The sequence below is a fragment of the Rhea pennata genome, chromosome 12 (genome assembly GCF_028389875.1).
Source record: "Rhea pennata isolate bPtePen1 chromosome 12, bPtePen1.pri, whole genome shotgun sequence".
Taxonomy (NCBI): domain Eukaryota; kingdom Metazoa; phylum Chordata; class Aves; order Rheiformes; family Rheidae; genus Rhea; species Rhea pennata.
This window is the reverse complement of record NC_084674.1, coordinates 11158340-11271563: the sequence shown is the minus strand read 5'-3', so window position 1 is coordinate 11271563 and position 113224 is coordinate 11158340. Positions and strand designations below refer to the sequence as shown.

Genomic DNA, 113224 nt, shown 5'->3' with positions numbered 1-113224 from the left:
AGGATATGATAAACATCCGGGATCAAATGTACAAGGAAAAATTGAAGTTACTGTGAGACAAGTCTGTACAGGCAGATGATGCTTTTAAAATACATGTGGTAGCTTTCTCCAAAGACTGATTATCATGTCCAAAATGTGTCCAAAAGCATTTCTAGAGTTTTAGCCATTGATAGCTCTATGTCCTTAAGGCTTACAGGCATGGAAGGAGGGGGAAGAGATGTGCAAGATGATGTTCCTTCTGCAGATGCAGGTTGATTCTGTGCTTTCCCTACAGCCTCATTGACCCATCACTCACTAGCTAGTTTGAGCTTTCGGTAATCCTCTAGGGAGCAGTCATTTTCTGATCTCTTCCAGTATTTCTTGGAACATTCTCCAGTTCTTACTCATTTTTCGGTTACTGTCCTGTCTGGAAACTGAAACATTTCTTCACAGCAGGTGCTCTTAAGCTGGTGTATTAGTGCCACTAGTGTTATGCAAACTACTCCAAAATAATATTTAGAAAAAAATAAAGATTCAGCTGCCTGCTTTTTTCTGGAGGGGATGAATGGTTGATTAAAGAAAAACACTGTCTGATCAGCTAAGCATCAGTAGCTGTGCATAGCCCAAAACAAAGTTATTTGTATTGCAGTGATAAGATACATTTTGCTGTTATGATGGTAGCAGACAAACAATCCAGATTTGGAACTCCTGCTCTATTGAGTACTTGTGTGAAACCTTTGCAGAGGAAGGACAGGCAACCTTGCTTGCCCTTGTGTGTGTAGGCATTTCCGAGGTTTTTTTTGTTTGTTTGTTTGTTTGTTTTTTACTGTCAGCCATTTCTACTTTCTTATACTTTCTTCTGTCCAGTAAACAGATTAAAAGAGATTGAGGTTTTGATTGTTAGCTCTTAACATTGTAAGATCTTTGGGACAGGGATATTTGCTCTGTGAGGCATCAATCTTATTTGGAATCATTATAGCATGACTGGATAAACAATATTAAGAAAGATCTGTGATGATTCACTACTTCTAAGTGAGATGAAGTTTGGTAGATGTTGGTAGGTGTTTTAGGGGAGACTGCTGCTGATTTATATATTTATTATTTGGAGTTTAAAGTGCATAACAAGCATTTGTCAGGGAAGCCATATGACTGATGGCAGACATTGAGATCTGAGATAAAAATATTTAACTGCATCAAGAGGTACATGCACAAATACAAATTCTCAGGTCTGTAATGTTTCATTTTCTCACTTCACAGACGTTTCTACAGTTTATCCTCCTAGTAGGAGCTTGGTGAAAATTAGAGACAAGTACATAATAGAAGGGATGGAGATAGTACAAAGGATCCTATTTATAACTGACCAACAGTAATCACTGAGAATTCTGAAAATATTTTTCCAATTTGACCATATGATGTTAGCCTCTCTTATTAGGTAAGTGGCTGAATTTCGGATATTCAGCATCACTGAAAAGCATGTACTATATATTTGACTATAGTTTTAAAATGCTAAATGTTAGACAGCTAAACCTGAACATCTAGGGAACATTTTGCTCACTGAGTTTTACTTTGATTTGTGCCATCAAGAGTCAACAGAGGTGTAAGGTTGAACTTGGATACAATAAATACAAGAGTACAAAAACTAGGGTAGTTCATTGATCTGCTTTATCCCCATTTAAAAGATGTAAGACTGTAGCTTTAACATTATCTAGTGTTGCAGGGAGAAGTCAGTCAATGAGAACAGTAGCAAATAAATTTAATAAGCTAGAGTATACTGGACTAAATCTGAGGTGAATGAGAGCTTGAGGTACACAGCTTGAACTCTGAGAAAAGCTGGATAGTGTGATACATATCAGCATGAGAATAACTGGTCTTACCTTTTGCAAGATATTTGGAAGATTCAGGAATAGGTTCTCTATGTGCAGTATTTTACAACTGGCAGAAATCAGTTACAACTGATTACTACTGTTCTGTTATTTCTGCTCTTTGCTAAATTTCTACATGTGAAGTGACAGCATAATCATTTCAATTAGAAAGCATCATTTTAGGAACCACGTCTTTGAAGCAGCCATGAGGGCAGATTCGTATGTTCCTTCAGTCCTGGATTAATCATCACTCCATTGCAGCAATGATTTAAACACAGTTTGGTACTTTACCATGTGTGTACCCCAAAGTCAGAAGACAGGGTTGCATCAGTAGTAGCTGTACCTTGAGCTAGCTGAAGGCAATACAGGCAGACACTGTAATACAGACTTTACACATAATTTGTAAATACTTTGGGCTAAATTTCTGTCACTGTAATACAGGCAGCAAGTAGGCAAGTTTGGACAAAACCAGCACAGATGTACAGTGAGGTGTTTACGTGAGTGCTCACATTAGTGTATTTGCAGTACTGGCAGTGAATTACCCAATGTACAGAGTGACATCTCAGTACATATTTCCTGATGATTCAGCCATTGGCCAAATTAATATTTTGTTGCTTGGATTCTTCTGGATTGTTTAAGTAAAAAAGGCAGTGTTCTACTCTAGACTGATGACCTACAGACTTATGAGTACAGGCTATTTTAGTAAAAGAACAGTGCTCTAGTGTATACCTATTGGTTATTAACAAAATTTACGATGAATAGTTTACTTTTGCTTCTGAAATGAGGTCTCAGCTCTGTGCGTGAGCAAAGCCCTCTCTGGGCAGGAAGGCTCAGCCAGCCTTGCTCCTCAGCTGAGAGAAATGGTGGTTCACAGGTGCTAGTGAGGCCAGGGACTGACCTATTATGCATTGTGCTGTTGTACAGGGAAAGCCAGTGGTATTTCAGATCATTTTCATTGCTAACCAAGAACAAGAAACAGAAGATAAGTAAAAAGGGAACCCAGTAACAGCAACAGAAAGCTCTTTGATAAACAATAACCGTAAAAAAAATGCAGTGGTCTAGGCTTGGCCCCTGCCAAACTTTGTTGAGTTCTTAATGTTCCATGAGAAACCACTGTTAACTCAAAAGCAAACAGCCTAGTGGCTATGGAAAAAACTTTTAATAAGGCCAGTACAGACTTCTAACAATAGATGCATTTTGAAGAGAAAACCTGCCGTTCCTTCTACTCATGAATGCAGTATCAAATATTGCTTATGAATACAGAATAAAGAATATTCGATGTCATACTCAGTATATATATATTTATTAATCCTTGAGTTTTGAACATTCTGAGATTCTGATGGCAAAGTGCAGGTGCTCCCATTGACGTAATTGTAACCATCTGTTTGGCAAAGACAAGGAGAACTTTCTTTAAGCGAATACCTTCTAAAAACAAATTTACTTCCCTCATGATGGATCTGAGAAGGGATAGAAATACCCTGTTTAGGAACAGCATTGAGATCAGCAGTCAGAATAAGATTCATGAGCTAGTAAAAGAGAGACAAAGCTGGTTTGTCCACAGTTTATTTAGAACTATATTTCATTGCCAGACTTTAGCTAGCAAGTCATATTTGTGCCCTGCCTCACAAAAAGAGAGAGAAGTGCAATTTGTGGTGGTTAGCAATTGCTAATTAGTGTAAGAACTTAAACTACGGCAAAAAACATAAGGGCTAAGCATTAGATAGGACACAATTTTTATTTTGAAGGAGAATTAAGCATTCAGGTAATTATTTTTGTGGGAAGGCTTTGGAGTTTCCATCATGGGAAGTCTTTAAGAATAGTTTAGGTAAACATCACTAGGACTGATACAGTTATAAACAGCTTCTGGCCTGAAGCAAGATGGATTCAGTCAAGAATTTTCAACCTTTTCTGTTCTAAGGACCACTAATTTTTTTCTTAATAGAGGGGAGGGAGTGAGAGAGAAAGTCTGTGGACTGTTTGATATCTGCAGGGTCATCCTAATGGAGGTTATCCTGTAGTGCAGGCTATAACAGAATGAGAAAACATTATGTTAAGAAAATAATATCTCTGTTTACTATGGGCTGTATGGTGTTGGCACCAGGACACCAGGAGAGATGTAGAGTTGTATGAGTGTATATGCTGCTGCAAGAAAATATCACCTAATAGTTATTTTTCAGAATTCAATTTGTAAGGTGGCTTCTCAATCATTTTTGAAGTACTATACAAGGAGCTTTTTAAAGCTGTTTTTTCGTAAAGCCATGCTGATTTGCTCACTCCTGCTGTAAGCCTTTGATTTTACATGGCTGTGGCCTATACTGGCCTTTCTGTGAATCTGCCTGAAGCTAACTGGCCCATCAGTGGTCATCCTATTTAAATACTGGTACATCATGAGCTCTTGGGAACTTCCCTGTGCTTCAAGACTTATTAAAAAAAAAAATCTGTGTTGATTTGGGGTGCCCATCAACCAGCCATCCCTAAGAGTTTGGTGCACATAGTCTATTTCAGAAAATAAATCTTAATGCTTGATTTTCATGGAGATGATTGTGGCAACCTGTATGACTGAAGCCCTCATCTGTGATGTTGGAAAACTTGTTCATGGTAACACTGGATATGTGATGGGTAAATGCTTTAGCCACGCAACTCCTGGATAAAGGGATTGCCACAAACATCCCAATCCTGTGCTGTGTTCCGCAGGGAAAGACCTGAGCAAATAGGTGTGTGGTAAGAGAGCCTCTTCCTTTGCTCCTGCAGAGTAAAGCCACGTGTTTGCATTCAGGTAGGCTGAGCTGTGAGCAGGCTTTTGGGTGCTGGGCACTGTGCAGGCTGCACGGCCTGCGAGGCGTGTTCAGAAGCAGACCTTCAAGCATCAACAGAATGTTACTAGCAAAACTTCTGGTGCCCAAACAAGGGTAATGACAGTCTTGATGCTGTTTCTGAATGTCCTGATGAATTGAAAACTAGAAAGGAGCCAAATTTAAAGTAGAGTAGATGTAGTCAACCTTCTGATGGTCTCTGAGTTATTGCTCTAAATGCACTCTGTTCCCAGAAGCTATAGACAGTATTCAGATATTCCTTGTGATTTTCTTAATCCATCTCATCCCCCGCTTGAAGGGGAGGAAGAGTAAGAGGGAAATCAAAAGGAGTGTAAGCAGCTGCTAGCCTTGTGATTATCATAATAGTTACGTAAGAAACCTAGCTAACCTGCTTAGAAGCAGATACAAAGAAGGGTTTTTACAGAGGAGGATCCTTTCTGGATTTAAATATACAAAAAAGCTTCTGAACAAATGGAAATCAAAACCTGTTTGAGTTAAGTTTGTCCCTCGTATAATGTTTGTTCTTTGTGTCACAGTTTTCAGCTGTGTAATATTTGAGAACTAGCTTTTCCTCTAGTTTATTTTTAAGAACTGGAGAAGAGTTTCATGAAAGCAATCAAAACTCCTCCCTGAAGAAGGAATGTATAATTCTACTGTGGTTTTACAATATGCTTGTCACTATGAAGTGCTGCAAGCATGTGAAGGGGGCCTAAGGCATTGTAACGTCCTTCCAGTGCGCAGAAACTCTGTCCTTGCCCTACTTCTGAGGCAGGCCCTGCTTCTGAGGCAGCCCCTGCAGCCAGCTCCCTGTGCCAGCCCCACTATGGCACAGGAAGCAACGTGGCTCTTTTCCAGCACTCTCCTGTTTTCTGCTTTTTAAGTGAAGCTTGAAGATGTTTTGTAACAGAGTGAAGGGGCTGCAGGTTGGGACTGGCTCTGGAGAAGAGGTACAAAGGGGATTAGTGCTGTGAGTCAGGAATGGGTCAGGGCAAAGGAAAATATTTCTTGCATGTAGTTAGCAAATTTGAATTTTGGTGGAAGCCATTGGGGTGCAGTTAAAATGTGTCTGATTAGTGAAAAGATAATATGCTGCACAGTGAGCTCTAACCTGAACAGCAATTCACTGGGAGGGTGTGGTAATAGGATGTTTTTGTCTGTGTGTGGAGGGAAGGAGAGGAGCAAGTAAGGCATCATCTCCTCATCAGAGTGCCGATGGGCTCTGCACACAGTGAGCCCCAAAGACTCCTCAGCATAACAAAGCTCCAAGGAGCAAAGGCCCAAGAAGCAGCTGGTGTTTCCCTCCCAAACAACCCTTTGGGGATGATAATCATGGTACAGGATGCTGAGAACTGCTTACCATCCCCAAACTTTCAGAGCTAATTTTTCTTTTAAAAAATGGTGGCTCTTTGGGGTGGGGGGTGGGAGGGGCAGAAGCAAGTGGAGTGTAACAAAGGGAGTATATGTTTAAAGGCACTTCGGGACCTGGCACTCGTTCTATGAGGAACGACATTTCCTCTGAAATGTCAGAAATGCACGTGGGAGGGAAGCCTAATTCAGACTTCCAGAGCAGCCTCGTGTCTTGAGCTGAGCCCTGTAGCTTTATCTGTCCAAGAAGGAAAAATGATGGGCATCTTTGTCACACAGCTAAATCTGTGCTTTGCAGAACCTAGGCCAGTGCCTCTTTCTTCCTCCTTGGAGCTTGCTCTAACCTACAGCTACTATACCACTTCTGCGGGTGCTCAGATACATCCTCTTTTCCACACAGAAATTGTGGCTGGGTGGTAAAATCAGAATTTGGCCATTTGTGTGAGACTCCCGAATGTCAGACAGTCAGTACAACAGGCGAATGGCCAGCAGGCTGTGGTGGTTGGTATTCAGTACCATCCCAGTCAGTCACCACATGTATAGCAAGTCAGATGTGTCAGTCAACTGCACATTTGCTGATCAGCAACACAACAGAGTCCAGCACATCTGGGGCACACAATAGCTGCAGTATAAGCAAGAAAAATAGGAGCATTAATTCTGTCCCTCTCTATAGCTGTTACCGACAGAACTTAGCCCTAATTCAGAGGAAGGTTTTTATGCAGTCGGTTCCCAGGCAGGGAATGCCTCTCTGTATATAGAGTGCCAGTGTCTGTGCTGTTCTCGTGACTGAAGCTTTCAGCTTCAAAGGAATAAAAATTACAAGACCATCAGGCAGTTTATATTACATATACCCACTTGGGGCAGTTCTGCTCGATGATGCTGTTGTCTCCTCCGAGGTTCGGCTGGAATGGTATGTTCTTCACTGTTTTGTAACTAGAAATAACTACGCTTTGGTTACATTCTTGAATGTTGCTAATGCCGTACTTCCCGCATACTCTGCGGGTGGGAGCTGTGCTGTGTCTCGGCCACCTGATGCAGCTGTATTTGTACAGGAAGATGGTTTCTAAGCAAGCAGAAAGTTCCTGGCGCCAGATTTTGCTCCCTGTGCCCCAGGCGTGCTGCGGAGTCCCGCTCGCTCGCTCGCGTGGCTCGGCTGAAGGCAGCCGCGCTGAAAGGCTCGTCAAACCAAACCCCAGAGTTACCTCGCCACTAAACGCAGCGCGAAATGCTTTGATCCCCGCCGGATCGCACGGGCTGAGGCTGTCTTCGGGCGCGGGCAGAGGTCGCTGCCTAACACCGGACCTCCGGCAGGGCCGCCTGCCCTTCGAGCTGGCCGGCCGCGAGCGTCTGCCGCAGCCGCAGCCCGGCGGCCGGGTGAAGCCGGCGCCTCCCTTCCTCCCGCCCGCGAGGCGCTCGAGCGGGCGCCGCTTCGAGCCGGGGCAGCCGGCAGAAGGCGCGGAGGCCGCCTCGGCCGCGCCGCGCAGCGCGCTCCCCGGCTCGCGGCTGCCGCTCGCCGCCGCAGCCGAGCAGCTCGTCCCGCCGCTGGCAGGGCCCGGGGCTCGGCGGGAAGCGCGGCGCCGGCGGCGCCCGGGGCCGGGCCGGGCCGGGCCGCCCGGGGGAGCCCGAGGCGCTGAGGCGGCGGCCGCGGCCCCTCCCGCCGCCCCGCCGGCCGCGGCAGCCAATGGGGTCCCGCCGCCAGGCGCGAGCGCGGGTGGGCGGGCGGCGGTCTCCGGGACCGCGCGGCGCCAAGGGGGCGTGGCCGCGGAGGGCGGCGAGTTGCTATTGGGGCAGGGCGGCGGCCGGGGGCGGGGCGGCGGCGCGTGCCCCGGCGGGGCGGGGCGGGGCGGGGCGGGGCGGGGCCGGCACTCCGCGGCTCGGTGCGGGGAGCGCTCCGCGGCGGCGCGCGGCGGCAGGTGAGGGGCGGCGGCGAGGGGCGGCGGCGAGGGGCGGCGGCGAGGGTGGCGGGGGGAGCCGCCGTGCCCGGCCCGGCCCGGCCCGGCCCGGCCCGGCCCGGGGGCGCGGGCGGGGGGCGGCAGGTGTCGGCGGGGCCGCGCTTTGTCTGCGCGTGGGGGAGGGGCGCGGCTGGGCCGGGGCGGCGCGGGGAGGCGGCGCCGCTGCCTCGGCGGGCGCGGGGCGGCCGAGCCCGGCGGCGGCGGCGGCGGCGCGGGGGGCTGCGGGGCGGCGGCCGCACCTGCGCCGCGGGTGCCGTCGCGGCCGGTGCCGCGCTGCGCCGTCCGCGGGCGGGAAGAGCCGCAGGTTACCGCGGGGCGGTGGCGGCGAGGCGAGGCCGGTGTCCGCGGGCGGCTCCGTGCCGGGGCCCGGCAGCAGACAATGGCCGGGGCCGGCGGCGTCCGGAGAGGCGGCGCGGCCGGTGGCACCGTCGCGCTCCTGAAACTTCGCCCGCCGCGGCGAGCGGAGCCGCGCGGCCGCCGCGGCCGTTCGGCCACGTTACAAGCGCGGTTGCACCGTTAGCTTGGGGGCTGCTACATGAGCCGTCTTGATCGATCCATTCCATTCGGGTTCTTTTTTTTCCCCAGCAACAGTAAAAAAAAAAAATACATTAACAGGTAGTTTTCTGGTACCCGCAGCGCTCCGAGCGCCTGGAAGGCCGTGTGTTCCCGTTTTTCTGCTCAGCGCTTATTTTGCTGTCCGTCCTGAAACGGAGCGATTGTATCCTGTTGTTCTGGACATCTCGTTTTTTTTTCACCCTGAACGTATTTCGTTTGAACGGCGCGTAGCGAGTGCGTGGGCCCCCTGAGCAGGTGTGCTTTTTTGTTACCTCGGTGCAATTTGAGATCTTTCCCAAATCTTGAACTCTAAGCTTCCTGTCACTGCTGCTTTAGCTCAGCGTAGTGGTCTGGAACAAGAGTAGCCCTGAGAGCGTATCTGGGCCGCTGCCGCAGCGTGAAGAAAGGGGCTACAGTGCACGGGGCTACACAGCAGGGTCAGTCTTTTTATAAGCAAGTGCCTTATTCTGTATAAGGTGAGGTGGGGATGTAGCCTGCTCATTTCTGGTTTGACTCCATGAATGGAGGTCACAGAAGTCCTGTGTTGTCTTGCGTATTAAATACAGAAATCAATGACCATTACATTAATGATGTTTCTGTGCGTGTGACACTGGCAGCTAAGCCAGTGACGGAAGTGCTTGTCCTGCACGGGGAGGAAGCTGGTACATTGAGCTGTTGTACTAGGTTATTTTGCATTCTGATGGGGAAATTGAGGTTTCCACTTGGTTGAGGGGTTTGTTGCAAAGTGAGCATGGAATTAGATGAGTTTTATAGGGTTCCTTTGACAGTCTTGCAGGGTCCCAGGAGAAGGAAGCAAGCAGGTTTTGGACAGAAGCGAATAATCTGGCAGGGAACCTGACCAGTAGGTAATCTGGTATTGGGCAGGCTGCTTCCATACTCACCACACCTATGTGTAGCAGAACGGGAATTCACAAGCAAGAGTCTTTGAATTGAGATTTGGCTAGAAAGCATATAACCTAGGGTGATCGTATATGGAATTTTCCCTTTAAATTTCTTCCAACATGTGAAAAGTGTTAAGTTAGTAATACGATTAACAATATTTAATAAGATTAAAATGACCAGCATAACTCTCTCCAGAAAGGTGAATGCAGACTGTCAGCAGCTGACCCTCTAATCTCTACTCTCTCCCACGTAAGTGACTGTACGGAGTTTGGACTCAGATTCTACTTGCCTTTCAGAAAAGGAATATTCTGACCTCATATGCTGACTGTTCAGGTATTGCCCTACCTTCCATGTCCAGCAAGAGCATCATATTCCCAGTGGGGCCTGGGATGTTCCCTTATAAGGGCAGAGGGAATAGCTGACAGAGGGTTGTAATTCCCTTTGCTTCATTGCCAGTCTTTGTGTAAAGCAGGATTGTTTCTGCAAATGCTGCTGCTGCTGCTGGCACACTTGGGCTTTCCTGGCAGCGTCAGTAGAGACTGCAAGGACTGATTGGGTCTGGAAAGTATCTGTTGCTGCTGAAGGTGGCCTTGTGTGCCTAGAGAGAGCCTGCTGGCTAAATAAGAATGCCTCTCCCATGCTGGGTGTGCTCCAAACAAAGAAACACCCCACCTAGGTTGTCTGTTGGGGGGTGTTATCCAGCACTGTCTGACTGGAAAACAAAAGTATTTCCATTTCCTGTCTTCTATTATTGCTATTTTCTTTCTGGAGTTATTCATCTAGCAGCAGGATTGAGTATAGGGAAGCACATATCTTTCGGTAGAAGGAATGCTTTATATTTCAGTGACCCCTTGGTTGAAAGGGAGGAGAGGGAACACGTGAGGGGAAGTTCAGAAGAAGGTGAAGTAGCCAATACCCACAAATCCTTGGTATTTTCAGTGATAAAAGCCCTAGCTCTGGCTCAGTGAGATTCATTTTATTTCTCTACAGTCATCTTCCTCTGCATCTTAGTCCTTTCTGCCTCTCAAAGGAAACTCATAAGTGCTTCAATCTCTCTTCCCAGACAGCCTCTGTCTTTTTCTTTTTTTTCCCAAAAACTTTAATTTGCTGTTGTAACCAAGTTCCGAACTGAACTCTCCTTATCTTGTAGTAGAGCATCCTGGAGGAAGGTAAGACTTTGATTTCATCCTGATTTGCAGGATGGTAGCAGTCAAAGGAGGCATGAGCCTGCTTGCTTTCTGGTAAGATTAAGCTCTCTAGATATGAGCTAATTTCAGGAAATAGGGGTTGGATTGGTGCCCTTTTTGCTCACCTGGATCTTCAGTGAAAAGGTTTTGTGCTTTGAGTGTTGGAAAGCCGGTGTGTTCTGCTGACTCTTCTTGGCATTCCTGATAATCTGTTAAAAGTCTTGGACTTGATTCTCATTTATTTGCAGTTCTCTTGAGCATCTGATTGCAGGATTACTGTTTTTGAAAGGATTCATCTTCTGCTGTTCATCAAAGCCACAGGATGTCTGCTGTTGCCTTTATGTGAATAGCCCAGCTGGTCTTTCATTGTGGTAGTATCATTTTCTTTGTCCTGTTATCTAAGTCATCTTGGACCTAATGGTGGTGGTGATGTTGGAGAAAAGAGGAGTCATATTGATATTTGTTCCAATGTTGTCTGGTTTTGTCTCAGTGCTGGCAGAGAATATTCAGAAAATTCTTGCATGCTTGTTTCAAGAATAAGAATCGGGGATGTTAGGAGCATGCTATCATCTTGTAACATGATGCGTTTGCTCCAGGAGGCAGGTTAGGTGCTTGGTTCAACTGGGAAACAGTAATCTCAAATTTTGCACAGGCTGCAGGCTGGCACTGAGGTGAGAGGAAAGAGCTGAAAAGCCTTCCTGCTCAGCGTGTTGAGTCCAGGGAGCGCTCCAAAAAAACACTTGAATACCCCAGTATTTCTGCTAACTGTGTAGCTCCTTCTAGAACAGTATGGGATCAGCCTTGGTGCTGTGATTTGTGCTCAGGTGTGCTGTAGTGATACCTGAGATGTGCCTTGGTTAATAAAGTGGGCTAGGTTCTAGTTGCTGGAACTGCAGACTTGCTACACTGTGAAGATGCAAAAATGTGAAGCAGGATGTTTTGACTTGTACTGACATGTACCTTTGACTAATGGAAGAACTGCAGTGCTTTGGTGTGATCTCTTTAAGGCGCTGCTTCTTTTCCCCAGCCGCTTAAATAATAAATGTGGAGGACTTGTTTTCATCACTAATAATTTATTTCGGCCAAATAGTAACTAAGACTTCTCAGCTATTTTGAGGCTGCAGGAAGCAATTTACATCTCCCTTTTATTAACCAGAAGAAGTTAGCATCACTGCCCAAGGCTTACAAAAAGCCATCTCAGAAGAAGTAATGATTTCAGTCTGGGTGGATTTGGTTTTGATTTGGCAGTGATTAAATTCATTGTGATTCTGAATCAATTTTTATAAAATAGTTTCTAATGTCCTGAACTTAAGGATAAGATTTCACCTTCAAACCCCTGCTCACTCCCCCCCCCACACACACACACACAGACACACAAAAGGGTGGGGAGCAAGGGAGGGGAGAAGCAGAGAAGAGCTTTGTGTTAGCATGATGTGATAGGAAGATTTTAGAAGCCAGTCAAAATCTGAGGAACATCTTAAAATGGTATGTATCCTAAGGAAATTCCCAAATGCTAAGTTTTAATTGCATGTAAACTTCAGTTTTTTGCTTACAGTATAAATGCTGTAAGTACTGTACAAAGCGCTTCTATATCTGGCAAATATGAGATTTCACATTGCTTTGGTCTTTGAAGTTTGTCTTCTGAGCAGTGTAGAATTGTTGCATTAGGTTTCTACAACCTTTCCTCTATGACAGTGCTTCCACTTTCAAAATTCTTGCATCTTCGTAGCTATTCTCTTGTAGGAAGTTACAGTTCCCTTCCACTCCTGAAGGATCTGAATGTTATCATTTGTTCTTCCTACTTATATTAGTTTCTGTTCTGTCTTTATGCCAGAAATTGTCTTTTGCCTTTGTGCTGCTGGGGCATTTTTAAGGCTGAGGCTGTAAGTGTAGTGATTTTTGGTACTGGTGGTGGTTTGGCCAGCTGGCTTCTATACTGGGGACTAGAGTTTAGTGATTGTTTGACCACTTGCTCCAAATAACCATCTGGAATCAGTGGTGAGCCAGCAGGACGCACAAGTGTAAGCTGTTAACTAAATGGATTGCTGTTGCTAGCAAGTATTGTATCTGCAGGTGCAGAGAATTTCAAGCCATCACTGTTTTCATTCTCTTTTGCATTTTGTCTTAATTCTAAATTTGAAGACAATGCTGCTTTTGGAGCTTCTGGGTTTTGGTGAGAAAACATGCATGTAGGCTTGTCTGAGCATAATGCAGTGTTGCCTGTCAATGGAGTTGCAGTGACAAGATTCAAACTTCTGTGGAAGAGTTGCACAAGGAGAATACTTTCTTCCTTGAGTCCTGCCCTTCCCTGCAGCTCTGTTATGGCATTAGGATGGGAGAGTAGCTGCCTCTGGGGCTGTGCAGGTGAGGGAAGTTGACTGTATTCAAGCACTTGTTTATGCTGATGAAACTAATTTTCTGACTAAATTGCATGTAATTCTATAAATAGAGTGGATATTTCAGCATCTCATCCCACTGTAATTCTGGAAATTACTACCGTAGGAGTAGTGTTTTCAGCTTAAGGCTTCTGCACATGTATGCCTATTTCAAAATGAGTTTTTGTTTCCAGCTAGTTCCCATAGCTCTCCCTTACTGCACTGCTTCTTGTTTAGGGTAGGTGACCTCCCTGTTCTTTGTGTTGGCCTATGTTGCAGATAAAGTTAATGGATAATTTAAGTTAATGTGTATAATTTAAATTACTTTAAATGCTGGAGTGCAGCCAGTTCTCTTCCCCCCTCCTGCCCCTTGGCTCTGACTCCTGGAGAGAGCACGCCCCTGAAATCCTTAGTTATTTACAGTAGTAATGCCCCCATCCTTCTGTATAATATTGTGAGGAGTTACTGGATGCTCTCATCTTCATAAGGAAATGCCAACCTGTGTGAACAGCTGGCCGGGAAAATGCACGAGAACATGTGCTCCACGAGTGCTTTGTGTTCAGCTGGAAGTGCTTTAGGCAGCAAGAATCTGAAGCCCGGGAACCAGGGCTTCAGCGATGCTCCTGTACCTGCTGGACTGGAGTTTGTCAAGAATAAGGTTATCGTTGAATTTGGTGTGGGGATTTGGACAGCCTGAGTTTAGGGACATGAAGCACCTCTCTCTTTAACACTTTAACTTTTGGCACCAAGATTTTTATATCAAATATAACATCCGAAAGTGCTGGAGAGTGCAGTTGTGTTAGTAAATTAAGCATGTGTGTGAGAGAGAGGATTCCAGTAACTCATCTGGTGTTGTCTGTCTGCTGCCATCCGCACACCAGAATCATGAGCTGTTCTCACCTGTCTTGTGCGCTCTCCTACCCTTAGTATAGTCAAAATAGATGTGCTAGAGACCCGAAGTGCCAAAGCAATTCCTGGCCTTTCGAATCCCATCAATGTTTTGCTCTTCGTTCACATGTGGCTTGACTTCTTCCTGTGTACAGATTGCAGTCTGGCAGTGATTGATTCTGCCCAAGAGAATGGTAAAACAGGCATGCAGCTGAATCAGTTGCATGGGAGCTATGCTTGCTCTTGTGGGAAGCTGAAGTAGTGGTAGTCAGGAGCCTTATTTATTTGCCAGCTTCTTTTTAGCTGCTTTTGCATTTTTGAGAGAAATTGCTGAAGTGAGACTGCAGAACTGTTGAAGGATCTAGACAGACTAAGGCATTTGTGGATTAATATTCTGATCCTTAGCATAGCCGAGATTTGGGGTTGTATTTCATGTCTACCTGCAAATATGAGAGAGCGTGCAACAGAGGTAAGGCAAAGATAGAACGTGCTTTTCCTTTGGCCTGCACATCAGTGCAGCTTTCTCATGGCCACCATTAGAGGTGTGGTTCCCTTGCATGGCTATGCTTTCTGCGGGGATGGAGTCACTGTAACCAGTAGCACTGTGGTTTGTTTTTTTTTCTTTCTTTCTTTTCTTTTTTTTTCCTTTTTTTTTTTTTTTTTTTTTGAATTCATTACTGGAAAATATTCTCCAGATCTGTGACAGCCTACAGAAGTGTACATGCAATTACTAAGTGGCCCTTGGTGCCTACTACCTGTTTGTCGTCTTGGCAGCATAGGCAAAATTTAAACTGGAAAGAGAACAAAGCAGGTCCTTGAGATGCTGCCATCCCCGAGTGACTCAGTGTGCCGAGCTCCTTGGCCACAGTAACAGGCGGTTGGAGCCCCAGTGCTTGAGCATCTGGTCCTGCCCCATGCCCAGCACTGTTGAGAGATTGTAAAGCTGGAGGAAAAAAAAAAAAAAAAAAAAGCTAGAGGAAAAAAAAGAGTAGAGAGGTAGAGCAGCTACACTGCGAATTCTGTTGTTGTTCTCTACCTACAAGGTCCCTCTGCGCAGCGGAGGAGATGGGCAGTAGTGGCTGCATGTGCCAGCAGTGTGGCCACATGAGCAGCTGCACTGCAACATGTGAAAGAGCCATTTAGCCTGTTATACTTTCTCGTGCCTTGGGACAGTCAAGTCTCTGTCCCTGTAGTGTCCGAGTCACCATGGCCCCTTCCTTCTCCATGCTTAACTAATCTGTGAGGGAAGTGGAAGAGCACGTATTGGTAGCCTCAGTAACCAGCTCAGCAGAGAGCTGCTAGTGTAATGGCCTCTAAAGTAGTTCTATCAATTGCATTTTCTTGCTTATTTTTTTTAAGCTGTTCCTGTGTGTCATAATGAAAGTACTGTGTTCTGAATATTCAAACCTTGTAAATGCATTATATATCGACCAAATGTAGAAGGCCTCCTTGCCTTCAATGGTCTTGCAAATAATTGTCGTATCTCACTGTAGCAGTGAGGACTATATGTTAAGGATGGTGGCATCGTGCAGCTTTCCCTAATGACCTGTGTTGATACTGGCCAGTTTACCACAACGCGTAACTAGCCTTTGCAACACCATGAAGAGCCGTCTTTGAAGTCTGTGAATAAAAGTTGCAAAAGAGTAAGCAAGCTGATGGCCATATTGCAGACCCCTGTTATTTTGAAGCCAACCATTCAAATCAGCCACAAAGTCCTATTACTGCAGACCTCCTATGGTAACAGCTGTAATGGTGGACTTACGAATGTCAAACTCATTAGCTGCAGACAAGTATCAGCTAAATAGTGTTTACCTTCCAGATGATGACAATGATGGGTTTCCTGCTGGGGAAAGTATGTACGCTGGCATTCTGCTCACGAAGCCCCAAGAAACACAGAACACAAACGTTTATGGTTAACAGTTTGGTCAGCAACCAAGGTCAAACTGCAGAAGGTCTGTGCCGCCGTCTGGTGTGGGTAGTTGGCAGCAGTGTGCAGGTCCCATGGTGGTACTGCGCTGAGCAAAGCTGTTGTAGGGGAGTGACCTGTGCTTGCAACGCTGACGTTTCACTCTCTACCTCGGCCTGTACGGCCGCCTGAATTTTTGAAAGCCGCTGGGCTGTGCATCTGTTTGCCCTCCTCCCGCTGCTGCCGGTGCAGCGTGGTTCTGACGGGTGCCGCCGTGACGACTGCGGTGCTCGGTGCCTCTGCGGGCTGCCGGAGCGAGCAGGATCATCCAGGCACAAGTGACACCTGGCAGCTCGGCTCGGCGAGTTTGATAGGCATCCCCAAGTACGCTCTGCGGGCACAAGTCCTGGTCGTGGAACTTTGCCCAAAATGCAGGGTGCTTATTTTAAACAGGTACAGGCTGTACGTGTGCAGTGATTCAGGATGGGAATTCTTTCAACCAATACAAACATACAGAGCATCCTTGTTGTTCCAAGAATACTATGAAAAGTACATCTTGATTTTTATTTTTTTCTGAGAAAAAGAAGAGAAGAGAGAAGGCCTTAAACTTTTTATGCGTATGAAACTCTTACCTCTGCACTGGGAACCAGCATTTGTGATACTGCTTCACTTGCTGGTAACTGTTATAAACTGTTAACATACAAATTAGGACTACTTTCTTTACTACTCAGTGATCTATAGGCGTATCTGTCTCTTGTGTTTAGGCTGCTCTTTTGTATATGCTCTGAGAAGTGTTGTCGCTTTTGCCTGTTTTGGACAGAAAGATGAGAAGTTTGGGGAGGAAGGAGAATTAATCTCTTGAAAGATACGGGGTGGGGGGGAAAGGGGTATTACAGAACTTCACCTTCCAAGTGAGCAAAACACTTCCCTTTAAAATGAAGACTTTCTTTGTGTGAGTTAATTCACTTTGCTTTTGTGGGATGTAAAAGTCACTTTGCCTCTGCCTAAACTAGGAAGAAATCAATAATCTAATCAGTTTCCGAAGCAGATTCGGTCAAAGTGACTATTGTGGTGTGGTTCAGGCCTTAACGTGTCAGTGTCCTCGAAAGCTGCACAGTATGTGAGAAGCCAATGCACAGTACCACTGCAGATAAGTACTTAGAATTTGTAGGGGAATTTTGTCTGTCCTGATCATTATGTCCATGGGATTTTCTCCCTCCTGGTCCCAGCGTGGCTTCCTCCTGGTGTTTCTACTGAAAGAATAGATTGCTGTGAGCAGATGAACAAAAGCAGTCATGCAGTTCACTTGGGCAGTCATGCATAAATATGGGCAGACTTTCTTCTATTAAAACAGATGGGTAGCCCTCTCTGCCACTAATTTTTTCATAGGCTGCATGCCCCTGCTACTTGGAGCTATGCTGAGAATCTCGCCCAAGAGGATCGCATCCCTGGCAGATGGCCAGGTATTCCTGTTCTCAGGTAGCTGGGAAGGGGATTTCACAATGACAACTAAATGTCTTGCTTTGAAAATACATAATTAAGGATTAATAAAGCCACAAGCATCTCATTCTACACGATTGCCTTGGAATTGCTTTTTATTCTGAGTGATATAGTGGGCAGAGACTTTCCTGCCTTTCCTCCTGCTGCCCTACTGACTGCACCCAAATCTCTGCCCTTGGTGCTGCCTGCATCAAGAGCATAAGCTCTCTGCCTTGTGCTCTTTAGAAGCTCAGATGTGCACCCACAGTATAACACAAAATGAAGACTGTCACTAAATTAAAGTGCAGGTTGGAGGTGGAAGTTCAATGAGCTTCTGTTCATTTAATATCTGGAGATGAGAAAAATAGAAGCATGTATCAAACAATTCTGTTTTCTACTAGAATGGAAGCAGTAGGAGGTACTTGCCCTCGTGATACAGAATGCCTGGCTGACGAGTGAGGGGGGCGTTAGATAACATCTGCGAGGGATTGATGGTTTTTAAGCAATGGACCTGAAAAACTGATTCCTGAAGAGACTTCTGACAGGTAGTTATTGCTTTTTGATGTATATCGAGGGTTCTTCTGAAGGCACGCATTTGTCTGGTGTACTCATTCAGAAAGGGCAGCTGGAAAGAACCAGGTAAGTGCAGGACAGCAGGTAGCTATATGTGTGTAACGTTGTTCTTGGTGTTTGACTTGGAGCTGTACAATGATATAAATAATTGACCTGTGCCAAAACCAACAGCATAACTCAATCATTAAAAATGACTGATGCATCTGAAATTACTAGTTACTGGGGAGATGTCAGAAAGGGATATCTCTAGGACCTGTCTTCAGTGAGCATCAGCACTAAATCCTGTGCTGTTCAGTAGTTTGTTAATGTTCTGGAAATTAAAGTCCCTGCTAATGCTGACTCAGCAGGGAGTAGACAATGCAGAGGGCACATCCAAAGCTGTGGCTGGAAATGATGGGTTTGTTTAGATTTCCTTGTTTGAAGAACCTGAACAGTACATAAGTCTCTGAGTGGGAGAGAGGGGTCAGGTAGCAACATTTTCCTTAGAGCTATTAGAGAAATATTAGTGCTTACGAAAAGGTGCAGGGGTCTTCCTTGAGCTCCTTATACTCAGCAGAGTCAGGCAATTGATGCTTGTTGAACTGTTGTAATCTTTGCAGTCTAGGATTTCTGTAGCTGTTACATTGTAAAATGACATCTGATGCAGGCAAATACAGACTTCTACATGCTGGAGGTGCTAGTAGCTTACCAACTGTAATCGTTACCAAAGCAGTGACTTGGAAGAGAATGAGTGTAGAAGGGATGGGGAACCACGATCTAATCTGCAAAAGAGCCATAAGTTATTCAAGAGCTGAAGAAAGTGCCTTGTAACGAGAGCCGGGACAGGAGCAATCCGTTGATTGTCAAAAGGCTGTGGAGAGGTAACTTGGTTAAAGCATGTGTGTGACTGACTGAGGAGCTACTCTTTAATCCAGCAGAGAAGGAATTAATGGCTCGAGACAGAAGGCAAACAGAAATAAGAAATTAGACTGACCTCGTTACCAGAAAAAATGATAGCCATTGGAAGAAACTAGTAGGAGAGTAATAAACTTCTGTTTTGGCCTCCAAAGACTTCTAGTCTGGATACCGTCAACCACTAGATTTCACAGAGCTGCTTAATGGGCTTTGTGGTGGTGTGAGTGGATAGAATGGGATGGTGTGTGTGTATGCAGGAAGTCACAGTGGTGTTGTCTTAAATTATGTGAATCTGATTTGTCCTGTTGCAATTGATTTCTGTTGTCCTGTCCTTTAGAAATAACCCTGGGACTAATGCAGTTGTTCCTCACCTCTGTTTTTTTTTCCTCCCAAACTTTGTTCATGTCTAAATGCTATGTGCAATGTGAGTGGTGCCTCCTTGATAGGAGGAGTCTGTTCATGACAGGAGCATTAACTTGGGGGCTGTATTTGAGTTGTTTCCTGAGAGTGGAAGCCTTTTGCTTCTCACAGTGTTTTTCATTGTGATGCTGTTCCCTCTATCTGACCTATCTTGTGGTACTCATTGATTGTAACCTTTCTAGGAAAGTAAAATTTTATTAAGCAATTTCTATATTTAACCACTATGTATATCAAGGAGCAGTGTTAAATTTCAGTTTCATTTGATCGTTTCAGTTACTTTCTTTCACTGATCCTCTCTTGGATTCAATACAAAAACTGTAGAAGAAGCAAATCTGATGAATTTTGTAGTTTAGTCCATGATTATTTCAGAATAACTTCTGACTGGTTGTTTACAGACTGAAAACTCATTATAGTTTTGTAAAGTCAGATAAATCATTAGGAGCGTGCAGTCTGGTCTCTTGTGTAATGCACAGTGGACTTCCATGAATTTAAGCTAAACATCTAAGAAAGACTGAGCATTAATAAAGAGCTGTGAGTGATAGAGAGCTTGCCATATTTAATGCATTTTAAGTCATCTTGAGAATCTTTAGGAAACAAACCTTGGCCTGCTCATTCCAAATATCTACAATTTGCAAATCATTAACATTGTTCTGAATTGGTTAACCAACATGGTACTCATTTTCTTTGGCTTCTAATTGACTACATAATATCCGGCGTTGGGGATCTCGGGCACATGCTGGCTTGCAAAGTCTGCTAATTAACACATTGCAAATTGTTACTGCCAGTGCTTGCACTAAAGAACTTTGCTTTTTTGGGCCGTAGGGATGGGTGGGAATATCAAGATCAAATTGTGACTCTAGTCATTCATTTGTGATGCTTTGTGTTCTGCTTTTCCCAAGAGGTCTAATCAGACGTGGGGTTGAACAGTGCTCCTTCTGAGAATTTTTAACTGAAAGGTCAAAATAAGCACAGAGAAGGCCCTTAGCAGGGGCACAGTCTCCGTGTCTCTCCTTCTGTGTGTGTTTGTGTGTGCACACATGCGTGTACATTTGTCTATGAACAGCTGTATGTACTTCTGCCAGTGTGGGTCTTCCCAAGCAGCACGCAGCTCTTTGCAGGCTGAATCCATAACTGACTGTGATTGATTAACTAACCAATATGTAATTTCATGTAACAATCTCAGAGTTTGTTTATTTGTGGGAGGAGATCTGTTGTCCGAGAGCTCCTGGCACTGACGTACTGCTTGGGCTGTTGGCTTTCCACCATTTCTGCGCACCATGAACTGCCTAGCATGTTTCTCTATTAACCATGGCATTACCTAGAAGAGGATAGACTTATTTCCCTTAGAGGAAACAGTTTCTTGTAGACTAGGATCTTGCTTCTCTTTAAGGGAGTGGGGGAAAAAGCATGCTTTAAAGTGGCCTCAAAGTGATGGCTCCTAGGTGATGCTGTAGAGACCGAATACTTGGGTTTGTTGTACAAATTGGATCTGATATATAGGGGGTTTGCTCATGCTTGCCACCCTATGCTACCTCCCATTGGCATGCTGGAGGCTCTCCCTAGAAACTATGGGGGAGCATAGGTATTGGTAGTGACGGATGTTCAGGTTGGGATATTTGTTCCAACTCTCAGTGTGTGTATGGGTAAGATGCCTTCGTTTTAGTAAATGAGGCAATTTATGTTTAAGATCTCAATGGGCCTGTGCCTGATGCAAGAGTGTTCCAGACAATTGACTCTTCTGCTATTCTATTGCTTTCCCTGTTTCATCCTTGCCTTAGCTACTTCCTTACTTTACTCCCCAAATGCAACTGAAAATACGGTATTTAAAGGCCCTAAACAGCCCACCTAGTCGTTCTCGTGAAATTTTGCAACTCCTAGTGCTGGGAGTTAGTCCTGCTGTTGGTCTAGTAACATCAGCCTCCGTTGTTCCTTGGGCTGCTTTTGAAATACTTTGTCTTGCTTTTCTCTGTGTGAGAGATGGCCTGCACATAAACGTATGCCACCCCACCTCGTTATTCTCTTTGAAAATCCTGCATCAGATCTTTCCTGTCATGTAGTTAAAAAAAAAAAAAAAAAAAAAAAAAAAAACACCTCCCCCCGACTTCCTGCACCCTTGGAAACAGCAGTCCCCTTGTTCTGCTGAGCTGACTGCCGGTCGTACTGATCAGTACTGTTTCCTTTGTCTTCACTTATTTAGAGTTAAGCTATAAGCTGTTTAAGACTGGGCTATTTCTGTTCTGTGTTTTTGTGGGATCTTTTACATGAGTCTACTAAATGCTAAAATAAATGCTCTCCTTAAAGGCAAAAACTACCATCCAAGTCAGGGAGAAAGTGGTCATTGCTCTAAAAGTGAAGTCCTGTGTTTTTGCTCTGCTAAACTGAAGCACATTTTTATGCAGAGGAATCCCTAAGCGAGGGCCAGAACCATGACCATATTTAATAAGTTGGATTGGCTTTTGTCAGCTAGATTCCTTATGATCTCCACCTTTTCTCTCGGTTACTTTTTTTTTTTTTTTTTTTAAACAGTAGCTGTGGGTGCTCAGCAGGGACTCAGCAGCCGTGTTTGCTTTAGCTGGGGAGATGTTTGCCTTTACTGCAGAATTCCAGCTTCCAGGGAAACCTGGAGCAGCTCTGTTGATTTATTAGGGCACAGTGTGCCTCAGGAATGCCTCTCCAAAGGGGCTACAAGTGATGGAATGGATTCGACCCGACGCGTGGTGTGGAGCGTTCTCGTTTCTCTTCACGCAGGCACTAAGCAGGAATTTCCCAAAGCGAGGTAAGAAAAATGGTTCACTCGGCTGATTGCTTTAGACAGTGTCAAAGTCAGATTTCAGTTAGGTTTCCCTGATGTAGAATCAAGGAGGTGGACAATAGCTGGAATTTTAAGAGTGTGATTTTAAGCAAGAGTTGGTGGGAGACGATACTGTTGAATTGCCCGACCAGCGGATTTGTATGCTTTTGGTTTGTGTTAAGAGCTGGCATTCCTGTGCTACTGACTGGGGCTTTTTTTCTGGGACTTGGCTTTGTGCCATCTGAATGTTTTGCACTTAAAGAAGCAAGTTTTAAACTTTTTTAACTTTCAGACTTTTCAACAATTTCCACCATAGATATGGCGATCAGTTTGCTTTTAAAATTGTCTTTGCAGATGACAAAGGTCTATGGACTGCAAGTTTAAAAACAAAATAAAACAAAAAAAAAAAAACACTGATGTGACTGTGTTTTCTCTGTAGTGAATTCACTAGAATACCTTTACCTCTCCATAATTTGTCCCAGCCATCTGAAGTACACCCTTTCCTTTCCTGTCTGGCATATGCATGAAATGTGTGTGATGAATTTTTTGTTTCTCCTGAGATTTTTGAAGGCAATTGCCCAAGCTGATCTGAAACCAACAACTAAGAAACTGTTGGGTGTTTCTACAGGGTAGGGTGGGCAGCTGGTCACTTTGTTTTGATCCAGTGTTTGGTAGTTGCAAAGTAGGTTGTGTTCATGGGGCATCAGTGCTGAGAAGGCATTTCCTTTCCTGGCTGAGGTAGAAAGGCTGTCCATGTGCAGCTTGCTTCCTTTGCTTTAACATTCCTTGAGGTTTCCTATTTTACAAATGCAGCTTTTGAAAACTGCCAGGAAAATGCCTTTCTCAAAGGGAAATGAAAATTTCTGAGCTCACGGGGGTGAAAATCTTTGGGTCTGTGTTCACTGACTGAAAAGGGGATTACCAACCAGCCACTCTTCAGTGCGCAAAGCAGCAGAGGAATGTCTGCAGAGACTCTCCCAAAGTTACTGGCTTTCCTGAAGAGACTGCTTGCGAATAAAGTCAAATGAGATCAGTCCCATCCTCTTTAGCTTCCCTGCATCAAGTATAGAGAGGACAATGCAACTTTGAACTCAGTTGGTGTTTTACGTACAGGAGCACTGGCTCTGGACTTGTTTGTAAGAGAACTGATGGTTTTGTGGCTGCATTTGGGCCTGACAGAAAGCAGGGTAAGGGAGACAATGCTGATTTCCCATCACTATTTGAAGGGTTCAGAAATGAGGATGGTCTACTGGAGAGATGCAGATGGCTCATTTTCATTAGGGACTGTAAAACCTGCCATAGTGCAAACTGCATCTTAATAGAAAGATGTGAGCCAAAGCCTCTACATCTCTTCCTCCTAATTACCACAACCCAGCTGCTGCTGTCTCTTATGCTTACACATCTGAAAGGTGACAGTGACAATGTCTTGCATTGCAAAGTAATAGTAGGGCGTTTCCATTTGTTTTCCTTTTCAGTGTATTCTAAAACAAGTCAGTCATTCAACAAATAGACAAGAATATCCTTGTGGAAATTAAACCTTTCTCCTGGACCACAGTCATGAGACCAGTGAGATTTTTGTAGTTCTTGGTGATTTGACTCCTGAGTGACCACAGATAAAGCAGCAGCTAGCTTCCTCCTGTCCCCACTGACAGCCCTGGGAATGTCTATCAGAGCAATAGGAATGCTGCTTTTGCTGTGTTAATGCAGCTCTGCGTGGGATTATCTTTGCACTCACTACCTTTTCAGGAAGCTGGAAGGTTCTTCCATAGTGTTACGGCAAAACTTCCTCATAGCGTTTTCACAGCACTTCCTTTGGGAGCCAAAGTCAGGACCAGATTTTCTGATTCTCATCGCTGCCCAGTCAGGGCACCCAAAAAGGAAGAAAGCTTGTTGGTTTTAACCATCGCTTCCTCCTAGAAGAACGAGGACTTTGCAGGGGATGATGATACTGTAGTTGTGATTGTTTTGATGGTGCAGAAAAAGGGTTGGAGGCAGCAGCTCCCAGTTAACCTGCAAATGACAGTTTCAGCGTCACTGTTGTTCTTCTGGGTTGTGGTATCTCATTGCGGTCTTTCTGGTTAGCTATTAACTTGTTCAGTCTCCCTTCACCAATGACCATACCCTGTTTCATTGTACTCCTGTAAATCTGATTTAAAAAACAGCTGTGTAAAAAATTTCTCTTCCTGCCTCCCCTCGTCTTGTTGATCTCGAGAGAAAGTGCCAGTGCTGAAGCCTTTGCAAAGCTCGTTGTAGTGTCCGTTTCGGTTCAGTCCCGTTCTGACCCTTATCCTTCAGTCCTCAGGGTGCCACCTTCCACGGGCAGCAGAAAGGATGGGCTCTGATCAGGCACTGTGCAGCAAGCTGGCAGGATTCCTGTCACCTGGGAGACGAAGCACCAGAGGAAAAGCAAAACAGAGCTGAAAAATGTGTTCCCCCCCTTTTTTCTCTTTCCCTTCTCTAGCCAAGGGTAAAGTGCCTGTACATAGCCTCTTCCTGCTCATGGTGGTATAGTGTTTTCTCACACTGCCTCAATGTTAGCGCAAATCTGAAACTGCGACCTGTATTAAGAGATTATTCTGCAGTGGTGTTTGCCCTTCTGCAGAAGGCTCCTCCTCTTAAGTACTCAGCTACTTACATCTGTCTCCTCTTGCAAGATGTTTCTTTGAGTACACTTGCTGCAACTCTGGACCCTAGAGCTCTTCCATTCCCCCTTGTAATGGCCAGCCCCCGTCAGAAATAGAGGAGGGGGAAAATGTTGAAGGGAGGGGATGCCCGTTCATCTGTACGAGCCTTGGGAATGGTGGGTTTCTCTCCTGAGGCATTTGCTGTGGGCACCTTGCCAGAAGGCATCTAAACTCTATTTGCTTCAAACACATGCAGTTCCAAAGCCAGAAAAGTGCAGAAAGCTCATGAACTGTGATCAGCTGAAGGCCAGACTGGTGCCTCGTAAAAGCCAAAGAATTGAAGAGCTGTGACTTCTGGATGCTTGGGAGGTGTGAGCAGCCTGTGACACCAGCTGTGCAGTGTGCATCGCAAGAGGATCCCAGGGTGGTAGCTCAAAGATGGATCTAATCTGTATTTTCTGCAGGAAAATATCCTGAACTCTGATCCAAAAGAATTAGGATTTGTGGAAATTAAGTGTTCAGGCAAACACAAGCAAGCAATTACCTTCGTCACAAAACCTACATAGGGGTTTCCTTTCTTCAGAGCATGAGAAATTTAATGCAAATTTCAGTTTGGAGCTGAAGAGCGTATTGCTAGCAAAGGCAGTGCGGGCCTTTGGTATTCCCAAATACCGAAGAAATACAAATTGCAGAAAAGGATATAGCTCAGCCTCTTTTGCCAGTGTTCTTCACAGGCAGTCCCGTACCAGATCGAGTTCAGTCCTCTACAAGTGACCTCTGTCACTGGAGCAGGAGCATAAAGAGCCTCAGTGAGCTTTGGCTGAACTGGGCCTTTGCCCGTCTGCTCTGGAGAGAGTAACCTTAGTGTTCCCCTTTCTCCCTCCCTCCCCCCAGTGTGTCTGTGAAAATACTAACTCGATTTAGCTGCCAAAAAAAGACATTTGAAAAGTATACATTGCTCTCCTGTGTCCTAACTCCTGTAAAATATGGATTACGGTTGGTTCCTTCGTATGGTGCTCAGTAATTTTACAGAAGAGAAAACAGCATCATCATCACAACTATCATACAACACTTTTGTACTAGGGCTTCTGAGTGCTACTCTGAGCATTATTAACTGGATTATATTACATATAGATGCATATAGAGGTCAGACGGCTCAGAACAGCGCTCGGGATGTTAACTGTTTCTGTTAAGCTCTGCATTTACAGGTTTTTTTGGCAGAGGAGGGTTACGCTGAATAAGGTAGCATTCCTTCAACAAAATAAAGTGTGTGTGTGCACGCAGTTAGGCAGTGCTTTGTACTAGATTTGCACGTGGGGTAAGCTGCTTTCCAGAACTTGCTAAGTTATGGTTGCTCAACATATTCATCTTGTCAGAATACTAGTTTGTGCAGCTGCAGGTGTTGTGAGAAGGCACTAGCTAATGTACTTGTATAGAAGTGCATTAGAAACTTTGCAAGGTGCTTTCACTGTATCATACGGGATAAAACCATATTAGTTCTTATGTTTTATATATAAAACCATGTTTTATATATAGCCCCATGTTATTTGAAAAAGTATGAAATAACAGCTTTCACTGTGATTACTTAATTCTTGATAAACTGTGGAAGAGCCTTGTTAAGGCTTGGTTTCGTTTCTAAAAGTGACTTTAGGGATATAGAAGGTTCTTTCCAGTTTATCGAGGATATCGAGTGCCAAGTGGGAACTGCAATTCTTCATCCATCACCCCAGAAATACAGGAAGAGATAAGGAAAAACCAGTGTAATTCTGTTGTGACCCTGATTGAATGTGAAGTATGCGCTACCTGCAGGCAGGTACACTAAACTTGGAGTCCGAATGGCTGCTGGCAGAGGGAAAGGGATACAAGCAGTGTTGTGCTGCTACTGTGAACGTGGGGGCTGGGATAGGGAGCGTTACCGGCTTGCTGGTGGGGATGGGGGAATAGCAGTGCTGGAAGCAGCAGCAAGTGCTTGTGGGGAAGGCTATCTCCTATTTCTCCTCGGAGGCAGCGAGGCTTTACCTTCTATGGGCTTGGGGTGAAACTCTTCTCCCAGCAAAGTGCAATTCACAGCTCCTTTCTCCGTACTAGGGGAGGGATGCGACTGTCCAGGCAGGGACACGGCCTGTGGTGCAGTGAACGCCTTTCTCCGTGGGAGACAGAAATGAGTGCATGGAAATATCCCATTTGCTACATTGGGCCCATGTGCCACTAGTTAGATCATGCTAAAGTTGGTGGTGAGGGACTGAACTCTTGTGTGGGTCTTTTTTTATGTTTGTTTGTTTGTTTTTTCTCTTTATGAATATCCATTTCTCAGAAAGGCAGCAGCTTTACCTTGCAAAGGCTTTGCTCTCCAAACTCAGGGCTGTGGAGGACATGCGATGACCTTGGTGTTTCTGTTCCTTCTCAGTTGCTTTCTGCCTTGGACTCTGTTGACCCTGAAATTTGAATGCATTTCCCTCTGCTGCTTCATGGTTAAAAAATAAAGAATGAATACTAACATGGGGAAGTAGTTAGTATTATGGAACCCACTAAAATAAATGTGAAAGGGTGTTGATGTTGGAAAGGCTCTGGTGAGCAGCGATAGCTGGGCTGGATGTTGTGGTGAGAGGGACAAGGGAGGCTAAGAAAAGATTGCAGTGGGAACCAGTATCTGAAATAAATATTGCATGAGTGGGGCATGAAGGGATGAGTAGTCTCCTTCAGATTCTGCTCCTGAGCCTTTCTCCGTAATTCCCGGCAATTTAGACAAATGGCTAACATCAGATTTCTTTTTAAGTGGTGTTTGTGCTGAGCACTTGCAAGGGCGAGTTCCCATCCAGCTGCTAAGCAGAAATCCTTGTACTTCGGTCTTGCTGGGAGCTGCTTTGAGCCTTTCTGCGGCCAGGAGCTTTTGCAATTTGAGCCCCCTCCCCCCCGCACTCGAAAAGGATGGCTTCTGTGAAAGAAAGCGGCAGAGCCAAGCAGACATTATCCCCTTGCCGGAAGGAGGGATCCAAGCTCCCTGGGGAGGAGGGGACTGGGGGGAGCGAGTGATTCATTGCAGCTGGCTGTAGTTTGGCCTCCTTCTCTCTCTTTGCCCTGGGTGCCAGGGAGTGACAGCTTGTGGGCAGCAGGCCAAGCTGTGAAAAGAGGAGTGTGTGAGGCCTTCAGCTTTCTCATGCTTTATCAAGCTGCAAAGAATAGCTTGAGATTCAGTCAGCGTTGGTGCAGGTCAGGAGAATGGAAATGGTAATTTAACTCCTGACGTGCCGGGTGATTTTTGAGACACTGACTTGGCCACACGCTTTGCGAGCAGCCAGGGCCAGTTTCCTGAGGATTTTGAGCAGCAGTGTGGGAGCAAAAGGAAGAAAAAATGCGTTTTGGTGCCACGTTCAAGATATCTTTCCGTTAGGTGGGTAATCCCTGGGAGAGGCTGACGGGGGGCGCGGAAGGACGGCAGGAGCGCTCTCCCCTCCTGGCTCGCTGTGTGCGTGCTGGCCGAGGATGCGGACCCTGAAAGGTAGGGCAGCAGGAGCAACAGGCGCCGCGGGGCGCGCGAGCCCCTGCGGCCGGCGAGCGGCAGGTCTGCGCTCGGCGGAGCCTGCCGTGCGGCGCGGCCGGCCCCGGCGCGGGACGGGCCCCGCGTGCGGTGGCCCTCGAGGAGGGAGAAGCGGCAGCGTGGGGCGCGGGATGGGGCCCGTCCTGGAGCTGTGACCGCCCTTGCCGGAGGGCCCGGCGGCGGCCAGGCTCTGCTGCCCGCTGGTGCAGAGAGAGTTAAGCGCTTGTCGGCTGCTGGGGGTGAGCCTACCTCAGGGGTGTTGAGCTCCATTCCCACGGCTTTTCCTTTCTGACTCCGGCTGGGGGAGGGATAATTCCTGGAACAAAGTAAAATGCCCTGAGGCCAGAAAGCAGCACCCCAGCCCCTCTGGCCTTGCCTGTCGTGTCGGTCTGGGAGAGATCTGAGCTCACGCGACCTGCGCAGTGACGGCCGGCCGAGGCCGGGGTCTGTCGCCACTCGGTCAGCTGCTGTCCGCTGGGTAAGATTGCGGATTTGTTTCCCTGCTTTAGGCAGACCGGGATGACTCACAGGCGGTCAAGTTCATGCCTAGAGGACCGAAAGAAACTTTCTCAGCTGGAAGTGTGTAAGGTAGAAATTGAAATTTCCCAGCACTTCTGTGAGCAGATCATAGCCCAGGTTAATGTGTGGGTTTTCTGGCTGAGAGTAGTGTTTGAAGAGGGATCGTTCCTTAGAGGACGTGCAAGTTTCTCAACGCACAGAATAGCAGGGCTGCTCTTTCCTGACGCTGACTCCACCTTCTCTGTCACACTATTTTGAGCTGCTGAGTTGAGTGGTTTGAAGCCATGAGAAGCAGGAGAGAGGAGGGAAAACCGGTTGGAAGTTTGGTGAGCTGGAGCGTTAATGTTCACTTGGAGTGTGACCTGCGGCTCCCTTGGAGCCCAAAGCCGTTGTGGCTCAGTCAGCAGTGCCAGGAGGGCTGCGAGGGCGAGAAGCTCTGCCCTGGAGCAGGGCCCATCTCTCTTCTGCATGTGATGATAATTCTTACCAATAACAATTTACAAGCGCAGGGAGGAGAAAGCACCGGTTCAGGCCCCAGAAATACCCTCTGAAGTCCTCTCTGAGGACGAAGGTGTTCAGTCAGTATTCTCTACAGTTCTGAATGCCAGGCACTGGTTGGAGCACATGGGATTCGGTGGTAGCGTAAAGGAAGGATGAATCCCGGGCTTGGAGTGCAATTCCATGCTTTAATTCCAGGGGGGCTGTGCTTGCAGTGTGCAGACCCTGTTATGACAAGAAGTATGGCAAATATGTGGTCGGAGACTAGACTTTTGTTTGTTCAGAGTTGCTGCCCCCACCCCAGATCCTCTGTGGGAAGGCTGAAGCACTGCGATGCTCACACTTGCTGTGCTGGCCCCAGTGACACGAGGACCTGGAGGGGAGAGGTTGTGGGAAGCAGCGTTGCCTGTACAGGGCAAAGACTTTACTTGCAAGGTCGAGGGAGTAGCATGGGCCAGCAGCTAGATGCGAACACGGGTGGTGAAACGGTGTCTTCACGAATGTTTTGCAAAACACTAAAGTTCACAGAGATTCTTCCTGGCAGATGGATCTTGCTGGCTGTTAGATGGCAAAATCCTAACTAACAACTGGGGGACAGCAGCACGTGTTCGACTGTCCCCACCCAAGCCTTGAACGGTCACTACGCTCCGCTTCCGAGTGTCCTGCGGCTCCTTGCTCGGCCCCGTTGTCCGTCCGGCACCGGGAGCCGTGGCTGCCGTGGGAGCCTGCGTCCCGCCGGGCTGATCCGAGCCCTGCGCGGAAGAGCAGCTCCGGCTTGCGGCGGCGGCAGCCCGTGCTCAGGTGCAGCGAGCGCTGCACATGGGCTGCTGCGTTTGCTGCAGCGCTCCTGAGGGGGCAGAGGGGTGTGTTCCCGTTGTGCCTGTTCTGCTTCGCTCCTGTCAAGCCTCTTCTCTCATTACTCTTGCCTTGAGCTGTCTCAGGCCCGGAGGCGAAGGGCTCTGTAGACTTGCCCTTGAGAGATGTGGAGTCCTTGGAGAGTGGCTGTGCAAGGGAAGCACTGCCGTGGGCTGAATTAAGGCTGTTTCAGGCTGCACAGCTCTGAGCTAATCTCCCAGAGGCAGAGACATTACTCACCAATCAGGAATGTGTCTGTATTTTTCCTAATGAGAACAAAACATTTTATCCCTGTTCATTAGCAGAGAGTTAGGGTGTAGTGTTGCTATGCCAACAGACCCCTCTCCTCTGCAGACGCACTGGGGGTGTCCTCCATGCCATGGTTAGAAGGGTGAATGGGAAGGCTCACTCAGGAAAGAAAAAGATCCCATTGTTTTCCCAGGGCTGCCTGGACTTTGTGCAGCTGGCCAGACCTTGCCTCCTCAAGGGGAAGGGAACCACAGCAGGAGTCAAGTGCAGCACAGATTTAATTTATTGGAAAAATAGTCTTTGCATTTCATGTTATGTTGTTTTTTCCAGCTTGAGGCACACTCTTCAGTAAGAGAAATGAAGGTGTCTCAACGTTCCCAAGAGTCCAAATGGTAAGCAAAATGCGCCGGGAGTCAGCACTGGGACACCCGTTGACTGCCGCCCACTGGGCGCCTCGGTGTTCCTGATCATCTCGCTTTGTGCAGACAGTGTAATGTTGGGCAGCCTCTTGGTGCTACTGTGTAGAACCCACCAGAAGTGTACCAACTGTGATCAGTTGGACAAGGGGGTTCCCACATACACGTGATCCATGGGAAAGGATGGGTGGCAATATGTGAGGGTATGAAGTCATTCCCTTTATGCTGACCCCTGTAAAGGAGGGAGGCCGTCCCTTCAGCTGGAGTACTAATCTGCAGAGTTCTTCTCTAAGTAGATGCATTTGATTCAGTGGTTGTCTGTATCTTTTCTCCTCCATGTTTGTCCTCCTCAGTAGCTGCCCCTCTTCCTGAGGGACCAGCTGGGATCCGTGGACTGCAGAGGTGCCCAAGCTGTCTCACCGTACACCTCTTGCCAGAGTCCTCTCTGCACCTCTGGTGATACACTTTTCTCTCTGTTGCAATATGACAAAGAGCTTTTAAATTTTGAATTTGCTAGAGAAGGGAATGGGTTTAACCTACAGACAGTATTTTTCAGAGACCTCAAGATTAGCAAAGTTTCAAAAATGAAAGAAAGGTACTCTCTGACCACGAGGTATTGCCAAAATTGGGCCAGCAAGTGTGGTCAAATCTGCAGACAGCTTCTTGGAGTCGGGGGTGATATTCGTATCTGGCTGCCAGTAGGCATGCAATGTGATGAGCTGCTTTGTGCTGCCAGAGCTTAGTGTTGACAGCTATAGACCCTTGAAGAAATGTCTGCCTGAAGCTGAGTTTTCATTTCAGGCTGCTTCCTGTTAAACAGGATAGCTGCAACTCCTGTTTCAGTTAGCCTGGCAAAACACACTGAGTGAATGTGTGGAATCTGAATACTGGAATTTGAATATCAAATGTAGGGTGGTACAGCAGAAATCTTGGACAGAATGAGCTGCTAGAGATCTGCAGATCTGCGTGAACTTCTGGTTGGGGAATGAAACCCTGGCACCTGGACATTGGGTGCTGATTTAGGTGAGTCATCAAGTATTGCAGTAGAGATGAATATCATGTCAGAGCCCTGGGAGTTCAGGAGTCCTTCTATCAGAAGGATGGAGGAAATCTGCTTGCTGGACATGTTGCTGTAGCAGTAGGAGGGTTCAGCAGAAATAAAAGCAATGAAGAAAGCCAGGGAGAAACCCTACTCCAGGCTGCATGTATGCTGCCTGTTTGGTTTCAGTTTGGCAGTAAAGCTGGATTAAAGTCTTAGATGTTAAAGAGCAGGCTTTGGGAAAAATCTATTTTGAACTAGAGCCTCCAAGAATAAATCCTGAGTACACATAACACATGTACGAAGGTTGGGGAGTCTGGTTTCCTCAGCTTTGCATTGGCGCTGGGTGGTTCAAGTAAAACCACTAAATCAAAGCTGTTTGAAATAGGGAATGAGTAAGTACTTGAGATTATTTGAATTCAGGCCAATTTCTTTTGGATCCATGCTTTCAGGGTACATAAAAATAAAGGACTGCAGAAAGGACAGAGGTCTGTGTACTTGCCTGTATGCTGTATTTGAGAGATCTAGCTGATTCTGTCCAGATCCCATTGAAAGAGTGCTCCAGCAGAAGTGCCCTAGAGAAAATGTTTTTTAGTACCTGTAAGTGCAAAAGATCATGGCTGAACAAAGTTCTGAAACGTGAGTTATGATTATTATCCAAGTCACTATCTACTTCATTCTTGTGCAGCAGCAGTTCTCCTGGGAGAGTGTCTGTTACTTTGCCCTCCCATTTGGTCCCTATGCTGTTTAAAGAGGAGAGAAGATGTTTTGTGCGCTGCTTACTTTCTGTGGAGCACCTCTTCTCCTTCTGAATAACAATAAATGTGTCACTGTTGCACTGCTCTGAGTGTGAGTCAGGAATCCTTCAGGAGAAACCCCTCACTTTGCCGGGGGTGTGGAGGAGGAATTTTCCAAATATGGGGAATGTAATGGTGCATTTTGGCTGCAGATCTTTCTCATTGCTTCCTGTGCCTGGCAAGCTGCTCTCTGTATGGTGTGCTCTCTGCAAAGTGGTCAGAATAGTGGAGGGTTTGTATGTCTGGATCTGGGACCACAGCTTCCTTCATCCGTGACATGATGCCTCTGCATAGCTACCTTAAACTGCTGCTTCAGTTCAAAATGTGACGTTCCTGTGAAAGACAAGTCCAAATTGCAAATTGCTGTCTGGTCTTGCATCTTGTTTTGAAATCCTGTTCTCCAGATGTCTTCCACTGCCAGCTGAGCTTTTCTATTAGACATATAAGCTCCATTTGTTTAATTGCTTAACCTTATAACAGCTAGATTTTTGTTTTAGTAGCATCTGAGCTTCTTTTAGTGGAAAAGTAGTACAGCTGTGCATATATCCACAATGGGATGAAGAATAAAATTCCAAATCTATTAATACTGTTTGCTTTTGAAATCACTGCAGGTGTAATACCAGTGACCAGGTGGGTACCTATGTGAAAATAACCTCTCTTTTTTTTTTTTTTTTTTTTTTGTCATTCTAGGTGCAGTGTTTGTGTAACTTCCAGAGCTGGTATAGCTTGATGTCATCAAAGATGTGGACAGCTCTACTGAGCTGAGTTCTTGCAACTCGCCTGCTAGGAAAAGCCAGTGTTTTGCCCATCTGATGCAGTGGAAGAGGTGGGAATAGCTGGGTTGAACTGTACTAGAGGAACCTTGGGTCCTATATAGCGCTCAGTCACTGTGAGAAGGGGGTTCCCCTTTGCTCAGAACCAGTAATAGGCTGTGGGGTGAGGTTTTCCTTCTGCCTGTCAATGGACAATGATTCAAAGCCTCAAATCATGAGACAAGCTTTTATTTATTAAATTAAAAAAAAAAGGAAGAAGAAGGAGGGGGAAACTAGTTAACATTAAGTAATCTAACTCTAGGTAATGTCTGTTCTCTTTTGAATTCTGTTTTTGGTTTCAGTGGCCACATTTGTTTATTCTAGTTACGTTTCTGCATCTTAAATACTTGTTCAACTCTCAATATGGAAACTGGCAATGGTTATTGAAAAGCCAGATGTTTCAGCCTGACAGAAAAGATTAGATTACTTAGTGAATTGGGCATGTGTAAGTAGTGGGTTTAAGTCAAGTCCTACATCAGATGATCAAGAATGTAGGTCATAATTAGGAAGGAATACTACATTTATGGACCAAAAAAATGACTTGGGGATTTTGGGGGAGTTGAGGTAAAATAATGTGTTTAAACCCAAATATAATTCTTATATGACTCTGCAGAAGAACAATGCCTAGTAAAGGTAGAGATGTTGCTGTTTTATGTGGTATCTGGAAATCAGTGAATACTATGTCTATATTTGACGGGGGGAGGTTGATAGATTCAATTGTTCACAAAGAGCATATATAACAGAATAATACTCTAGCAAGCAAACTTTGTAGTAAGGGTCATATACTCAGTTTAGCTTGCCCTGATGAACGATTACAAATATATTATTTGTATTTTCAAAGTATGAATATGGAGAGAGTTTTTGAAAAATGCACCTTATTCTAGAAGAAGAAGGTGTAGCTGGATGCTGTGGCTTAAAAGTAAATCTAAAACGTTAGGGTGCATATTTTAACAGACTTTAGCAATTCTTTATAGCAAGTGAAGAATCTGCATTTGAAATTAATAAAACTAGCTTCTCCAACTTATTTAGATTTTTTTTTTCCAATTTAAGGAAAGTTGTTGTATCTCAAGCAGGGTATCTTCAGTTACTCAGAATGGAACAGCAGCAACAATGATCAAAGGTGAGGAGTATCTTCCATACAAAGAGCAACTGAATAAACTAGGACTCCTCAGCCTGAGCAGAGATAAGTAGTAGATACCTTCAAAATCTTGAATGACATGGAAAGGTTAGAGGGGAAACAACTCTTCCATTACAGGTATGAATAGGTATTGAATGAAACCTATCTATAGTAAGCTTAAAAACAAATAAAACTTAGTCTTTGATGTGTGCAGTTAACCTGCCAAGCTTCTTGCCACAGGATGTTGTGAATGCCAAACATCTGTGTGTATTTCAGGGCGCAGGGCAGTTCTATAGACGAAGCAACTGTTCAAAGTTGCTAAATGCATAGAAACCACCTCTGTCTCAAGAAATCCCTGTGCTGCCCATTGCTGAAGTTTGGGGAAGTATTCAAGGAAGTGAAGTGCTATTATGTGCTTACTTTGTTCTTAAGATTCCAGGCTATTGCCAGAGCCAGAACAACTGTGATCTGTGGTTTGTTAGTAAAAGGTGGGTGGGTAGAAACTTCTGAAAAGTGAAGGTGGCACAGCTGTGGTGCAAGTTGCTTCTGTGCTGCTTGTGGTGTGCTGCACATGCCTATTACTTGCTCAAAGCATTGCTTGTGGGCTATTGAAAACTTCAGACTTGACTTGAGTTTGAAGAGAGGTGGACAGTGTATTTCAGGATACTGTGCAGCTAGGTAGGAAGGGCAGTGTGAAGACTAATATTCTGAGCACAGAAGCTGAGTTTCACTCTTCTGTTGCAGAATATATTGTGATTTTAAATATAGTTGTGCCTTTTAGTATAGAGACTGTCTTCCTGCTGATATCCTAAATCTTCTCTGTGTGGATTGCCCCCCTTTAAAAAGATGTTTCTTGCATTGTTAAATTGTAGTAGACTACAATTTAATTTGACCTAAAATAGGTGATACACGGTTGTGTAAACAATGCAATCCCTGTTCCAAAGAGTGTTCAGTCTAAAAATGCCAAGGTGAGGTCATAGGTGAGGCCAGGCTCTTCAGAAGCACTCAAAACAGTGGTCTTGTTTAGACAGGACCTAAAATATTTTAAAATAATTAGAAAATAGGACCTACCTCTGGATGCTTCACCCTTGAAAGTCAGGACTTGCACTTGGTTTTAGGTGCTTATCCAAATCTACAGAGAACAGAATAGAGAATGGCCCTGTTCCTTTGAACTCTTGTTTCTCTTTGGGGACCAGAACAATGCTGAGTTACCTGTCTTTCCATCTGTAGGGAGCGTGGCCTCTGCTGTTGGATGTTGTTCCTCTTTTCCCATTTGTTGACTAGCTTTGCTGCTTTAGGGAATGGCTATGCAAAACTGCCTGGTAGCAGAGGTAAGACTAGAGGTTTATTCTTGGAGGTATGCCCCTATGACTGAAAACAGTCGTGCTGATGTACTTTGAGAAATTACAGCTCCTCTGTGAAGACAGAGAAATCAGCATGTCTGCATCCCCTATTCTGCAGCGGACTGGCTGAGAAGTCATGTACTCAGATTATAGATAGGAGGGATAAGGTTGCACTTTGAGAAGGGGAGATTGAGACAAGAAGCCGGGTGGAGTACAGACAGGATTAGGACTAGGATTATATTGGAGAAGACTGGGAGTAAGTGGAATGGGTTTAAGTATGTAATAAAGGACAGTATCTGCCATCACAAGTGCTTTGTCTGGTTCCCCTAAGCAATCCAAACCTAGTGGTAACCTGTTACTTCTAGCCCAGACTGCTATAGCTTCAGTGACTAAGGTCTGCACTGAATCCAAAGACTTCAGTCCTGTGACAAACTTAGATGTCACTGTTCATGGTAAACAGTGGAATCTGGTTTTTAGTCTGTCCTAAAAATTGTAAAAAAAAAAAACCCAAAAAACAAAAAAAGTATTAATCATATATTGTTATATATGTATAGCAGTGCTCTTTGAATTGTGTTCCTTCATCAGTTTTTTCATAGTGATCTTGCCTCACTTGTGCAATACAGGCCCATGCTAATACCAAATCAGGGTTGTACACTGAAGGCACAGGATGCTTACTTCATCTCCTGCAGTTTAAGACTACTGTCAAGGCAGTCAAATGCTACCAGAGGGTTGAATTCTGTTCCTCCTCTGCGGAGTTCCTGATGGATGCTGGCAAAGTTGCATAAACCAACCCTTTCACAGATGACTGATTGCGTGCTCTTCAGATGTATCTTGAGACCATGGCAAATGGACTACAGCTGTGAGTCCTCAGCACTTTGCAAATCCTATCCAGTGGGATTTGTGCTATATAAAGTCTTGTATCATAAAACATTGAAGAAAGAGGTAATTGTCACCTTAAAATAAGCACTCTCCTCTCTGTGCCTCAACTCTTCATTTGTAAAATAGGCATAAACCTAATTCCTTCTTCCCATCAGCGGTCACTGAATGACATTCATTGAGCAGTCAAGTGCTATCATGCTTAGGGCCATAAGGAAGCATGTGGCAGTTAATGCTTCTGAGTAGTGTGGGTTGACTGGTGCATTGTGAAGAAGGCTTGAAGTTGTGCTGCCTCAAGTGTAAAGTACAATATTGAGCTGGAACTAGTTCAGTGATGGATATTTCTGTGCCAAAGGAGATAAACTCCCTTAGAGGAATACGGCAGGGTGATGCGGTTTTCAAGAATGCAACTTCATTATAGATATTTTTAATTCTTCAGTGTTTGATTTTCTTCTTTAACATAATCTTGTTTGCATTTGTTTGCAAGTGTGTATTTGACTTGCTTGATGTGTCCTTGGCTAAACTAAATGACTATGCTAACTTTTGTTTCCTTCCTGTTGATTGCTGTGTTATCAGCTTAACACATTGCATCCATTTAGTCAGCTCTTTGATGCAAAAAGCTATGTCTCTGTATCAAAACAGAAGTTTTATCAGTGCTAAGTAGCAATGGCAAAATTCCTTCCCCAGTGGGTCCTGCTGAGGACTCAATGCCACACCATTTAGAGAGCATCTTTCCTGTTGCATTCTGTTTTTCAGTTGTTGCTTTCATTAGTAGTTACGTGTTCCAGCAATGACTCCCTCTCAGTCTGTTCCTGTCAGTGGGTGCTGGACATATCTGCCATTTTCCAGGTAGTCTGTCAAGATCATAAACAGTCTTTAGCCTGTGCAGTCTCTTCCGTTGCTAGCTATTCTGTGATTTCAACTAGTGTTTCCCACTAAGCCCTGAGAAGGTTTAATTTAAAATATTTTACATTGCTGGACTTGTACCAGCCTCATTCTGAGGTTTGCATTAGGTAGCTGATTGCCATTCAATTTAGTCATTTTATGTCCCTCTTGAGTGCTGTCTGAGCAGCGTGTTTTTGTAGTTCTTGATTAGTTACCAATGTTGTGGCCATACTTAGCATTTTCCTTTCCTAGAGGAAGACAGCCTTTGCTATAAGGAGTATAGAGCTTAAAATGACAGAGCAAGGGTGTGCAGACTTGGGACAGTCTGCAAACTGTGGACACCAGAGGCTCTGGTGTATCCATCCAATCTGAATGTGCATACATCTTTGTTCCCCTTGCCAGCTTCTCTGCTCCAGCCAGCCGGTCCCTCCCAGAAAAGAGCAGCCACTTGAAAGCAAAACAAATAACAGGCCAGAGGCTGATAGAGCTGGCTGGTGAGAGGGATGTTCACAAGGCGGGGGGGCATGTCCAGAGAAGAGCAGCTCTGGTGCCGGTAGTGTGGACATTACTCATCTGCCCTAGTAGTGTCTGCAGGTTGCAAAGAGTCCAGCTTGCTGTTGCTCATCAGCGCAACTTGCTTTTGTTTTCTCAGGCCTAATCTCTGTGCATCTATATCTTGGTTCTTGTGGTTTTTGGTTACCTTCTTTCCATTTTTGAGTTTTTGGACCTAGGGACTTCTGAGGTATTGTGGAAGGTGAATCATAGCTTTCTCGAAAGGACGTCAATGGTCTTTGCAAGGAGTCCAGTCCATGAAGTATTGAGACATAGAGCTTTGGGAGATTTTTTGCTATAAGGCCACCTCGGGTGGAACAGATGAACGGGGGGGCCTGACTGCCTAACTTGCTGCAGGCACTTGAGCTGTTCACATTGATATATGGATTGCTCTTTCCAATAGAAATAAATTGGTGGCTTGTTACTCAAGCTTCAGTGTGGCTTTTATTTTAACCACTCTTGTTTGTTCTTGTTTGTTGTCTGCAGCTCGGCTGAGTTCTGTTGCTGACAGCTCTGACAGGCAGAGCTGTCAGGTCTGCGCTGAGTGAGGAACCTCACAGAGGGGCAGCTATATGCTACCCTAACAAACAGTGGCACAATAACTACTGGGAAAGTTAAAGCTTAATTTGATCAACATGTAGGGTGGGAGACCACAGTAGTTTGATAAAACCCATGATCTGAAGCCAAGGGGAATAAGTGGAGAATAAGGGCTTCTCTGCAGTCCATGTTTGTTTTTGGATTATCTTGAATGTGATAAATAGACTGTTAGAATAAAACCATCTTGTACCCATGTAACTTCCTTACTTTTCTGCTCCCTTATCCCTAAACAGTTGATGTCTCAGGGCCCATCAGCTGCCCTAATTAGGAACTGTTCTGTGGCAGGATATGGATCTGTCACTGTTTTGATTGAACACTGTTCTGTTCCTGGTAGTCATCTTCCTGTTGTTCCTAACAAACTGCTGTAGATCTGGTTTTCCTGTCTTCTGGAAGTTTTTGCTCAGGGTTCACCTGATAAGATAGCACTCCCTCGAAATGCCACCAGTCAGCCAGTTACACCAGCTGCAATTCCTACTTGTAGCAGTTTGCATTCCCAGACTAGCATCACAGTTTATGCAGCAGGCCTGTTAGTACATCTCTGTGGCCCTAGAATGAAGGTCTGGGCTTCCCTGAGAGGCAAGGGGAAGAGCCAGTCAGTCCTGTCCAGCCAGTGACTGGCAGACTGCAGAGGTGCGAGAGGAGCAAGCCAAATGGAGAACAGCCTCAGTCAAAACTCTTTTCAGATTCAGAGCTGCCAGGAAGAGGTAACTGGTTCTTAACCGTGGGGTATTCAGGACAGCACCAAAAAGCCTTCTCAGCCCTAAACAGGACCAGGAGTTAACAAGATGACTGGAGAACTCTAGCCCCAGATGATCTATTTTCCAAGTACAAATCTTCCAGTTTTCTAGTTTCTGCTTCCTTTGTTGCTTGATTTTTGTTTTTGTCCCTTTTCACTCCAGATTATAGAGGGAGAAGAGTATATATTAAAAGCATTGCATGATAGCTCGTGTACTATAGCAGTCTTTCCACCTCTGTCTGTGTAAAACTTGGTGCTATGGACTTTATCCTTTCTATGATATATTGTTTAAAAATTAGTCTAGAAACACTTGAGAATGTGTTAAAGCTTGTATGCCTTCATGACGATGTTTGAATCAAGTCTTCCATGCTGAATTTTTATACAGATTTACAGTGCACATTCAGCTGATCTGTAGGTCTTTTAAAAGAATCTGATACAGTGCTTTGGCACGGTGGCCGTAGGGAAAGTGATATTTCTGTGCTACCTGTTCTTGGAGATTGATATATCTAACTTGCAGATTAGCGTATTCTTTGGGAGCAGGCACCATCTCCTGAAAAACCTGGGGGTTTTGAATCAGGATACTGTCTCCAACAGCTTATGGAAACATACTGTCCTGTCTACATACCCCCTTTGCCCAAGTACTTCTCCCAACCTCTGCATTTTCATCAAACAAAACATCAAGATGGCAGCAGCGCAGGGCTTCTATCTGAGAGAAAGGCAAAGCGTGAAATAGCCTGTGATCTTCAATATTGAACAGAGGAATGCCCTATGGAAAATACTAAGTAGACAAAAATTCATTGTTCCTCTCTTGCAGGTCAGATGGGATGATCATGTCTGGTGCTGACTTTTCTGCCACCTTATGCTTGCTGCTTTATCAGTCTCATTTAGTAATGAACATTTCTAATTGACTGTAAATCATGAATATTTTTCAAAATGTGAGTTAGAACAAGAGCTTCCAAGCATGTGCGATGTCTGGGATGTGACATTGTAGGGCAGAAGGGAATGCTGCGTTGCTGCCTCTAGCCTGTGGCTCCTCAACTACGTGTGTCTTCAGTACTCCAGGGATGGCTCTTGCACAGCTCTATTTAGTGCTGCATTTGAGAGTCCTGGGTAGCTGGGCAGATCCTGAGCTGGTTGGGGAGGTCGGTGGTCGGGGCTGTTGAGGGTGCTGTGAAGCTGCTCCTGGCTCTCTCGTCTGCACTCGGCTTGTTCCCTTTTCTGCAGTAGTGCTGTGGGAGCCCGGGAGCTTGTGTGCTTTCTACACATTATACCCGATTCATGGAGGTCCCCAGACTTTCTGAATGACATGCTGTTTTGCTCTCTATTCTTGGCTTTATGAAAGCTTTGGTATCGGCTTGTGAAGGTGGTAGGAGAAAATGTCTGGCCACCCCAAACTGGATTGTTATCTAGCAGACCTGTGTAACCTAATTACCAGAATATTTAGCCTGTTAGTTTATAGCCGGCTACTGTAACTCTTCCAGGCTTAGGTTCTAATTAATGAAAGGTTATTTGATCCCAGCTTTGTTTCTGATAATGCTTTAAAATGAGCTGAGTAATACAAGATAAAATGTACCCAAACTTGATTTGAAGGCAACCCCCAAGCAGATTGTGGTAGTGACATGCAGTTTTGTTCATTTTGCTATCTCTTCTGGGTGAGAGGCAGTAAGTGCTGTACGTGTGGTCCACCTGTACTGGATGGGGATATCCGAAGCTTGAACCTGCCCCCCATATGAAGTAGAGGAAGGGAAAAATCATCTCAACTATTTGCTCATGGTTTCTCCAGAGCTCTAGGACTGGAATGGGTAGGGAGCTACTGCTGCTTGCCTGAGAAGCATGGAGGACGTGCCAGGCAGCTTCTGCATCTGATCAATGGATACAGCTGGAGCTGGTGACTGGTTGGTTCAACTTGAGTGTGTTGCGAATCCCGTAGTATAAGCATGTTTTAAAGATGTTTGAAATTCCTTTCCTCTTCTGCTAGGTTGCGCCAAGGCCTGGCCATGTGTTCGTCCATGTACGAGTATGGCCTTTGCCTCTGGGGTGCGAGTGCGGGGTTCGGGGTTGTGGTGCTACGCCTCATGTAATGTATGCTGGTTGCAGGAGACCTTTTCCCTCCCTTTAGGAGGGCACGGAGCCAAGTGAAAGAGGCACTTTCCTTGCTGTTTCTAGAGGAAGCTGTTGAGCATTTCTGCTCCACATTTACTACCCTAGCTGTTATATGCTGATTTCTCCAAAGCAGGGCTCTGACTTCCCTAGCAGTCCTGTGGAGCCAAAGCTGAGAGCAGGAGGGATCCTGGCCGCATCTGGGGAGAGGTGCCTCTAATGACAGGGAGGGCAGTGTGGTTGGGAAGGCGTGCCTTGTTTGAGGTGTAGGCCGGTAAAATATGAATCATGTCTGTTTGAAGTAGTGATGAAATCCTCGATGAAGGATTTCTCTAATACCTGGCCAAATGGTCTGGTGTGCTTTAACTTTCCTTTCTCTCTAGTCGGAACGTACGGTCCTGACCTACTTTTACCAATAGCAGTTCTGTTAAACGCTGCCCAGGACTTAGCTGGATATACAGCAGGCACATTTTATCTATCTGTTTTGTTCAGTCAGCTTCTGAGTGAGAAGTTTCCATCAAACATTTAGCAAACAGGGAAGAGCTCTTCCTGGAAGAGAAGCTGTTCATGTTTTAAACCCAATTCTACCACTTCTGTGCCCAGTGGCTTAGCCTTTTGCTTCAGTTCCTGAGCCTGCTGAAGGTGATATTTGCTTGTTTCATTGGCGTGTTGTGCTTTAATGTTTGTGCTGTGCTGTCAAGATTCGGTTAGATGTTATCTGAATGTTAATATGATAGATAGCACCTTTAGAAACAGTCAATGAGGCTAGGTTTCTGTCTTTCTAAATACGAAATTAGGAAGGCCTAAAGTTATGTTCCTAATATCTAAAAGTAAGTAAAAGTTATAAATGTACTATAAAATGAAAGTTCAATTATAGATGTCATCCCAGACCAAACTGCAAAGCTCTGTCTAGCTCAGTGTCTTTGACAACAGCCAGAAAGAGATGCTTAATCAGTAGTGTAAGAAACAGGGCATGTGTGGTGATATTCCCTCTCCTCTTCCTTTGATGCTCCCAGCTTATGACCATCAGCAGTTTAAGGCCCTCCTTGGCCAGGAGTCCTATCTGGTCTCTACTACATCTATTCTCCATTAATTTATATAATCTCTCTTTTAACCTGTTTGTTTCTAGTCTCCATGATGTGCTACAGCGATGATCTCTACAATTTATCTATGCAATTTAGATGTAACATATTTTACATTTAGCAAAAATGTCCTCAAACTGGCTTAGAAATGCTGTTTATAACTTTGTGGATGTTCTCTTGTTTCTGCATTGAGAGGAGATGGTGGTTAATTATTCCCTGTTTTTCATCTTTACACTATTTGTCGTGTTACAGATCCGTTGCGTTTTCCCGATCTCCCTCCGGGTTGTTTCTTTGTCCAGCTGAAGACCTAGCCTGTTCAGGCTCTCCTTACATGGAAGCTGTTCCATGCTTTTGATCATCTTTGTCCTTTTTGTCATCCCGCATCCTTTTTCAGATGTGGGAATCAGAACTGCCTGTTGCGTTTGACAACATAATGGTGATTTGTTTTTCCTTTACTAATTGCTCCTAAGGTTGTATTTGCCTTTTGCCTGGTACTAGATACTGAACTAAACTACAACATTTCCAAAGCTTTCCCAAGTGATAACAACTAATTTAGATCCTGTTGTGTTTGTGTAGTTAGAATATTTTGTGTTGTGTTTTTTTGTATTTATTAACATTTAGTCATTGGGTAGTTGCTTGGGACCCTGTGATCTAGGTTGTTTTTTGTGATCTGTTCTGAATGCGATTGTGCCGGGTAAATTTATTCTTGATAAACTTTGGCATTTCTGGGCATCTTTGTAGATCATGTTATGAATACGTTGAGCAGCACAGGTTGCAGAGCAGATTTGTGGCAGAGCTCACCCATTACCTTCCTCTGGGTAGGAAACTGCTGCTTTCTACCTTTGCTTTCATGTCTTTTAACTGCTTATTCAATGTGACATGACAGTAACTCTTAATTCCATGAATTCAATTTTTTTTTAAAGAGCTTTAGCTGACAGTTCTTTTTAAGTCAGTTTAGTTCTTATTAAACAGATTAAAAACTGGCTTTTGGTTCTCAACTGGAAATGGGAAGTCTGCTCTTGGAATTCCCTGGATACTACAAGGATTTCTCTGCTCCAATATTAGTCTTTGTCTTGATCAACAGTTGGGTTCCTGAACTTTTGCAGACAAAGCTGTTGTTAGGGTGGTGATAGATTTATGTAAACTTGCGTGGAAAGTAGAGATTTGTTCAGCAGAGTGAATGGGATGGGTAACTTTAAGTGAGCTCAGCTTTCCCAGAGGGATTCTAATATAGCTAAATTAAACTTATCTAGGATCTCTGAACATACTACACACTGAGGGATAGAGAACTGCATTCTTTTTTTTTAATTAGCTGCCTGGAAGAATATCTGTGAGTCATGGATGATAACCAACTGCATACAAACTTGGCGTGCAATGGGGCAGCTAGGAGAGTGTGAGGTTCTTGGGTGTAACTAGAGGAATGGCAGTAAAAGTGGGCAAGATAAAAATTGCTTTGGGTGCAGCATTAGAGAGCCAAGGGATAGCATGTGCAGGCAAGATGCTTTAGAAGGAGGATGCTGACAAACTGGAACAGGCTCAAAGAGGAGCTACAAGAAAAAAAAAAATTTTTTTTTTCCTGACCAAAGAAGTTCAGACCACCTAATGTGCCCAACAAGAGGATTACACACAGATCCAATCTGCCTCAGGAGGGCCCAAAGCTGGAAGGATGTGCAACGTGAAGATTGCCTTGTGCCTATCTACTCTTGTGCTTCTCCCTAGATATCTGTGTCTATTGCTGGAGACCAGGTTTCTGAGTAGGTGGACCTCTGTCTGACTTGGAATAGCTGTTGTTGTTATCCTCCTGCCCAAGGAGGATTAAAAAGAAGGATCAGTTTCAAACTGTTTATGCAAAAAGTGACAGCTAACTAAGTTAAGATGGTGACTTCTCTAATTAATGAAACTGGAGAAAACTCTGCTTTTGCTGAAATAGCAAATAGCAAATTCAGTCAGGAGCCCATGGGCTATAGGAGAAGGAATTACTTAGTGATGTTCTTTGCCTTGGTCTATGCAGAAAGTTGGGGCAGATCATAAAGGACTCTTTAAACTCTAGATGCATAACGTGGGCAGAAAGTTATCCTTTTGCTGTATTAAGATACTAGGAAATTAACAGCTAATTGGTTTTCCTCATTTAAATCTGTAGATGCAATATAGCACTTGCTTTCACTTTTTGTGCTCAGTGCTTGGGAGGATGGTAAAGTGAAAAGAAGTCCCTCAATCTACAATTACAGAATATCTATAAAGAAAATTCCCTGTAACTGCAGAGTTTATGGTTGGTTTGTATTCCTTGTAAATGCTTATTCTGTTTGTCTTAATTCATAAAAAGCTCACAGTTTAACACTGTATTAATCATTAACTCTTCATTAGCCATTTGTACTGGAAGCTTAAACTACTGTGTTTATAACTTGCTTTAGCAGGAGCAAAATACAGGATGTAAGATATGCTAGAGCTGTTTAGGGAAAATACCTGAAGGATGTTTTGGACTTAGGATCCTCATCGGTGTCAACTTTATTTAGAAAACAGAGGTTTGTGTTTGTCTCTCCTGGTGACTGTTCTGAGCAGCAGAGCATGAAACAGGCCTAGTAGTAGTAAAAAATAAGTAAGTTGCTTTGGGGATCTTAACCGTAATGGGAATGTCGTCTTCCATAGTAGAAAACAGCAAGTCTTGTTGAGCGTTGTGATGTTTAGAAGGGAAACGAGGCTTTTGTGCACAAAACACTACTGTTGTTTTCTTCCCAATGCCGGATGATTTGAATGTGCTGGAGCCTGAGAGTCATTGCATGGCTCAAGGAATTATGCTTTTATTTTTAAACTCATCCAGAGCGCTCTCTGAGGGCTGGTTTAGTGCATGAGGACTCTGCATGATACGGTGGAAGTTACAGACGCAAATGCCAGGGACCTGCTTTTCCCCAGGACAATTCTGCTGCAACTGGTAGCAAGTATGAAATGTAGCCTAGAAGCTGTAATGTTATCTGACCCCTCCATGTTCAGAGGATAGGATGTGGCATTAAGGAAATCTAGGAGGATTGAAATAATCTTTACATGTTGATATGCTGTTAAAATGTGTCAGAGTGAGCTCTGGGTTTATTTCTTTAATAAATGAGTGAAGTCGTTCAAGGAGGATACTTGAGGTCAGAGAGGTAAAAATAGTGCTATGGAAAACACTGTCTTGTTTCAATTTCCAAGTAACAAAATAGTACCATTGCTTCTGCATTATTGGTTGTTATTTAGTTGATGTGATATAAATATTCTGTGGCAGAACTGACTAATCCTCCAGCCCTTCTGTTGTGATCCAGATTAAATAAATGAAATTCAGAAGGATCATTTTCATATTAATATTTTACAGTGTGCTAGGCAATGTTCAGAATTGTCTGGAGTGGTTTCTTTTTAAACGGAATTCATCAAAAAAATGAATATTTAAAAAAATCTTTAAGCTCTGGCAATTGCTTTCAGAATTAATTAAAAGCTACACACTTACAGTGCAATCTGTCTGTAACAGCTGTGTTGTACTCTAGCAATGAGCACAGGAACCAGAATAGTGTGGTAAATCCATAAAGGGCTCAGTAGCATAGCTTGTCGTGAAACTATCAGATTTAAATGTAGGTTATTCTTCATGTCCTCCCAGAGAGGTTATGATGGGCTTAACTGAAGAGTAAGAAAGAGGCACAGATGCCCATGCATGAGAAATAATTTGGGAAATTGAATCAAAAAAATGGGTTTTTTCCTCTCCCTTTTCAGATAAAAGGACATAATGCTTCTAAGTTGGTACTAGTAGTCACACAGACTTATGTTCATTTCTAATGTATATGTTTGTTTATATAGCAGTAACTAGAAGTTCATCTGCTAATGGCTCTTCAGTGAAAAAAGAACAAGGAACCTATTCAGTGTTTATCCATCACTCAGAGTAACTGGAACCAGCTTGTAGAACATGTACTGTACTATTTTCAGCCTTTTCAGCTGCCCTCTGTTCTTCCAGAGCATCTTTGTGACTGGATAGTTTAGAGCTATTCCTCATGAAGATCTTCCAGGTAAGAATCTACTAAGTTACTTTTATGGGAATATTTGTAAGTGAAAGAAGAGAAATAGTTTTAGGTCAGAGCTTTGACCAGAGCAGGTCAAAGTTTTGGTTATGGTCCCCTGTAATGAAGGGCTATTTGCTCTTCCATCTCTTTTCCAGTACAAATGCTCCAAAAGATAAAATGTTTTTTCATTAGGTTCAGCTGCAGATCAAGGGTCTCAGATCTGTGTTGGTAGACCAGTGTGATGCAGAGGGTCTTGAATTCAACCAATGGTTGCACATGAGTGTTAGTTCTGCCCTGGCACTTGTTTGCAATGGTATGTGTTGGACAGAGCGAAGCCCTCATCTTGTAGGTGTGACCACTAGTCAGAAAGCCAGTATTTCAGAATTAATGAATTCCCAAGGCATGTGCCAATTTTACTGTAAATGCTGACTAGGAAGGTTGCATTATGTAGAAGGAAGATAAGAGGTTTTTGTAAGTGGTACAGTGTAATGATGACTTGTGATCCTCAGTAATTCCCAGACCAAAGACTACTTTCTCCATGTCAGTTTGGCTTTGTCACAGTATAGTCAGGCTCCTTCTGTTGGATGGTCAGCAGCAGCCTGTTTTGTTTCCAGACATTTTATGCTTTGAAACCAAGCTCCAGACACAGCTGCATAGCAAGCTATCATGGCATCTGCATGATGGCTGTGCAGAGGTACCAAGACAGTTCTTTGGTTAAGGAGTTCTCTGAATACAGTATTTTCTAATAAATGCAGTGAGAATACATGAAAGTATATAGACCTGCAGGTCCATCTAGAAAATTGATCTGTTGCATTTGGAGCAAGATATGTTCTACTTACTGATATAAACCAGAGGTGATTTGGTTAACTTAAAGAGCTCCAGCCTGACAGTCTATGTGCAGCTACTTACGGGCTTTATAAATATCCTTCATCATGCTTCAGAGATAACATCCCTGTGATGAGGACTTCTGTCCAACCCTACCACACACTCCCTCACCACCTTGGCTGGAGATGATCCAAGGCCAGTTGAGGGCTGTTTGTGAATTTGGGTGACGTGGAGTGCACCAGTAGCACTGAGAGCAGAAAACACTAAATGTCTATTATCAGTGCAAACAAAAGCCTTACTGTGTGCAAGTAACCTAAACATAGCTAGGGCTGATATGATGTGAATCAGTGCCTGTATGCTTGGAGGGAAAGCTGCCAATGCAGTGCTGAAATTCCTGCATATGGGTGTATCCTGACAGTGCTACCTACTTACCTACAATAAATGTGTTAAGTGGAGCTTTTTCAGAGCTTCACAAAGCCTATATTTAGTAGCTTGTCATACCTTCTATTTGCTGGATTTCAGAGGTAAAATAATCCTCTCAACTGCCCTTTTGGTAGGGCAAAGATACCTATGTTTTCCTGACAAAGGAGCTGGAAAAGAGGCTGTTGTGGCACTTTTCTACAATAGCAATGATATAAGAGATGGATCTGGAGTCTTGCAGTTACTGTTTTCACCATTACTACTATGTCTTCTGTACACTGTGTGCTGGGTGTTGTACAGAACAAGTGGAAGATGCAGTTTGTGTGGTAAGGAGTTTGTGATCTGAAGTCCTGCAGTGAAAGCCATGGTAGTCTTCTCTTGAAATGCGGCAGACCTGTTTCCCATCTCTGTGCTCTTAAGTGCTTATGAGCTAGTAGCACTTTGAGCTTTCTGAGAAGATCCATGAGGGCTGAGGCTGCAGGATGAAGCTAACAGTAGCTTCAGCTACAAAATAAGCACCACCCCTGAGGAGCTGAGTAGTTGTGCTCCTGCACAACTGGGTAACAGGGCGGTTCTGGAGGATGCTGGGACAATCCTCCTGCTGGGGAATGGGGAATCACAGATCTGTCGAGCCCTTGGCCCAGCTTGACAGCTGTGGAGCTTTACCATGTCTGCTTCATGATGGGGATGAAGGTAAGGGACTAGTTTCAGAGGCGCATTGCACTCACTTCTCCATTCAGGTAAGGTCCTTCCAATAGTAGATTATGAGTACTTGCAGCTGATACACTTTTTCTGTAAGGAATTAATAATCAAAATGTCACACACACTACCACATTTCCAGCTTTCTGTGGGGTACTCTAGGCTGTTCTCAGCTGTGCCATGGCTTGAGTGGATCACAGCTGCATCTGAGAGGGATTGGTCCAAGGCTCCTCCAGAGAGGAGCAGACCAGGTCTGGCACTTCCCCAGGTTTGTCTAATGCCCACCCTGTCTTTGCCTGCATTTGAGTCAGGGGATAGGAAAGGAGTGGAGCATTTCCCTGCTGAGCAGATGTGTTTATATTGCCTTTTATAGTACAAAGAGAGGTGCTGGGGAGAGATGGGTGACAGCAAGGAGCCTTTTCCCCCCAGGGACCAGCTTGGCGGTGTGCACAGGTGATGGGAGGTGGCTGGTGGCCTGGTGGCTTCAGCGGGTTGGCTGGAGGCAACGCTGCCCAGTTCTCTGGAGGCCTCATTCTGGCATCAAGGCAGAGCAGTCCTGCTTCAGGTGGGCCTTGTTCGGGGGCAATGATGGCATGGAAAGATCTCATTTGAAACACTAATGCCAGAGCCTTAGACCCAAAGAAGGACACTGATAGACAAACGCAGGACAAGAAAGAAGAGAGAACAGTATTGATTAAGCGTGGTAGTTTCTTGAAATACTAATTTCACTCTAAGTCAAATGCAGACCAGAGGGGATACTTGTTTTCTCAAAGTGGGAGCCTGCCTATGATTTATTTAAATAATGGTCCTGCAGGGTGTGTTTGTCTTGGACAATAGTTTGTTTGTTTTACTATGGTGTTACTCATTAACAATGTATACGATGTACTGGGTGCTGTGGGATGTGGTCCTCTTCTGGAGTGCTTACAATACAGCATCACATGAAAGAGTTGTAGAGAAGTCTGGTTAAATGTAACTCACTTCTGAAGGCGTAAGAATAGCAATGAACTTGAGCTGCAGTGTTTGAAGCAACCCTTTGTCACAGTAGAGATAGGACCTTCCTCTTTAAGTTGCATCCCTGGATTGATGCATTTGTCTGCTTTGGAACTGTTTCATCAACAAATTTAGTACAGGTCTTAGACTTAAAAGGTGAAGACCAGCTCTCACCAGTACCTCTCAGCAACCTCTGAGACACACCCCCAGAAACATTACTTGTATTCCAGCTCCTCCTGAAGATGCTGTGGCTGTCATCTTGATGCCAAGGTGATTGAGCAAAGCCTCTGATACTCCTATAGGCTTCTTTCTATTGGTGTTTCTAAGAATGTCCTGTGTTGGCTCTTTGAGTTTAGTTCTCTGCTTTCTATAGTTAGCTATGTCCTCTTTACCCATCTCTCATAAGAGTACTATTGAAGGAGTTTAATCTTCAGTCCTGGTTTCAGAGGAGTTGTAACAACTTTTTTTTCTCTTGCAGAGTGTTTACCATGCCTCTGGGAACATTCCTCCTTCCTATGCTCTGTTTCTTGGGAGCAGCGATTCCAAGGGGACTGCAATATGTCACGTTTTCACGCAATACTACAAAATTCCTCCATTTGTCTATGGACTTGGAGTCTGGGACCATTTATTTGGGGGCTACCAACTTTCTTTTTCAGTTGACATCTGACTTGCTGATGAAAAATGTGGTTCAGACTGGGCCAGTTCTGGACAGTAAAGATTGCCTCCCTCCGGTTTCAAAGCTGGAGTGTCCTCAAGCACACTACACTGACAATCACAACAAGCTGCTGCTGGTGAACGCAGCACAGGAGGAGCTCATTGTGTGTGGCAGTGTGCACCAGGGGATCTGTGAGAAAAGGAGCCTCGTGTCCATTGACCATGTTCTCTTCCGACCAGAGAGCCCTGGTGATACCCAGTATGTTGCTGCCAACGATCCCAATATCACCACCGTCGGACTTGTAGCCTACTCAAAGGATGAGGTCCCTTTGCTGTTTGTGGGACGAGGGTACACTAGTCGAGGAGTTGGAGGAGGGATCCCGCCCATCACTACCAGAAATCTCAGGGCTCACGGAGGAGATGTTCAAGCAACTGACTCTCACTCCATCTTCTCCTATGAAGAAACAGCAAAGCTGGCTGTGGGCCGGCTCTCTGAGTACAACCATCACTTCATTAAATCCTTCACTTACCGCTCGAGTGTCTATTTCCTGTTCTACCGTCGGGACCTCAAGTCTCAGTCACGGGAGTACAAGACCTACATCTCACGAATCTGCCTGGATGACTCTCATTATTACTCATATGTGGAGCTACCTCTGCTCTGCCAGAGCAAAGCCAACACATATAGCCTTCTGCAGGCAGCCTATGTCACCCGGCCGGGAAAAGGCCTGGCCCGGGAGCAGTTTGGCACCGAGGGAGAAGTGCTGTTTGCAGCCTTCTCTGCCTGGCAGGCTTCTTCTGGCAAACTGAGTGAGGAGTCTGCGCTCTGCGTCTACGCAATGGAGGAGGTAGATCGCCTGACAAACTGGACTAGGGACGTTTGCTACATGAGAGATGGGAAGTCAGAAGAAGGGAGAGAAGTGGCTTATATTGAATACGATGTCAGTTCCAACTGTGTCCAGCTGCCAGCGGTAAGTGGTTTTACACCTTTGCCAGGGTAAAGAGGAATCTGTGGCATGTTCTTGTGCTGCTTTGTGTTCCTGGAGTGAGCTCGTTTCCTGCAGATGTATGATGAATCTTCTGGGGTTGTAGAGCCTCTGGGCTCAGGCTGTGTTTCTCAGTTACTGCAGCAAAGTGATGCAAGAACCAATGCTTCCCGTTTTGAAGTGTGATCTGTCTCATTGCTGCTGCAGCAGCTCTCCATCCTGCCTGGGCAGACTTGCTAGCAGAGGATGATGCACTGCATGTGGCCATGCAGAAGGGCGTCTGGCATGACCTGGCCCTAGGGTCTGCCTTGTGGAAATACCAGGCAAGAACGTTGAAGTTGTCATTTAAGTTGTTCTTAATCAGTATCTTCATGTCCTGGTGTGTGCTGTAGTGGAGCAGAGGCAGGTACTTGTGTATTGGGGAGGGGAATTGAGGTTGTGTGAATTAAAGGTTTGCCCAGTCCCTGTCACTTACAGGTGAGTCACACCTCATAGCAGCTTCCTACAGGGACACTCAGAACTGAAAGTAGCGCACAAGCAAAAGCAAGTGTGTCAACAAAATCCCTTTCTGTCAGACTGTATTTGTGCCCAAAGGTGACTTGTTCCTGACCTGGCTCCTCTTTGTCTCCAGAGCTATAAGCAGTGATAATCCTCTTTATAGGCATAACTTTAATTTCTATGGCAAAGGCATGATGGGATGTTGCAGAATAAAAAGGTGAACTAAAGTGACTGCAATCCTGAATCCCTATGGCTTGTTAGCTGTGTTGGCTGGTGCCGTGATATCAGACATGGTGACAGTAACATAGAGCAGCAGTGTTGTCTGAGGCAATGCTGGAGGCAGTGTCCCAGCAGGAGGCTGTTACTCTGAGTAGCTTGTTTTCACCTAAGGCCTTGCTAGCCCTTAGCAGAACAGCATGTTATCATGTGCCTGCTTTTTACAGAACGGGCTGTCCAGATAACTTGGCCTTCCCAGCCTTGTGCCACAAATAGTGAAGTGGTACTGCAGAACTTAGGAAATCTCTGGAACTGGATGTGTGGTCCAAAAGCAGGTTTAAAATTGCAGTTTTTTCTTTCAGTAACTAGAACTGACTGTAGGCTACTTGTGGGACAACCCAAGGGTAAAGGAGCAGACTTGGAGCAGGAAGAATGTAAGGTCCAAAGTATATAAGATCTGGGAAACAAGAGACCTTGCAGGTTTATGTCCCACTTTCACTGTGGTTCCTCATCATGTGCCACATGTCTTCTGTGGGACAACATGGAAGGAATTGTCACAGGTGACTTTAGAACAGCTTGGAGGAGTTAAATGCCAAGTGGACAGCTTAGAAAATCCTGCATTCAAAATGGAGAGTCCCGCTGGGATTTGATCCGGTGGAGAAGTGGGTGCAGCGGGTGGAAGAAAAAGGCTGGTCTTTGCTATCTAAGTCCTGGCGTGCTCTTCCAGGGCCCCAGCTGCACAGTTTCATAGAATCATAGACTCAGTAAGGTTGGAAGGGACCTCTGGAGATCATCCAGTCCAACCTCCCTGCTCAGCAGGGTCACCTAGAGCATATTAGAGAGGGTTGCACCAGGCAGGTTTTGAATATCTCTAGAGAAGGAGACTCCACAGCCTCTCTGGGCAACCTGTTCCAGTGCTCTGTCGCTCTCACAGTGAAGAAGTTCCCCCTCACGGTCAGGCGGAACTGCCTGTGCTTCAATTTCTGCCCATTGCCTCTTGTCCTGTCACACGGGACAACTGAAAAGAGTTTGTCCCCATCCCCTTGACACCCTCCCTTCAGGTACTTATCCACATTGATCAGATCCCCCCTCAGGCTTCTCTTCCCCAGGCTGAAGAGGCCCAGCTCTCACAGCCGTTCCTCAGAGGGCAGGTGCTCCAGCTCTGATCATCTTCACAGCCCTACGCTGGACTCTCTGCAGTAGCTCCATGTCTCTCTTGTACTGGGGAGCCCAGAACTGGACACAGTACTGGAGATGAGGCCTCCCCAGGGCTGAGTAGAGGGGCAGGATCACCTCCCTCAACCTGCTGGCAACACTCTTTCTAATGCACCCCAGGATACTGTTGGCCTTCTTGGCCACAAGGGCACATTGCTGGCTCAGGGTCAGCTTGTCATCCACCAGCACTGCCAGATCCTTCTCTGCAGAGCTGCTCTCCAGCAGGTCAGCCCCCAGCTTGTACTGGTGCATGGAGTTATTTTTCCCTAGGTGCAGGACTTTGCACTTGCCCTTGTTGAACCTCATGAGGTTCTTCTCCACCCAACTCTCCAGCCTGCCCAGGTCTCTCTGAATGGCAGCACAGCCCTAAGATGTGTCAGCCACTCTCCCAGCTCAGTTTCATCAGCAAATTTGCTGAGGAGGCACCCTGTCCCCTCATCCAGGTCATTGATTAAGAAGTTGAACAGGATGGGACCCAGTACTGAGCCCTGGGGGACACCACTAGCCACAGGCCTCCAACTGGACTCCACGCCACTGATAACTCTCTGAGCTCTGCCTTTCATCCTCTCTAGGAGGATGTTATGGGGGACAGTGTCAAAAGCCTTGCTGAAGTCAAGGTACACGACGTCCACTGCTCTCCCCTCATCTACTCAGTCGGTCACTCCATCATAGAAGGCCATTAGATTAGTTAAACAGGATTTTCCCTTGATGAAGCCATGCTGGCTACTCCTAATCACCTTTTCCTCCATATGTCTGGAGATGACATCCAGAATGAGCTGTTCCATCACCTTATCAGGGATGGAGGTGAGGCTGACCAGCCTATAGTTGCCTGGGTCCTGCTTCTTGCCCTTTTTGAAGACAGGAGTGACACTGGCTTTCTTCCAGTCCTCAGGCACCTCTCCGGTTCTCCAGGACTTTTCAAAGATGATGGAGAGCCTGGCAGCAACATCCACCAGCTCCCTCAGTACCCATGGGTGCATCCCATCCAGGCCCATGGATTTGTGGATGTCTAGCCTGCCCAGAAGGTCTCTAATCCTATCCTCCTCAACCAAAGGAAGGTCTTCCCTTCTCCAGACTTTCTCCCTCATGTCCAGGTTCTGGGATTCCTGGGGGCTGCCCTTAGCAGTGAAGACTGAAGCAAAGAAGGCATTCAGGAATCTGCCTTCTCTGTATCCCTTGTCACCAGGGCCCCCGCCCCATTCAGTAGCAGACCCACATTTTCCCCAGTCCTCCTCTTGCTGCTGATGTATTTGAAGAAGCCGTTTGGCACTAGGGGACTGATTAAACCACCTTATTAACAAGCGTGTCCAATGATATGTAAATGTCCCAGCAAAACTTTATCCTTGGGCTTTCAGTACACGGTAGCGGTTGTCGCTAAGATTGTCTCTAACAACACGTAAGGGCCGGTGCCAGCTCGGGCCTGCTCCATTCAGCACTGGGTGGAAGCGGCTGTCAATGAACGTTTTATGCAGGAGCAGTTTTAACTCTCGGTTTCAATGGTGGCAGCTTGTGCTTTATGCAGGAATAATGCAGATGAATTTCACGTTTTTCTGCTTCCAAACCAGCCTGTGCACAAGGTATGCCCTTTTTCCCTAGTTAGCCCTTGCTTCTATTTTTAGCCCATCAGGTTTTACGCATCACTACAGTTTCAGCTAGGAAAAATACTTGTTTTTATGTGAATTTCAGGATAGGTTCATTTGTTCCAGAGTGTTGGAAGTCTGAAAGCATGCAGAATTTTCCACTGATCTTTGGATGCAGGAGACTGTATAGATGCTGTTAGTGTCTTGATAATTAAAAGTATGAAAAAGGATTTTTGCAAGGCTTGAGAAGGCCATTTATCTTCTCAGGATATAGTTTTCCAAATATGTGGCTTGCACTTTTGCGCCAAGCTCCTAGCTGTCATCTTGTATAGATATAGATTTATCTCTTTGGATCCTGTCCCCATCGTTTCATCTGTGAACTGTAAGAAGAGCACATCGGGATTTGCGCCAGGAGCTAGAGCCTCCAAGCCTGCTGCATTGCAGGAGGGGACTGGATGATCCCTGAAGTGTTTTTTCCACCTCATTGCCAAGATGCTATTCACTTAAAACGATTCAGACAGTTTATATGTGGATTTATATAAACACTTTATACAATCACTCTGGGTTTAATCCTGGAACAGAACAAATTTCACCCTTGATTGTGGTTAACTGCCACGCATGCAGTCCCTGCGGGGCCGGGGACCGCTGCTGGGAAAACTTATGCAGGTCACTTTGTCATGCACTAGCTGGAAGTTAGGTGTGAAGTGACTTGGCCTTGGCATCACACATACATAGGCAACAACAGTTCTGAGCATATTTAGGATACAACTATTCCCACCTCATATCCATTTTTTTAAGCAAACATTGGAAAATTGGCATCAGTAGTGAGGTCATTAGGCCCCGGTGTTTGTCTGAATTGATACAAAAGTTGCAAAAGACTGTTACAATTTCATTCAAGGTAAAGGCTTGGGTTTTTTGAATATGGAAATTCAACAGCGACCCACTTGCCATTAAAATTTACAGGAACTGGACAGCTGGAGAAATAGGAATTTTTAACTGGGAAAGCCCAAAGGAGCTTGGAAGAACCTTAAGAATGAAAAGATAGAGCTGATAAGAAAAATATAAAATCTGTCATTCAGAATGAATCATAGACTCATAGAATGGTAAGGTTGGAAGGGACCTCTGGAGATCATCTAGTCCGACCCTCAGCATAGCCCATACGGGGATTGAACCGGCAGCCTTGGCGTTAGCAGCACCACACTCTAACCAACTGAGCTAAACCTGCCCCCTTAATGAATGCCAGGTTAGAGGACGGTAGAAACTCTTAAGAGCTGCTAGAAGTGTAACCTGCTCTGAGACATGAATTTAGAGCCTTGCACCTAGTGCGGAGTAAATTAGCTGAATTAGTATTTGAAAGGAAAGCAAAACACCAGAAAGAAAGTAGTAATAGTCTGGCATGGTTTCTTCAATGGAAATATCGTGTTGCCCCCTCCTTACCTGTTACAATAGCAGTAAATCTGAGAAGAGAGGTGAGTAGGTTAAATATATTTTACCATGGAATTTCCATAGACTTTGTCAAAAGCTCCTGGTAATTAATAGTTTCTCCAGTGGGCTGCTATGTGTGTGTGTGGGGGGGGGAAACAGAGAAATGGGAGGAAAGCAGTGAAAAGGCTCAGGTTTTGCACTGGGGGGAGCAGGCGGATGCCTCGAGAATTCCACGTCGTGGGTGTTATCGCCGGCCGCCGACAAGGGAGGATGGCCCACCTGGTGCTGACGGTACCGCGGTGCCGGCAACGGGAGTCGGGACGTCGGGGACAGCAGACGGAAAGACTGTCTCGCCTTGCTCCGGGAATCTCCATTTAACCACCTCGCCCGAGGGCGAAAGGGGAACTGTAGCCCACGTGAACTGCTCGGTTAATGACCTGCTCCATGCGCAGCTTCGTAAAAGTGATCAGTAACGGGCTGGAGAGGAGGTTGCAAATGCTAGCCGTGGTGGAAATCAATAGTTTGTACAAACAACGCTGTCTGAAGACGAGCCATTAATTAATAGAAATGTTGTTTGTAGTTGTTGAATGAACAATACCTCATTGAGCCTTCAAAGGGGTACTGTAAAATTAGATTGGATACAGAACAAAGTGTTAAGACTATAAAGCAATGGAGAAACTATCCTAGACAAAATTGGATATGTTGTTTGGGGGGGGGGGAACAGTACAGTGAAATAGCTTCTCTCCAGACATGCAAATAGTAAATCAGTTAGCGGCTTTTATTCTCTTTTCTTTAAAATTCAATAAGTAAATGTTTGGTGGGATTGGAAGGTATCTAACTGGAACGGAAAGATAAGTGTTTTCACACAGTCCTTTATATACTCTGTAATTAATTTTCAGATATCTAACAAAGCTCTGAAGAACTGTGGTGATGTGCAGAAAAGACTTTTATGTGTGTGTGTGACCTCACTCTGGGCCTATGCACTTTGTTTTTTAAGGTGTAATTTGTAAGCTGTGTTCCAATCTGTGCTTTTGGGGTTCTGCTTCAGAACTCACGTTTGCAAGTGGTATGATAGCACAGTGTAAACATGGGTAATAGTTGGAGGTGATGTTTGTGGCTGGGTAGTTGGTTCCATTTTGCACTGGAAACAGAAATTCTCATCTCCTTTTTGGCTGGTTTGTTCTGAAAAATGGAGTGAATTTTCTCTAAACCCATTACTTGAGGGTCTGGTAGTGTAATAGAGTTTAGATGCATTTCATTACTGGTATGTCTGTTACACTGAAAGGACTTGGCTGAAATGTCTGCAGGGTCCTTTAAGGCTACAAACAGCCAATGTAACTAAACTAATAATTAAAAGCTGTTTTTTCTGTTCATATTCCAAAACCCCAGAGGTGTTCAAAGCTGAATTCTCTGTTTAGGCACCTCTTTGAGGAATTTGACTGGAAGAAGACAATGATAAAGGTTGAAGATGCTAATGTTACTTGTATCTTCTTTTGTACTGGTCTCCCTGTTTTTCTCCTCAATAAAGGACACCTTGTATGCATACCCCTGTGGCTCTGACCACACTCCCAGCCCTATGGCCAGCCGGATACCCCTGGTTGCAGCTCCTCTCCTGGAGAAGAGAGAAGCCCGTCTGACAGCTGTGGCAGTGAATGTGGAAGATGGCCACACTATTGCTTTTCTGGGAGACAGCAGAGGGAGACTGCACAAGGTATGAGCTGGATGCCACAAGAACCAGCAGGTAAAACTAGCTAGGGATGCTCAGGTGAAGGGAAAAGGCAATTTCTCTTGCCCCTCGATCCCTTAAGCAATCAGTTCCCTACTAAAGATCATTGCTATCAGATGGCTGCTTCTCAGGCTGTCTGTACATGAATGCTCAAAGCATCATGCTGCCCTTGGTTACATCTGCGCCGAGCCACGGGTCAGGACTACTGTATCATACTTCTGCTCCTGCTCTGATACTCTGCCTGTATACCAGTATGACTCTGTCTCTTGCAGGCATACTTAGGAGCAATGGGAGATACCAGTATATACGCTTCTTTAGCTATACAGTTAAACAGCATGGTGAGTGGAGACCTGCTATTTGACCAGTTGCAGAAGCACCTCTTCGTCATGACCCAGTCAATGGTAAGAGCAATAAAATCTCTTCTACAGCAAAATAAAAGCATTTGTGGCCCAGTCGACTTGCTGAAGGTGGTGGAAGAGGCAGAGAAACAGTGCCTATAGCTAGACTTGTGCTGGTTGGCACCTGCCTGCCATTCTGGCATACTGATAGGGGACTGGTCTTCTGCAAAAGCTGTATGAAGTGTGGGAGAAGTCTTGTTACCTTAAACCATGGCCTATTTGCACATGGCTGTCAGTGTTGTATCAGTGATGGTGGAGGAATATGAACTGCAGGTTACAAAAGGCTGCTCCACTGAGGTGGAAGGAAGTGAGCACAAATCCCTGGGTTCTCTGTGTTGAGCAGGGACTGTTTAGGTGGCAGTGCGTCTCCACCTGAGCAGAGGAATATGAGCCTCCTAAGTTCACAAGTGATATGACTAGTCTTGGGTTTGCAGCAGACTGTAAAGAGAAAAGGGAGGTTTTGTGTAATTAAAACTGTGGCATATCTCCTGTCCTTAATCAGTTAGAAGATTAAGCTGTTCTTCTGTAGGCACATAACCTATGGAAAGCAGAAATGTGTGGGAAGTATCTTGAGTTAGCAGAGGTGTGCTTTTACCAGGTAGATAATAACAGTCTTGAAGATGAAATCAAGATATATAAGGAACCATGTTAGGCATCTTTCCATTATCTTCTCCTGCCTTGTGTAGTTCTCTGTCTGGTGGCAGGAGGATTGCTGAAACTTTTGGGATACTGATATCTGCAGAGTAGAAAATCCAGCTATAGATACCCTATTTAAGAGGATTTATATAATGCTCAAATCAGCTACTTGAGCTAGAAAGAAGAGTTCTCCTAGCAAAGGAAAAGTAGGCCCTGAGTTACTCCATGTGTGAAGGAAAGAGCAAACTACAAATGAGAGCATACCAGAGAAGGACTGCTTCCTTTCATCCCCCTGTGTGCATTTTGTGGGATTCAGAAATTCTGTAACACTTCAAAGGAGGAGTTAAAATCTGTGAGTGGAAGAAGATTAGGGAAATCTGAAATATATCCGTAAGAGTAATTGTTCTGTCAATAAAGAATGCAAATAACAAGATGTATTTAGCAAAAGTATTGGGTTAGAGATTAGAAGATGAGGATTTAAAGTAACTGGCAGTGTTGCACCTGATTAAAGAAGGGGCAAGAGACTGAAATCTGCAAAGCAGGAGCTGGGGGGGTGTCGACGGAGCACAGCAGAAGTGTTCTGCAAGTCAGACTTACCCCTGGAAAGCAGGAGGTTATTCTTCCGCATCAATCAAAGCCCGTTGGTCTAATTTCTGTCAAATGATAGTCCTGCAGAATAAGAATTGGGCAACAGAGAAGATGTACTCAGAGGCCTAAGCCAGAGCTACCGTATCCAGCTTCAGTCACCTGCTTGTCAACAGAGATGATCTGCCGTGACAGAGTCCAGACAAGCAAAAGTGTGAACAGCGGAGGCCTGAAAAACAGGGAAGACTGAAAGAACTAGTATCCCTAAGTCTAAGGGAGAAGGAAGGAAAAAGGGGGAGGCAAGTGATAACAGAGAAAAGGAAGGAAGTAACCCTTCTCCAGCATGCTAGTGAGTAAGACACGGAGTTGGGGTTCAGACTGCAAGTAGGGAGATCTAGACGAGGAAATAAGGAAGAACTCCAAATGATTAGGATAGTGACACGTGAATTGCCTGGGTAGCTTATGACTTTTTCCATTCTAGGAAAATTTCTGGAATAGATACACTAATATGAATAACATACCTAGCAGTTTTTTGCCTTGAGGAATGAAATAGATTAAATGGAGAGATCCTTTTCAGATTTATTTTTTGTAATATTGCAAGCCCTTGAAGTAAAGGGTAAAGGGTATAATCCTGTAGCAATGTATGAAGGAAAAATGGAGAGGCATGATACAAAGGTTTCTTTTGTGAGCTTTTTGCTAGATCTGAAATCAATTCTGGAGTCCTTCTTTAAAATGGATGTTACAATTCTAGCTCTTTCAGGGAAAGAATGCTTTAAAACAATTAATGGTTTGGAAAAAAACACATCGTAATGAGAAATTTGAGAAGCTCAACCTTGTAACCTTGTTTGCCCAAGAGAGGGTTCAGAGGTGTGGTGTGTATGCAATCAGAGAGACAGAGACTGCTGTTCTTTAAAGTGTAGTTTTTAATCACTAAATAAGTTTTTTTTCACAAAAGTCAAGGGTAACCTATGTTATAGCAATGCCTTTGTTTTAGATTTGCCTCCATGCCTCTGTAGAAACTGATGTTTAAGTGCTTTTCATCAACAGTGAAACAGCCATTCAGATAGGCTCTGGAAATTTGTTCATTTTTTCTTCTAGTTCTAAGCAGTATTGGGAATTAAGACAGTTGTAGTGAGCATCAGGTTAATGAACTTAGCTGGCCAGAAGTCACAGAACTGGAACTTGCTTTTTGTGTGCTGTTCTCACTGATTTCTTTTTCTGTTAGGTGGTAAAGGTTCCCATATTGGAGTGTTCTCTGTACTCGGATTGTGAATCCTGTCTGACACTGAAAGATCCTTACTGTGGCTGGTGCGTCCTTCAGGGACGGTAAGACAGACTGGTTACTTGCAAGGTTTTTGGAGGGATGGTGCTTAGGGAATGTCTACTCTCTTTCATTTCTGTATGTATATCTCTATATATGTCTGTGTGTCTGGAGATAGTCTATTTGTAGCTGCTTTATGTGATATGCTTGGTCTATGGATTCACTTTCTCTAACTTACCATTCTTCTACCTGCCTCCCTAAAGCATCACCACCACCAACCACAGCTGCACTTCTTTTTGCAGCACAGAGGGTATCTTTCTGTTGCTTTTTGGGTCTTTGGTCACCGCTCACCGTGTTTCTCCGCAGTGGATTTCTGCCTGTTTTCAGTCTGGCTGCAGCTTGAACTGCCTCATTTCAAATACAGCGAAACTATCTTGGCTGTTCTGCCGATGTCGCTTTCTTATTTAGCATGCTGCTTCACTTCTTACTCACCGATCTTGCTTAATAAGACATGGTTTATTCCAGTGCGTGTGTCTGCTCGCTGACTGTGTCTCCTAGAGGGATGCCATAGGAACTAGTTGATAGCCCTTGAGGCCCAGTGAGTGCCTATTCATCTGTAGGTACTGGTAACAGTTTATCCTGTTAGGGATGGTGATGGGAGGCTGGGACTTCTGTGGCTTGTGCAGTAGGCTCCCTGACCCTCCAGCAAGGTTTATGAAAGCCAGTGTCCACTTGAAAGCCAGAGAACGTGTGTCCTGTTTAGGCTGCACAGACCTCTCATAGGACTTCCTGCTATTTCTCTGTAGGTGCAGCCGTCGCTCTGAGTGCTTGCGATCCAGAGTGAGCGAGCAGTGGCTGTGGAGCTTTAACTCTACACAGCAGTGCCTGTCCATTCAGTCACTAACTCCAGCCAATATCAGCAGAGAGGAAAAGAGAAATGTGAGTAATGATGATTCTCCTGTGATGATGCTCAGGCATGTAGAAGGCCCTTTGCAAGCTCTGAGGGGTCACAAGTCCTCCTGTTGCTTTCAGTGGTGTATTGAACCACTAAGCCTTCAAGCACATGTTCTATCTTGCATAAGGAGCTTACATGACTTGACTCTCCCAGGAGATAATTTCATTGTTGTTCATCTGAAGCTATGAGTCCTTGTCTGCAAATAGGAAGTTATTAAGTATTTTGCACTATTTGGATGCTTGGGTGGGATCTGTCCTTGGTTTGTACTGAGCACCCTTCTGTGTGGATTCAGAGTATTTCTGACACTCGTTGTCAGAAAGATCTGAAAGAAGCTCCCTAAAGTTACAGCTTCAGTATCGGAGAGCTGGTAGAAAAGCCAACAAGAGGCTGCAGTATTTTGAAGTCTGTAAGTTTGTCAGGATGTAGTGAGAACCTGCCTTTGGTTGGAGACTTGAGCAAAGGGGGAAATCTTGCTGATTAATGAGCAAGTCTGGTTTGGGAATGGCAAGGCATGATGAAAGGAGCAGCCAGGCCTAGGAGGCATAATAGAAAAATGCATAGGTATATGGGTGATTTCTTTCTGGGGCTCTTACTATGAAAAAGTAGAAGCAAAGAATTATATGAAATGAAGAATATACTGGGGGACAAATAATTTATTGAATGTTATTGCATTGGTAGATATTCCTGGCTATCTCAGACTTACCATCTCTACATGAGGAAGAATTTTACTCGTGCTACTTTGAAGATTATGAAAGCCCAGCAGTTCTGACAGAGTCGGGAATCATGTGTCCCTCGCCAGATCCCAGCCAAACACCAGCTTTGACAAACGGAGCAGGTCAGTGAAATGCTTTAAATGCAGTGTGATAGCTCTGATAACGTTGTCGGGAGAAAGTACATTTCAGATCCATCAGATTGCCAGGGTTAACAGTCATGAATGTACATGGTCTATCAGCAGGTGTTCATTTCATTCTATCATAATATGTTTGCTTTTACATGTGTCACACACATCCTGTGCTATTCTGGGCTGTTGCCAGATTCCAGTGTTGAATTCTGGTAATTGGAAAGGAGGTTCTGCTTGAAGAGTTATACGTAAATCTGAATGTGATCTGAAATGCAGTTTAGAGTGGTAGCTGGCTTGGCAGTCATGTTGCAAATCTGGATATAGGACTCTTGTGCATGTGTGTGCTTTTTCTTTCATGCACGCTCACTTTCTTACATGCACTGTCTCTCTTTATTTCTATTTTCTTATTTTAAAAATGAGGTGGTGTTTCAAAATCAAACAAAACAAATGTTTTTAAACCCCATGTATTAGCAGGACAAGAAAGTACTTGAAAGGCTAGAAAAGATTCACAGTTCTAGAAGAGATCAGAAATAAATCTGCAATGCAGCATAACCTCAGAGAATGACTGGATATCCCTAACTGGCCACTCTAAGACTAAACACACCTGGAAAGTTCTCACTCAGTTTATCTTTGCAATCTTTGTGTTGGATTTTGCAGTACTTAACCAGTCAATATGAGTGCTGATGAGCTGATCTCTTCAGAGAACTTTTTCATCTGAAATAAAAGGCTGGTACAGGTTGAAAAGCATTCCACAAGACTCATCTAAATGGCTAAACAGATTTGCTGTGCCACTATGCAGCTGGCTAATAGATCTGAAAGATCCTCCATGGACATAGTGTGACAGCTGAAGTTAGCCAGCACAGTCATTCAGTCTTAAACTCCTTGATTTTTTTCATTGATACTTACCTGTTGGTTTTTCACACTATTCTAGTCTGGAAAGAACCAACTAAGCTTCCGTTCATAGTGGACAGGCATAGAGGAAAAACACTTCATGCACTGTCATTGTAGCAGAGTGGATGGGATTGGTTTTAGCCATTTGATTGTGCAAAAGTGAGCCTGATATTGAGCACAGCTGTAGAAAAACAGAGTAGATAAAGCCACAGGCTGGTTTCCACTTCTCCAAGTTTCAAATATTCTTACTGGTGCATTTGTAAGCCAGCCTTGCTCTTCCTCTGGGTCTTCATGGATGCTTTTTACCTGTGCTATTTCCATGTTGCTTCTCTGAGGCTTAGCAAGCTGCTTCTCCTTTCTGCCTAACTTTCTCGTGGATGGTATGCGTCCATTTGATCTCATCTGTGTTACTGTTTTTCTTCAGCAGCTCTTCTATCATCCAAGGACTTATGGCTAGGCATTCTTAGCGTGGAGTTTTGCTATTTTAATTGTACCAACACTTTATTCGTGTTCTTCTGTTATGTACGTTTCCTCTTTCCTTCACTGTATTTGTAGCCCTTCTTGGCACTACTTCTATGCTCTGCTAAGATGAATTGAAGCTAGTAACCAGAATCATACATTATTTTCTAAATGAGGTCTCATCAGGGCCTCAGACAAAGGCACTGGAACTTTCCCATTCTTATTTGAAATATCTTTCCCAGATCATTGAATTTTCCTTTTCCAGCTTTGCTTTAAGGCTTGTTTTTACCGGGTCATCTGTCACTTCAAGCTGATAAGCTCCAAGTCAGTAGCAGAAACTCTTGCTCTTAATTTGCAAGCACTCATCCTTGTCTTCTGCACTGCTGAATAGCAATATTGGCAGTCATGGGAAATAATGGCTTTCTTGGGGAAAAGACCATTTATAAATGTGGTGTCATAGCCCTGAAATTCTGGGAGGTGTTGGCCTTTCCACCACTGCCAAATACAATCACCTCTGATACAGTAATGGAAGTTGGCCTGTACTGTAGTATCTTTTTGCTCCAGCCACAGATGATGCACTCCCTTTCTCCTAGTCATGACTTTTCGTACACACGTTATGATCAGCTGTTTACTAGCATACCACTTTATTTGCCATTCTATCACGAACCCAACTTAGGCCTGATTGATTCTCCACCAGATAAGCTAGCTGTTTTGTTGTGGTCCAAACATTTGCAAATGAATGGATCTGACCTGCAAGAGAAGGCCTGAACTCTGAGAGGAAAGATGAGCAAGCTTCTTTTAGAGCAAACGGTTTTGGAGAAATGGCAAAATGGTTTGGAGCCTGGCAAAGCATGTAATGTATTCCTATTATTTAGAGAACTAACATCTGACTCTAGGATCGGGAGGCACCTGTCTGAATCAAGATTAATTTTTGTTTGTTTTAAAAGTATTGTCATATGCAAAATCTCTGTCAGGCTCATGCTATCAGCTCTGTCTTTAACTTATGACTATCTCAGCAGTTATCCAGTCTATCAGAAAACAGTGATAGTCTTTCCCCAAAGAGGAGGAGGCTATCCTGAGGATGGAGCTAACGTGAGACCTCAGTTTGAAGCAGATGAAAGCCTTTAGTCACTGAAGTTGAGTTTGCAAGTTTTGTGAACTCCTTCACTTATTCACTTAGTCTGGGCATATAACAAAGACCCTCAAGGTGATGTCAGCAGATGAAGTGCATGTCAGTTTGAAGGGTTTGGTTTTAATTTGGCTGGCAAAGGAAAGCAATCAGATTTGAGCCTGGAATGTTACTTCTTCCTGTAATACCGAGATGACAGTGGAATTACAGCAGATAAAGGGGAATGGATCTTCAGAGCCATTTCTTTTTCCCTAAGCTGGCAAGAGTCCTCATAAACTATTCCTGACAGGCTTGTCCAACTTGTTTTTAGTGTCCATAGGATAATCCAGGAATAGAGATGCTACAAGGATGCAAGAGAATCAATCTTTATTTTTGATGGTGTCTTCCCTAAAGCATGCTGTCTCTCCTAACAGTATTACAGACTTATAGTGGCTCATTTTTAAGAAATTTTTATTTTTGCTTTCAGATCATGTCACCATAAAGCTTGTAGTGCGTTTCCATGACATCTTCATTGCCTCTGTGGACTTCTCTTTCTATGACTGTGCTGCTGTTGCCCTGCTATGGAAATCAGCACCGTGAGCACCTGGGTTTTTATCTCTAGTTATGGGGAGGGTGAATGTCCTCTCCTGGGTCATCTTAAAAGCTGCTTTTGTATCACTGTTCCAGGTGCCAGAAGTGTGTGAGCAGTCTCTGGGGGTGTAACTGGTGCATCCAGCAGCACCTCTGCACCCACAAAGCGGCCTGTGAGGAAGGAATCATTATCTACAACGAAAGGGTACATTTCCTAGTCAGTCCTATGTGCTAACAGCTTTCTTGTGTCCCAGTGAGTTACTCTTCTCAGGTAAAATAGCTCTCAATTGGTTCATGCATGGAGCTGAGCTGTTGGAGCAGATCTTCCCCTTGATATGACATGAGGCTCCATGCGCCCACACTGTTACAAGACCTTGCTAGGTTTTAGGGCAGGTGTCATCAGATGAAGCAGGTCAGTCTTCTCTCTGGGTCATCCAGCCTAGGTTCTCGAGGTGAGGGACAAGAGCAAGCCTGCAGGGAGCTCTGAGTGGAGACACAAAGCAGCTGCATTTGTGGCAGCCAGAGGTCACTGCCAGACTGTGAGGGGTGAAGGCATGCGGACCTCTGTCTGAGCAGAGCAGAGGGACTGTTGCTGAATCTTTTGCATTGTGAGCCCTGCCTGGTACTGTCCCAAGAAAGTTGCTATGAGACGTAATCCTCACTGAAATCCAGTGGGTGAAGCAGCCTCTCATGAATGTTGCTACAGGAAGCAATAATCTGTCTTCTGTTTGGGTTTTACTGTTTTTTCTCTTCTCACTCCACTGTGTTGTTTTTTCTTTTCTAGGCCCAGCTTCCAACCTCAAGTCTGCTTCCTTCTTCAGCAGCTCCCCCCAGCAAATCCTCCACCGTAGCCCCAACAACGGCCACAAAACCTGTCACTCCCCCCGTGCGTGTGGTGCTGAGCACTGTGCCCCCCACAGAGCCTGTCCCCATCACAACCTCTGCAGTCTCAGATACAACAACCGAGCCTATCGGGACCCTCAGCTACACGTACTTGACTCTCTCATCTGAAGCTGCCTCTCTCCAAGCCTCCACAGAATCCCCTCTGCCACCGCCAGCAGACAAACCTGCTGTCATGGTGCCAGATACAACTTCCCCTGCTGCATCTGTTGTCACCAGCCCATCGAAGCCTGTGGATCTCACAACCCTGCCCACCTCTGAGGCGAGAGCCACCACACAGGAGCCGTGGCCCACCAACTCACCCACCACTGTAGTGGGTAGTCCTCTGCACTCGTCTGTGGCAGCAGTAACGCCTTCTCCTCACGTCACCAGTTTCACGTGGCCTCCTAGTTCTGTTCCTGCTACAGAGGCATTGACATCTGCTATCCCGTCTCCCCAAACCTACAGCTATAAGCCAGGGGTCCATGTTGCCTCTGACTCTCCCAGAGAGCTGGGAACTAAACTACCTGCTTCAGACCTCCCGCCATCAGCTTCCCCAGACTGGCTGCTAGGGGAAGGCACAGAGCTCCAGGACGCAGAGGACTGGATGGATTTGCTGCAGGCTGAGAATGACACATCTCCCTTCTCTGCTTCTACTCTTCTCTCGGGTGACGGTGATTCTTCAGAAAGGGATGCTCCTGACTTTCCCAGGATCGTCCATCCTGACCTCGACTATCAGTATGATGCCCCTGGGTTTTGGGAGGAGGTAGGTTACTGGACTTTGGAGTCCACAACCTAAGGCTGTAACACTTTAAAATTTCAGTACAGTTTACTGATCTAATACATTTCAGCACACAGGAGAGGTTGAGCTCCTCTAGAGGAGAAAAGCTGAAAGCTGTAATATGCAGGGTGAGAAGTGGCACCTTGAGAAAGCAAAAATATGTGGGAAGATGTTCCAAGGTTTTGTAAAAGTTCTGGCCTGGAGGTCCTGTGATGCCTAGCATGTTCACAACTTTCTGCTGTTCACCACTTTGGGCTCTTGCTCGGCTTTCTGTAACTCTGTGATAAAGAAGCACAGCTTCCTATTCCTGTTTCTCTGTTGGTCTATTAGGTTCTGATTCCCTCTGAGCTGTCTGAGCTGCAGAAGTCCCTTTCTCTAAAGGTGTGTGTTTGTTTTCAGAATGAAGAGCTTATCTGGGGTCCTGATGCATGTCCTTGTGTGCAAGGAATCCAGGGATCTTCGCTGTTTCCAGTCAATGTGGCAAGGAAGATAACTCTGCTGGGAAAGAACTTCCACCTCTATCAGGTAGTAGCCGCTATCTCCTGTTAGCATTGAGAAACTGTCGTAGAATAGAGCACTTTTGGGGCAACCTGTCCCCAGGGCTGCTAAAAATACTTGTAAGAGGTGATAGGGCTCTGCCTAGATTTTTTTTTCCTGCTAGAGAAATAGCAGATCTATAGATAAGGAATTACATAGTTAGACTTATTGGTGGGTGGGAGGGTACCCAGGGAGGAGAGTACAGGTGTGGACCCACCTGTCAGAAATGATCTGCATGTGTTAGCATTAAATTGCACCTATGCTGTGCAGCAGGTGATAGTTTTTGGAGTAACTTTCTGCTGAATCTCTGTGTGTGTTCCTATCTCCATAAACTGAAGATAAGTCATCTGCTCCTTTTCCTTTCTGGCCTACTAATATTGATGTGGCTATTCCTGTCGTACCTGAAACTTCTGCAGTGGGGAAAACCAGCCTTGAAAGCTACATTCCTTGGGTGTGCCTCTGATAAAAATTCTGCTTGCTTCTCAAGACAGAAGACTGATTTAGTAACTGCTTACAAATGACCACCTTGGATCGTGCAGCCCACAGACTAATTATTACTTTGTGTTAAACCTGATATATTACATTGCACAGAGGAACAGAGCTGATTACAGATGCGTATCTGTCTTTTTTTACAGGAATTGTCTAAGCAATTTGGTAGCAAGTTTATAGGAGAGAAAATAAAAATATTCTTAGTGTTTTTGAGGTGCACTGCCCCAATCTGTACACTTTACTTTTCATTTCTAGGCTTGTCTCTCTCAGAGCTTTACAGATATAACCTCACAGTCCCACTGGTTTTTCTTTAATTCTTCCTCCTGTGCTGAGTTCTCCCCACACTGACATTCACGTGGTCCCTTCTAGGTGTTTTGTTTTGTGTCAGTTTGATTCCTTTCACATGTGGGGGCAGTGAGAGCATAGAGAGCCCTTCAATATAGCGCAGAAATGGTCTAATGAAGGGAATGAGAGGAATGCACTGCCTGTTCAGTAAGTGGCATGGTACAGGGTACTGAACTGGCGTGTACCAGGAAGCTCCATGTGGTAGAGAAATGGTGCTGTGTGTCTCTTGCCATCTACAGGACCAGCAGTGGGACTATGAGTGTGTCCTGAACTTAGAGGAGAGGACAGTGGTGATGGATGCTTATGTGGAACAGGAAGAAACAAACCAGTCCCTCTGTTATATCACATGTCAGCTGCACCAGGTGAGTACTTGGGATGTGTGATTTTTATTTCAGAGTTCACACTGATCTGTTTTTACTTGGCGTACTTATCTGGCAGGCTGGGAAGCAAGCTCTTCAGGAGTGCATCCTCATCTGTGATGCTGCTGCCTGGTGATAATGGTGTATTCAGCCTGCAGAAGGATTGTGCTGCCTGAGCCACAAGATCTGTTGCTGCATTTACCACAGCAAAGAACAATGCTGTTTCTGAATCACTGCTCCATGCTACCTGCCAGGACAATGCTGTTTTTGTTTTAGCTTGAGTGATTGCTGGTCATGTTTTCCTGGATTGTGATTTCCTCTGGAATGGTGGTTCTTTTGCAAAAAGAAAAAGAGGATATCGATACAAATTTTGGTTTTGGCAGTGTAAGCTAGCCTATGGATTATAAGAATATCAGGCACAATAAAATAGTGATGTGTTTTTCAGGATGTGTGGATATTGCATGAGGCAGGATTTTCAAACAGAGGTGATATTTTTAGTTTGCAAACTAACATAGTTGAAGGAGAGGAACAACATAAGCTTTTGTGGACACAAGCCCTTTAGACCAACTACAATCCTACATCTTGGTCCCAAATGAAATGAATTGTGCTGAAAGGCTATCTTGAGCAATTCTGAGCAGGTGGCTTGTAGGTAGAAAGTTAGATTTTTAGGAATACAGCTATGAAGTTAGGCAAGTAGCTGTGTGAGTATGTGAGTATGTTCACAGTGCTCACCTGGTGAACCAGTGTTTGCTGTTCTTCCTAGTGCAGGTATTGTGGCTGTGTGAACTAGTGAGGGCAGGCTTATGTTGCTGTTGCCTTGGTTAATGCTACCTTGACCACTTTTGCCATCGGAAGTGGTCTGGCCACATTCGCAGGAAGTTCCATATAGGTTGTCCCAGTGCTCTGTGCAGGTTAGACAGACCCTGATTTCGTTTGTTCAACTGGCTCATTTGTGCCTCCATTAAGTCCTTGACTTTGTTTTCTGTCTCTGCAGTACAGTTATACAGCACCTCAACTTGAATTCAATGCTGTGGTGTTTGTGCAGAGGCAGCAGCACCTTCGAGTGGACAGCGCTGCAGATCTTCACGGTAGGAATGCAACACCCCCACAGCAAGAATACAGTGACTGGGATGGAGGGAGGTTGAGAAATCGCCAACTTGACTTTTGGCGTCTCTAATAGTCCTATCACAGGGAAATGGGGGAAGCTGTACAGCCCTTGTTCCTGTGAGTTGTTATGGGGAGGACAAGAGAGGGTGCCCAAACGTGTGCCCTAAGCAATGTTTGCAGATGCCTCTGAATATTTCTCCTTTGCAGTGACTTTCTACAACTGCTCTGTGGGGCACACAGATTGTAGCCGCTGCCAAACAGCTGACTCGAAGTACAACTGTGTGTGGTGTGGAGGTGAAAACCCTAACTGTATCTTCAGGGGTTCCTGCAAGGAAGAGATAGAGGACCTGTGTCCAGCACCTCTCATTCACTCTGTGAGTAGCTTGCTTGTTAGGGTACTGTACTGGGACAAGGAGGGCTCCATCCTCCAGCTGAGACCAGAGGTCTGAACTCAGATTGCAAATAGTGCAGCTCAACAATGCATTGGCCACCTGAAGAACACATTAGTCCTATTCTACTGTGGTTCCTCAATGTTGGGGGAGGGGGTCACACTAGACTTTTGTGCTGGGCTGTCAAGGGACTGATAGAGATCAATGGGGAAAGATGCATTTGTACCTCATGAAAGCTGAAACTGGCATGCTGGAAGGAGCAGAATCATCCTGCAGATGAAATCCTCCAACAGTTGCTGAAGCAGATTGGCCCAGCTGGGGAGAAGGAGGACAAAACCAAAATGGTAATGGGCCAGCAGGGATGGGAAGGGCATGACAGGTTACTGGGATTAATGATTTTGATCTGTTTATTTTGAATGTTTCTCGCTAACTGCCACATGACAAATGTCTGTAGCTGTGTGTCCCTTTTGCTGTCAGCTTGTCCTCCCTCCAGTGGCACACAACATCCATGTGCTGCATCTTGTCTTAGCTTATCTTGGATGCTGTTCAGGGCCAGAGCTCTGAGGTTTGTGCGGCATGGAATTCACTGATGTACTGATGCTGAGGAGGATGGTGCTTGCTGCTTCCATACCAGTAACACATGAGCTCTGCATTCCCACTTCTTCAGCAGAAATGCCCTTTGGAGTAGTCAGCATGTTGATGAAAAGTCAAAGCAGGGCAGCCCTTGCTTAGAAATCTGTAGTCTCTAGGAGTACTGCTTGCAACAGTGAGATATGGAAAAGAAGGCTCTGTTTGTGGTGTTCTCATTTATGGCCTTTCTTGTGGTGATGGTGTAAACTGACGCTAGTCCCAGACAATAAAAGGAGTCTATTGCAATGCCCAGACAAGGCAGAATTGGTAATGGGGCAGTTCTGAAGGACCCTGTGCTGCAGATCAGTTGCCAGACTGAAGGGATATGAGATACTGTGACATTTACACGTGTGCGGATGTCTTTGCAGGTGTACCCCCTGTCTGGACCAGTGGAAGGTGGCACTAGAATCACCATCACTGGCTCAAACCTCGGGCAGAAACATCAAGACATTGCAGAAACTGTCACTGTTGCAGGAATTCCCTGTGCCGTAGATGCTCAAGAGTATGAGATCTCTAGCAGGTAGAGTATCTGTGAACCTCCTCCCAGAGGCAGGCGCTGGCTTTTCCCTTGGCTGCTGATACTAGGCTGAAATTTCATTGCCTTTGCTGTAGCAGGTATTGAGCCTTGCCTGTTCCCCAGGGAGTGCCGCTGAGTAAAGTCATCGTCTGATTAGTTAGGCAGTGACCTTGGAGATAAGATTGTGTGAAAGGAAACAACCCGACAGTGCTGCTGTATGCTGAACATGCTGTCAGTGCAGGACCTGCAAACTAGCTGGCTCAGAGGAGTCACAGGCTAAGCGCCATGTGGTTTCCTGGGCGTACGTCATCACCCTGTTACGAGGTGACTTCAAGAAAGCAAAGATGTGGCTTTTGCAAGTGGCATTGCTAGGAAAATGTACTGATCTTGTTAACACAGGGTGAGGATGGGAATGTGTGGTTGGAGGTACTATAGTTTCTTGCCTCTGTTTGAGCCCTCAGACTGTCAGTCTTCTCTAGCTGACCAGTCTCCCAGGAATGCATCCAGTGAAAGGACATTTCTAGCCAGTGACTGACAAGGAAGTCCTGCTAGCCCTATGCCACTCCTCAGTGACTGGCAGGTCACATAGTGCTTATAGAAGCAGGGGCTAGGAAGATTAGAAGGGGGAAAAAGCTGTCCTGTGAGATGCAACTATGCTAGTGATAAAGGGCAGTGGGTATCTGGTGTGTCTGGTCAGGAAAGGACTTGTATTGTGAAGAACTGTAATCAGGTGTTGAGAGGTATGTCTGGGGCAGCTGGGAAGCAAGGAGAAGGAAATGTGCAGAGTTGGTCTGTGGTTGGGCAGGTAGATGGGAGGCTTGGACAAGGGAGGGAAAGGAGCCAAGCAACCAGCAGGAGATGTGGAGAGAAGAGCAGAGCAATTGTGAGTAACCTCTCATCAGAGCTATTATAAACCCATTTGTCCATTCCATGTTAGCAGTAGTTGTAGCACCCTTCCCTCTGGGAGCCAGGTAAGATCCTGTTGGGAAGTGGCCCACTGTGAGCAGTGTTGTCCTGTCTGTGCTCTTTGTTTGTCCTATTCCATCTGCTTTCTGTTTTCATCCTAGAACTAGAATATATTGTTCTGGGGTAGCACAGTCTTTGTTCTGTATTGGCATGTCACTAGGGTCCTGGACTGGGACTGGCTCCCCACACTGCCCAAGTCAAAATTCCTGGGCCATTTTGGTTGAGGGATATAGCTGTGAACCTGGAATGCGCTCCTGAGCAAAGCCAAACAAAATTAATTTCCTATCACGTAGGAAGGCTGAGGAAACCCTTCTGGCAGAGTAAAGGTTTTCTGTTAACTGACTGTAACATGGGGTTCCCTGTTTTAAATACAGCTTGACTTGTCACCTTGTCACTGTCTTCCATACCAAATTATGACTGGAAAAGGGGCTGGGAAGAATGGGTAGCGCAGATCAGGGGAATAGGCTGGTCTCATAAGTCACTGGCTGAAGACTAGTGCCATCTAGACGTAAAGCCTCAAGAGTTTTCTTCTGCATCAGACAGTGTTAATCTGTGGATTGGCCTCTGATAGTTTGAGGCCACTCCAGATGTGATAATGGCACCCTTCTTGGCCTGTTCGTGCATCTGTGTTACGAAAGTCTTCATCCTGTCTGCGAAATAATTTTGGATAGGATTTGGTTGTGGAATTGCCCCCTGCTTTTATCAGTTGCTTCTAAATCAACTGTTAAAGCTCCTTCCCAATGTTCGATCGTATATTCTGAGCACGTGGTAGGGCTGCAAGAGGGACCTGGGAGTACTAGATGCCTCTTAGAGCCTGATACGGTGGATTCAGCTGATCTTCTCTTCCATGAGTGTGACACTATGCTTGGATTGCCCTGCAGTATCGTGTGTGTCACTGGTGGGAGCTGGACAGAGCAATTTGGGCACATTGTGGTGGAAGTGCCTGGAGGAGGACGTGGAGTTTCTGGGCATATTTTCACCTATCAGGTAATGCTGTTGCTGCTTAAATACCTTTCCATATTCTTCCAGTGCTTTTGTTGCAGGACTGTTTATTGCATGAACTTATTGGGCTTTGCCAGATACTTGTAGCTGGGATTTTTATATGATTTTGGTGTTGAGGGTTGTTTTCCATTCCTAAGACCACAAGAACAGCTGCACTGGGTCATAGCAATAGCATAGCTATTAAGCCTAGTGTTTTCTTTTGATATTCCATTAAATGCTTAAGGAAAGAAGCTAATATAGACTACAACTTCATGGCAATCTGCAGCTTGGACTTCCTGAATTTGAGATTTTATTGGTAACTTAGCATTTTAATAGGACTTACGACTTTTTTATGTTAACTTTTTAATTGCTGCTTGAACATGTTTTTGACTTCTGACCTTCAGCAGCTAATGGCAGTAAGCCCAGAGTTACTGTGTGTTGTATGGAAAAATGCTTCCTATTATTTTTAAATTCCTGTCTGATATTTCATAGTTCTTGGGTTGAAGATAATATTTAAGTAATTACATTTAAGAAAGAATTGCTGGGGTTTTTTTATCCTTGTTGTGCCATTTAAAATTGTATTTACCAAATTGTATACTCCCTTCCCCCCTGGGAAGGGAAAAAAGAGACCTGAAAAGTCTTAACCTATTTCATCTTTGACTGCATAGAATCATGTTTGTTTCTTTTCTCTATTTTGGTTCTATTATCCCCAATCTGAGACAAGGTGGTCAGAACTGTATGCTATAGTCAAGATGCAAGTGTAACATAGATTTGTACTGTGGTACAAAAGTAACTTTTTTCTCCGTAAGTTTCTTTCTCAATAAGTCCTAGTGCTTGTGGGGGTTCTTTTTGTTTGTTTTTTTCTTTACTACATGAACCACGGATCTTAGATGTTGTAGATACCGAAGCACTCCTGAATGCACAGTAGCTAGTTCAAAACTCAACTGTGTGCATGTATAGTTGGGTTATTTTTTTCTTATTGTTGTGGTTTTCCTGCTCCTTCTCACTTGACATAACTTTCTTTTCGTTCGTCAACAATGAATGTGGTTTCTCAATGGGATTAAGTTTTTGTTACTCTGAATAATTTATCAAATTTCATCTCCCCTTTCCAGATCACCTACAAGTATGTTTAACAGCACAGATCTCTGCACAAATTCTTAGGGCACTCTGTTGGTAACCTCCTCCTTTATTGAACAGACAGACAATTTATTTGCTGCCTTGTCATTCCTAACTTGTAACTATCAGTAACTTAATCTAGTTACTGATCTGAACAATCCCTTTGAACTGCTAATCTCAGGCTTTGTGTGAGAGGCTCACAGCTCTGCAGTTTGCAGCATCCGTCTGCCTTTTACCTTATGTGGAAAGACTGTGGTCCCTGACTCGTGTTTCCTAGTGTTGTTGATCCCTCTTCTGTTGCCTCTGCTCCATAATAACCTGAGCCTAGCTGAGGCCTGCATGTGATTGGGAACAATAGCATCTGTTTTCAGAGCACTGGAGGTCACTGGGCATGTTCTGCTGTTTTTTTTCCTTGCCTTGTTTTACGAGGTCCTTGTCACTCACCTCTTAACTCTTTTCTCATAGAACCCGGAGCTGAAATCCATTATTCCAACTCAGGGCCCTAAAGCGGGAGGAACCTGCCTTACTCTTCTGGGCTCAAAGCTGCTGACTGGACATCCCAGCGAGATCAGTATCCTGCTTGGAGACCTCCCTTGCCACATGTAAGATGAGGGCCTGCAACCAAACATAGCCTGCTGCACTGGCTGAGCACTGCCCATCCCTCAGTCCTTCCCAGAGAATAACAGGGCATGGTGCTGCCTGGCTCAGCCCTTTCTGCACGCTGAGAGCTGCGCTGTCCTCTCATGTTGCTGGAGATCCCCCCTCTTGAGGGCTGTGGCAGCAGCCTCAACTCTTACTTTCCTGCCCACTTTTCCTTGCCCAGGGACAATGCTCCATAGTCTCTGTTCTTCATGCCTTTTTACAGGACTCTACCCCATCCTGACAGCTCTGCTTTTGCTAATGGGAACCCATCCACAGTTGGCTCCTGCAGACTAATGCTAAGGGCTGCTTGTTCTCTGCCCTGCTGGGACAAGTGTGCCTGACAGCATTGTCTTGGACAGTGGTTGTATCTGTTTTTTGTCCATGTGCTGCTCACTGGCAATTGTCCAGCAATTGTTGCTTGCTTATAAAGGATTTCTAGATTAGAAAGGGAAGTGGATAAGCTACAAGACTTTTTAACATCAAATTTAGGAAAATATCAGAGGAGCCCACAGACTGTCGACAAAGAGCACTAAAGACCCTGTCTCTGCAGTGGCTGTATTAATCCCTTGTTCTCCCCTCTGTCTCTCTAAGCCTTTCTGAAATGAGAGAGGATCAGCTGGCATGCCAGACGAGTCCTAGCAATGTGTCTGCAGAACTCCCAGTAACTATCAAATATGGGGACCAGGAGCGGAGACTGGAAGGATCCCTCTTCAGATACACCCTGGATCCCAACATCACTTTTGCAGAGCCTCCTAAAAGCTTCCTCAGGTATGAAGACAGAACACTTACACTGTACTCAAGGCTGTGGCAGGCAGCACCAGTGTCTTCTGTCTGTTGTGTTGCACTCTGAAGTAAAGTCAGGCTTGTGGCATTGGGTATAAATGGAAGGGTGGAAGCACAGGGGACAGAGCTATTGCCTAATGGATAGATGAGACTAGCTGCTTTTCTCTTCCAGTGGAGGGAGAGTGCTCAGAGTTCATGGATACAACCTGGATGTTGTACAGAAACCAAAGATTCGAGTTACAGTTTCTCCATCTGAACGCCGGCGCCGGGGACTGGGACGATGGCGCAGAATTATTCCAGACACTGAGTGCCCTGAGGGTGCTCTGTGCAGCATCCAGCAGGTAGTGTGGCAAATCACTCCGAGCAGCTGAGGATGCATTTGGTGCACTGCACTGGAGAGATGGACTTTCTGTCTCTAGGGCCTCTGGAACCCCTGCAGTTACTGGCTTGGTTCCTGCTGACTAACAGCCCTGGGCAGAGGGAAGTGTTCTCTCTCAGGCTTAAAGGCTGAGCACTTTCACAAATATTTGCCTGAGTTAGGTGTGCCTGTGGCTAGAGCTGTGCAGGACTTGTGGTAGGAGACAGAAACAGCAGAGCAGCAGTGTGGAGATGAAGAAATCTACAGCAGATCCGTTTAGTCTGTCCTGTTCAGCGTCTCCAAGCTCCAGACATTTCCTTTTGCGTGTCTCTCTATCCCCTGGGCTATCTCTCACTCTGAGATGTTAAAATAGGCAGAGTTGAGTGAAATGACCAATTCCACCAATGGTTTTCTGGTCTTCTGCTGTCAGTGTCCTGAGATGGGTCACTGCAGAGCAGTAATGATCTGGTCCTCAGGACTGTAGAGAATGCAGCAGAATTTGCAGAGCAAAAGGGTATTTGATAGCTGCAATACAGCAGTGATTTGCATTTGTAGTACAAGCAGTGGAGAGTTTCCTGTACATGTTCTTAAGAGGCGCTTGTGGTGGTGAATTCCTGTGAGGGAGGGAAAAAAATAGACAGTAATACTTTTATCACACAAAATGTCCCCTAGCCCACGACTTCTTTCACAGAAGCATACAGGCTACAAAATTGGTCTTAAATTGGGTATTGAAGGTTCCTAGTCCTGCCCTGTCTGAGCAGGGAGTCCAAAGCTGATGCCTCTCAAGGATTTGCCATGGGGGAAATGTGGGAGCTGCTTTCCACTGTTGAGACCTGGGTGCTCACAGCAAAACCTATGGCTATGAAGACTTTCTCTGGAGGATTATGGAGAATTCGTCAGATGTTGAGTTTTCCCTCTGCAATTAGCAGAGCTGCTTTTGCATTGCTCCAGATGAGATGAATATAAGCTGGCCCCAAAGAGCTCAGGGTGGGGGAGTGCTGTAGGGCTGCAGCACCACTGGAGTTTCAATACTGACGCTCATTTTTCCTTTGGCCTTTAGTTTGAAGAACCGTGTCTCATTAACTCCTCCTACCTTATCTTGTGCAAAACTCCAGCCATTAACCTGCTCTTGCGGAATGCTCATATCAAACTGGAGTTTATTCTGGATAATCTGAGCTTTGATTTCAACTCGCTTCATCCCATGCCCTTCTCTTATGAAGTCAACCCCATCTTAAAACCCTTGAATTCTGAAGACCCTGCCAAACCATATCGTCACAAGCCTGGAAGCGTCATCTCTGTGGAGGTAATACAAAAATAGTTGGAAATAACATAATTTGTACAAAGCTGTTGCTAAACTGGGACTGTTTTTAATCAGTTTGATCCTGCATCCAAGCTTTTAAAGCTTTTAAAGTATTTGACAGGCCTACAGGCCTACAACCTGTCACAACAGTAAGCAATAAGGAAGAAATGTTACTAGGTGGAGGTAGGAAAATTATTCCATAACAATGACACAAAAAGGTAGACGTTGTTTGTGCTTCTTTTTTCTGTATATGCATAGAAAAAGGCTCTGAGGTATTTCTTTGTATGGAAGAGTATTTTCTGGTCTACTAGAAATGGAGAAGGATAATGGCTGTGCCCAGAGATGTACACTTCCTCCACTGACTCTTTTTCATATATGAATGAAAACTACCAGGGTATACCAGTTTAGAAATGTCCAGGACTTCAGCTGTTGGTATTGAATGCATCTTGGAGAAATAGAGAAGTTTGAGAAGGCTGGGAGAGAACTAACATGACATCAGCTCTCAAAGAGCAAGGCAGTTGAGCTCCGTACTTGCTGGTTACCCTGACAGGACTCTTGGCAGAAGTATGAAAATGCTGCTGCAGAATTCAATTTGAAAGCATTAAAGCCTAAAAATGTAATTAGTGCCAATCAGCGTGGTTTTACTAAAAAAAAAAAAAAAAAAAAAAAAAAAAAAAAAGCTTAAAGAAATGAAATCAGATTTGCTTGGCTGGTAAGAACGCTGTAAATGTGTTAAACTTCAGTTAGGCACTTGTGGACTAACCTGAACACTTAACTTTCCTGGCATGAGACTACATTTTTTTTGGGGGGGTGGGAGGGGTGAAGAGCAGAGCTCACCTATGGTGTGGCTGGAGAGCCTCCATTAGATAGGCCTCTTTCAGCTGTACTTATGATATGGATCCTAAAGCTGTGATCTTTAATCAAGAAAATATCTTGATTGCAACTTGCAGATGATGAATATGATGCCGATGACAATTCCATTGCACCAAGTAAGCACCACTCTGTACAATCCCCAGAGATGGGTCCCATCTCATCATGCAGTCCAAGTCAAACAGCATATGTATTAATGCAAAGTCTTACGTATAGGAGCCAGGAAATCAGCACAATGTGGAGGGAGAAAAAGGGGGGGGAGTCAAAGTGACCTAGCAGCTGAGCACACAGTCCCAGAGTAATGCAGTGACAGAGTTAATGCGATCTTTGTGCTGCCAGAGGAGCAGTGAGTTTGAAGAGGGGGGCTATTTCTTCTTTTCTTTGAGATTCATGAAGCTGGCAGTGAAGCCTCGTGTCCTGTTTGAATGTTGATATATTTAAAGTGAATGCTGGAAAAGGAATGAATCTGGCAAATAATCCTAACTAATTATGATGGTGGCAGGGGTAAGGAATGACTTAGGCTGGAGAAATTCTTGCAGATGCCAGCTGTATGTATTAGTGAGTAATTCCTCTGAACTAAATCAGTTGTCCTCCTTGGGAAGACAGTGCCATGTTGAAAAACTCCTTAATCTCATAGAGGAAAGCTTTAAGAAGCAGGCAGAAGCTGGATACATTTGAACTAGAAGTGAGGTGCAACACATGGGGCTTCAGGGAGGCAAAAGGTGTCCTGGGGGGCTGAGAGAAGGGGAGCAGAGAGAATAGATATGATATTGGCTTGAGGTATGAAAAAGGAAATTTTTCATATGTTAACAAACCTCTGGAACAAGACCCTCTGCTTTCAGGTGCAGAGGGGTGGTGAATCTTTGGTGGTTTATCTAAAAACAAATCATTGGCTTAGAGCATTAGCAGCAATGTAGCTGGTGATGTGGAAGAGATTGAACTGGATGGTCTAACAGTTGCTTTTGATTCAAGGCTGCATGCCTCTTCCTGGTAGAGGAGGTAGTGTTTCAGACAGATAAGGTTGGCCTGTGCAGCAGAGGATGGCTCCTGCTGATGTGGCTATATAAAGAAGATTGAGGGTGGGTTAAGATAGCTGGAGTCTGGGAGAAATGACAGGGCAAGTGGAAGTGTAGGTAAGAAACAGGAATGTTGCAGGGATGCTGTAATCTGAATGGTACAAAAAGGATCTGTGCACAGGTGTGGCAAGTTGGTTTGTTGGGGAGATTTCAGGACTGTCTGAGAAGTTTAAAGGAATAAATGGAGGTAGGAGAGTACTCCAGGGTGCTCATAATTCTCAGAGCTGTTCTGAAAATTGACTTCCGTGTGGTAGATGTGACTGTGTGGGGCTTAGAAAATAAACTACATAGCCAATTCAAATATAAACCTGGGCAGGCATGAAAAAAGGCAGCTTTCATCCTATGCTGTTCATCTCCATCTTCTCTGGAGCCATGGACAGTGCAGAGGTTTTTTTTGTTGTTTTTGTTTTTTTTCTTTTTTTTTTCTTTTTTCTTTTTCTGGATCTGTTACATTTTTCCACCTGTGTTCCAGGGGGAAAATCTAGATCTGGCCATTTCCAAGGATGAAGTTATGGCCATGATTGGGGAAGGAATCTGTGTGGTGAAGACACTGACAAGGAATCATCTGTACTGCGAGCCTCCCTCTGAGCAGCCAGCTCCACGGCACCGCACGAAGCGAGAGGGCACAGACTTGCTCCCAGAATTCACGGTAGGGATTCAGCAATAGCACTGGATATCATGATGTCAGCAGAAGCACCAGGAAGAGAGAATCATGGAGACAGAGTAGAGCAGGAAGTGGAGAAAAGGCAGAAGCTCTGCTGGGGGAGAGGAGATACTAGAAGTGGCGAGGAGCAGCAGCTGTTCCCAGTTCTGCCCTTAAAAGTGCCAAGCATTGCCTGAAGCAGGAGGTACTGCTGGATCCAGAAGCGATGCTGTGGGATATAGCTTTGTTAGAGCTGAATGCCAGCTGCGCTCATTCTGGAGAGGCCTGGTGGTTTTGCTATTCATCTGGTGCACTGAGCTAATATCTTGTCACATCTTCTCCTGCAGGTACAGATGGGGAACTTGAATTTCCTCCTGGGCAGAGTGCAGTATGACACAGAAAGCCAACTCACCTTCCCATTGGAGGCACAGATTGGTTTGGGCGTTGGTGCATCCTTTGTGGCACTGATTGTTCTGGTCATTGTCTTCATCTACAGGTGAGAGGCTGTGATGCTGTATGAGATCCTTAAATTGCTGTACAACATCAGTAGATGTGGACACACCCATACATCTTGGACCTAAACAGGGTCTGTGTTTTCTTTATTTTGTGCCAAATTCTGAGAGATACAAGCATGGTGCACCTGTCTTGTAGTTCACTCAGAGCATGAACCTCCTCATGGGTGCTCCAAGAGGCACATGTGATTTACAGAACAGAGTTTGGTATCCTGTAAAAATAGAAAGTACCTCAACAGCATTGCCTTAGTCTTTGGCAGCAATATAGCAGCTGGCAAGGACAATCTCTGGGCTAGGACCCCTGGAAACTATTCTGCTGCTTCTTACAGGAGGAAGAGCAAACAGGCTCTGAGGGATTACAAGAAAGTTCAAATTCAGCTGGAAAATCTAGAAACAAGTGTTCGGGACAGATGCAAAAAGGAGTTCACAGGTCAGTCACATTGTTCCTGGGTTCTTGCAGCTACAGGGAAGTTTGAGAAACCACTTTTGGCCCTACTACTTGTCTTCTTCCTGTGTCCTTGTTTAGGTAGCTCAGAGCAGACAATAACTCTATCTCATGCCAGCATACTAAAGCACACAACCAAATTCTGTTGCCCTATTTGTGTAGTTCAAAATATAGTCTTATTTATATAGCCCCCTTATTCTCCAGTTCATCCTCCAGAGATGAAAAACCAAAGGTCATAGAGCATTTGAAGAGACCTTTAAGACACCTAATCCAGCCTCTGTGTAGGGCAGGTCAAATTACAAGGTCTGTAGGCCCAAGTCAAGGTGCACTTCAGCTGGTTACAGCAGTGAGCACTTGTGTGGGGATCTGGGGCTCTAGATATGTGCAAGTGACCTGGATTGTGATCTCTAACTGTTGTGGGAAGCAGTGAGGAGCAGGAGCTCTGTATTATTCTGTACTGTAGATAATGGCCAGAACCACTGATCTCTGCTGAACAGCAGCCCCCTCATTGTAAAGCTGGAAGTCAGCCCCCAATTGTAAATTAGCGTAATGGCCAAATGCACTTTTTTGCTCCTTCCTGTTTTTTTTTTCCCAGTGCCTAGTCTAGTTTTAAATGGGATTCCAATATGCATCTTCCTAGCGGAAGACAGCCTACCTCTTCCTCAGTGTGACCACACTGACCCTAGTTCCACTAACCTCCTGCTCTGTACTACTGGTTGTTCAGTCATGTGGTCAGCCTCATGGACATTCCCTTTCCTTCAGATCTGATGACTGAGATGATGGACCTCACAAGTGACCTTGTGGGCACAGGAATCCCCTTCTTGGACTACAAGTCCTATGCAGAGCGCATTTTCTTCCCGGGCCACCGTGAATCACCACTGCAAAGAGACCTGGACATCCCTGAGTGCCGACGGCAAACTGTGGAGCAAGGCTTGGTCCAGCTCTCCAATCTGCTCAACAGTAAACTCTTCCTTACCAAGGTAATGTTGCTCTCTAAGAGACTGTAGGAAGCAGGGGCTGTTCATTAGAGTTCATCCCTGAATAGCTCCTGGCAGCACCAGTTCCTTTAGGAGCCAGTAGGTGAACTGCCCCATTTTCAGTGGATTCACAGACTGACTTCTCTTTCAACCCACCAGTTCATCCACACACTGGAAATCCAGCGCACTTTTTCTCCAAGAGACCGGGCCTATGTAGCTTCACTGCTCACTGTTTCACTGCATGGAAAGCTGGAGTACTTCACCGACATCCTCAAAACGCTCCTGAATGACCTTGTTGAGCAGTATGTGGCCAAAAACCCCAAGCTGATGCTGCGAAGGTGAGTCAGCCAGCCATGGTCCCATTGCTTGCTGCATAAGGGGATGGAGCCTTTTTGCCTGGCTAGCAAACTCTGAAACTTCTGCAAACGGGATAACATTGTGGTATGGGCTGCAGTTGAAGGTCCAGTCTGTGTCCAGGTAATGTGCATCGAACAGGAGGAAGTAAAAATACTGATACATATCATCCCAGCCAGCAATTGGCAGAGGAAGAGAGCAGGAAGGGGTTGAGAAAAGTAGGAAGCTGGAGTTGCCCATCACAAATTCCTATTCCTGTGAAGTTGCTGTGCGTTAGCTCTCTCCTTGTATTCAGGTACTGAGGCTCTGTCAAGTCTGCTAGTTTTGTTTTACTATTTAGAGGTCCCTGGGCCTGCAGTGTTTCAGTACTTGGCAAATATACTGAAATAGCTCCTGTGTTCAGATCCTCATTAGCTTCTTGTCCAGCGCATCCTTCTGATCTGAACAAGTTCCTCTGGTTTGAGACCTACTAGAGGCTTTTCTCTGTCTCCTGCTTGCCTGATATGTTTCACTTCTGTAATTTGGTGCCTCCTTCAGGCTGAAACATGACTCAGATAAGGAGTGAGATCAAGAGCATTAACGTTATTGGTCCATAAAGACCGTTCTTGATTCTCTGTTGTTCCTCAGTGTATTTCTTTCTCAAAGGGAATGATGTTTATCTCCCTGTTGTGCACTTCTCCTTGGCACTGTTGTCCTGTGACTAACTTCATTCTCTGTTTCAGGACAGAAACAGTGGTGGAGAAGCTGTTAACCAACTGGATGTCCATCTGCCTATACGCGTTCGTGAGGGTGAGTGCTCTGTGACTTTGTGGGGTTAAGGGACCGGAAGAGGGGAGACAGCTGCAGCCCTGCTTTGTACCTCACTCTTAATTGAAGTAGTGCCAAGGTCACCCTGTATATCAGAGTGTGGAAATGAGAGAGCTGGGCTGCTTACAGGGGGGGAGAGGGGCTTAAATCAGAGACCATTTATGCCACTCAGTGCTTCCAGTACGTCCAGTTAGGTTGTAGAGGGCTTAGTATAGCTCCGTTACCTTCATAACTTGAGACATGCTGGTGGTGGGCTGGTCTGTGCATGGGGAAGAAGGACTCTCATCTGAGCCCTCCTCTGGAGAGGGGATGGCTAGAGTCTCTCGAATTAGTCACATGGAGACTGAGCAATCGTTTGGTCTTGTGGGTCCAGCCTGTTAGCTGGCCTGTGCAGTTTCCCTGTGTATGGAGCAGAAGCTGTCAGCGGGGACTCTGTCTTTGCCTGCAGTGGTGCAGCTGCTGCATCACCTGGTGTCTTTAGGCCTGCTCTGCTTGTCCCTGGAGGTGTTCTGTGTTTCCAGGCTGCTGGACTTTGCTGTGGGGAGGAAGCTGAACTTCTGTCAGGTGAAATTCCTTCCTTTCTATACCAGGACTCTGTTGGAGAGCCCCTTTACATGCTGTTTCGAGGAATCAAGCACCAGGTGGACAAGGGGCCTGTTGACTGGGTGACAGGGAAAGCCAAATACACCCTGAATGACAACCGCCTTCTGAGAGAGGACCTGGAATACAGGACCCTGGTAAGCATCAGAGCTCTTGGGTCTCTCTAATGGGACAGGGCTGAATGTTTCTCTTCCTATGGTAGAGGCAGAAGTGCAGCATCCTGCCATTGCCTCCTGGGAGCCAGATTTATTCCAGGGCACAAGCAGCACAAATCTGCAGATGAACAAGAGCTCTGCTAAATCAGGCATTTCTGCCTTGGGCTGATACAAGCTATCACCACAGTAATCTGGTGTATGTGCCATGCTCCGTGTGTGAAATATAAGGAGACAGAATTGCTGATGGCACGTGGAAGCCTCTCTCCAGTCCTGTTAAATTGGTTTCCAGCTCTTGAGGCAAGACTGAGGACATAACATCCTATATCTGTGGTGTTCTCTTCTCTTCCAGTGAAAAGACTAGCTGTTAACTTGTCTTAATGCAGAGGTGCTCATCAAAGGTGTAAATTTGTCAGATGTAACCTTATCATGGTGAGTGGCTGTGACCTTTTCTTTTCTTCCTCAGACCTTAAATGCTTTGACGCAAGCAGGAGTTGCTGCGGGAGAGGCAGAGGACTCCCAAGGGGTTTCCGCGAAAGTGCTAGACTGTGACACCATAACACAGGTGAAGGAGAAAATTCTAGATCAGATCTATAAAGGGACGCCATACTGTCACCGACCAGACCCAGACACCCTGGACCTCGGTGAGCAGAACTCCTTGGTGCCAAAACTCAGTCAGGAAGTGGAAGAGTGGAGTCATTTACTGTCTGTGCACAGCACCGTGGCATGCATGACATTAGTCATTCTCTGCTGAGTGTGCAGAGTCCCAACAATCTTGCGTTCTAGCTGTGGACCCAACACAGCATGATGCTGGAGGGAGATTAACAACAGGAGGGGTGGGACGGAGGTAGTTGGGGACCAGCCTCTGCAGTTCTGTGGTGTGTGTTCTTTGCTAGGCCTGGCCTGTGGCAGCGAGTTGTACAAGGGGATGCAGGAAAATAAGCTTAGGGAGTGCATGGGAGAGGAGGATAATTGCAGTGCAGTTCCAAGGCCGTGGTCATGGACTGGTGGCTGCTGCTGCTGCCAGGAAAGTCAATGGCAGCACCCCAATAACATCTGTCAGGGAGAATCCTGCCCACAGGTTAGGAAAGTTAGGATTTGCATTAAGGCAGGAAAAAACACTCTATTCTCCCTCTTCATTCTTGTTCAGAAAGAGATGAGCAGTGGTGATGTTTACAGATGAGCACATGCTGGGGAAATAGCTGATTATAAGCAATATAGGTGCCTGCTTGGGGTCAGAATCATGTGCTTCAAGGGCCACAATCTGACAGAATGCATATGAACTTGGCCAGTGCTGGATGAGACACCTGGGATGCCAGAAAGTAGGTTGTCCCTAGGCTCCAGCTGCAAAGACTCAGCATTGCTATAGGCACTTGTTCACTTATGCTGTCAGTGAAATAGCACAGCTGAAGATTAGCAAGGATCAGAGGGTGTGAAACAAGGGAACTGGCAGGTCAAAGCAAGAGAGCGATTTCCTCAATGCTGTGCTGAGGCAACACCATTGCTAGACCCAGGTTTTGGTATTTGCTTTTCCAGGAGAATGGCAAGTGCAAAGAATTTTGATTTATCCTGGAGTTGGAAAACAAACCTTGTAGAGTTTTTAAAAGCTTAGCATATTTGGCTTGTTGAAAAGAAAGTTGAGATGTGAGTTCATGCCTTTATAAAGGGGGGAGGAATCTGACAGTAAAGGCTTTCTGGTCTTAAAATCTGAAATTCTACAGACTTCTCCAAGGTGACAGATAGACCAAGCTGGTAAATGATGACTTTCTATTCAGGACAGTTGAACCTGAGGTGGTCTGTGAAGAGTTCCAGGTGGAAATTTTGTTACTGAATAACTGGTTAAAAAAATCCTAGTGTGAATAAATACAAAAAATTTACATGTACTAGAACATTGGCTTTTAGAGTAGTATGATGATGTGATCTTTGTTCCTTTCTTTATAGGTTCCTAACATTCAGATTGCTTTCCTGACCAGTGCTGAATTGATGTTCTCATTGAGCTGTCTATTATAACCTCAAATTCTCATTTCTGATGGATTAAAGATGCTTGAAAACCCTTTGTTATATATAACTTTTTTCTAGTTGTTTTTCTCCAGTATGCATTGTTTCATTACTATTTTTTTTTTTTGTTTAATAGTAATCTGCCACCTTATCAACTAGTCAGTCAGTATTGTGGGGTCCTTCTGCACTTAGCTGCGTCTTTACTGCCAGGAATAAATCCACACTGTCAATGCAGTGATCTTCTCCTTATCCTACTGCAGTCTGCTATGCTTCTCTCAAACGTGCTGGCCAGTGGTGCTTGCATTTCAGATTTTGTTTCATTCTTGAACGTCCTTCTTGCACTTCATATTCCATTCCCTAGGGGAAGAAGCGATTTGCCCTTCCTGTATTACCTCTGATGCTGAGCAGGACAGGAAGAGATGACTACAACGAACAGGGAGGCCAGTGGCATGCAGGTTTTCCTAGATGAATGTTCAGGTTCTCTGCTTGGAAGTGAGGTTGAAAATGTAATATGCTCTTGTCAAACTCTGTAGCTGTGGAGCTAGGTTTGATTCTCTTTTCAAACTCTTCAGCACTGTGACAGCACTTAATCTGGAACTGCAGACAGGGAGAGGAAAAACAGGTGTGCACCTACTGGGCCTCTTTCCCCAGTGATCATGGCACAGAAAGCACAGGAAGGGTGTTGGTGTCCCTTGGGACCTTAGTTTCTTAGGTTTTTAGGACAAGAACAAGCTGCTGTGAAGTTCCAGGGACTCTGGGAGAAACTTGCCAACCTCTTACACTACTGTGAGAGATGCGGGTAACGGGTACATTGCCTTTTCCTAGAATGTATCTACTTGAGCGTGACGTTAGTCTACTCTGGCTTAAGGTTCCACTAGTCAGGACCGAAGCACAGTAGATTTTAGAGATGCCTCAGCTTTCTTAGTAAACAGTTTATCTTTTTACTTTCTCTGTTTTGATTGTAGAGTGGAGATCAGGGCTGGCAGGTCATCTGATACTGTCTGATGAAGACGTGACGTCTGTCATTCAAGGAACTTGGAAACGCCTGAACACACTTCAGCATTACAAGGTCAGACCTCGGAGTCTTCCTCTGCTTTTTTTCACTCTCCCTCTCTGTACATAGTTGTGCTCTATTTGTGGCTCTGGCTCCTGTTGGATTGCTGTCAAAGGGTTGGAGCTTTTTTGCAGCAGCATAGTCAGCTTATGTCTGGGCTGAGGGCTGTGCTTTAACTTCTCAACCAGTGTAGCCCCCTCCACATCCTATGCCTGGGAGCTGGGTGGGTCTAGAGCTTGGGAGGAGACACACAGCTTCATGCCTGGTAGTTGGTGCAGTGAAGGCAAGGCTGCTGGGTCTGTTAGTGTTCCAGTCCAAAGCAGTTAGCAGGCGGCAGTGCACTCACTGTGGTGTAGCTTCTAGCACTGGGAAGTAATTTTTAACTACCTTGCACCAATATGTCACACGTTGTCGTAGTATGTTCTGGATGTGAATGACCTCAGCCCCTGACAGCGATTATATTATCGCCTTCGTTGTTCTATACGCCTCAGGCTTTTTTAATCAGTACAGAGAAAACTCTCCCAGCATAGGGAATAGCAGTGATGATACCCCGAAGTTTGTTCCATCACTGCTTCTAATAAGTGGAAATTATAAGAATTCAATAATGCTAATTCACAGAGTGTGAATCACAGAGTGTGTTCAGTCTGTTGTACTCTACAAGCACTTACCTGTTGCACTGCTGAGAAACATGCTGTGTTTTGAATGATGATTTTTGCTTATGAGCAGGTGCCTGATGGAGCAACTGTAGCACTGGTCCCACGCCTGACCAAGCATATCCATAGGGAAAATCAGGATTACATCCCAGGAGAAAGTGAGTCTGATGTCACATTCTCAGAAAATGATTTCACAGCACCTGCCAGTTAGTGAGGCAAAACTTTTGCCATAGCCCTAGCTTTTTGCTGATACTAGATAGAAGATTGCTGTGCAGCTTGAACCCTTATAGTGTTGCCAGGCAATTGAAACCCTGGGTGGGTGAGATGAGAGAAAAGCAAAAGGTTGAAAAAACAGAGGAAAGTGAGGTTGGCATGAAAATGCAAGATCAATGGAATTTTCTAGACCTGACTCTAGGGCTTATTTCAGTCTGTAGCTTGTAGGAAATGGTGGGACCCTAGGCAGTTACCTCATTGCTTGTCATAAGATACAGAATCACAGAATGGGTAAGGTTGGAAGGGACCTCTGGAGATCATCTAGTCCAACCTCCCTACTCAAGCAGGGCCACCTAGAGCAGGTTAGAGAGGGTTGCACCAGGCAGGTTTTGAATATCTTCAGGGAAGGAGACTCCACAACCTCCCTGAGCAACCTGTTCCAGTGCTCTGTCATTCTCGCAGTGAAGAAAATCCCCCTCACGGTCAGGCGGAACTTCCTGTGCTTCAATTTCTGCCCATAGCCTCTTGTCCTGTCGCACGGGACAGCTGAGAAGAGTTTGGCCCCGTACCCCTGACACCCTCCCTTCAGGTACTTATCCACATTGATCAGATCCCCCCTCAGTCTTCTCTTCCCCAGGCTGAAGAGGCCCAGCTCTCGCAGCCATTCCTCAGAGGGCAGGTGCTCCAGCCCTCTGATCATCCCTGTAGCCCTACACTCTCTGCAGTAGCTCCATGTCTCTCTTGTACTGGGGAGCCCAGAACTGGACACAGTACTGGAGATGAGGCCTCCCCAGGGCTGAGCAGAGGGGCAGGATCACCTCCCTCAACCTGTTGGCAACAGTCTTCCCAATGCACCCCAGGATACCATTGGCCTTCTTGGCCACAAGGGCACATTGCTGGCTCAGGGTCAGCTTGTCATCCACCAGCACTGCCAGATCCTTCTCTGCAGAGCTGCTCTCCAGCAGGTCAGCCCCCAGCTTGTACTGGTGCATGGAGTTATTTTTCCCTAGGTGCAGGACTTTGCACTTGCCCTTGTTGAACCTCATGAGGTTCCTCTCCGCCCAACTCTCCAGTTAGCTCCCTCGATTTTTCTGTGATGCAAGGCACAATAGCCTCAGGTTGCAGCTTGAGAGGTTCGAACTGGACATAAGGAAGTCTTCAGCAAAAGGCGGTGCTGCCTTGAAACAGACAACCAGGAGTGGAGAGAGCTCCATCTGGAGAAATTTCCAAGACCTTGAAGTTGTTAGATGGACAAAGGGATAGCAACCTGACCTAGTGCTAGCAATAGGTATATTCTGTGCAGGAGGCTGGATAGAGATCTCCAGATGTTTCTTCCCAGTAGTGTTTCTGCTGTGCTGTGAATTCTTTCCCCCCTCCTTGGGAGGGGGGTGTTACAGTGGAGCTCAGGCAAGTGAGAGGTCTGACGCTAATCTGCAAATAATTGTTTTGTTTCAGAAACACCGATGCTGGAGGATGCAGATGAAGGTGGAATAAAACTTTGGCACCTGGTAAAACCAACAGAAGAGCCAGAGCTCCCCAAGCACCGTCGTGGGAGCTTACGAGACAGAGAACGAGCCAAGGCAATCCCGGAGATCTATCTGACACGTCTGCTCTCTATGAAGGTGAGAAGTGCAGCTGTTGCTGCATTGGAGATCTTGCCCTCCCTCGTAGCCCCCTGCCAGATTACAGAGATGTATATGCAGAAGAGCCCCTTTGCCTGGGTTGATGCACTTGCTGTTTGATTTTCTTCAGATCCCAGCAGCACAGTAGCCAACTCTTGCTCCTACTAATGGAGTAAGCTTTGCAGGACCTCTAAGAGAGTGAGAAATAGCTTTATTCCTGTGTCCACCCACTGTTTGTCTTTGTGGGCCCCACTGTGAAAGGCAGGTGTCCTGCAGCAATGTCCACTATGCTGTCATGTCTGCCCATCTTCTACCCTACCCAGGACCAAGAGTGACCTGTCACCTGCTGCAGCAAGATAATACTAATAGTACCTACCTGCCATGTACAGATTCAACTGCAGTCATAAATCAGGCATAATGTCCTCTTTCATTCCCTTTTTTGTTTTATTTCAGTGTAAAGGTTTAAAAACAAAATTGACCCCAGAATTTGTCCTTTGGTGCTCTATCCTTGAGGAAAAGTCTGCTTCAGCATCCAGGTTCCTCAGTGGTGTCCTGCTTGCAGTAGCACAATTCCTCGAGGAACAGCCCAGTGACTTTGTCAGGTGGTGCCTGTGTTCTGCTCCCAGTTATTGAACATCCTCCTGGTGCTGAGCAAAACTCTTCTTGTTCATACGTCTGACTGAACACAGGTGTTGGTGGTCAGCAGTCCCTTCTCTGCTAGTCATTCAGTGCCTTTCCTTCATGTTGTGGGCTCTCTCCTCTGTAGCAAGTCCTGTTAACTGCTCTTGTAGCCTGCAATGGCTCCTCTCCGTGTGTCCCCTGATCATGTACTTCTCCTTGGACTCTGCTACAGAAAGCTCTGGGGCCTTGTTTCTTCTTCACTGCTCCCTGCAGTGGATATGAGGTAGCTTTGGATAGAGAGTGGAGGTTGCTGAGCAGAGCACGGTAACCTCTTACATGTTTGAGGCCTGGAGTCTCCTTTCCTCAGCTTATGCTGACTCTCCTGTTTGGTTCTCCACAGGGGACCCTGCAGAAGTTTGTGGATGACTTGTTCCAGGTGATCCTCAGTACCAACCGCCCTGTCCCTCTGGCTGTCAAATATTTCTTTGACTTGCTGGATGAGCAGGCAATACATTATGGTATTGCAGACCCTGAAACGATCCATATCTGGAAGACAAACAGGTACGGTGTTTCTCTGGGCCCTGGAGAAAGTACTGCTAGTCTGTTTAGATTGCACAGATGTGAAGTGACGTCCACTTTTGTCAGCACTGATGAGGAGCAGAATGGGGGGGTGCAAGGCAGCAAAGCACAATGTGAAAAGCTGTTTTTATTGAGATGGCAAAGGTGGGAGGTGAAAAACAGTAGCATGAGCAGCACCATAACTTCCTCTCTGCTGGTATCTTGTCATGTTTGTCTTCCCCACAGCCTGCCCCTGCGGTTTTGGATCAACATCATTAAGAACCCCCAGTTTGTCTTTGATGTGCAGACATCAGATAATGTAGATGCTGTGCTCCTGGTCATTGCACAGACCTTCATGGACTCCTGTACAATTGCTGACCATAAGTTGGGACGGGTAAGTATGGAGGTAAAAGAGAGCATGGATAGCACCGTCTGAGCAGTGCTGCTCCAGGCAGACAGTAGTGTCATCTTAATTTCAGTGGGACAGTAGGCTGAGGTCCCTTCCCTGCTCCCACGTGCCCCTTGAGTGATTCATGGGGACTCTTGTGAAGAGAGGAGGAAGGAGCTGGTTTTGTTTAGCCTGCTGAAGAAGTTGAGGTGTTTTAATTGCAGCCTGTAGCTACTTGAGAGACAGCCAGGCTCTTGCTGGTTGTGGTAAACTGCATAAACAAGTCACAGATTGCATCTAAAGAGGTTCAGGTTGGCTATCAGGAAAAACTTTCTACACCCACCTTCTCCTTGCTGAGGGTGGAGCATCCCTGCACATTCATAGGGAGGCTCTGCTGTCACTGGAGGGTCTCAAGATTCAGCTAGACAAAGCCACAGAAAACATGATTTCACTCTGACAGACCAGATTCAAGTGGGAGGTCAGACTAGAGATCCCAGAGGTCCCTTCACATACATGTCTTGTGATTCCTCAGACTGTGTTACTAAAAGGGAATCTAGCAGTTGAAGTGTCCTTCTGTGCAGAGGACAAAAATTCCCTACCCCCAATGAATGATGCAGAATAGTGGGCTAAGTCTAACCCACAGCATGGTGAAGGGTTTTTCTTGTAACCAATTCTGTTTTGGATATTTGAGGACTCTCCAATCAATAAGCTGCTTTATGCCCGGGACATTCCTCGCTACAAGCAGATGGTGGAAAGGTGAGCAGTGAATGCGTGTGGAGTCATGGTTTGAGTAACAAGGAGGAGACCAGGAGAAACAACGTAGTAACTGACTGTTTGCTACTGTGTAGGTATTATGCGGACATTCGTCAAACCATCTCTGCCAGTGACCAGGAGATGAACTCTGCCCTGGCTGAGCTGTCACGGGTAAATAGAAATATTTATTTCAGAAATCACCCTGGCCTATTACCTGTACGTATATGAGAAAGTTAACAGTACAAAAATCGGATGTTCTAGCTGAATCCACTCAGCTAGCACTGAAGAGAAAAGTGTCAGGGCAAGGATTACATGTGACTTTTCCTTCTCTAGGAACCGCTAGTGAGTTCCCTTTCCTGTTACTTTGTGCTGGGTTTAGTGATTCTGGCACATTCTCTTACGAGTTGTGGGGACACGCAGTTTGGGAGAATAGCTAACTGAAGATCTTGGCTAACTGGCTCTCTTTATTTAGAATTACTCAAGTGACCTCAATTCCCTGGTGGCTCTACATGAATTGTACAAATACATCAATAAGTACTATGACCAGGTGAGTGTGTCTCCAGTACAAACATGCTATTTTCTTTCTTGTCATGTGTTGGTGAACTGATAAGTTTAGATTGGCAAGCTTATTCTGCTTCCCATCCAATTAAAAGGTAATGATGATAATTTAAAGCAGTTGGACTACTAAAACACTGTGTTTTGCTTTATTTATCATAAGTTTGTTTTATTCTCATCAATCTTGGAATGAGTTTAGCATTCCTTTTCCACTATTGAGTTCATATTTTATTAGAACTAACCTGGAATACTTATTTTATGGGTAAATTATACATTTGAGTTGAATTACTGCATGCCCACTCTAGTCTAGAGCATGCTGGATTCCAGCTTGGGGCGCTCTACACTGTGCTCCTCTGTGTGCTGTAGCTGCGCGTGGAGTTGAGTTGTTTGAGTGTTACGCGCTGGAGGAAGGCTGCCAGTGAGCTCTGTCTCGTTGCAGATCATTACTGCCTTGGAGGAAGACCCAACGGCACAAAAGATGCAGCTCGGATATAGACTGCAACAGATTGCAGCAGCTGTGGAGAATAAAGTCACAGATTTGTGACACAGACAGACTGATGCTCTCACCGGGCTGAACAGGGACAGTGCTCTTCCTAGCTATACGCAGGGTGTCCTGCTGCCATCGGAACCAGACTCTCCAAGGAACCGGCGGGTGACGTGAACAGGGATGGCCAAGGCGGTACAAAGTACAAGCGTCCTTGCATCTCAGAGAATATTTTTTTACAGTTTTCTCTTTTTAAAAGCAAAACAAAACAAAAAAAACTTAGGATTTCCTATGATCCAGAATGTCAGGGGGACCAGACATCTCCTGCCTGCAGATGTTATGTGAATGTGCCAAGTTTCCAAGCCACATTTTTGAAGAGCCAGGTGATGATGCCAAGCACCATGTCTGCAGAGGCCTTGGCCTCATGTGGAAACGCCTGCCTGTGCTGGAGACTCCCCTGCTGCAGCTGCTCATTTTAGCACTGCAGCTGTGACCAGCTGTGTCGCCCCTGGCAGGCAGGCCGGTGTGGAGCCAGTAGCTCTGCTGGCTCCCTGAGGTCTCTATCTGGACCAGGAGGGACGCAGGAGACTTTCCCAGGCTGATGGCCATGCTAACCTCTGCATGGACCTCAGGCTGTACACACCAGTGAGTGCTCCTACAGTATGCCACCTGAGAAACATCCTTGCAGCAATGTTCCCACTGGTTCTGCATACTGGATGCAGAAAGGGGAGAGACTGATAGTGAAGGTCTCTTGCTCCCAAATATTCTGGTCTCTGATAGCTTGTGTGGAAACCCAGCTTGGATGTAACACATTCACCAGCATACATGCTTGCCCAGATACCTACTATAAATGGACACTGCACACTCGCCCTCTCGCTCAGGACAATTTTAGCATGTGAGGAGTAGGCAGCCTGGCCTACCTTGGTCTCCACTGACCCAGCTCTGGTTCAGTCTCCCTGGTTCCCTGTGGTCAGAAGTTGCCCTGCTCTTTGGAAAGCACAACAAACGCCTTGTGCCATTTCCCCTTCCTTTGGTGTCTAGCTGTTCTGCTGCTCTAAACTGGACTTGTAAATACTCTCAGAAAGATAACGTATTTAAATGCTAAAGGAGAATGTTTAACTTTGTGGCTTTGAGACAAAGCTTTTCTTGGAGAAGCATCTCTGTGCACTTCTACTGACAAACGTCTGTCAGCACTGGAGCAGAGTTTTCTCCACTGCTTTGTCTGTAGGGATAACTCTCAGATGTCTCCACTGTCACAACAGCAGCTCGCTCTCCCCACAGCTTCGTTCTAGGCTTAGCTGTGTGTTCCTCTCTTAGGCTTACCGTACACCTTATTCACAGGTTCATTTCCCAAACTGTGGCACGTAGAAGGGCTGGTTGGTGAGCTGTGAACTCAAAGAAGCCATGAAGCACAACTGCATTGCTCCTGAAGAGCATCAAGTGTCCTGCAAATGGGAATGATTTGAAGGCGAAAGGAGAAGCTGGAGCCAGCGTTTGCGCAGTTAGTTGCCAGGCTGTCCCTGAGCAGCTCTTCTCTATTCCCTCATGGAGAGTGCTCAGGGTGGGTCCTCTGCCCTTTTGGGAGTGACTTTCTATTTTAAAGAGCGCCCTGCTCTCATCTCCCTGCTGAGTCCGGGCTGACATCTTGCTTGCCTGGGACAGATTGTGCACAGGGGGAAGTAGGCAGGCCTGATTTTCCATCGCTAAGTCGCCTTAGCTGGCAACTGTACAGGCCCAGAGGGACCAGAGCTAAAAGGGCAGGATCATGTCCCTGCTGCCGTGTTTGCATTACGGACAGCAGCACTCCCAGACCTGTCACGTCAGCCACGTGGTGTTGTGCTGTTGTGAAATTGTTCTCTGAGCAATATGATGAGGTAGTGTTGGCCTCTGTTCCTATAAACCCCCATGCCACAAAACCGGCTCTCCTATGCGCCCCCCTCAGCAGTATTCCCAGGTATTCCTGCATGTCCTGTGTGCCCAGAGTACAACCGCTGTCCCCAGCCTGCCTACTGCTCGTGTGCTGCTGCATGGAGCAACTGAGCACATCTTGCGCAGAGCTGTGTGCGAGCTGGCTGGCCTCGGTCATGCGAAAAGGGGAGGCCAGAGTTCACCTGCCTCACTTCTCCCTGGTGGGCACTGATTTGGGGGTCTCTCCTGGCTGATCACCCCTTATCAGGAAACAGGTGGGAACGTAACATCTCTGAAATAGAGCTCAGTCTCAACCAAAATCTGATGAGTTAGTCAGCAAGCCCAAAAGATAGGTGGAGGAAAGGACTGGCAGATGAGAGAAAGCAAATAGAAGGCAATTTCCTAAAGCCTGTTTCCTTAGGAAACCAAAGAAGGTAATCCCTTGGTTTGAGGCAGGTGTAGGTAAATGAAGGAATGAAGAAAGGGTCAGTGGCAACATAGTGTTGTCCCACCTCTGTGTTGACGAGCAGGCTGCCAGCTCGGCAGCAAGGCTTTGTTTGTGACCTCTTCAGCCGACCGAGTTTCTGCCAGGAGCCGTCGGTATCGGCTGCGTATGTGGCTCTGCAGAATGTTTAGGCCTTCCTCGTTTTGCAAAACCGTCTCTGTGCTCTCCTAGCATGGTGTTGCATGGGGCCTAATTCCGGGCCACCTCACCTCAGCAAAGGGAGGAAGACTCGGGGGCGTTCCTAGAATCACGGCACCAAGAACCGGGGTGTCTCCTGCTCCCCTTTGGCAGCTCGCTCAGTCCTGCAGGGTGTTCTTCGGCGTTGCCTGCTCTGGTCAGGTGGGGCTGTGCCGACAGCCCAGCCTCTGCCCACGCACGCCGAGTGCGCCTTAGCGTAGGGGAGCTCCACATCCCCTTTACTTCTCAGCAGCCCTCGTGGATGTTGGAAACAATTTCTGTTCTGAGTCTTATCTGTGAACGTCCACTTCTACTAGAGCAATAATCAGAACTTAAATCACTTAAATTTAGCTCTATTATTTAACATCTCTAGTTTGTCCTTGTAGAGCTGAGCAGGATGCGGGGCCCAGCTCAGGTGCAGCGAGGGTGGAAAGCTGGTAGTGCCCATCTCTTCCGGTCCGTCTGCCCTTGGTGTTGTAGATACCAGCATCCTCCTCCGCTGCAGACGCACTTAGGTCCCCTTGGCAGGATCAACTTGGATGTTCAGGCACGGCCCCTTTCTCTCCGTCCACGCCCCTCTCGTGTGGCAGAATCCACTACTACAACAGGGTTAGGTTGCATTTAAATTTGCACAAAACAGTGTTTATTATTAAGTTCCCTAGGGTAGGGAAGACTAATATATTTATTTCTCGTAATCCTTCCAGTTTTCTTCCAGTCTCTGCCTGATTCCGTGACCAGTTGGTCAGACGCTCCGGAGGTGGCTGCTGCTTCTGATTGAAGAACAGTCCTCTCTGGAGTTTATTTTTCTCGCAGGTAGCAAGTTCTGGGGGGCACCGGCTGACAGTGCCCTGCCGCAGCCGCCGTCATCTTTCTGCAGGACGGTGAGCGCTGCAGCAGGATGTCACTCTCTAAATACTCTGAAAGATACTCCTGAATGACAGAAACTATCTAGATTTTGTACTGCAGTCAGAGGAAGAAAGCTGCATCCGCCGGGGTCTGGGTGAAACGCCGAGAGCTGAAGTTACCAGTGTTAAGAGACAGATCCATTAGTGTATTTCGGTGTCTGTCTCCTGTTGGCGCGACCAAGAGCAGGTGGCACCCACAAGGTGCAGTGTGGGAGCACTTGCTTTTACCTGCCTGGGGGCAAACTTAAGCTGCAGCTGGAAGTTTTTCTTTACTGTTTTTTTTTTATTATTATTATTAATATTTGTAAACATGACAGCTGCTTTTTTTTTTCCTACTACTTTTAACAAAAATGAGGGGGATTCTTGGATCCTGCTGCCTCGGTGGAATGCCATTTCTTTCTCAAAGTTTGCCCCAGTTGCAGTGAAATGCTGCTTTTTTTTGGGGGGGGGGTGCCTTTCTTTTTGGGATGTTTCTTTTGGTTTCCAGAACACCCGGTGCGTTTTGCTCTATTCTTCTGTCTCCTAGTCCTCTGTCCCAGGGACTGTATCCTCCCCCAGTCTCGTAACTTGGTGTCTCTCCCTCTGTTACGGTTTGGTTGTGTCTGACCTGCATTTATGCCCTGCCAGATCTTGAGTTCTGCTCTGAGCACCTGAGGTACTGTCTTTCTCAAATTGGAATTAATAATTAATATAAAAAGCTTGAAAAATCTGAATTTTGTTACATAGTGTAATAACTGTTTGTAGATACTGTTCTGAGATGTAGGAATCTATTGGTGATAAAAGAGGTTTTGTCTGTAAATAATCAGTTTAGAGTCCAAATGATTTTAATAAAGAGAATTCTTACCCAATAATTCAATAAATTTTAATATACAACCTGAGTGTCACGCTTGTGTTGCCAGACGATGCAGTTGTTGAGACTGCGTTCACCTTTTCTGCGTAAACTCATTCCTTTTGGGCATCGGGACCGGGAGACTCGCGCCCGGAGCGCGGGCTTGTCCCTCTCCTCTGGGGGAAAGCAGCTGCCTTCGCTTTGGGGCGACTCCGTGCCACCTCCTGGTGGGCGGCTCCTCTGGGCGGCCAGAAGTTTTACGGCAAGGAGCTTCGTGGCACCTCTCCGCCATTCAGGGCCGGTCCCGGCTGCGCTCCCTGGCCGAGCTCCCTCGGACCTTTGCCAGCGGAGTTTCGCGTGCTGTCTGCTTCGGCACGGGGCGGCAGCGCCTCCGGCCCCGCTCCGTGCTCTGCGGCCCCCGCGGGGTGCGTGGCAGCCCTCCCGCCAGCCCGAACGCTCCTTCCCGACGGGGCGCCTTTGCCCCCCTCGCTCGGTGTTTTCAGCACCGGGGCAGGCAGGCGAGAGGACGGGGCGCGGGAAAGGGCAGAGGCGCTCCGCAAGGCGCCCGTTTTGCGTTGGCAGCGGGCGGCTGCAGCAGCGCTGCTCGCAGGCAGCGCCCGCCCTTCGCCCGGGCGACGGGAACGCGGGAGGCGCAGTCCGAGGGCCCCAGCGGGGGGGGAAGGTCCCGGGCAGGCCGAGCTCTGCTGCGGGGCAGACGTGCGAAGTGCTCTTACCGCATCCTCAGCGTCGCGCGGGTGCCGGGACGCCCGGTCCCGGCTCGGCGGGGGCAGAGCTGCTGGGCGAGCGTGGCGCAGGGAGGACGCCCCGCGCTCCGGCTGCTCCGCGTGGGCGGGCTGCTTCCCGCTGCCGCGGGCCCCGGCTGACGCCGCAAACCGCCCTTTCCACGTTGCAGCTCTTAGGTGGCCTAGCCAAAGCGCTGGCCGCTGTCGCTGTCGCGTGGGTGGAAAAGTGAGCTCTGCCTTGCCAGCCCAGATGGGGCTGAGTGGGAACCAGATGCCACCACTCTGCAGGGAGCTGGCCCCGTCCTGCAGGCCCCGGCGCGTCCTCTCCCCCCCCAGCAGGCAGGGACAGCGGCTTCGAGGCGCGGTGGGGGGTTAGCAGCAGCCAGCACCACCCGCGCCGCGCTGTGTTTGGCAGCACGCTGGCACTGCTGGGGGAGGCAGAAATGCCGTGGGACAAGGAGCATGGCACACGGGTGCCCACGGGGAGCCCGTCCCCTCTGCCAGGCGCACATCGGGGACCGCTGGGCCAGGGACGGTGCCCCAGCAGCGAGCCCGGCCCGGGAGCCCTGTGGACAGGCTGCGGGCACAGCGGGAGCTGCCAGGCAGCCCCACGGTTTCTCCTTCCAAGGACTGTGGCGTGGCAGGGAAGGATTTCGCTGTTTCCATCCTAGCAGAGCTCTAAATTTCCCTCTATAAATAGTGGCTGTGGAGACTGCGGAGCTCGCAGCAGCCTGACAGACCTGTGCCGAGGGGAGTGGAGGGGAGCAGGGAACTGCTCAGACAGGTGCAGAGAGAGGCCGGCAGTAAAATGAATCCACTGCAGCTGTCCTGGGTCTCCCAGCTATCCCGATGCCAGGGTTGTTCCAGGAAGCACTGCTGTGATCCGATACCCTGTCCCGATCCTCAGCGTGTCTATCCAGCGATGCAGGAGCCTTTGGTCTACTCAAGGACACCCCTCCCGGACAGCGCAGACCGAAAGGAGAGCAGGACCAGCTGGGACCTCACTTCTTGGAGCTCCAGCACGAGCCAGCTCACAAGCGGCGCTGCGCGCCCCGCCGCCGCGAGCGGCTGCACGGTAAGTCTGCAAAGGGCCGCCGGGGCTGGGCTCGCGGTGCGCGTTGCGGCTTGCAGGGATGCTGCAGTCAGCAAGTGCTTCCCAGGCCGTGGCTTGCCAAGTCTCTGTTCACACACGATCAAGGCACGTGTAGCTCTGGTAAGCGCTGCGACTCCACGGGCCCAGGTGGCTTAGCCGAAAGGGAAGGTCCAGGCAGTGCAAGGCAGGACTGGTAGTGGCAGAGGTGCCCCACACCCCTCCGGGCACGTCAGGTGGAGCAGATCATGTCCTTCAGGCAACACCACCGGAGGTGAAGCACCACTCCCTACCTGTAGCTCTTGTGGATCAGGCAGCACCCAGTATGTTTCCAGGCTGACTGAGGTTTTCAGACCTGGTCTAGGCCTGCAACAAACCAGCAAGTTCTGCATGATGAGCTTTTAATGACAGAAAAAAATAAAATAAATAATAAAAAAAAAGACATTAAGTGTTGAAGACTTTAAAAACATTATTAATTGTCCTTCATCACAAAGCTCAGAAAAATATGTTTCACTCTTCTATAGCAAGTTGCACAGCAACACCCCTTGCTTATCCTTTACTGGTGTATCCACGTAAATACGGTGGGCTCTTACCTTCATAGAGTATTGCACATCCAGGGCCTGATCTGCTCTCAGCTGCGAGGCGCGAATGCTAGGGTCCCAGCGAGCTGTTCAAAAGCTTTAGTGTTAGAAAGTGTTTTATGCTAAACGAGCCTGGCTTTGGGTCCTAAACACTACATCATGATGGTACTGCTTTCCTGCCAAAGACTCCTATTTCCAAAAACATTTGCCTAGGGAAGATGCTGTTGAATTGCCATCCAGATTGTTTCTTAACCTTTGCCTTAGTAGGTGAATGGTGAGCAATATAAGGAATTAAATCTCTAACGCTGTTGCCCAGATCTCAGACCAGCCCTCACAGTTCTCCCTAATGAGGTGCCGAAACCTTTGAAGCTGTGAATGAACAGGTCTTGGCATATTCTGGCAGTGCAGTGGCTCGCAAGGGTGTTAATATGTAAAGTTTGTGTTCATGGACAAGGGGAATTCTACTGATTCCACCCAAGTTTCACAGACGGGACTCTCACAAGTGCTTGCCAAAGAGACTGGCTTTGGCAGAGAGGCAGCACCCTGGAAGTTTATGCCTAAACGATACAAATTCTGAACACTTGTAAGTGCCGTGGTTAGAGGACTAAAAAAATACAAGGCGGGAGAAGCATTTTGAGCTCCTTCCACACTGCTGTACAACCTGGGGTAAACGGAGCAATGCCAGCTCCGAAAGTCCTGGGCCTTCTGTGGCAGAAATGAAGACTCAACCACAATCTGTCCCTTAAGCAGAAATGTTTTGAGAGCTCACTTGGGTCCCAAAGTCGGACTGCATCTCTGATTGCTGTACTGAGAAAACAGTATCAGGATATGCAAAGAAATCCTAGTGTTTTGAGGAAGCTGTACTTCTGTCTCATAGGAGAGAGCGTGCTCTGGCAGGCATTACTGTCCTAAAACAGCTCCCCATTGAGTCGTTCCCACTGCAAGAGAGGGGAAATGCCCCAGTGCAGATAAGCCATTCGCTTTAGTGCACTGATTCTGACAGATTTAAAGGTCAGTATTTCCACTCACATTAATGGTCTACTCAGTTATCACATGTCACAAGCTCTGGAAATGTATGTTAATCTGAAGTTTGGCCATAAAGCAAGTGACATTTCCATATTAAGAAACGCTAGGTTGGGAGTACCCAAGCTATAGCAGCTTACATCTGTATTTCCATTAGTAACCTGGGGTTCAGGGGCGTTGTTTCAGGTGACCCATCCTTTGGCCAATTCTACATGGGTGCTGGCGGGGGGAGGATAGCAGTTGCATCAGTCTGTCTAAACTGACTCTGTTTGTACCTTTTTGCTGCCATAGTAACAAACATTGGATAAAAGTCTCTCCCCCTCAGTTACAGCCTTTTTCCTAGGGGGGTCACGGGATGCTTGGTGATAAATACCTGCTCTGGCCCCAGGACTAGGCTGCAGAGCGATGTGCAGTGCTGGGGTTTCAAAACATAGATTCTGTTTAATACTAAACATGAGGCTCCTCCTGCCAGTGAAAGCCCGGGGCTTACTCCTTCCCTAGCTGGCTAGGAGATGGGGAGCAGAGCGCTTTCTTCACGGGAGGCCAGGGCCCGCCAGCGCTGCAGCTGCGGGAGGGGATCCCGCAGGCCCCGCTAAGCCACTGAAAATCCACACGAGGCACTAGGAAACCTGAGACTCCTGCTGGGCTCCGGCCCAGCTGCACGCAGCCAGGAGCCCTGCTCAACCCCAGCCTGCCAGCTTTCCTTTTCTGAACTCTTAAAATAATCTCTAACCTCTCCAAAGTGCCAAAAATGTTTGTAACAGCCCTGTTCCAGGTTCTGGTGAAGCAGATGGAAAGGAACAGGGCGGGAGGGAGGCAGAAGTGCGAACAGGAGCGATGCATATCAATGTGCATGCCATGTAGTAGAAGTTAATGGCTGCTCTGCAGCTACCTACCTCTGTTTAAAGGAGTGAAATGCACCACCTGCACTCCAAGACCTGGTTCTCCACTGCTGCAGTCCCCTCACGTCAGAATCTGCTGCAATGATGGAAGAACCGGAGTGGATGCAGGAGGAGGTGCCTGCAGCGAAGCGCACAGGTCAGTCCTCGGATGTCTGACTTTGGAGCTGAGATTGTGCCCGGCTCTTCCCAAGCCAGAGGAGGCCACTGGCGACCTGTCTGGCCATTCCTCTGGGATACGCAGCTGCTGGGAGGACAGCTGTCATCAGCTGCTCTTTGAGTCCAATGGCATTTAAAGACATGTTCTTTAAACGTCTTCTGGCAATGTCCCCGCAGGAGGCCACCACCCAGTGCAGGAAGGAGAGGTGTTCAACATGAGATACCAGGCTCTGCACAAGCTGGGCTGCGGGGCCTTCGCCACAGTTTGGCTGTGCCATGACACGAGGTGAGGGGCTGAACGTGCTTCGGGGGCTGTAGATAGGGTGCGCTGTCCTCCTCTCGGGCAGGGCCTGTCCCTTTCACGCAGAAGCGGTGGAGCACAGCAGGCTGCCCGGGAGCATGTCAGCATCAGCTCTGAGTGTTTCAGTGCATGGAGCCTCCCAAAGAGGACAACACTGACCGGAGCTGGGACAAATCAGGCAGCAAGACCGGTGGGGTGCAAAGAGCAGAGTTGTTCCCCAGAAACTGAAGAACATAAATTAGGTGGGATCAGCTCTTGCTCCATCTTTGCGCTTCTTGTTTAGAATAGGTCAGACCTTGCAGTATCCATGTTCCACCTCTTACTCTCCGGTCCTTCTCTGCTCCCTGGGGCAGCTATGCTGCAAGATGCCAGCAGTATCACCAGGAGAGATGCACATAGTCCTTGCGTGCCACAGGCCAAGGGCAAGGCCACTCACGGGAGGACAGCGCTCTCCCCGCAGAGCTCCGGGCTGGGTGACTGGGAGAGGGGGAAGCATTGCTGCCTGGAGCTAAACCGGCGTGCGCTGGCATGCAGCTGTGATTCATCTCATAGGAGGAAGAAACACGTAGCTGTGAAGGTCCCCAGGAGCGGGGAAAGCTTTGCTGAGGCTGCCCAGGACGAGGTCGCTCTCCTTCGATGTGTATGTATGTTCTCTGGCTCTGCGCCCTGCACCTTGGGAACGGCCACCGAGTTCAGATCTGAATATCAGCTTCACCATCCTTCTCCCTCCAGGTGTCAGTTTGAGAATCCAGGTGGGGAACAGAAAAAACATCTTAGATACTTGATAGAAATTGCCTTTGTTCAGCACTGGCCTCTGAAACGGCCACCTTCTCCTTCCTGTTGTGCTGGCATGGATGGCTATGCCCTACTTGGCCTGTAGGCCCATTCCTTTCAGCTGAGACCAAAATCCAGTAAGCAGGAGGAACTTGCAGAAGTACAGGCTGGCTAATCAACAGGAAAAAAACAGGAGGAAGACAGGAGGTGGAAATGTTTCCACTGTGTTTGTGTAGTTCCCAGCTCAGATGGTATCACTCTATTGCAACAAAGATAGTGAAATAAATGGAGACAACTGCAAAACATGGTAGGATACGGCAAAATATAATAAACATCTGAATTCAGAAAGCTTCCTTCTGCCATTGCCAATGGGTCTGGCATGTGTCTGAGTTTCATCTACTTACCTTTGAAGGTAGCTTGACCTGCTAGTTCTAGAAAGCTCATGGTTACAATTCTTAAAGTTTGCCTAAATAAGAAGTTACATCAGCTTGATATGAATAAAAAGTCATTAAATTTTGCCTTTCAAATTACTGTGAGGCCTTTTTCCAACAGGTCTGAAAAAGGTGTAGTTTGCACCTGCAAATCTGCAGGCCATATCCAAAGGGATATAAGCCAGACTTATCATGCAAGAGGAAGTACAAAGTAGCACTAATTTAATGTAATCAAAGAGGTGCTTTACTGCACATCAGCACAATACTGTGTATAGACCAAGCCTTACCTTTAATTTATTATGAATACTCTCTGAAAGACACTCCTACTCAACAGAATACAGCTGGTTCCCAGGGCCATTTCCGTCAGTATAAGGTGGTCGGTTCCTGTAACGCTGCCAGAAGAGGCAGTCTCCCACCTTCCATGGCTGCACACCTCTGTCATCTCAGCAAAACCTCCTGGCACTGCGCAACAAACCAAACCGGAATCCCCCAGTTACTGCAGTGTACCAAGGCACTCACTGCCGAACCACCGTCAGTGTCCTGTGGGAGCAAACTCACAACGTAACTCACCGCACAGATGCTGCTGGTGCTAATAAAAGATCTGGGGGTGCCAAAAGCACCCGCGCTGCGGCAGACTAGGGGTTCACCCAGCCCCGCATCCCGGGCCAGCAGTGGCCAGGTGTCCTTACACCCGTAAGGACAGGGTAAGCAGAGTGCTGCTCCCACTGAACACTTCCCCGGCCTCCAGCAGTTTTCAACGGGAGATTTCTTGGGCCAAAGGAGACACTATGTAGGCAGCAGTCCTCAAAGGGTTTATCTTCCAGGGACCTGTCTCACTTTGCTATGAGCCCATGCAGCCTTCAGCATCCACAGCACCCTGTGACAAGATTTGCCACCAATTACCTGTGTGCCACATGAAGAAATCTCTCCCCAGCTTGTTTCTGAATCTGCCAAGTGCTAGGTTACTGTGAAACACCCTGGTTCTTGTATGAAAGGAGCAGAAAAGAACAACTCTGTGTTCACCCCTTCTCCTACCATTCAGTATCTTACAGATCCCTGTCATACCTGCCTGTAGCCAACGCTTTTTCAGCCCAAAGAGGCCTAGTTCAATGGGTTGTTCCACATGTGGAAGTTGCTCCATACCCCAACAGGACACAGTAGCTTTCAACTGGCCGAAGACAAACGCAAGGTCTTCACCTCTTTGCAACTACTGGCAAGAAATTGCTCAAAGGAAGCTACGGGTTTCAGAAGGCAATATTGCAGCCATTGCTCCTGGGTAAAATGAGCTGGGGCCTCATGGAAATCACCTTTCACCACAGGCAGGAACACTTTCAGGGCCTGGATGGGGTAGAATGAGCAATGGGAACTGTTCTAGACTCTGTGAACAGGAAAGGTTTGAGTTATTCAGACACTGTGAGGGTGATGCTCCTACCTAGGGCTAGACCACATTCCTTGGCAATGGAGTCTGCTCGTTTAATTGGAGCCTGTTTTTCTTGATTTTGTTATCACTAAATTTCAAGTGCCAAATACTGGAGAAAAAAGTCTGTAGAATGGGAAAAATGGGTGCAAGATGTCCTTGTGCATATGTATGCCTCTAATTGCAGCTTTCTTGGAATCCTCCCTTCAGGTCAGCAGTATGAAGAAGAAGGATCGGGCAGGAGAGAACATTGTCTGTTTATTAGACGACTTCAGAATGATGGGAGAGAATGGCTTCCATATCCTTCTGCTAAGAGTGCTGCAGCTCTGGGTTGGCAAAGCCTTGGCTTGCCTTGCGGAGGTCACACGATGGTGTAAAACCAAAAGCTGTGGTCTCGTGAGGATGAGCAGGGCAGCAGTTGGACCTGGGCACATGAAAGTGGCTGGTGGGCGCAGGTGGAATAAGGAGGTTTTTGGCTACTCTGGTGAAGGGCAAAACGGTGGTAGTAGCATTTTCTTCATGTTAGTGAATCCATGACTCTTTCCCACATATTTGCTTGGTATTTGAAGTGCTGGGTCCTTCTCTGAGAAGTCTGATGGGTAACTATGCAGACCAGGGCCTTCCTTTGCCTTTTGTGAAAAAATCTTTGCAGCAGGTGAGAACTTAACTCTAAGTGTGTGACGGCACCAAGGGACTGGTTGGGATTGGGAACACAATGTTGCGTTCGTCCTGGGGTCATCTGCCATGAACTCCGTACGATTCCATCTGCAGAGAAAGGAACAACACTGAGTGAGTGCCTAAGGCATACTCTTTGTAAGGAAAATACTATTTCTTCTGGGTATACAGGGAGAAACATGTTTAAAAAATAAAATAAAATGCAGAGTGGGAAATCATCATGTTCCCATTAATACAGATGCACTGCTCATCACTGGCTATACTTGTGATGAGCTCCTCATCAGGCTTGGAAAGGAGTCAGGCCCACCAACGTGAAGAGTCCTGCAGACCTGCACCAGGCATTCAGGGACAACAGTTATGTTCAGATCTCAGTAATCACTGCACTTTTGTGGGGATCAGTTCTGCCACTCGCCAGAGTAGCAGGGGTACAAACAGCCTGCCATAATTATGCTTCTTGTTGGCAAACCGTAGACATCTGTCTGCTCTCCTGCAGCCATGAGGATTCCCCTCCCTCGGTGACACCAGACCGCTGGCATTTGTCTCGGCATCCAGTCACGAGCAGCACTGACGTATGCAGAGTCCGGCAGCGCTCTGAGGCTGGCCAATAGCAGTGCTATCAAAGGCTGCTAAAGGTCTGTCTCACAGCTAATTTCTTTCCAGAAGCTTTGTAAATAGCTGGTCCTCCACCCATGTTGAGATTTTCCTGCTCAGAGCCAACCCTTCTTTCATCCCCTGTAAGGATGTGGCATGCTGATCAAACAGATCACAGAAATTGAGTTTCTTGTGCATTGCTCATGAATAGCTAAGGAGCGGGAAACCTCAGTAAGGCCTCAGAGCAGTTAAAATTATATCTTGCCTCCAACGCTGAGATTTACATTAGAAGTCCACTGGCTTGTCAAGACCAAGATTTATTCCTTTGATTCCTGTGGTCGTCTAGAGACACTAAGAACAAACTCTTTTATCCTTTTTTTACAATAGCTTCTTCTTCCTGTATAGCAGCTGCACCAACACCTAAATAAGTTATACAAAAATGCAATGGCATGAAACTTTGTGCTGAATTCCACACCTAAGCTTTGTCTGTCCCCCCTTATTTACTTAAACTGTAACATCTCAAAACCTTTTCTTTTTCCGTTCAGATCAGCACTGAGGCAGTATTTACTTCTGATTCATTCCATTTTAGCTATTTAAATTTTTCCTTGTGTCTCACAGTTACCATTTAAGGTTGGTATTTCCCTGGGGCTGGTATTCATCCCAGAATAGATTTTGATAATGCACAGAAAATTTGCCAGATGTCTATGACTGACCAGAGTGTTAAAAAAAAAACAAAAAAAACAAACAAAAAAAACTTCTCCCAGTAGTCTTTTTGCTGTTATTGATTTCTAAGAATGAATGTTTTAATGTTTCTCTCTCATATGCACTGTTTATCTCTCCCCTGTGACAGGCTCAACTCTCTCTGCTCCATCGTAAGCTCTCCTTGCCCTACATGGTTTCCCTGCAGAGAAGGGACTGTACCCTGAATTCCTCTTTACACGCAGTCACTCATTGTCTCTCCCTCCTTCTGTCCGGGCTGTGCTTCATCTCCTTTTCTTTGCCTGTATGACGGGATCACTTAGAAGGCAGGGCCTCCCTCCCCACCATGTCAGATGCTCTCTGAGGCCCAACTTCTAGTCCAGCGATAACGCCGTACTAACAGGAACGGCAATGGAAGGATGCCAGAGCCAAGTAGCAAGAAGTGACTTTTCAGGACATAGTTCAGATCTGTGACCATAATGCTTCCTTGTAGTCCTGTCCTCAACGTAACTGCAGCCTTTTGCACCTACTTCTTTTTCCTCCAGGCTTCTCCATCCCTGCTGACATCTGTGGATTTTCACACGTCCTTCTGCTGTGTGTCATTTCTGCATCCTCCAAATACAGTCCTTCACTGCCGGGATCCACAGGCTCCGTATCGCTTATCGTGCTGAACCCATAGGCTTTGGTGACAGCTATTCTGGCTGAATCTTGTGATGAAGCCGCTTGTGTGTGCTTCCACAGGCCTACCCTAATCTGTGACATCACTGTTTTGCTTGCAACTCCAAGTTAATTCAGTGGATCCATTATACAGAAATAATTTATTGCAGAAAATTATCACCAGTGTCTTCTTTCCCCCATAACAGAATCTATCTCCAATCATACATCCACTGTGGTAGAGTCTTTGCTCTGACAGCACTAAAAGTTGTTTGGAACAGGAGAGAAGGGAGACCTTTATGTTGTTAATGTAAATTATTCTCTGGCTCACTCAGGTGCTAGCTGGCCTGCACTTCCTGCACAAATGCTGTCGGATTATTCATACAGACATCAAACCGGAAAACATTTTGCTGTATGCAGGTGACAAGACCCTCCAAAAGTTTCTGTATGATATCGTTGACTCTAGCCAGAGGACAGATTTGGGGCTAAAGGGACCAGGTAAGCAGTGCAGATTTTTTGAACCAGAAAAGTGACTTAAGAGCTTATTGCTGGGAGTGGAACAGGTAGACAGATAGGTAGACATAATTTATGAAAAGCTCACAACTCCTGCAGTGACCAATACAAAATAGTACAGGCAGTTCATGTGATGGGCCTCTTCTACATCTGCTTAACACAAACATCACACCTGAGTTACTACAGGTTTCTCAAGGTGCCTACCTAAACATAGTGTTGCAGGTAGGTTCGTGTGGAGAACAACTACAAATCAAGTATTTGTTAGTATCCTTACCATAATGCTGGTAACCTTATAGTAACCTCACCACAACCTGAGATTAGATTTTCATAGCTTTAGGTACAGAATAGTTCCATCATGTCTGTTTTCAGCTACCAAAAGGTTTACATAAGCAATGATCTGATCAAAAAGCGGTATGACATTTCTACTCTCTATTTCCTGTATTTCCAAGGTTTGCAGGAGACTTGTATACACAGCTAATCTCCAAGGCCTTTTGAAACATATTTTTTTTTTCAGAGAATGATGTGAACATAGAATAAGACATATGGCTGGATAGTTTCTCAAGAGATCATCTAGTCTCTCCCAGCAATAAGACTCTTTCTATTTTCTCTCACAATGTTCTCCTGTGAGCATTTCTTCTGTGATGTTGCTGTTTTGACTATCAAACACTGGGGTAAACGGGGAATGCTAAATTATTGACAGATATTTTTGCTTGGAGCAGAACAACATAATATTGGACATAGACCAGCAGCTCACTGTAAAGCATTAAAACAAAAAAATACCCTTTCCCAGGGTCGTAAGAAAACATCATCTTTATGGTACTGAGCTGAACCAGCTATATCCAAGATCTGTGACAGCCAGTACTGCTGAGGCTGAGGATGTATTACAAAAGTGTTGTGTTTGACTGGTCCTAATAGGCTATACTCTCCTCTGAACTCACATTAATCTCAATGCTAGAGGTACTTTGCAGCAAAACAGGAGCATACGGTCATATCACTTCACTGCAGGATACTGGCCTCTCTAACATCCTCCTAATTGTGGATCTGGATCCAATTAATCCCAACATTGGATTTTGACTATCAGCCCTTCTCTTGTGTGGTTTACTCAATGAACAGTGGTGGCCTTTTACTAACAATAAAAAGGAATCACTTTTCTAAAGCATTTTAGGACCTTTAAGGCTGAAAATCTTTAAAGGAAAGCATACGTGTGGTAAGTGACGTTGCCTGTTGCTTCGGAGAAAAACTTGATTTCTCTCTGTCCTTTCCATCTAGGAGGTGATCTTGGCAATCGACTGGAACATTCTGATTTAATGAGTATAGAAGTGAAAATCGCAGACCTGGGTAGTGCGTGCTGGACAGTAAGTTTGCTCCAAGTCTCAATTCCAAGACGATGCGAGATGCTACCCGCTTCTTTCCGTCCCACCTTGGCTGTCTGTCATTTCACAGCTGAATAGTTATTTCAGAGTGCACTAAAGAGATGCTGGTTTCAGTGTGTGTTATATTCAGCAGTCTTAGCTCAGAGCTGGAAATCTGTATTCTTGGAGATGCTCTCAACTTTGGACCTTTATTCAGCTTTCAGTTAGTCATAGGATCACTGAATGGTTGAAATGGGAAGGGACCTTTGGAAATTGCCTAGTCAACTCCTTTGTTCAAGCAGGGTCAACTACAGCAGGTTGCCCAGGGCCATGTCCGGATGGCTTTGGAGTATTCGCATTGATGGAAACTGTCCCTACAACTAGAAATCCAAAACCATCTTCACTGTGAAATTTTTAGGGGATAAATTCACCCCACTGTCATTGGGGCTGAGTGTGTTTGCTGTGTCCTGCACACAGTTTAACGTGTTCATTCATTCTATGTCACAAGGTCCTTGTCACTGTTCTGAAAGCTTGTGACCACAAGCATTGCTCTTACTCTACTTTATGGATGCTAACCAAAGGTAGTTTGTCTCTGTTTCAGTACAAGCCTTTTTCAAAGGAGATCCAGACCCAACCATACCGTGCCCTGGAAGTGCTGCTTGGGTTAGGCTATGGCACTCCTGCAGATATCTGGAGCACAGGCTGCCTGGTAGGATTTGACACCATGCACTGCATGCAGGGAAGATGACTGACACTACCAGGCCAGGGAATGCATGTCCTCAGCCACCCATCTGTCTGTAGAGCAGGATTTCTTTGCTGTTACTGAGTCACAGAAGGACAAACAGGCCTTCTGCATCCATTAATTTCAGACAACGTAGGCTGCTGATAAAATGCTCTTCAATTAGCTTGTACTATAAGGCAATTCATACTCTGTGGGGAAATTGATAGACTTGAACAAATCAGGCACATATTGGTTTTCATCCTAAAGCAGTAAAAGGTGTTATTTCACAGCGGCAGAATATGGATAAAAGGAGTGTGTGTGTTTGCATGTTTTAGAATTGGTTTTGTGCAGCAGCAAGGGAAATTGGCACTGGTACTATCAGAGTTAACAGTGAAGAAAAGCTCCAAATCAGTCAGTGCATTAAGAGTGCTGCTCCACTTCTAGGCATTTGAAATGGCAACTGGACAGTGTCTATTTGATCCTCGACCTGGGAAATATTTCTCCAGAGATGATGGTAAGACTCCATTAGTTTTATTGATTTCACTGACAGAAGAGTCATAATCTTTGCATCTAGGTGTGTTTTCTCTCCTCCATCCAGATCACGTTGCTCTTATTATTGAACTCCTGGGCAGAATTCCTCCCCAAATAGCTCTCTCTTGGAAGAAGTCGACAAAATTTTTCAGCAGACCAGGTAAAGATCAGAGTAGGGAAGTTTACTCTAAAAATACTGTGGACCCCTGACACACTCCTATTCAGCTCACATCAGAAAACAACCAAAACTTATGTCAAAAAAAAAAGGCAGGCTACAGGCAGGGACAAAAGAAAAATGGAGACGTCATGAAGTGCAGTAATACTTCTTGCCCTGGCAGCTAGCTTGCTTTCTTAACTTGGCAATCCAGGAGTGTTCCAGAGATGAATGCAAATGCAAAATCCTCATGGTAAATACCAAAAAGGGAAAAGACTTCCATCCTTTCTCCTCTGGATCTAGAGAGGATGGAAATATGGACAGGAAATAGCTACCTAGCAGTAAAGCTGAAAATAATGTGTTAACTGGCTGAATTTCACCCATTCACTGGCAGGGAACAATGATGATCACGGACAAGATAATCATATCCTCCCACCCTTCTTCCATGCACCCTAAATGTGGCTCCTGTACTTAGTCTTCTGACCCCAACCATAACGTCTCTTCTGTTTGAATCTCCCCAAGTCCTTTCCCTTTGCTTCATTTAGCTTGACCCCCCTGTCTTTGGCTTCAAGGCACTGCATGACTCTGTCCTTCTGCCATTTAGTCCGTAATACCTCCTTGTTTTCACGCTCAGCAGCAAGCAATTTAGCCTCAGTATACCCGCGCTTAATTCTCTGTTGAGTGCTAGTACCATGCTGTAGTTCAGCAAACACCTCTCTACTCATTCCCCTTGTTCGTACTTACTCCTTCTATGGCTTTCAAAGAAACAAGTCAGAAACAGTCCTTCTTTTATATTCATTCTGTGTGTGAACGAAGCTGGCCTGACCTGAATCACCACATTTACAGCATGTTCCACTTGGGGGCACGGCTAGCTTTTTGGACAGTAGCAGCACTCTGCTGGCCCCCCAGAGCTACGCAGCACAAAGCAAACTAACCGGTACTGCTCAGTGAGATCTGCCTGGTTCTGCCTCGCAACCGGACAGCCACGGGGAACTAGCACCAGCGGCTTTGGCATGACTGTTCTGGGAACGTTTCATTCATGCCTGGCATGTGATCTCCTAAGAAGTACTCGGGAGTGGGGAGACTAGCTTGGAAAGATGGTTTCTGAGGAACAGCTGAGAGCCAAATCCGCAAGGTGAAGCTTACAGAGAGAGGAAAATCCGGAGGAGGAGGAGGGGCTCCTTCGGGGTGCTTTGGATAAACTGCATGAGGCGAGCGACTGGAGACCGCGAGTCTCGCGAGCGTAATTAAGGGACTGCGCTTATGTTGTTTTGGACAGGTGCTCTTCTGCGGATCTCTAGGCTTCTGCCCCGCAGCCTCTGCGGCGTCCTGGTGGAGAGGCACAACTGGACAGAACAGGAGGTGACGCCGTTCACCAGCTTCCTCCTGCCAACGCTGGAGTACGCGCCGGAGAAACGGGCCACGGCGGCGCAGTGCCTGCAGCATGCGTGGCTCGGCGCCCCGCACCCCTTCCCCGCGGGGGCCCCGACCGCGCCGCCGTAAACCCCCGCGAATTCACCGGGGCGGAGGGACGAGCGGGCACCGAGCGGGCACCGAGCGGCTCCATCGGCCCCTCGCCGCCCTCGGCCGCCCCCGCGCAGGCGGCGCCGCGCACAAGATGGCGGCGCGGCGGCTCCTCCCGGCGGCGGGACCCGCCCGCCGCTGCCGCCGCCGCCACCGCCCGGCCCGGCCCGGCCCGGCCCGGGTGTCCTGCCGCCTCCCGGCACAGGGCGGCTGCGGGCCGGCAGCGCTCGGCGGGACAGAGGGCCCGCGCGGGCCTGGCGGAGCCTCCCCGCCGGCCCCGGGGCCATCGCTCCGCAGGGATGAGCTCCCGGCGCAGCGCTCGGCGGCACAGCGCACGGCGCGAACCCCTGCTCGTTCCGGCGACTCTTTTAAAAGATCCCTCAGTGATGCGGACGGGCATTAAGTGAAGGGGATAAGCAGAAGTTCCCTTCCTCGTCTCCCCCCCACACACACCCCGCAACACTTACAGGATCCCTGTTGCTTCCAGTAAGGTGTTGGTTGCTTGCACGCTCTTCCCCGGCTAGGTTGCTTATATGCCTGCAATTCCCATCGTGTCAGACACCTGCTCTGAGTGATTTTGGAACAGGAGCAATCGCTGCAGCTTCTACCTTTGTGCAATACTGCTAAGCCTTCATGATTTTTTTTTCCTGGCGTTCTTCCATGCAAATACAAACTTTGCTTCTATCAAACTACATTTTCCAGCAGTTCATGTAGTAACATTATTTGAAATTAGCTATTAATATCCTATAATCTCAAAGGTCTGTATGCTGTTTAAATGCAGGGCAAGGGCAGGGAGGAACATTTACGTTCCAGCTTGTGACTGAACTTCCTTGCAAAACGCCTGGAGTTCCAGTTTTCCTAGCAGACAGAAGGATGCTGACTTGCTGTTTGCGATGCTTAACCTGGTTTTGACTGCTTAGTAAAAAGGATGCTATGCCCAAATGACAGCTTTGGAGAAACATCGTGGCAGATCAGTCATGGGCGCATTTTGCATTCTTCCAG

At 46.2% G+C, this 113224-nt stretch overlaps 2 protein-coding genes across 3 annotated transcripts; both read left to right on the top strand.

The window, feature by feature from the left end:
- Positions 1 to 30577: 30577 nt before the first annotated feature.
- On the top strand, positions 30578 to 97434 carry PLXNB1 (plexin B1). Of its 2 annotated transcripts, XM_062585961.1 has the most exons (38): positions 30580 to 30617; positions 46397 to 46602; positions 50009 to 51152; positions 57630 to 57812; positions 58100 to 58228; positions 60672 to 60772; positions 61514 to 61646; positions 62341 to 62497; positions 65449 to 65557; positions 65649 to 65757; positions 66337 to 67197; positions 67612 to 67737; positions 68823 to 68945; positions 69937 to 70030; positions 70257 to 70423; positions 71437 to 71588; positions 73433 to 73538; positions 75114 to 75250; positions 75882 to 76058; positions 76246 to 76414; positions 77492 to 77734; positions 80150 to 80326; positions 80668 to 80816; positions 81162 to 81262; positions 82040 to 82257; positions 82414 to 82592; positions 83331 to 83397; positions 84006 to 84152; positions 84634 to 84811; positions 87131 to 87234; positions 87946 to 88030; positions 89541 to 89707; positions 90729 to 90889; positions 91133 to 91280; positions 91966 to 92030; positions 92123 to 92198; positions 92500 to 92574; positions 93022 to 97434. In XM_062585961.1, exons 3-38 carry the CDS (start codon positions 50019 to 50021, stop codon positions 93124 to 93126), a joined length of 6612 nt encoding a protein of 2203 aa, XP_062441945.1. In that variant the 5' UTR covers positions 30580 to 30617; positions 46397 to 46602; positions 50009 to 50018; the 3' UTR covers positions 93127 to 97434. The 2 variants fall into 2 exon arrangements, with proteins under 2 accessions (XP_062441946.1, XP_062441945.1); XM_062585962.1 differs by lacking the exon at positions 46397 to 46602 and having other exon boundaries at positions 30578 to 30617.
- Positions 97435 to 101813: 4379 nt separating this feature from the next.
- LOC134145895 (SRSF protein kinase 3-like) lies at positions 101814 to 112287 on the top strand. The gene is made up of 11 exons (XM_062585906.1): positions 101814 to 101865; positions 102063 to 102171; positions 102739 to 102826; positions 105019 to 105106; positions 105357 to 105463; positions 107763 to 107925; positions 109210 to 109295; positions 109894 to 110001; positions 110458 to 110527; positions 110612 to 110704; positions 111978 to 112287. The coding sequence occupies exons 1-11, from the start codon at positions 101814 to 101816 to the stop codon at positions 112199 to 112201; spliced, it is 1188 nt and encodes a 395-aa protein (XP_062441890.1). The 3' UTR covers positions 112202 to 112287.
- Positions 112288 to 113224: the final 937 nt, after the last annotated feature.

Coding starts and splice junctions, on each gene's coding strand:
- PLXNB1 (XM_062585962.1), top strand. CDS start 50,019: ATGCCTCTGGGAACATTCCTCCTTCCTATGCTCTGTTTCTTGGGAGCA. Junction 70,031..70,256: donor CAGCGCTGCAGATCTTCACG/GTAGGAATGCAA, acceptor TCTCCTTTGCAG/TGACTTTCTACAACTGCTCT. Junction 92,031..92,122: donor TACAAGCAGATGGTGGAAAG/GTGAGCAGTGAA, acceptor GCTACTGTGTAG/GTATTATGCGGACATTCGTC.
- LOC134145895 (XM_062585906.1), top strand. CDS start 101,814: ATGGAAGAACCGGAGTGGATGCAGGAGGAGGTGCCTGCAGCGAAGCGC. Junction 110,528..110,611: donor ATATTTCTCCAGAGATGATG/GTAAGACTCCAT, acceptor TCCTCCATCCAG/ATCACGTTGCTCTTATTATT. Junction 110,705..111,977: donor AAAATTTTTCAGCAGACCAG/GTAAAGATCAGA, acceptor TGTTTTGGACAG/GTGCTCTTCTGCGGATCTCT.